The sequence below is a fragment of the Oncorhynchus mykiss genome, chromosome 3 (genome assembly GCF_057628025.1).
Source record: "Oncorhynchus mykiss isolate SJ-2025 chromosome 3, ASM5762802v1, whole genome shotgun sequence".
In the NCBI taxonomy this organism is placed as follows: Eukaryota; Metazoa; Chordata; class Actinopteri; order Salmoniformes; family Salmonidae; genus Oncorhynchus; species Oncorhynchus mykiss.
The window spans coordinates 35,434,339-35,552,855 of NC_143024.1; the positions used below are offsets into that span (position 1 = coordinate 35,434,339).

A 118,517-nucleotide genomic window follows, 5' to 3' on the forward strand; every position below is an offset into this window, starting at 1 on the left:
CTTCTGACGTTGCAAAACTTGCGGGGCAGAATGCTTATATAGGCCTTACACAAACCCTGTTCAGTATTCACGGAGGATCAATGGTCCCGTTTATTTAGTAAAGAGACAGATTGGTGGGACAACACAAAACGCAGGGTACATCATGATTGAATAAATAATTGATAAGTAAGTAAACACTGCACCAAAGTTACGAAACAAAATGTATTTGCTTTGCACTGGTGCAGACGCTCAGTAAATCTGTCCCTCTGAGTCAAAAATCTGTTTCCCCAATGCAATAGACAAATGTCGAAAGAAGGCTCTGCTTTGAGATAGTCTCTCACTGACCAAAAGTAGTTTTTTCCGGTGGATCATGTTAGCTCGCAGGTCGGTGGCCACTAGTTTCTCCTCCCGATAGCAGTACTCTCGAAATGATGAAGAGTGATGCGTAGGCCCTAATGCCAAATTAATTGCTTAATTAATGCGTTCATAAATATGAATGCAAAGAGGCCCCAATTTGCTGACATGCGTGTAGGAGCTTTACGTAGCTACACGATGTCATCACGGGGAACACAATGTGCTTCAGAATGACAACGTTACAAAGGCTGGTAGCCTATAGATGCCACTCTTGTAATGGTATAATAATGTGGCTGAAAAATCTGGATTTACTTCTTCACCACAAATATAAGGGTGTAGGCCTAGTCCATAGTTGCTAAGCTCCTTCATAATATGTATTGCTCATAAGGTCGAATAAAATAGAATAGAATACAGATCTTATATTGTAGGCTGGAGGTTTATATTTAATATTCGTTTCTACAATGTTGTGTTCTAAAAAATGTTTTGCCACTTGCTTGCCTGTAGCCTGAATTATTATAGAATAGTGGGAGTCTTTTTTTTGTGTGTATTTTAGGGAGACGTTTGTGGCCATGGCAAATCAATGGAAAATATATTTTGAAACTGCTCTACAATTTTCAAAACAATAGGCCTAACAAGCATTTAAGGCTGTGAGTAATTACACTTGTATTACATTTTACAAAGTAAAAATCTTTAAGGTCTTGTGAAGGGGGCGATCCAAGCTTTCTAACGTTCCAATCTTGAATTGCATGAGTTTTGCTAAATCCAAATACCCTTCGTTCAGTTGAAGTATTAATCAACGAAATTATTTTGACAATAACGAATACAGAAACACAATATAATATGTATGTATGCATATTATGTACCCACAGTTCAAGAAAATAAACACAGGCAATTGAGGCGACTTTAATACCAATGTAACTTGATTAATTTGTATAGGCCTACAAGCCAGTGTAGTGTAAACTGTATGCATTTCAATTGTCGAATTCCTGCACTATTCTGGATATGTGCAGATTTTTGTACAATATTTTGATTGATCAGATGAATTTGTTGTACAGGCATTTGGCACAATTATAACCTCTTTATCGTATGCGTTCGGGCTAAACAATCATTTTAAACGACAAACTTGTGAAAAGAAGAAATCACAGGCCATGTTTCTGAGGAGGAATATCAACAGGTGCCAACACTTAAAATGAGAAAGAACTACGAATATTTACATCGTATGATCTCTAGCGTGTCATACCCGTTTCCATTTATTTTACTGGAGAAGTTGAGGTTATACAGTCTATATGAAAAATGCCAAAACATTTAATGCATTTCTCTAGGCCCGTTCTGTCGGTTTCGTCCTACTCTGTCCTCATTAGGACTTGATACCAAATGCTTTATTGTAGAGTAGAAATGTATGATGGGCTGAATGTTGAACACACATTGCCATCTTCTTTCATAATTTGCTTGGCCGAGAATTTACTTGGAGTAAATCCAATGCGTGAAGCACTAATTGGGTTTGGGGATTAAGGTTCAGGCTACCCTTTGCGTTCTGACGGTGTCAGTGGTAAAAGACTGCTCGATTTAAACTTTCTCAGCACCGAGCACCCCTACACCATACCTGACAGGAAGGCTTTGTATCAATTATTTCTCTCGGCCTCCCTCCCCATTCATAACCGTAAGAAAGAATCGAATGAAAAAAATAGGATTTGCAATAACACGACCACGCCCATCATGAAACGAGATGTTTTTTGTGCAGGGGGCACAATGGTGAAAATCGGTATTTTAAGCACTGTTCACCTCTGCGATTGAGTTGTCAGCGTGGTTGTATGCCTATAGTATTAAAGAGCAGGAGGTGGATGTGTTCATAAAAATGACCTGGGCTGCACGAAGCTTATTAGTATTAAGGTGACGCGCGAGCGTGAAGATGGGACCATTTTCATCATTGGACCTCTGCGCTCGTGGGGTTTTTGAGTGCTTATTGAATGTATGCCTGGGGGCGTTTAGTTAACATTAGAGATATTTTCCAAGCACCAATCCCCTCCTATCCTTTAAATTTGGCCTAATTTAAAAGAGGTTATGCCTATGTGCCTGCACCAGTTGCTCTGGTTTAGTTTAAGTGCGGGTAGCCTTACGTGAAGGGGGTGGAGATGCTCTTTGACTATGATATTAATCTGTGAATCATGTGTGAGAATCAATGGGAGTTAAATCGTTCAGATTTAACTGAACTAATGATGGAATTCAATGGGATTATGGGCAGCCAGGATCCCGAGTGGCGCAGCGAGTGGCGCAGCGGTCTAAGGCACTGTATCTCAGTTCAAGAGGCACGTGGTTCGAATCCAGGCTGTATCACATCTGGCCATGATTGGGAGTCCCATAGGTCGGCGCACAATTGGCCCAGCGTCGTCGGGGTTTGACCGGAGTAGGCCGTCATTGTAAATAAGAATTTGTTCTTAACTGACTTACCTAGTTAAATATAAAAAATATGGGTTAATTATAGTCTTAACTAGGACTGCTTTTGGACAAATTGGACTGATTAGATCTCAATGGACAAAAGGTTTTAACACAACAAGCCTTTCTCGCCTCTATGTTCAAATAGATAGGATATCAACTACCTAATTTGTATTAAATCCATGCTGTGCCTTGTGAGATCAGAGCAAAAATGCAAGGCTGTATTTTCATAATTTTAATCGGCGGAGAGCATCCCAACTTGCTTTATTTGTCGATGCTATATTATTAAATACATTTAATGTCTCGTCTATTGAGAAAACAAACCGTTTAATATTGACAATACATCAACGTCCAGCTGCATTATCTTCCTGAATAAAAGTAAATGGAATTATATGGACTGTTTGTCCCTTCTTTGCAGGAATTAAACTTCCCCTCCTGCATTCAATAGGCATATTCTTGGAGAAGAGGTAAGATTGTATAATACGAAGTATGTAACTGAGTGCGCCACCGCACCTGTATAGCCTTCAGTCAAGAGGCACTGTCCACTCCATGCATGGCCCTGAAGTTACGCGTCACTCAAACTTCAGCCCCAGAACACAGTGTTTGTATTTTTTATGTAAACTTATTCTTATCCTGGATCTAAATATAATTGGTGGAATATATAGAGTAGGGGCAATTCTTAGTATCACATTTAATTAAATGGATGCTGAGACCATCATTTTTTTTTTTTTTTTACTGAACCCACATCACACATGACGGTCTGCACCCCTTTAAAATAGAAAAAACACGTCACGTGTTCTCAATTATTGTTTTGTAACTAGAATTGGTCTAATATTTTTGGCATTACTTAAAGGCAACCCAAAGTTCCAATTAGGTTATACATATGTAAAGCCTATTATGTATTTTAAAAATGTGTATCCCACATGCTATTTTTGAATCAAGTATCATATGTGGTAACCAGGGCACTTAATTGTTTTATTCAAAATAGAAGGCTCTATTCCAAATTCCAAATGGAATAGAGGAATTTCAACAGGGAAAACCTACATATATTGCATGCCCCATGTATAATTAATATAGTCTAAAGCAACATTGATAACGTGTATTCGTCTCTCCATTCTGCATATTGATATTTCACTTACATAATTTTACTTACTTCTATCTTACTTACTTACATACTTATCAGATAGAGATAGTCGACTAAAAGTAGTCCATCTCCAGTAATGGTAGTTGATCATAGGTTATTTACTTTGAAAAAAATCGCATGTTGGCCATACACGTTAATGTCATTAAAAACTCTTCCATATAGATAGAAAAATAATGAAAGATAACCCTCAACATTGTAAAACGGAAACCTCAACGATCATTTAAAGGAAACATGAATGGTAACTATAGGCCTATATATGGCTATACATAATTCTGGGATTGGCATTTACCTGCATATATTCTTTAAAGGCCCAGGGCAGTCAAACACGTGATTTTTCTATATGTTCTATATATTTCCATACTGTGAGGTTGGAATAATATTGTGAAATTGTGAAAATGATGATAATGCCCTTTTAGTGTAACAGTTGTTTGAAAAGTTTGCCTGACATTTCTGCCTGTTTTGGTGGAATGGAGTTTTGTCCTGTCTGGTGACATCGCCAGGCAGTAAATGAGCTAATAGACCAATAGTAAAGAGAGTTCCAAACCTCTCGGCCAATAAAAACTCGTTTTCAGATTTCCCTCCCCACTCAGACCACCCCCATACACTCCTAGCTAAATTATTGCTTGTGAAATTGTCCTTTGCTAAGAAACTATTTTGGTTTCTTTTTGACCATTTTAATTGGAAACAATCACAATAAGGTTGTTACCCAAAAATGATTTGATATTGAAATTAAAACAGCTGCAGACCTTTAAGGCTATTTGTATGTTCACGCTGAGAATAAACAAATATGAACTAGTCACTCAAAGTGTTCCATTGAACATTTAAATAAAATAATAAGTGCGAAATGATAGCTGAATAAAAAATGAAATGTCAATTTTTTTACTTGGAAGAAGACAATTACAGGTTCTCCCTTGATATCAAATATTTTGATAGTTGTTTTCAACGAAGACAATGTCTTCAGTGGGCCTATCATGTTTCATATGGGTTTTACTCCGTTGTGCTGCCAACGCTACATTTAGCAGAAATAATGGAATTTAAATAGCATATTTCAAATATCAAAATATGGAAACGTCCCATGCTGATGTAGCCTATAGCACTCTCTACACTTTGGCCTACTATTTTAAAATTATGTAAAAAATCAGCAGGTAGGTTTTTTCAATTACCTTGGATCCTATTGAATAAACATTGCCTTCTGGTTGCTTACCTATGCATATAATTATTCGTATTATTTGTATTAAAAAAACACTTAATTTGCACAATTCTCATTGATGGGAATATTAATTTCATGACATTTCCATGCAACCAAAGACCGATAAGAATACACCACTAAGCATGGCAGAAACGTGCTAATTGAACCAACTGCAGTCATAATTCAGAATTTGTTTTATGTCCATTGGCAGGGTATGCGGGCTACTTACGATGTTTCATAATTATGGGCATGTGAGTTGGTTTTAGAAATATTCCTCTCTTGCGGTAGTGCCGGATTAACAGAGGAGAAAAAAATCTGACAAACACACACTGTTCATTTGCATGTTGTATCCCACGGTGGAAATTACAATGGCGTTCAATTAATATGCACATAAATTAAAAGTGAGAGAGTTCTAAATTCCAGGCACAGGCGGTCTTCCTAGAGGAAGAGAAAGGCCTCCGTTGGCGGAGTAACAAGCAGAGTGTTCACACGCTAAATTAGGGAAGGATGGAGGAAAGTGTTTCTGCAAGTAGGCTACATCAGCCCTATACCCCCCCCCCCCCCCCGCCCGCCCCACCACTCTTCCCAAGGACAAAAGTAGGCCTATCGATGAAATGACGGTATGCAGAATACCTAGCTCCTTATAAAGGTGGGCGTTTCCACTTAACCACTCCATAAACATCATACAATATTATATTAAAAAACATATCATTATGGAAATTGTTTGCATTTCTGTTATTGCACTATAAATGGTAATGTTCAGATGGTCCATTTACGTTTGACATATTGCCCCACCCCTTATGTCGTATATAATTGTCTGGATACAGGTTTACAAAAAACGTTTTTTTGATTACCAATTACAGTGCCTAGTGAAAGTCTACACACCCTTTTCACAGTCTTCACATTTTGCTGCCTTAAAATTGAATTTACATTAGATTTTTTTCCTACAGTTGGTGGAAGCACCTTTTGCGGTCTTTAATTACAGTTGTGAATCGAAAACACAGCAATATTCAAACCTTGTCTATGATTTTCAAGCATATTCAAATCAGGACTGAGACTGGACCACTAAGGGACACTCAATAACTATTGGAAAGCAATTATGGTTTATCTTTGGCATTGCTTTATTGTCCCGCTGAAAAATAGAACTATCCCTGTGTTAGGTTATCAGAGAACTTAAGAGTGTTTTCCTCTAACTTTTTAGCTTGGCTTTGCTCCTACCATATGTATTTTGATCCATACCTATAACATGATTCTGCCACCACAATAGTTTAAAATGCAGAAGGTTTCACTCTGTGTTGTGCTGTATTGAATGTGATCCAAACCTGTAGTTTTTAATTTAAGCCAAAAAGTTAATTTCCGTGTTATCTTGCAATATTCCTTAACAGCCTTGTTGCAAACAGAATAGATGATATGGAGTGGATTTAAAAAAATCTTCCTTCTTTGTCATACAGGCCAGTAATGTGGAGTGAAGTCAATGTGGTTGATCTTATTTTCAAGTATTGTTGTGGCAGCATCATGGTATGCTTGTCACCAGCACCAGGATCAAAATAAATATGAAAGGAATATATCCCAACTAAAGAAATGTAGGAAACCATCCATAGACTTCTGAAAACCTAATCCTGGGGTACAGTTTCATTTTTCAGCAGGACAGTTACACACATTTTAATGGCAAAGACACACCAGAATGGATTTTCAAGATGTTAGTGTTCCTGAATGTTCCAGTCTCAGTCCTGACTTAAATAAGCTTGAAAATCAGAAACGAGGTTTGCGTATTTACAAATTTACTGAGCTTGAGGAATTTTTACAAAAACAACGGATACACATTGAGTGTACAAAACATGCTCTTTCCATGACATAGGCTGACCAGGTGAAAGCTATGCTCCCTTATTGATGACACCTGTTAAATCCACTTCAATCAGTGTAGATGAAGGGGAGGAGACAAGTTAAAGCAGGATTTTTAAGCCTTGAGACAATTGAGATATGGATTGTGCATGTGTGCCATTCAGAGGGTGAATTGGCAAGACAAAATATTTAAGTGCTTTTAAATGGGGTATGCTAGTAGGTGCCAGGTACACCCTTTTGAATGTGTCAAGAACTGCAATGCTGTTAGGTTTTCCACGCTCAACAGTTTCCCGTGTGTATCAAGAATTGTCCACCACCCAAAGGACATCCAGACAACTTGACCCAACTGTGGGAACCATTGGAGAGAACATGGGCCAACGTCCCTGTGGAACACTTTGGACACCTTTTAGAGACCATGCCCCGATGAGTTTAGGCGGGTGTTCATAATGTTTTGTTGCCCTGAGAGTTGAGCAAGGTTGGTAGAATCCTATTCAAAATGATTCACAGCTACCAATTATTAACTTGGGGGTAATCTTTTATTTTTGTAATAATTTGGAACATTTTCCATAATTCTTTCATTTTGAAAATGTGGAGTAGGTCGGTACTCCCCATAGGAGAACCCTTTTTAGTTCCAGGGAGAACCCTTTTGGGTTCCATGGAGAACCCACTTTGGAAAGGGTCCTACATGGAACCCAAAAGGGTTCTTCAAAGGGTTGTACTATGGGGACCACCAAAGAACCCTTTTGGGTTCTAGATATCACTTTTTTTCTTAGAGTGTAGTGACTGGTGCTTACTCATTGACCAGCATCATTTGGGGTGGCAGGGTAGGCTAGTGGTTAGAGCATTGGACCAATAATTGAAATGTTGCAAGTCCGCAAGCTGACAAGGTACAAATCTGTCATTCTGCCAATTTACCCACTGTTCCTAGGCCGTCATTGAAAATAAGAATTTGTTTTTAACTGACTTGCCTAGTTAAATAAAGGTTAAAAAAATCGATTATTTATTCACAAATGACAATGCAAGGAAAATATAAAACTAGGTCTTAACTAGGTCAACCCTATATGGATATGTTTTATGAGTGTCAGTTATTGGGCATCATCTTTCTAAAGATTTGTAAGTATTCATAATGCTGCAGATAATGAAACCTCATATTGAGGTTTAGTTCTGTTATGGATCTACCAGTAGGCAAATCTTATTGATAGGCCTAATATCAACATAGAATAATATCATAAAGAACCACACTTATATCTGTCATTTTTGTAACTTTTTTTAATAGGCTTCTAATGAATTATAACCTCTTCATAGCCGTATTGCCATGGTTATTGTAAGCATGGTTTGAGCCTAGGGGTGTTGAATGTGGAGAAATGTAGCCCTACATTTCTCCACATTCAACACCCCTAGGCTCAAACCATGCTTACAATAATAATAATAACAATAACAATAATAATCAAGGAATTGGTCTATCCTGCACAAGCTATTTTTTTGCATCAAGGATGGGGGATCCTTGAAGCAAAAATAACTTGTGCAGGATAGACCAATTCCTTGATAGAGGTCGCCACCAAGTGATTTTATTTGTCCATTACATAATGTCTCTTCTTTAAAAATAAAAATAGGCCTAATTATACCGATTTCCATTCTATTCATTTGCATGCAGTATCCTAGCACTGTAATAAAAAAATGTATGGGCTCATAGACTTTGTTTAAATGGTATAGGCCTTTAAGCCTAACAATACATGGCCATTCTATATCCATCATCTGCTTTAAAATGGGATACTTTAAAAAACATCAGCAACTGAGAGAGTAGGCATAATGTACTGACTGTGTAGAACCAGAATCAATCAAACCCTAAACAACAGGGGTGAAATGGCATGTTTACAGGTGTGTAAATACTACATGCAGATTCAATTGAATGAAGCCCACACACAGTTATGTCCTCATCTCAATGTGAGCATATGTCAAACCAGTTAATAAGCAATGTAAAAATGGCATAAATGGTGTAAGCCCTCAACAATGAATTCATGATATCTTTGGAACAGGTAAACTACGACCTTGCTGTCAATTTTGTTGTTATAGACCCCCCTCAGCCCCCAGCTGTGCCCTGGACACCATATGTGAATTGATTACCCCCCATTTATATTCAGAGTTCATACTGTTAGGTGACCTAAACTGGGATATGGTTAACACCCCGGCCGTCCTACAGTCTAAGCTAGATGTCCTCAATCTCACACAAATTATCAAGGAACCAACCAGGTTCAACCCTAAATCCGTAAACACGGGCACCATCATAGATATCATCCTGACCAACCTGCCCTCTAAATACACCTCTGCTTTCAACCAGGATCTCAGCGATCACTGACTCATTGCCTGCATCCATAATGGGTCTAAGGTCAAACGACCACCCCTCATCACTATCAAACGTTTCCTAAAACACTTCAGCGAGCAGGCCTTTCTAATCGACCTGGCCCGGGTATCCTGGAAGGATATTGACCTCATCCCGTCAGTAGAGGATGCCTGGTTATTCTTTAAAAGTGCTTTCCTCACCATCTTAAATAAGCATGCCCCACTCAAAACATTTAGAACTAGGAACAGATATAGCCCTTGGTTCACTCCAGACTTGACTGCCCTTGAGCAGCACAAAAACATCCTGTGACGTACTGCATTAGCATCGAATATCCCCTGCGATATGCAACTTTTCAGGGAAGTTATACACAGTCAATATACTCAGTCAGTCAGGAAAGCAAAAGCTAGCTTTTTCAAACAAAAATGTGCATCCTGTAGCACAAAGTCGAAAACACTTTTGGGACACTGTGAAGTCCATAGAGAATAAGAGCACCTCCTCCCAGCTGCCCACTACACTGAGGCCAGGAAACACTGTCACCACTGATAAATCTATGATAATCAAGAATTTCAATAAGCATTTTTCTACGGCTGGCCTTGCTTTCCACCTGGCTACCCCTACCCCGGCCAACAGCTCTGCACCCCCTGCAGAAACTTGCCCAAGTCCCCCCCGCGTCTCCTTCACCTAAATCCAGACAGCTGATGTTTTGAAAGAGCTGCAAAATCTGGATCCCTACAAATCAGCTGGGCTAGACAATCTGGACCCTCTCTTTCTAAAATGATCCGCCGCAATTGTTGCAAACCCTATTATTAGTCTGTTCAACCTTTCTTTCGTATCGTCTGAGATCCCCAAAGATGGGAAAGCTGCCATGGTCATCCCCCTCTTCAAAGGGGGAGACACTCTAGACCCAAACTGACCTATATCTATCCTGCCCTGCCTTTCTAAAGTATTCTAAAGCCAAGTTAACAAACAGATCACCGACCATTTTGAATCCCACCGTACCTTCTCCGCTATGCAATCTGGTTTCCGAGCTGGTCATGGGTGCACCTCAGGCACGCTCAAGGTCCTAAACAATATCATAACCGCCATCGATAAAAGACAGTACTGTGCAGCTGTCTTCATTGACCTGGCCAAGGCTTTCGACTCTGTCAATCATCGCATTCTTATCGGCAGACTCAATAGCCTTGGTTTCTCAAATGACTGCCTCGCCTGGTTCACCAACTACTTCGCAGATAGAGTTCAGTGTGTCAAATCGGAGGGCCTGTTGTTGGGACCTCTGGTAGTCTCTATGGGGGTGCCACAGGGTTCAATTCTCGGGCCGGCTCTTTTCTCTGTATATATCAATGATGTTTCTCTTGCTGCTGGTGATTCCACCTCTAGGCAGACGACACCATTCTGTATACTTCTGGTCCTTCTTTGGACACTGTGTTAACAAACCTCCAGACGAGCTTCAATGCCATACAACACTCCAACTGCTCTTAAATGCTAGTAAAACTGAATGCATGCTCTTCAACCGATCGCTGCTCGCACCCGGCTGCATGACTAGAATCACAACTCTGGACGGTTCTGACTTAGAATAAGTGGACAACTACAAATATCTAGGTGTCTGGTTAGACTTTAAACTCTCCTTCCAGACTCACATTAATCATCTCCAATCCAAAATTAAATCTAGAATTGGCTTCCTATTTCGCAACAAAGCCTCCTTCACTTATGCTGCTAAAGATACCCTCGTAAAACTTACTATCCTGCCGATCCTTTACCTCGGCGATGTCATTTACAAAATAGCCTCCAACACTCTACTCAGCAAATTGGATGCAGTCTATCACAGTGCCATCTGTTTTTTCACCAAAGCCCCATATACTGCCCAACACTGCGACCTGTATGCTCTCATTGGCTGGCCCTCGCGTCATATTCATAGCCAAATCCACTGGCTCCAGGTCATCTATAAGTCTTTGCTAGGTAAAGCCCTTCCTTATCTCAGCTCACTGTTCACCCTAGCAACACCCACCCGTAGCACGCGCTCCAGCAGGTATATTTCACTGGTCATCCCCAAAGCCAACACCTCCTTTGGCCTCCTTTCCTTCCAGTTCTCTGCTGCCAATGACTGGAATGAATTGCAAAAATCACTGAGGCTGGAGACTTATATCTCCCTCACTAACTTTAAGCATCAGCTGTCAGAGCAGCTTACCAATCATTGCAGCTGTACACAGCCCATCTGTAAATAGCCCACCCAACTACCTCATCCCCATATATTTGATTTTTTGCTCTTTTTCACCCCAGTATCTCTTCTTGCAAATCATCATCTGCAAATCTATCACTCCAGTGTAAATGCTACATTGTAATTATTTTGCCACTATGGCCTATTTATTGCCTTACCTCCCTAATCTTACTACATTTGCACACACTGTATAAAGATTTTTCTATTGTGCTGACAGTACGTTTGTTTATCCCATTTGTAACTCTGTGTTGTTGTTTTTGTCGCACTGCTTTGCTTTATCTTGGCCAGGTCGCAGTTGTAAATGAGAACTTGTTCTCAACTGGCCTACCTGGTTAAATAAAGGTGGAATAAATTAAAATTAAATTTAAAAAATGTAACTTGGGTGTAATGCTTACTTATACCCACTAGAGGGGGCACACTACCTCTAACCCAGGGCTCTCCAACCCTGTTCCTGGAGAGCTAACTTCCTGTAGATTTTCACTCCAACCCTAATCTACCCCGATTACAATAATTAGCTGGTTGATAAACTGAATCAATTTTGGATTGGAGAGAAAACCTATTGGAGGGTAGCTCTCCAGGGACAGGTTTGAAGAGGCTCCTCTAACCAGAGCCATAAATGTATTGTTCACATGAATGTATAGGCCTATATGCATCCATGTCTGTCTCTAATCAGAGCGAAAACTCAGGTGGGCTTCTGTACCATGTGTTAAGACACAGTTACAGTTTTTTCATATCGGAATGAAAGACAAAAAGGTCAAAGTTGAAAACTAATTTGACCCTGGCTTAGTTACTTTTTATGCTGTATTCTCTTTACAAAATAACAGATACAACCTCTGCACTTTGGAAACTCTACACCGGTGCAATTACTTGGTCTCCCTCGAGTCTCTTATTTGGGCATCCTGGTTCTCGAGAACCTGTCACCCTTTTTGAACCCTCAGCAGTTTGGTAGTCTTAGCTGAAAATTAGTGGGCTCTCATCCCCAAAAAACAACTAGTATTAAGACATGGTGATTGCTTTACTGTAACATTTGACTCCACCTGTTCACTATAGCCCAGATACAGGATTCTAGTCCTGCTCCTGATTGCCACATTTTAGCTCTATTGTGGGGGTACAGCTGATGGAGGTGGGAGGGTTTGTTGGCTCCGTTGCCATGGACACTGAGTGTTGCTAGGCAGCCGACAGGATGCTTTGGAAGCCAAGTGCGGCGGAGCAGCGGGTCACTGCAGAGAGAGGGAGCTGCACCCACACACCTTTCACGTGGACTAACACACTCTCCACACAAAGAGAAAGAGAGGGAGAGAGGAATAGAAAGGACAAAAGAAAGGAAAAGATTGGCTTATGAAGAGGGAGCGAGAGGAGAGAGCAAGGTGAAAAACAATATTTACAAGTATGTCAGATATTGTCTGACCTCAAAAGTGGTCCAATATCAAGATAAATCCATGTCTCACGACATCTATTGAGAAGTGTTAGCTGTAGCCAATGTGTAACAGTACAAATTTAAACCGTCCCCTCGCCCATACCCGGGCGCGAACCAGGGACCTTCTGCACACATCAACAGTCACCCTCGAAGCATCGTTACCCATCGCGCCACAAAAACCGCGGCCCTTGCAGAGCAAGGGGAACTACTACTTCAAGGTCTCAGAGCAAGTGACGTCACTGATTGAAACGCTATTTAGCGCCCACGCTAACTAAGCTAGCCGTTTCACATCCGTTACACTCACCCCCCTTTTGACCTTCCTCCTTTTTCCGCAGCAACCAGTAATCCGGGTCACGGCACCAATGTAACAGTACAAATTTAAACCGTCCCCTCGCCCATACCCGGGCGCGAACCAGGGACCTTCTGCACACATCAACAGTCACCCTCGAAGCATCGTTACCCATCGCGCCACAAAAGCCGCGGCCCTTGCAGAGCAAGGGGAACTACTACTTCAAGGTCTCAGAGCAAGTGACGTCACTGATTGAAACGCTATTTAGCGCCCACGCTAACTAAGCTAGCCGTTTCACATCCGTTACAAATGCCTAAAAATATAAATATGGGCACCACACACGCACGCACGCACACGCACACACGCACACGCACACACGCACACGCACACACACACACACACACACACACACACACACACACACACACACACACACACACACACACACACACACACACACACACACACACACTCTGATTGGTACTTATTCTGGTCTGCTGGACACAAGAGCTCTGATAAAGAGCAATCCGGTTACATCACTATAACAGCCTGCTTCCCTCCCTCAAAGCCTCTTGTTGCTAATGTGTGTGTTTGGATGGGATGAGGGGTTTCTAGCCTGCAAAAGTCTTGGGTGAGAGAGGCAGCTAGGTCATCAGGGACACTGCATTTAGCTAGAACGCCAAATCAACTGAGACAGAGACAGAGACACCATAATATTAGTTGTGTAGACAATATGCAGGCAGCACTATGTGGAGGATCCTGATTGTGGAGACACATATATGATCATATTGTTGCATGAGGTTAATGTTTTTAGTTGAAAGAAAAAGGGTTCCACAATGACACTATGAGTGACTTTTGAATACGTTGCTTAATCGTGAGAAGTAACTATTGTGTGGAATGTGCTTGGACACTTACCTGATCTTCCATAACATTACCTATGTTTCAGAATAAACAAAGTTTTCTAACTGCAAGTGAACCTCTTACCAAAATAATAACATATATGGAACAAAAATATAAACGCAACATGTAAAGTGTTGGTTTCATGTTTCATATGCATAAAAAGCTTACTTCTCTCAAATGTTGTGCACAAATAAGTTTACATCCCTGTTAGCAATGAGCATTTCTCCTTTGCCAAGATAATCCATCCACCTGACAGGTGTGGCATATCAAGAACCTGATTAAACAGCATGATCATTACACAGGTGCACCTTATGCTGGGGACAATAAAAGGCCACTCTAAAATGTGAAGTTCTGTCACACAAGACAATGCCACAGATGTCTCAAATTTTGAGGAAGCGTGCAATTGGCATGCTGAATGCAGGAATGTCCACCACAGCTGTTGCCAAATAATTTAATGTTAATTAATCTACAATAAGCTGCCTCCAACATCATTTTGAAGAATTTGGTAATACATCCAGCTGCCAGCCCAGGACCTCCAAACCGAGCTTCTTCCCCTGTGGGATTGTCTGAGACAAGCCACCCGGACAGCTGCTGAATTTGTGGGTTTGCACAACCGAATAAGTTCTTTACAAACTGTCAGAAACCATCTCAGGGAAACTCATCTGCATGCTCGTCGTCCTCACCGGGGTCTTGACCTGACTGCAGTTCGGCTACGTAACCGACTTCAGCGGGCAAATGCTCACATTCGATGGCCACTGGCACGTTGGAGAAGTGTACTCTTCACGGATGGATCCTGGTTTCAACTGTACTGGGCAGATGGCAGACAGTGTGTATGGTGTCATGTGGGCAAGCAGTTTGACGATGTCAACGCTGTGAACAGAGTGCCCAATGGTTGCAGTGGGGTTAAGGTATGGGCAGGTATAAGCTACGGACAACGAACACAATTTAATTTTTATGGCATTTTGAATGCATAGAGATACTGTGACCAGGTCCTGAGGCCCATTGTCGTGCCATTCATCCACCACCATCACCTCATGTTTCAGAATGATAATGCACGGCCCCATGTCACAAGGATCTGTACACAATTCCTGGAAGCTGAAAATGTCCCAGTTCTTCCATGGACCGCATACTCACCAGACATGTCACCCATTGAGTATGTTTGGGATGCTCTGGATCGAAGTGTACAACAGCGTGTTCCAGTTCCCGGCAATATCCATCAACTTCACAGAGAGAAGAGGAGTGGGAAAACATTCCACAGGCACAATCTACAGCCCGATCAACTCTGAAGGAGATGTGTCATATTGCATGAGGCAAATGGTGGTCATACCAGATACTGACTGATTTTCTGATCAATGCCCCTACTTTTTTTTTTAAAGGTATCTGTGACCAACAGATGCATATCTGTATTCCGAGTCATGTGAAATTAGGGTCTAACTGGTTCCAAGTCCAACTGGTTGAACGTCTAGGAACAGGCCAGTGTGAGAGGCCAACAGGGTGTCCATCTGTTTGCATTAATTCTCCTCTGCAAAACCACACTACGTAAGCTCCTTACACAAAGCATAAAACACAGTGTAATCTCTCTACCTACAGCCTATTCCTCCCCTCTACTACTACTGTTGCTTGATTACCCCCCAATTATCTCTCTTTCTGTTTCTCTGGCTGCTCGTTGATGGTTCACAAAAAGTTCAATGTACATTTAGGGATACACAGATTACAGTTTTTCTCTATTGCTAAAACACTATAACAATTGGCTGAACAAAGTTCTCAGTTGCCTGGACTCATTTAGCTAATTATGCAGTCTGTTGTCAATACCTTAAACCATTTCACATGGTAAAACACAATTTGCAGATCTCACTTAGACTTTTCAGCAAAACTCTAAACACATTCTCATTCTCAAATCACTTTCTGCACTCTAATGCACATGTCATCCATACTGGTAAACGCAAGTGGCAACAATCAAATACAAATATAGAACATATGTCATTGATTGAACACAACCACTCAAAATTGATTTAACCTGTTTCAAATGATGTGACACAACCAATATAAGCCAGTTCAGAGAGCAAACAAGTTGTTGAAGTTGGGAAGGAGAAAGTCTGAGAATGGATACTGTAGTACAGTGCATTGTAGGCTGTATACTGTACAATGGACAAATTGTATGGCCCTGAACATTGTGCTTTCTATTTATTAACAGTGCTGACTGCTCAATAGATTTTGACTGGTTGCAGGTTCATATCAAGAAAGAACAAGAATTAGAGTATCACAGACAAAGGGGTACAAGGAGGAGGAAGAACAAAAAACAAAATTGCAAAGAGCAAAGCAGAGTAGTAATTTATTATCAATTTTGAGCGACTATGATAGAACATGTTCTCATTCATCATAAGACAATGACGGAAAAATATGAATACTTTTTTTAGATTAAAAATGTACTTCTCCCTGAGAATTGTATGTTTTGAACAATGTGCTTTCTATTTTTCGGTGTATTGTTTACTGACTGCTTGAGAGTGTATATCATGTTGATCACTTTGTTTATGATTTGAGAGCAGTGTTTGATTTTGAACACAGGTAAAACTGTTTTGAGGAGGAGTCAGAGGTTATGTAAATAGTGCTTGAAGATGAGGTTTTGGGTTTAATGTTTTCAGAAAATGGAGCAAGGTTTCAGAAATGGTGTTTTAGCAATTGAGAAAAACTGTAAAGTGTCAGGCAAGTAAATGGTCCATTTGCAGAGTCTCCCTGGCTGGGTGTTTCCGTATGCTGCTCTGCATCGACTGTGGCAGCACAGAATGAAATACGACACATTATTGGTGTGTGTGTGTGTGTGTGTGTGTGTGTGTGTGTGTGTGTGTGTGTGAGAGAGAGAGAGAGAGAGAGAGAGAGAGAGAGAGAAATGGGAAGTTGAGAAGAGACCCCAAATGTGACTGGAAATATTACAACAGGCAAAAAAAGGCACACTTGATCTAATAAGAGGAACCTCATCTACAGTTTGATAAAATACAAAATGTGGGAAAGATTGAAGTAGGCCCATTAAACGTTTTATTAAAAAATGTTGTCTTCAAATCAAATCAAATGTTATGTTATTGCGGGTATAGCGAAATCCTTGTAAATCAGTCTGTCTAATAATAAACAGACACATTTGTTTCAATTATGGAGATACTGATACTGTAGGCTACTTCCAGATACAATATAATTTCATATTTCTGTGAAACCATGTCCTGTGACTTTACATTTGACAGCCCTTACCATCTGCTTCATAGGCTACAGACTAGGTGGTGACGTAGGCTGTGCGACAGACTGTAATATGAAACTAAATAAGATAGAAATACTGTATTAATATTTTCATTAGTCTGGAATAAATAACATTACGTGTTTATACTGGTGAAGTAGCCTTAAAACTTTACAGATGATTATGAGCAAATGAACGTTCAAGCGTGTCATGCGCTTCACACTACATCCGTACATTGTCATTTCTATGCAGACCAGCATCACACCTTTCCTCACTGTAAACACCATTTTCTTCCGCAGTCATGAGATAAAGTAGTTCATCATTGAAACGCTGCTCTGCTTTTCGCTCAGTGCGTCACCTACCCTTCAAGTCTGCAGAAATCGAAGTTTCCAATTCTACCTCATTGGGTGATACCCATTGTACAGGATTTGTATGTTACTTTCCGTAGGTTATGCTGTACCTATATATTACTTTATAGAGCTTATGGATGCACTTTTGTCCAACAGCATATAGCCAAATAATAAGACTAAATGCAAGATAAATGTATTGGGGGAAAACAGACACTTATAAAGTCAGATTATTGGCCATATTCAATAGCCTTACAAGAGGAAAGAGAACATTTATTTTCCTATTATGCTACAAGGCCAACACATAAGAAATCACTGGCGTCACAATTGAAATGACACACTGCATTGTTTCACACACTGTGCGTAAATTCGAGAAGTAAGACAATATTGACAATGGATATCATGATTCAAATAGAAACGTTAATTCTTACAGTAAAACAGAAGTGGCGGAGGGATACACTCACACATGATCTCACCATTAGTCCTTCCTACTTCACGGTTCACCTTCTACTAACTTCACGTTGACGAGTCAAATCCTGTGACGTCTCCAGTGATTGGTTAAACAACACGAAAATATCTTGCCTATTGGTCCGGCTAGTGTCAATCATGAAGCAGTGCCAATCATGATAGATTGGGCAGCAGCAGCTACATTGTATCGTTTGACAGAACTAAATAGTTACCTTGTACTTCAAGAGGAATGATTTTAAAAAAAATATCTACTGACGTCGGTAGACAGCCTGTTTACATAATTTGTATTCCTCAATCAACATTTTAAATACATAGTCATATATTTTTGAATCTCCAGTTTCACCAGACAGATGTGGATACAGTTCTACAGGGTAAGTCACTCTTCACAAGCTCGCTAACGTTACCCAGGTTAGCTACCTGCTAGTGAATGTGTTTGGTCAGTAACATTAGGCAACTGTTTACTTTGAATAACTTATATTTAACAACATGTTGATTTCGAATGGCCACTTTCTGATGTCATTGAACTGAGGGCAACTCTAAGCAACCATATTTCGGTGTGGTGGTCGCGTGCTGTCTCGTGTTTTATTTTGAGTGTCAAGGGTAGACTACATGATGGAGAGTTTGCTTGCTGGTTTGTATTACTTGCAAACTAGGGATTACTTTATGTCGCCTCAATGGTATGATACTAGCACAGTTAATAAACGCCAATAATTGTTGATTGTATGGATGCTGGGATTCTCTTCCTTCATGAGTGCAACAGCCGTGGTGACCGTTCACCAGGAGCTGTCAGAACGATTTATGGAAAGTGTCACCGAGGTTTTGACACGATTACTCTTAATGTATATGAATTGATTTAACTTAAGTGAGTAGAATGAATAGTTTACTGCACACTTTATTCCTATTGAAAGGCTATTGTTGGTTGTTCCTTCATGGCAGACACGCAATTCGATGGAATCTTTCTCCATCGGCAAGAGAGTTACAGTACAGCATAGCATAGCGCAAAGAGAGCATCAATGTGTCAGAAAAAAAGTAATTTAAGGAACCTTTGGTATCAACGGAATGCGCATGTAAGCCAACGTTAATGTTTTGCGTCCATCAAATGGTAAACATTGGCAAAACACTTTTGACCTGACTGTATATGAATTTAACGGCGCAAAAATGGTTGCCTGTGGTATAATTGCTGTTTTCTCAAGGGAAAAGTGTCAACAAACTATTGATTTATTCTAAAATCCGGAATTCATTTTGCGCGTGAAAGTGTTGGAGATAGGTTTAGTCTACACATCCTAAAGTATAACAAGCGTGTTGTATTAAGAATTCTTTCCCAATATTCTTTGAGGGAGAAATTATATTCCGTCAGTTTTTCCATTACCCTGGCATGTTGTTTTTACAGTAACATAGGAAGTCTAGTGATTTGAATTAATGCTCTGCCTAAACCTCAATATGTGACAGTTCAGTGTCTCACTTGTGGGATTAAATGTATTAATGTATTTGCCCTCCCCCCACAAATGAGGGGCATAAACTGATGAGTGTTTCAGCTATGCAGGCAGGTATAGTGCACGTTGTGATTCCCGTCAGGGTGTCACATGGCAGAGACAGGGTCCTCAGGGACACAGTCCAGATAGTGGTTCTCACCAGCCCTGGCAAGCCTCAGAGCAGTCAGAGACCGAGTAGGAGATTACAGGACAATGAGCTGTCCCCGTAAGGACATGCCCCTGTGTTTCCTGCTGAGGAGTACTTACAGGTAAGACAGGGAACACGATCAGAAACAAATAAGAAAAGGTAAATTATACTTTTCACCCAGATAAAGGCTAATCTGTTTTCATCGTTGAGACGCTATGGGTCAGGACCAGTGCCATGGACTGGGTATTCCAAACAATACAAAATAACTCTGCTGTCTCTGACATTGTCAAGATGTCAGAGCAAATGGGAGCTTAACACCCCTCCCCCTCACAGCTCCCCTACCTTATCTATTCTTGTCTTTCTGGAAGACACTGGCCCTCATGAGTCTCCTGTGCTGGCCTCAATTTTGACATCATTAGAGGCTCCCACCATCATTCCCACATGTGCCACAGGAGGATGTCATGAAATAGTTTAAAGTGTTTGGGTATTGCAATTGGATGATTTGCACACTCTTTCTTTCTCAACATGCACACACACTTTTATTTATTTTATTTATTTGACCTTTATTTAACTAGGCAAGTCAGTTAAGAACAAATTCTTATTTTCAATGACGGCCTAGGAACAATGTGTTAACTGCCTTGTTCAGGGGCAGAACGGCAGATTTTCACGTTGTCAGCTCGAGTATTCGATCTAGCAACCTTTCGGTTACTAGTCCAACGGTCTAACCACTAGGCTACCTGCTGCTAGGCTACACACGGCATAAACTGGCAGATTGAGTGTAAGTAGACTAGTGTACTTTCTCCTCAAACAGTGAAAGGCTTTAGCGACAAATAACTTTTAGGCTCAGCAAAGTAAAAGCCTTTTGTGTGCTTGAGAAGCGTGACTGCAAGCAAGGGGGCATCCTACTAGCCTCTGCCAGAGAAGTCTCTTACTATTTAACAACGGGCAACTCGAAAATCTAACTTAAGTTATATTAAGGCAAATGGGTAACACTTTAGATTAAGTTGGTCTTATACCTATGTAATAGCACTGTAATTACACAAGTAAAAACAATGTTTATATGGCGCCCTCAGAATAGCCATGCCACATGGTGGCTCCAGTCAAAAAAAGAAGATTCCTCTTGTTAACTCAGTCTCCAAGGAATAACAATCATCCTCTCATGCTGCAGCGTCCTGCTGAATTGCAAACACAGATGGTCAGCTATTGTGCTCTTCAGACATCTCACATGTGGCAGTCTGTATGGAATAATGACTGAATATGTTTTCATGTGTTTGAGTATGTGCCCATACAATTACTGTATTTTTATGTGTGGTACGTGTGTGTTTGTAAAATATTTGTTTTGGCGTGAGCATCTGTGTAGGAAGGGAGGGAATGACAGAGACACAGAGAGAGTAAGGATACTTAAGAAGGGATAGAAGTGGTGGTCTAGCAATCTATAGATTAGAATAAAGAACAAGTGATCAGCATAGCCTAAATCTGCTGCCCAGAACATTCTATTGGTCAAAGCCTTCTCTCCTCCAATTACAGTGTAATTTCAATTAAGCACTAATCTCTGGGACAATCAATGGTGTACTGGCGACCCCTTGCCTGACACAAATATTGATGTGATTTAATCACTGCCTAACCCTAGGCTGAAATAATGCCTGGATAGTTCAAGTTAAATGTCTGTCTGAACCCCCATACACCGGCTTACAGCTGACCTCACGTTATCTCGCTCTATTGCGATGGAAGACATCTTATCTTCACTTCAGTCAGGTCAGATAACTATAGCCTCTGCTTATTGTCACACCCCCCAAAAAAATTGTTCCACCTGTAACAAACCAACAGCTTTGGAAAGAATGAGAGCATATTAGTTATATCAAGTGTCACATAAGGAGTGTGTGCTTTCGCCGTGATCGTTTCATAGCCTCTTTTGTGTTCCTTTATTCCAGGGCAGCTTTGCCCACTTCTTTTCCCACACTGTGTGTGGAGAGCAGGAAGAACTCCGCTGCACAGCAGGGTCCTACCTTCTGCCATTATGGCTGTGATTCAATCATCACTGCCTCACTTTACTCCAGCACACTATAAGGGAAAGAAATGTCACTCTCTTCGCTTAATGGAGCCACAAGCCAACAGTGCTGTTCATCATGGCTAAGACCAACAGTCGCTTAAAGTGAGAAGTATACTGGCAAGCTTCACCTCCATCCCCTTTCTTTCCATGTAATTTCAAAATGGCCTCCCCTCAATGCTTCATCCTGAAATTGCAGCCAGAGGATCTCCACACAGGGCAAAGACCTACAGAGGTGTAATGTGGGAAGCAGTCCTGGCAACCTTTGTCTCCCAACCATCCCTCCAAGGATTAAAGCCCAGTGAGTTCTGCTTCTCCTCGGCTATAGGGCAGAAAATTCTTTACTTACCCAGGACTAATCTCTCCTCCAGCAAGCTGTTAATTGAGCCATCATTAGCAGCTGATTCAGGGGTTAAACATCAATTAAGGTTATGTGCAGAGAGGCGCAGCGGAGAGAGTAAGGGCTCCAGTCCAGAGGGCAGGGGAGGTCAACTAGGCCCTACGGTCCCTGAAGGAAAGAGGGGGATGGAGTGGGCCAGTGGAGGGAGTTAGGATGCTCTGGGAGAGGTGGAGATCTGAAGTGCCTGCTTAGGGATGAGTGGTTTGGACAATGGAGTGGAGCAGGTTGATGGTGATCGTGCTGGAGCCTGAGATTCTCTACCGATCAGTGGTAACTAGTTTTGCACAGTATGCTGAAACTAAAGTACTTTTTCGATATTAGAACATGAAACGGTTCAGTACTAGAATTTGTTGCTTTCGGTACTTCTGTCAAATGTGTCTCCCGTTGTCTACTGTTTGAGAGAGCATTAAGTCTATCAGCGCAGCCGATGTCCCCTTATAGCACGAGAGCACCGTGCATGCTCCACTTACTCTTTGCTAGCTTTAGCCTGTCATGTGGAACCACTGTTCTCACTGGTAGTCTGGGCTGCATCACCACTTATGCTGCACAGAAGTATACACACTTAGAAATGTTGAAACTGTTAATTACTGTTCACAAAACAATGTCCATTACAGGTCAGAACACTTTACAATGCAAGAAGATGGTATCAGTAGTCTCCAAAACTGGAAGCTATCTTCCCTTGCCGGTTTACAGTTGAAGCTAACATCAATTCACTTACCTAGTACCTTGTTTGTGGTAATATGCAAACCATAACGCAGATTTTCACCAAAAACTTGATTAATTCACTTCGTGTCTCTCCCAGCCAATATTGTCTTTGCTGGAGCCTTGAACTGTGTGTGTGTGTGTGTGTGTGTGTGGATGTGATGTGATGGGTCTTAACTACAGAGACAGCGCACTTTTTTTTTATAGAAGAAGAGATTGCTTCTTCTATTCAAATGTTGTTGATCAGTTTGGGCTGGGATTCGGGGCTTAGATTATTTCTAATTTAGGTTTTAGCGCAATATTTCAAATGCCTATATTGCAAGAATCAAGTTTTTATTTTGACGAGTGTTTGTCCGCTTGTTCTCATGTTGTCCTTTTGGCCTTGCCTCCTCTGCTCCTTCTGTGCAACTTTTACTCACATACCAAGCCCCTGCCACTCACAACAACAAAGATGAGAGATCACTTCTTCCTCTCTGACAAGCGGTTTCAACTCGCTATTTGCATTTGAGGTTTGGTCCAACAGAATTGGTCATATGGACACCGAAACACATTGAGAGATTATTGTACTGTAATAGAGGAGAAGTGAACCTTTCTAACGATACCATTTGTATGTCTCAACTCCATGCATGCAGAGCAGACACGACTCAAATGGGAGTATCAATGAACATTGATTCAGGAAAATGTATGCTCAGTTTGTCGCGTGCGGCATTGTGGTAACAGATACTGCTAGCAACATTTTAACCAATGACTGTTATGCCAGCTGTCTAGTCTGTGTTTTATAAATGTGCAATAACCATAGAAAGCATAATTTATGTAAGGAATTGGCAACTCATTCTCATTCTGAGAAATAATGTAGGTCACTTGATTTCAACTTCTGAACAAAGTGGACGGGCTAGCATGCTGTCCAAACAGTTGGAGACAGACAGAAGGGTGTGTGCATAACATTTCAACTGTTCTACCTTGTTAGCTAGCAAATAGATCCAAGTTGGCTAAACTTAAAGTATAAAGATTAGATGGCTACTCACTATATATAGGGCTGGGAATTGCCAGGGACCTTACGATTTTATCACAATACTTAGGCGGCGATACGATATGTATTGTGACTCACAATTTAATATTTATTACGATTTAATACTGTGATTTTATTGCGATTTGATGTTCCAAACATATTGTTTTGATCAGTAATATGAATAAAAGTGCTTGAAGCAAATTGGCTTCCTATTTAAAAATAAGATGGAGAACGAGCTATGAAGGGAAAATACATGTGTTTTGGTGCAGGTACAGCCAACTAGTGCAAAATTATATTGCTATATTGTCAAAACGATACAATATAGTGTCAAATAATATCCCGGTATGTAACTATCGATTTGTATCCACCCCATCACTAACTTACTAGCACCTGGGCTTGTGCTTGAGAGATTGTTTATGAGACCTGTGATACTTTTCTATAATGCATGCTACAAGAAGTTAGTCATTAATAGTGAATGTGTATTATGTGTGGTTCTAGTTAAATCTAACAAAAATGGCATTTTCATAGACAGACTTGAAAGCCAGATCAGTGATTTATAAGTTCCAAATGGAAGGTGGACATATTGTTTTTATTCTGTAACCCCATGAAATCAGCCAAACAAGCTCAATAATTCAACTCATACACACACTCCTATTTAATATGATTCACCTGTATTGTGAATAGGCCTAGGCTACATCTTGATTTACCTAGTTTATCAATAGACTAGAGATTTACCATTCAAATAAATTATTACTATTATGTGGTAAACAAAGTAAAAATAATTTAATGTAATGATATTGAACTCAAAAGGTCTGGATCAAGTGCCATTCTGTGACTTTGGCTAATAACTGTATTTTTTTGACGTATCATTTTGGTATCGAGTTTTGTGATTCTAAACCTGGTATCTGTGTCAAAGTCAAAATTCTGGTAACGGTCTGATGGTCTTATTCTAATTACCAAAGGGTGGTTCTTGGCATATCCCCAATCTAAAGGTGAAGTAGAGAGGTTTGACATATTCTCAACACGATTGTAGGTAGCCTATTTGAGGCTCTCATTTTGCATCTTTTACTACCCTTCAGATTTGATTCCCACCCACCTTTCTTGGTCATTTTGAATAAGCAGAGGTGATTGAATGTTATGAAATAACCTGAATAGCAGTGAGAAACAGCTGAAAACCTCTCATTATTTAGAAATACTTGACCTTTTTTAAAAACTTGAAACGGCTGCTTGCTCTCTAGCGGAGGTTCAAACACCTTCGACCCGAGCATGTAGAACTTCGCACCAGTTAATTGGGTACAAGGACGCAATGTATCAAACAGCTCCAACACACCAAAGAGTAATCTCATGAGCATTTGAATCTGTTACATCCGTTCTCTGAACTGAACAACTATGAGAACTGACTGGTGTCACTGAAAAACTAGTTCCCTGAAACGAGGTGGTTGCTTTTGTGCGACCACCGGTGTCAGCTTACAACAAAAATAACAGCTGCTCGCGTCTTGAAGGGGAAGTTAGGTTCCAAATCTCTGCTTAGAATTCAACCATAGACTTAAAGCCATAAATGGTATAGCGATTAGCGTTCCATTGAACTGCCGGTCATAAAAGCATACCAATGATTCCCTATTCATTTGTTATACTGTAGCATTCATCAATTCCCACTGGAGCCATTAGTCTACCATAGCTAAAATAACATGTTTCTTTTTTTATGTATGTCTCAGCTCTAAATGGTCACACTTGATCCTTATTGCAGTAACAGCATTAGTTAGCATGTTAACATCTCACATTGATTAGATGGACTCCTAAAGATGAAGAGATCTTCCGTGGTTCTTGTAAGGGCAGCTAAATTCACTGAAATGACCCATCTCAACAGTTCTTCAAAAGTTGGTTTATCATCAGATACCATTGTCTTGTGATTGGTTTGCGCACCATGTTTCTATATGTATGTCAATCATGCATCAGGTTATAGCTTAGAGTGATCAATCCATGAGGGTCTGTTTCATAAAAATATAGCTGAAGAGAAAAAAAATGAATGGTAAATCCTTACACCCAGTTGTTGCTTTTCTCTAAAAAAATAGTCTGCTCAGAGCACTACATTTATCCAATCCGCCTCTAAAGACATTTCTTGAAATATACAGCTTTGGAGCAAAACATTGAAATCTGGGTTGACCTCCTTTTGGCTAGTAGGTAGAAACAGATGAATAAATCAAAATGATGAATGCACGTAACATGTATTTTTATCTGGGATTATGAAATCTGTAGGAGTATATTAAAACTCCCTCATTCCGTTTCATGACGGTGTCCATATCCTTTTGTTTTCATTGTTCTTCTCTATCACTCAGTTGTTTTGCCAGAGGCTTTATCCAGATTAAGTTGAATTTCTCTCCTCTTAATATACTCTTTGTGAATAGAAAGGGTAATCTTGCATAAAGCCAACCGAATGGGCTTTTGTGGGGGTCTTTGGTGGGATCAAGGGGCGGTGGGATCAAGACATCACAACCTACGTAGGCTAAATGCAACTTAGCTGTACATATATGCAAGATTATCATTAACAATTGAGTCTGAGATGAGCAAGGATTTGGAACACACTACACACTACTAAGTGTTACACTACACCACACTGGGGCCAGCGTGACCTTGACTGGTGTCAATGTAATTACATTTTGTGTTCATTCAGTTCAAATCAGGCAAGCCTTTTCTGTCATTTTCTACAGAAAATATGTCAAAGAAACGAGGTAATGAGAACAGTATTTAGAAAATCTTTTGAGTTGTGCACTAATGGAGGAGCTTTTTAGAGGAACCAGAAAGAGGCCATCTTCCCTCAATGCAGAGTAATTATGGTGATGGTCTTGTCCCCTTTCCTCACAGCGGCTCCCTAACAAACATGGTTCATAACTAACCTGAACCAGTGTGTTCAGGTAATGTTAGATTTAATGTAAGGGGACAGGACTTTGGATCAGGATCAGCGACCACCAGTGAACTGTATTTAATCAGAGTATTGGATGAGGCCTTTGGGAAAACCAACCTGTGTTCTTTGGAAAATGCAGCTGAATCCATTGGACAATGTGAAAACTTCAAGTACTGTGGGAAGGTCTGTCATTGTTACGAGAGTTCAAAATCATCCAGGAGAGAGACAAAAGTAGAAAGGAAGAGGGAGAGAAGAGACTTCCACAACTGTAGAGAACTATAATAATCCCAACTTTGAGACTGAAAGAAAAAGAGCGAGTGAGACCAAGCGCCAGCTATGCCGCTGTGCTGACGGGGTTACAATGTTGCGAGAGCAGGGGCTGGCCATCACTTCGGCACAGCTGAAACGGCAAGCGCCCGGCCCAGGAGCTGAAACACTACACCTCCGCCTCACACACCTTTCTCCTTCTTCTTCTCTCCCTCTTTCCCTTTGATCTCAACTCATGCCATTACTTGGTCTTCATCTTTTCCAAACTCCCCTCCCATCTTATTCCTCCCAAACCTGTGTCTTACATTTCTCATGTCACTGATTTACGGCATATGCTGTAAGTTGTGCCCTCAATTGAATGTATATCACCCTTTCCTCACTGGGGTGTGGTATAGTTTTATGGTTGTACAGTCACAGGGCTCTTTGAGTTAGCCGTGCTCTCCATGCAGGGTGTGTTAGTTTGCGTTGGGAGGGAAGATGACTGGCTTATTCCTTTTCTCTTGTGAAGCAGCCATTACCCAGAGCTGGGAATGGTTCCAGTGAGTCAGAGATAGAGAGGGAGAGTAAAAAATCCCCTCTCCACCCTTCCAAAGTGACACACTTCCCATTTTGTGTGTGTGAGAGCATGCTGGTCTGGTACTGATCTCCAGCTGCAATCTGAGTAGTGTGGACAACAACTAGGAAGGGCAATCTGATGTTACCATGGAACAAGTTTTGAAATGGCAGACGACTTATCATAATACAGCCTTTGGACCACTGAAATACAGTCTATAACCAGGTTTGCATCCAACCTTTTTATGCGAGTAAAGTACATGTCGGATAAAAAATGTCACAACATGCCTGATGGAAACAGCTAATTTGTTGGTCAACTTTCCAAATATAGACCAAACAAAATAAGGTGGGATCTGTTTGTGTCTATAAAATTAAATATGCGTGAAATGGCGGTGGCAAGTCTGTGTGGTCCTCCAACTAAAAACTGTAATATCCTATGTTTCACCGAGTTGTGGACACGGATAATATAAAGCTGGTGGGATTTTCCATGCCCCGACAGAACAAAGGAGAAGCTACGTCTGGTAAGACGAGGGGTGGGGGTGTGTGTCTATTTGTCAATAACAGCTGTCTAATATTAAAGAAGTCTCAAGGTATTGCTCGCCTGAGGTAGAGTACCTTATGATAAGCTGTAGACCACACTATCTACCAAGAGAGTTCTCATATATATTATTCTTAGTCGTCTATTTACCACCACAGATCGATGCTGGCACTAAGACCACACTCAACCAACTCTATAAGACCATAAACGAACAAGAAAATGCTCATCCAGAAGAGATGCTCCTAGTGGCCGGGGACTTTAATGCAGGCAGACTTAAATCAGTTTGACAGTTTTACCAGCATGTCACATGTGCAACCCAAAAACTCTAGACCACCTTTACTCCACACACAGAGATTCATAAAAGCCCCCCCCCCCCCTGCCCTCCATTTGGCAAATCTACCATAATTCTATCCTCTTGATTCCTGCTTACAAGCAAAAACTAAAGCAGGAAATACCAGTGACTCGCTCAATACGAAAGTGGTCAGATGACGCGGATGCTACGCTACAGGACTGTTTTGCTAACACAGACTGGAATATGTTCCAGGATTCATCCAATGGCATTGAGGAGTATACCACCTCAGTCATTGGCTTCATCAATAAGTGCATCGACGACATCATCCCCACAGTGACCGTATGTACATATCCCAAGCAGAAGCAATGGATTACAGGCAACATCCACATCGAGCTAAAGGCTAGAGCTGCCGCTTTCAAGGAGCGGGACACTAATCCGGACGCTTATTAGAAATCCTGCTATGCCCTCAGACGAACCATCAAACAAGCAAAATGTCAATACAGGATTAAGATTGAATCCTACTACACCGGTTCTGATGCTCGTCGGGTGTGGTGCCCACGAAGTTCATCACTATGCTAAGGACCCTGGGACTAAACACCTCCCTCTGCAACTGGATCCTGGACTTCCTGACAGGCCGGTCCCAGGTGGTAAGGGTAGGCAACATCACGTCTGCCACGCTGATTCTCAACATTGAGGCCCCTCAGGGGTGTGTACTTAGTCCCCTCTGCGTGGCCAATCATGACTCCAACACCATCATTAAGTTTGCTGACGACACAACAGGCCTGATCACCAAAAATTATGAGACAGCTTATAGGGAGGAGGTCAGAAAACTGGCAGTGTGGTGCCAGGACAACAAACTCTCCCTCCAATGTGAGCAAGACAAAGGAACTGATCGTGGACTACAAGAAATGGTGGGCCAAACAGGCCCCCATTAACATCGATGGGGCTGTAGTGGAGTGGGTTGAGAGTTTCAAGTTCCTTGGTGTCCACATCACCAACGAACTATCATGGTCCAAACACACAAAGACAGTCGTGGAGAGCGTTTAATATCTATGCATAGTTTCTTCACCGCTACCTATATTTACTAATTACCTCAAATAACCTGTACCCCCGCACACTGACTCAGTACCGATACCCCCTGTATACAGCCTCGCTATTGTTATTTTATTGTTACTTTTTATTTTTTTTAAACTTTTATTTATTTGGTAAATGCAGTGCCTTGCGAAAGTATTCGGCCCCCTTGAACTTTGCGACCTTTTGCCACATTTCAGGCTTCAAACATAAAGATATAAAACTGTATTTTTTTGTGAAGAATCAACAACAAGTGGGACACAATCATGAAGTGGAACGACATTTATTGGATATTTAAAACTTTTTTAACAAATCAAAAACTGAAAAATTGGGCGTGCAAAATTATTCAGCCCCCTTAAGTTAATACTTTGTAGCGCCACCTTTTGCTGCGATTACAGCTGTAAGTCGCTTGGGGTATGTCTCTATCGGTTTTGCACATCGAGAGACTGACATTTTTTCCCATTCCTCCTTGCAAAACAGCTCGAGCTCAGTGAGGTTGGATGGAGAGCATTTGTGAACAGCAGTTTTCAGTTCTTTCCACAGATTCTCGATTGGATTCAGGTCTGGACTTTGACTTGGCCATTCTAACACCTGGATATGTTTATTTTTGAACCATTCCATTGTAGATTTTGCTTTATGTTTTGGATCATTGTCTTGTTGGAAGACAAATCTCTGTCCCAGTCTCAGGTATTTTGCAGACTCCATCAGGTTTTCTTCCAGAATGGTCCTGTATTTGGCTCCATCCATCTTCCCATCAATTTTAACCATCTTCCCTGTCCCTGCTGAAGAAAAGCAGGCCCAAACCATGATGCTGCCACCACCATGTTTGACAGTGGGGATGGTGTGTTCAGGGTGATGAGCTGTGTTGCTTTTACGCCAAACATAACGTTTTGCATTGTTGCCAAAAAGTTCAATTTTGGTTTAATCTGACCAGAGCACCTTCTTCCACATGTTTGGTGTGTCTCCCAGGTGGCTTGTGGCAAACTTTAAACAACACTTTTTATGGATAACTTTAAGAAATGGCTTTCTTCTTGCCACTCTTCCATAAAGGCCAGATTTGTGCAATATACGACTGATTGTTGTCCTATGGACAGAGTCTCCCACCTCAGCTGTAGATCTCTGCAGTTCATCCAGAGTGATCATGGGCCTCTTGGCTGCATCTCTGATCAGTCTTCTCCTTGTATGAGCTGAAAGTTTAGAGGGACGGCCAGGTCTTGGTAGATTTGCAGTGGTCTGATACTCCTTCCATTTCATTATTATCGCTTGCACAGTGCTCCTTAGGATGTTTAAAGCTTGGGAAATATTTTTGTATCCAAATCCGGCTTTAAACTTCTTCACAACAGTATCTCGGACCTGCCTGGTGTGTTCCTTGTTCTTCATGATGCTCTCTGCGCTTTTAATGGACCTCTGAGACCATCACAGTGCAGGTGCATTTATACGTAGACTTGATTACACACAGGTGGATTGTATTTATCATCATTAGTCATTTAGGTCAACATTGGATCATTCAGAGATCCTCACTGAACTTCTGGAGAGAGTTTGCTGCACTGAAAGTAAAGGGGCTGAATAATTTTGCACGCCCAATTTTTCAGTTTTTGATTTGTTAAAAAAGTTTGAAATATCCAATAAACATCGTTCCACTTCATGATTGTGTCCACTTGTTGTTGATTCTTCACAAAAAAATACAGTTTTATATCTTTATGTTTGAAGCCTGAAATGTGGCAAAAGGTCGCAAAGTTCAAGGGGGCCGAATACTTTCGCAAGGCACTGTATTTTCTTAACTGATCACGAACTGCACTGTTGGTTAATGGCTTGTAAATAAGCATTTCATAGTAAGGTCTACACGTGTTGTATTCGGGGCATGTGACAAATAAAGTTTGATGTTTGGCTGCCATTTGACAAGTACAATAATCTCGCTCTTTTGTCCATAATAATATCTTCATGTTGGCTATACCCACACTGTATCTGCAAGCTTTTGGCTTAGGCGCACATGCCAATACCATAGTTGGCACATTCGCTATATAACTCTACATTTGTTGTGACTAAGCCATCAGTAGAGTAGAAAATGCGATGGAAACCCATTTAACTTTTTTTTTAAAATTCCGGTACATGCGAGTATTACCGCAAAAGTAATTTTTATGTGCGCTACGTCATCAAACACAGCCTTTTATCCGCAAATAGTAAATGTTGATGGAAACACATCTCTGGTGCATATTGTTTTTATGCAGATTTTTAAAATATTCTTATGAAAATATTTTTCCAGTTCGATGGAAATCTATTTTATGACTCTCAAAACCTTTCTCCTATTCACCACAATGCAATCCCACAGGAAATCCATTGAATTCTAATTCAACAGGCGTCCAGACTATAGCAATGCAGGTGGTCAGTTAGTTTGCCATGGGGCAAATGCAGTGACGTTATAGATGGTGAGAAAAATACACTATTTTTAACCGGCAGCCTCACCGTTCCTCTCCATGTATTAGATAACATTTCATTTCAGCGTGTTTGCTGACTGACTCGTCCTCACCTCTCTCTCTCCCAGGCCTCTTTATGCTCTTTATCCCACACACAGTCATATGTGCACACACAGACATCTATCCACTGAGACACACTCACTTTCTAACACACACGCTATGTGTTTTCAAGTCAGCTTCCATGTGCGCTTTGGCCTCGACACTCCAAGTGAATCTTAACCACTCCTTCCTCTGGAGGAGTCTGGCTATTGTTTATATAATTGAAATGGTTATCACATTACAGCTGAAAGCCAACAGTCTCATTTCCTTCAGAAAGAAAGAGAAATAGAGAAGTATGGAGAGGAAGAAAAATAGTGGGAGAAAATGGAAGAGATTCAGCAAGGATAGATGGAGAAATTGGAGGGTGAGAAGGTAAGTGACAAGAGTGAGAGAGAGTTCTGCTCCATTTTGCACACACAGCAAGAATACCTAAATCCTAAATTATTTTCTTCAACCCATGGTTGGTTTTCCCATCCAATCCCAAGAAGTGCTGTGCTTTCAAATCCCCTCTCTTCTAGAGCTTTACCCCTTTACAAACGGTCTACTTGTCCTAAATATGAAGACAGCATTCCCTCACAATTCAACTTTCACAAGCCTTTCAGTCAGTCTGTCACCCTAGATACTCTGTGATCACAGCTCCCTGTAAGAAGAGCGCTGCATCCACTGGTAGTTTAACTGCAGCCCGAGGCCCCTTCAGCTGCTTTGACCTACCACTACCTGTAAAACTGGCATCTTGCTGCATTTTGGACATTCTTTTTTCATAAGGCCACTGTTGTCCATTCTATTTTGAATGTGAACTTCATTGTGTGTGTCAGCCTTATATGCTCCTGAGAAGGCTAAGAACATCTTACTTGTATACCTGTAATTAATCTATTATTTAATAATTGAAAGTAAAAATGTAATACAAAATAGGGCATCATGTAACATTGTCTACAGATTACATAAAAACATTGAGAAATGATTGTGGATTTAAACTGTAGTCAATGATTTATTTCCATTGTGGTCTTGCTGTTTGGTAATACCACTGAGGACATCCGTAAGGGAAGCAGCAAAGGAGCTTAGCGGGTTTGCTTGTGCCATAGTTATAGTCGACACCAGAGTAGCATGTGTTGCTGCTCTCACATACTGTACACAGTGCCCACACACTGAGCCGCATGGTCAAACCAAGCTTCTCCAACACATGCTGTCAGGTCATAAAGCTCTTTTTAAAGGTCCAGAGAATAGGTGGGTTAGAGATGGCGAGGTCAACTGAGTTGGACGGGTGGTTACTGGTAAAGCTGGGTTTTTCATGCAGTACAATTCCTATGGAGTCACAACAGGTGTGGAAATGGGACTCTGTGTGTGTGTGTGTGTGTGCAGCTCAGAGGAATTATGGAGCTGGGGACTAAGAGGAGAGGAAGGGGGGTTACAAAGGGTCCCCTCTGACCCACCTGTAGCCTGTCAGCTGTTAGAAGTCTGTTAAAACGTCAGCTGTTTCTGAGGAGAAGTGTGTGTGTGTCTGTGTGTCGTGCTAGATGGGGGATAAGGAAGGGAGGTGTTTGTGTGGAGGCCTCTCCGTCCCACTGTGTACATCAAACGTCTCGTTGCCTGGGTGATTTGTTTGTGCACAACACAGCGCCTCATCTGCATTGTGTGCAATGACAGTTGGGACATGTTGCGCCGTGCCATTCCGAGCAGCTCATATACCCCCCCAGTCTTATTTTCCCTTGGGGTCAGCTGCCTCCATCTTAAATACCAAAGTAGTCATCTAGCACAGGTTTTGTGGTCCATACCAGTTCATGGTGCTCTGAAGGACAGACTTCTGGACCCAATATGAAAAAGGTTTACTGAAAAAGCACAGGTTTCCTCTTCTGTTAAATCCTATTTTGAATCTTCTAGGACAATACTTTCCCTTTGAATCTAATGGCTAGAAATATCCATTAGGGTTGGGTGGTATCCAAATTGTCATATCTTCATACCGTCATTCTCTCACCTTGAGATTTACGGTATTACAGGCTTAGTACACGAGGGCAACAAAAAAGCACGTTGGGTGTCTATTCCCAGAATGCTAACAAAATTAGCACAAGTAATGGTGAATTTCCATGAAGGCTGCTAGCTAAATTTGATAATGAGTGAAAAATGAAAATAAACCAATTGCAAAGACAGGCAAACCGGCTCATACAGTTATACATATATGTAGGAGCTACCACATGTCGTTTTTGGTGAGTTTGGACATTTTACAAGCGAATGTGAACGAGAGACATTGTGCAAAATGAACAAAGTTTAGATGCATGCTTGTCTGAAGGAAGAACAGCACTGGCTCTCCAGCAGCATGTCTACACACTGTGTCTGTCTGGAGTTGCTAGGGCAAAGGAAATCAAGATGGCAGTGGCAGCTGTACAAAACCCTCATCCAAAGGGCTTTGACTTCTCAAACATGGCAGAAAGCTAACACAATATGATGCCCCGTCACCTTATTAATTCAGCCACTTACTTAGATAACACTACCCCTAATTGTAACTTGCTAAAACATAATTATGCATTTCTCACGCAGGGAAAAAATATAAAACGCATTAAATATTTTTAAATCATTTTGTAAACGCTGATCTAAAATATTACTTGTTGTAATTTCTGGTCGGCATCAGACAAATTTTGTGCTTTAGTTGCATTTCTAAACTCGGATGACAATTCATGGACGGGCATTTTATCAGCAGACAGCACCCTGACTGATGTGTAGCTACTTTTCTCCATAATTTTCCCAGTGTAGCTTTCTTTCTATGATAGGCCTAAACATTAGAAATATGATGGCCATGCATTGTTTTGGAAAAAAATACCTTGCTTTTTCATTGTAAACTCATTTACTTGTGTGGCTGCCAGCCACATACAGTGGGGAGAACAAGTATTTGATACACTGACGATTTTGCAGGTTTTCCTACTTACAAAGCATGTAGAGGTCTGTAATTTTTATCATAGGTACACTTCAACTGTGAGAGACGGAATCTAAAACAAAAATCCAGAAAATCACATTGTATGATTTTTAAGTAATTAATTTGCATTTTATTGCATTACATAAGTATTTGATACATCAGAAAAGCAGAACCTCTCTTCAGGTCATTGACCAGGTCCTGTCGTGTAGTTCTGGGCTGATCCCTCACCTTCCTCATGATCATTGATGCCCCATGAGGTGAGATCTTGCATGGAGCCCCAGACCGAGGGTGATTGACCGTCATCTTGAACTTCTTCCATTTTCTAATAATTGTGCCAATAGTTGTTACCTTCTCACCAAGCTGCATGCCTATTGTCCTGTAGCCCATCCCAGCCTTGTGCAGGTCTACAATTTCATCCCTGATGTCCTTACACAGCTCACTGGTCTTGGCCATTGTGGAGAGGTGGGAGTCTGTTTGATTGAGTGTGTGGACAGGTGTCTTTTATACAAGTAGTTCAAACAGGTGCAGTTAATACAGGTAATGAGTGGAGAACAGGAGGGATTCTTAAAGAAAAACTAACAGGTCTGTGAGAGCCGGAATTCTTACTGGTTGGTAGGTGATCAAATACTTATGTCATGCAATAAAATGCAAATTAATTACTTAAAAATCATACAATGTGATTTTCTGGATTCTTGTTTTAGATTCCGTCTCTCACATTTGAAGTGTACCTATGATAAAAATTACAGACCTCTACATGCTTTGTAAGTAGGAAAACCTGCAAAATCGGCAGTGTATCAAATACTTGTTCTCCCCACTGTAGCTTTGCACTTCTTTTGTCATCTGATGAAAATTATGCTATTTTCTGCTGAATGTGTTGCAGTAATGTATTTAGTAAAAATGTGAAGTAAAAAACACTGACTTTCATTATAAAACTCGACCCCTGTTAATGCAAAGCTGGACTCATCTGCTACCGCTTTCTCCCGTGCTATTTACGAACACACACATGACTGTCTCAACTGTTCTGGGGAATTAAGGTAAGCTTCATAATATAAAATAAGGTGAAATGAAGAACGCAATCTGCTTTATCTCCTAACGCATTGCACAAGTTGACTGCAGGTATTTACAAAATACAAATTGCTACAAATATGAAAAAGTATTGAAAAACTTAAAATAAATCATTTTTCAATGTTATTGAAAAACCATCTTGTGGCTATTTGCAAATACCCCGGTATAAGGTATACCGCCCAAGCCTAATACCCATCACCACAGATTAGAATGTGGACTCTGTATGCTTTCTTGTTTTCGTCACTTCTTTTTTTTATCCAGTGATCATGTATAATCTGAAGGCTGTAGTAGATTCATACAGATAATCAACATCAAGTATACTGAAATTGGATATCAACATATGCTCAATTTGTGCTGATATCATGATTCTATTCTCATATTGATTCCATTATTTGTCTTTACAAAAGAATGAGACCACAGGCATTGGTTTTATTGAAATATCCTACTCTTTTCACAATCAAAACAACTTCCTGAGGAGCTATTGATAAACCTTTGCGTATAAATGTTACGTCTCATTCTGTCTCAGCCTAGACTAAATGTCCGCCACCTCCCAGGTTGGTCACTCTGGTGTGTGGTAGTCTCCGAGTGTCGTGGCTGGCGACTGCCTCCGTGTGTGAAGGCAGGGGCCCTTTGTGGTGGCAGCTGAGCGAGGCGTGGCTGAAGGGAACAGGTTGACACGTCTGTTAGGACTCGTCCCGCTCCTCTTGACCTCTACCCTTTAGCTGTGACTGCTCCCAGGGTTGGGAGATACCAAATTTCCCCTGATTAGGAGAATGAGGCAAGGCTTTCAGGGAGGGACACTAACATAAATCCATGTTGTTGTTGTTGTTGGACAGTAGTCTTGTTCAGAGAATTTGGGTCAAGTCCTTTGGTTTTCTCTCCCAGCACTGTTGATATTCATGAATGAGATCATATTAGTTACTAAATGTTAATGATGTTGGAAGACTGTTTAGGGTAAAGTGGGTCGGATGTGTTGGCGTCTTTCTTTTGAGAATCCATAAATATCTTGGTGGCAGCTGTTGCCTCCTAGGACTGAACATTGTTCTGAATGGTCAAACCCTGAAGGAATGTCTGTCAAGTCTCACCCCAGGTCAGAGGTTTAGTGGTTTACTACTTTTACCCTGCAGATTATTCCCCTATAATAATGCATTAGAGAAAATTGTTTTCACATGTTACTAAGAAGTTATTGTTGTTATGGTTGACACAATTGTAATATCAATTGTCACGAAATTAAAATGCTGTACTGCAGTTTATTTGTATTAGTTATTTTTGTGCGTTCCCTGAGAAGGAAGCAGATTTGCATAATTAGGGTATTCATTGTCAAACACTTGAAAGCATATGAGGTTTGTTCACACATCTATTAGTCACTTACAAAGAGAGTACCAAATGGGCTTGTATTGAACAAAGCATCTGTGAATTTCCTATTATACTGTTAGAGCAGAGAGTTCCTTCTAAAGACACACCTTTCATGGTTAATTTTCTATTCCTTTATTTTATTTTAAAAGTGTCCTTTCTAAGTTAGTGTTGTCAAGATACCAGAATTTTGACTTGGATACCGATACCAGGTTTAGTATCACAATACTCGATACCATCATGATACTAAATACCAAAACGGTACCATAGTAAAAAAAAATATGTATATTAGCAAGTCACAGAATGGCATTTGATTCAGAGATAAACTCAGCTACTGTTCTGTTCAATTGTTGGGCATCTTTTGAGTTCAGTATCATTATATTTGCAAATGTTTGTAAAAAAAATTTTTGTCATGCATTAATTGAATCAATTATACAATGATTTGACTTTGGTAAAAAAAAAACTATTTAACTACAAAACAACATGGTCAATCTCTATTGCTAAAACAGGGTAAATCAAGATGTAGCATAGGTCTTCACAATGCAGGTGAATGCATATTATTCAATACTGTGTGCATGCAGTTATTGAGCTTGTTTTTAGCTGATTTCATGGGTCTACAGACCTATTTTCTTGGCAACTGCTAGGAGAACATTACTTTATTGTACTGATCATCAACATTTGCATATGTCCTCCTGAGTGGCACAGTGTTCTAAGGCACCTCAGTGATCAGTACAATAAAGTAATGTTCTCCTAGCAGTTGCCAAGAAAATAAGTGTGCCACTAGAGAACCTGGTTCGAGTCCAGGCTCTGCCACAGATAGCCGCAACTGGGGAACCCATGGGGCGGCGCACAATTGGTCCAGCGTCACCCGGGTTAGGGGAGGGTTTGGCCGGCAGGGATGTTCTTGTCCCATTGTGCATTAGCGACTCCTGTGGCGGTCCAGGCGCAATGCACGCTGACACGGTCACCAGGTGTATGGTGTTTCCTCCGACACATTGGTGCGGCTGGCTTCCGGATTAAGCGGGCTTTGTGTCAAGAAGCAGTGCGGCTTCGCTGGGTTGTGTTTTGGAGGACGCATGGCTCTCGACCTTCGCCTCTCCCCAGTCCGTACCGGAGTTGCAGCGACATGACAGGACTGTAACTAATTGGTAGTATACCACGGAAAAGGGGTAAAACAAACAAACATTTGCATAGAAGAAGCAATCTAACCTTTTATAAATGTGTGCACTGCCTCTTTAAGAAATGTAATGAGGTCATTTGCTGAGGCAGAATGTGGCTGTGGAATCTGACTTTGTGGCTATGGAGTCTAGTGTAAATCAGACGAGGGAGACAAAGAAGTGAATGAGTTTTTGGTGGCGAGTTAGACGAAGTGAACTAAAAGTTTTTTTTGGTGACACTCAGCATTGAAATCAGCATATTTTGCATTATGGTTATCACAAACAAAGTACAAGGGCACTGAATTCAGCTGTAGCCTAAGCTAGCAAGGAAAGTTAACCTACAATATAAAGCTGGATTCTACCGGTGTCGTCTTGCATTGTAAAAGTATTCTAGCCTGTCTGGACATTGTTTTGTGAACAGTAATGAACAGTTTCAACATTTCTACATGCTGTGTTACATTTTTCAAGTGTGTTAACTTCTGTGCAGCATGAGTGGGAAGCTAATGCAGCCCAGACAGCTCTAGCAATGAATGAGTAAGTGGAGCAGGTGCTTTACTCTGCATGCTCTAAAGCCATAGCGCAAAGAACCTGCTTTATTACAGGGGCTGCGGTCAGTGCGCTGATAGACAGACTTGATCCTTTCAATCATCGTTCAGGTAGACCCTGAGCGACGTGAATCTGGATTAGGGTAGCTGTCCAGCACAGAGCGGTGGAAGAGCTCTATGGATGTTTATTTGCATGTCCTTTTCTAAAACAAAATGTCCCTTCCAGTATGGTTGGGTATCACAAGGGACCTTACGATATGATATTATCACGATACGTTGGTTCCGATACAATATGTATTTGGATTCTCACAATTCTATATGTATTGCTATTCGATACTGTGACCTTATTGAGATTCGATGTTCCAAACATATTGCTCACCAGATGTTTTTTGAAAGAGGGACAAGAGAGAGTTTTGGAAAAAGTAAAAATACTGGAGTTTTCGTGCAGGTACAGCCAACTAGCGCAAAATAATTTTGTGATATTGTCAAAACTATTTTTCCCCCATCACTATCTTTCAGCATAATAATTCAATGATACATTTGGTATTGTGACTTTGCCAATTTGGTATGTGACTTTATTCAGGGAAAAAATAAATGCCTTCATTCTTTCATTCTCTCCATGCTCTCCATACTGCAGCATTACCACCATCCCTCTCCCTTCTTGATGCCCATACTCCACCACCACACGTGGGCCAGCAGCACCACATAGTCCTGGGCATCATTCACATTAGTCACCGGAAGAGAGGAGGCAGTCACATGGATCCCCTTATTAGGCTATGGGCCAACACAATGTGTTCAACATGGAGAGCCCCAGTCTGCCTTACTAGCACATGGACGATAAGAGGAGAGGAAGGGAAAAACCTGGAGAGGGGCAGCGAGATAAGGCCATTACCAATCACTGGTGTTTGTTGTGGAAGTAATTGTGTCCTCAGTGTCTTGTTGTGTTTAGGGCTGTTGTGCATTTTTCCCATCCATGTGCATATTTCCTCTCTGATACTCAAAGGGAGCCGTTTCATTTCCTTCCGTCAGATGTATCCATATGAGTTATTGATATGAGCATTTCAACCCTTTATTAACCAGTTGGGTTCTGGACATAGACGTGCCTTTAACAATAAAGATATTTGCTGTATTTTGTGGAAACTCAATGACACAACTTCAACAGACTCCTGGCCTCCCATTTCCCACACCCTCTCGACCCCCTCAGAGATTTGAAGGTCATGATAGGGCACAGCCTGAGATTTACTCCTTGGGAAGTGGAGTCATTCTTGAAAACAGACACAAATGACAACTTGTACATATGGCATTACTTCTCAACTCTCGTGTAGATTTCTCCAGTTTTCCAGCTTTTAATTGGGCTTGATTGTGAGATTATAGCTAATCAAGTCAGAGCCTTCAGTTGTTCCCTTGAAAGTTTTGCCTTCTTGCATGACACAATAGCAATTTTATAGGCAAAATATGTGACTACATGCAACGTGTAACAGAAAAGATAGGTCAAAAGACCATTTCAGAACATCTACAGATTTGGGGCTGCATAGATCAGCACTAGTCCGGTGTGCCCAACCTTTCAACAGCTGAGCATGTGTGAGGAGATGACAGGGGGTAGCGGAGAGGGGCTGTTGGAACAAAAGGTGTGTAGGGGCAGCTGCCACTGCACTTACAGCAGCTTGTGAATCCAAAGGGAGAATGTACACTCACTTGTACTGGCCAGGGAATAGAGGGGGAGGGGAGGGGGGGGGGGGGGTGTATAGAGGATCTGATAATCTACACAGCCTAACTGCATATTAGGGCAAAGGATGACCTGGGAAGAGTATGATAAGGGGTTGACCGGGGGGACGAGGGGGGGACGAGTTGACCAGGGAATGGATGGTGGTTGACCAGGGGATGGAAGGGGGGTTGGTTGTCCAGAGGGAAAGCGAGCCTGGGGAGTGGGTCTCCAGTGTGAGGGGCTCTGCTGCAGTTGTCATTTCTACCAGTTGTGTGCAGGATGGACACACCACACTTTGTTTGGACCCCTCTCACTGGGAAAATGCCTGAACTTTGACTTAGAATACTCTGGGTGCCACTGTAACTGAGAGTCTTTTGGATTCAATTCAAAGTGCTTGTTGGTGCTTTCTGCTTTTTAAAGAGTCTTTTTAAACTTGCACCTCTGTTTTTTGACTGCGGGCCACTGATCAGCCAAGGGTAAGGGCAACCAACACCGGCATTGCATTTTCATATAAGATTTGTTACTTCCTTACAATGTGACTTGTGCATTAACTCAAATGTTGCTCCAGCTAAATGCCTAATGAATTTAAGAGAAAAATGTCCCTCCTGAGCACAGTATGAGGCCTCTCGTCAGGCTTAAGTTCTAATGAAAATAAGTTGTCTTAGTGGAATAATATTACTATAAGACTGTGCTTTCAGCATATTCTTTCACAGAACAGCCACACATTCAGGGTAGTTACTGTGTTTTATGTTTTGCTTTTGTGGTTTAGTAATCAGTATAGGAAGCTAGTGATGGCAGATGTCAAAGACTGTGAGGTGACTTACTGTGTGGCTTGTGCTTCACTAACAGTTTCCATACTGGTGGTTTGGTAAAGCCTACTTTGTGAGTTCCCCACTTCTTCTACAGCAGCTCATGTGGCTCTGTAGGCCTAAGTGACATATGGTTTATTTGATAGATTTTTGGTAGCCAGTTTTCATCCAAGTGCCATCTACATACAGTAATAGCCTAAGTGTATGCGTTTTTCACTTTGAGTGTTTTTAAATGTTAGCATTGTGCTAAATGCTATTAAATATGGCCTTACATTATCGATTTATTTTTCTGTTCTGTCGTGACTCGCATAACTGTGAGACGAATAACTCTTTCAAGCTACTGATCTGTGAAGTGTGGTTAGTTAACTCCAATTTTCCATGTTTCCATTGCAATTTGCTGCTCACTGCAAGTCTGTGTTTTCAATATGTGTTTGAGACAGTAATGAAAAGGAGTTGAGTTTTTCAATACATGTCAATTCTACTTCTTTTAATTATATTCATGTAGCATGCTTAATAAAGTCACAGATCATATACTTTTGAGCAAAAGGCCTTGCTAATGATCATGCAGCCTCAATAAAATGTTGTGAGAGTCACTGCAGGTGCATAGAAGATGTGCAGGATACAATGGAACTAGGTTGAACTCTTCAAATGAGGTTAGTGAAAGAACCTTTGTTGTCTAACCAAAAATGTACACTTATTACACATTTGGTAAATACATTGCAAGCTCCTTCTATACATAGTTGTGCAAAACATGGGTAATCTCCTGAAAACAACATCACAAGTTTTGGTGTGCCATTGAGTATTTTCAGACTCATTATCATGTTTATATCATAGAAACATGGTACTGTTCTATGTACATTAGCTTTAATTCACTAATGACTGTAGTCTTAAAAATAAACATGTGATATTATATAATGATAGATGGCTGTACTTAAGTGCCAGTCAACTATCTTGATCTTGTCTGTCTACCTCTTTTGTGAGGCCTTATTGACAGAACATGTTCGACTGGTGACAACCAACATTTGCACACACAGACCTGTGCACACACACCCTCTCCCCTAATGTCACATTGATGTCATCAGTGTTTTGTCTAGAGGGTGTTTTTCTCTCAGACCTTCAGCGCTGGTTGGCCCTCATCTGATGCGAGGTGAAAAAGGGATGTTTTTGGGGAGGGGCATCCAGTAGGTTTCACCAACCGAAAGGCTGAGAATAAATAGAAAGATGATGGGTTGAGTATTCCCATTAGAGACATACTGGGGTAAGAACCTGTGGAAAGCAGCAAGGGATACTATAACCTAGGCACCTGTTTATTATTTTGTTCTGGCATGGCCCTAGGAGCGTTCCAGGTGAATGGGAGCAGTTGCCAACTCCCAGGGCTGAGTGAGTGGGTGTGGTCCTGTTTGTATGTGAGTCTGTGATGTCACCTGACAGGTCAAACCACATTGCCACAGGAATGGCGTGGTGATGGAGACGAGCCTCTGTCAACAACAAACCTGACTACACCAGTCTTGTGGACCTCTTTGTGTGTGTTTGTGCACAGTTAAGTCAGAGTGCCTTCTGCGACAGACTTGTTTGTGATTCGTTGTGCACTACCGGTCAAAGGTTTTAGAACACCTACTAATTCAAGGGTTTTTCTTTATTTTTTACTATTTTATACATTGTAGAATAATAGTGAAGACATAAAAACTATGAAATAATGCATATGGAATCATGTACTAACCAAAAAAAGTGTAAAACAAATCATTTGATTCTCCAAATATCTACCTTTTGACTTGATAACAGCTTTGCACACTCTTGGCATTCTCTCAAATCAAATCAGATTTTATTGGTCAAATACACATGGTTAGCAGATGTTAATGCAAATGTAATGAAATGCTTTTGCTTCTAAACTCAGCAAAAAAAGAAACTGTCAACTGTCCTCTCACTGTCAACTGCTTTTATTTTCAGCAAACTTAACATGTGTAAATATTTGTATGAACATAACAAGATTCAACAACTGAGACATAAACTGAACAAAAACTGTCAAGAGGGTCATGTCAGGAGGAGCCTGCAGGAAGGGTACCACATGAGGGAGGAGGATGTCTTCCCTGTAACGCACAGCATTGAGATTGCCTGCAATGACAACAAGCTCAGGCCGATGATGCTGTGACACACCGCCCCAGACCATGACGGACCCTCCACCTCCAAATCGATCCTGCTCCAGAGTACAGGCCTCGGTGTAATGCTCATTCCTTCGACGATAAATGCGAATCCGGCCATCTCCCCTGGTGAGACAAAACGGCGACTTGTCAGTGAAGAGCACTTTTTGCCAGTCCTGTCTGGTCCAGCGACAGTGGGTTTGTGCCCATAGGTGACGTTGTTGCCGGTGATGTCAGGTGAGGACCTGCCTTACAACAGGCCTACAAGCCCTTCGTCCAGCGCCTCAGCATATTGCGGACAGTATGAGCACTGATGGAGGGATTGTGAGTTCCTGGTGTAACTCGGGCAGTTGTTGTTGTTACCATCCTGTACCTGTCCCGCCGATGTGATGTTCGGATGTACCGATCCTGTGCAGGTGTTACACGTGGTCTGCCACTGCGAGGACGATCAGCTGTCCATCCTGTCTCCCTGTAGCTCTGTCTTAGGCGTCTTACAGTACGGACATTGCAATTTATTGCACTGGCCACATCTGCAGTCCTCATGCCTCCTTGCAGCATGCCTAAGGCACGTTCACGCAGATGAGCAGGGACCCTGGGTATCTTTCTTTTGATGTTTTTCAGAGTCAGTAGAAAGACCCGTTTTTAGTGTCTCAAGTTTTCATAACTGTGACCTTAATTGCCTACCATCTGTAAGATGTTAGTGTCTTAACGACTGTTCCACAGGTGCATGTTCATTAATTGTTTATGGTTCATTGAACAAGCATGCGAAACAGTGTTTAAACCCTTTACAATGAAGATCTGAAGTTATTTTGATTTTTACGAATTATCTTTGAAGGATGGTCCTGAAAAGGGACGTTTCTTTTTTTGCTGAGTTTAGTTCCGACAGTGCAGTAATATCTAACAAGTAATCTAACAATTCCCCAACAACTACCTAATATACACAAATCTAAATGGGTGAATGAGAATATGTACATATAAGTATACGGATGAGCGAATGCCGAGCGGCATAGGCAAGGTGCAATAGATGGTATAAAATACAGTATATACATGTGATATGAGTAATGTAAGATATGTAAACATTATTTACAGTGGCATTGTTTAAAGTGACTAGTGATCCATTTATTAGTGTCCAGTGATTGGGTCTCAATGTAGGCTGCAGCCTCTATGAGTTAGTGATTGCTGTTTAGCAGTCTGATGGCCTTGAGATTGAAAAACAGCTTCTATCTCTCAGTCCCAGCTTTGATGCACCTGTACTGACCTCACCTTCTGGATGATAGCGGTGTGAACAGGCAGTGGCTCGGGTGGTTGTTGTCCTTGATGATCTTTTTGGCCATCCTGGGACATCGGGTGCTGTACGTGTCATGCAGGGCAGGTAGTTTGCCCCCAGTGATGCATTGTGCAGACCGCACCACCCTCTGGAGAGCTTTGTGGTTGAGGGCGGTGCAGTTGCCATACCAGGCTGTGATACAGCCCGACAGGATGCTCTCGATTGTACGCCTGTAACAGTTTGTCAGGGTTTTGGATGACAAGCCAAATTTCTTCAGCCTTCTGAGGTTGAAGAGGCGCTGTTGCGCCTTCTTCACCACACTCTGTGTGGGTGGACCATTTCAGTTTGTCTGTGATATGTACGCCCAGGAACTTAAAACTTTCCACCTTCTCCGCTGCTGTCCTGTCGATGTGGATGGGGGATGCTCCCTCTGCTGACTTCCCTCCTGAAGTCCACGATCATCGCCTTTGTTTTGTTGATGTTAAATGAGAGGTTGTTTTCCTGACACCACACTCCGAGTGCCCTCACCTCAGCCAGCTTCATGAGGTAGTCACATGGAATGCATTTCAATTAACAGGTGTGCCTTCTTAAAAATGTATTTGTGGAATTTCTTTCCTTCTTAATACGTTTGAGCCAATCAGTTGTGTTGTGACAAGATAGGGGTGGTATACAGAAGATAGTCATATTTGGTAAAAGACCAAGTCCATATTATGGCAAGAACAGCTCAAATAAGCAAAGAGAAACGACAGTCCATCATTACTTTAAGACATGAAGCTCAGTCAATGCGGAACATTTCAAGAACTTTGAAAGTTTCTTCAAGTGCAGTTGCAAAAACCATCAAGCGCTATGATAAAACTGTCTCTCATGAGGACCGCCACAGGAAAAGAAGACCCAGAGTTACCTCTGCTGCAGAGGATGAGTTCATTAGTTACCAGTCTCAGAAATTGCAGCCCAAATAAATGCTTCACAGAGTTCAAGTAACAGAAACATCTCAACATCAACTGTTCAGAGGAGACTGTGCGAATCAGGCCTTCATGGTCGAATTGCTTCAAAGAAACCACTTCTAAAGGATACCAATAATAAGAAGGGACTTGCTTGGGCCAAGAAACATGAGCAATGGACATTAGACCGGTGGAAGTTTGTCCTTTGGTATGGAGTCCAAATTCAAGATTTTTGGTTCCAACCAAAAAGGAGGAGGAGGTGTTATGGTGTGGGGGTGCTTTGCTGGTGACATTGTCTGTGATTTATTTAGAATACAAGGCACGCTTAACCAGCATGGCTACCACAGCATTCTGAAGTGATATGCCATCCCATCTGGTTTGGGCTTAGTCCCACTCTTTGTTTTTCAACAGGACAATGACCCAACACACCTCCAGGCAGTGTAAGGGCTATTTGAACAAGAAGGAGAGTGATAGAGTGCTGCATCAGATGACCTGGCCTCCACAAGATGGTTTGGGATGAGTCGGACCGCAGAGTGAAGGAAAAGCAGCCAACAAGTGCTCAGAATATGTGGGAACTACATATTGGGAACTAAAGACTGTTGGAAAAGCATTCCAGGTGAAGCTGGTTGAGAGAATATCAAGAGTGTGCAAAGCTGTTATCAAATCAAAGGGTGACTACTTTGAAGAATCAAAAATATAAAATATATTTAGATTTGTTTTACACTTTTTTTGGTTACTACATGATTCCATATGTGTTATTTCATAGTTTGTTGTCTTCACTATTATTCTACAATGTAGAAAATAGTAAAAAATAAATAAAAACCCTTGATTGAGTAGGTGTTCGAAAACTTTTGACCGGCAGTGTGTGTGTGTGGTGGCGGTAGTTCCATGGCAGTTGGGTGCTTTGAGGTTGTGTCTTTGTGTGTGTGTGTGTGTGTGTGTGTGTGTGTGTGTGTGTGTGTGTGTGTGTGTGTGTGTGTGTGTGTGTGTGTTTGTTGTTGGGGTAGACTGCAGTATTGACAAGACTGGCAGCGGGGGTGTGATTCACGAGCCGAGTAGCGCAGATCTATTTACCGCCCATCCCAAACCTGTCCAACCTCCTCCAATTTCCCACCCCTTTCTAGAAGTGCTGCTCTTGCACTGCAGCTACCCCCTCACAAAAAACCCACCCTACGATTGGTGAAGAGGAGGAGGGGGGTGGGATCATATTCCCCTGCCAGTGTTGGCAGCATGCACACAGGCTCAAGCCCAGTCACAACCAAACAGCAGACCCAGGTCCAGCCCCCATCCTTCCTTCCTTTCCTCAAAAGAATCCAAGCCCACCACCATACATTTCTCCACCATATCACTCACACAGATTCACCTTCACACTGAACACTTTGGTTAATAAGGCACAATGCACACCCGTCTAACCAAACAAGCGGTCAGTCAACAGGCAGAGTGGAGCGGGCCAGCCGAACGGAATGGCTGTGCAGGAACATGAGGCAACAGGCTGTAAATATCCCACAGCTGGTGCTGGGACTACAGCCCAAGGTTGGGGTGAAAGCACAGAGTCCCACTGGGCAGGATGAGAGAGAGATCAGTAGCTAGTTACTGCCTGTGTTTGCGGATACGTCTTCCCCAATGAAAGGCTAACTAATCAGACTCCTGCTCCTCTGTTCAGGTGGCCTCCATGCCTCAGGTGTGGATTGCAATGATTATACGCAATACCATGGTGGCACTCTGGTTTGATTGAATTAGATTCGATTTTGAGTAGCAATTTCATTTGTATGGAGCAGCCAGACTGTCATCGTTCATACAGGGAGAAGGGATTTCACCTTTACCCTAGCTAGGGTGACCATGGTGATACTGAATATAAGTATTGATTTGCCTGGACCACAAACTGAGAGCGAGATCTGTCTTGTTGATAGCCTCCCCAGAGACCGCAGCCCCATGCAACCAGAGAGGGAGATTCTGGCTGCTTCCAATGAAACCTGAGTCCTCAGCAGAGCTGTAGGTGACTCCTCTGATATTGGTGATGTCTGCCAACAAGGCAGTGTAAGCATATACACAGCGAAGCTTGTAACTGCTCTCAAACAGATCTGGATACATAAAACATAACCATTAATTAGCTGCCAATGAGAGGTAATTTAATTGTAAAGGTTAGTTTTCTCCTGTTTTGGGTGTAAGTAACAGTTTCCTAACTATAGAGTAGCTGTGTTTGTTATGAGCAGACTGTGGTCAGTCCTGGTAGGACACACACACACACACACACACACACACCACGCACATATACACAATTGACAGCTTGACACGTATAGCCGACTACACTGACAGGCTGACAGTCATACATACACGTATATACAGTATGCATTGACAGAAGGACATACATGTGCACAAAACCTCTCCAACACATCTCTCTGCACATATGCTCTGCTGCTGTGGCATGCAATTGTCGTTTGTGCTATATGTCATGACTCAATCGTGACCCCTGTGCCTCTGCACTGTAGGCTATGACACATGATGCAGGATGGATAAGGTGGTGGCAACTCTATGCGACACTGTGGCTCCTACTGTGTTGCACCACCTTGTAGCCAATGACAGCAACAGATGTTCTGAACTTACACACAAATGATGCACCATTGTGTATCTGTTCTTTTATGGATTATTCTGCCGTGAGTGCCTTGCGGTTCAAAGATCTTCCCCGTGTAGTGTAGCTGTTGATAGTATACTGCACACTAAAATATCTTCAACAATACAGATACAAATTTCATATATTTTAGGGGGTTCCTCGGGGCTCAATGCAAGGACCACTGCAGAATAGCTTTTATCAGTGTTAATCTGTTCCTTGTCTAAAGTGTCTCACACTCCCTAGTTCAGTCAGTCAGTAGACACTCTCCAGGCCCTCTGCCTTCAATGTGAGAGGAGAGATTCTACCTGACATCAGACATGGGAGGCTGACTCCCGCAGCATGAAGGGTAAAAGGTTGAGGTTTGAGCACCCGGGCAGATAAAGCAGCCTTTTCATGTGTGACCGGCCCGCAGCCCAAAACAAATCCCACGGACCGCTGCCTTTGAACTGTAGACCAATGTTCCTATGGCAGGAGTAGTGCTCTGCTCACTCACTAGTTCTCTACTATTTGAGTGTATAACATAAAACTCAAGTGTTTTCTGTTTTAGTTTGAGTATTTTCAGTATAAACCTGTTACTTCTACAGTCTTTGGCAAATATAACAACCCCCTCCAGAGTTTCTCTTGTTTGCTAGTATATAATGGGCATTCACATCTAAAAGGACCCATGAGCACACACATGTGAAGTTCATAGGAGCATGTCAAATTGGGTGTCAAATTAAATGTTTTAGAAATTAAGGCATATATACATTTTGAAACCATTTTCCATCTAACAAATATGGAATAAGGAAAGGCTTTCATTTCTGGTCAAACATATGGAAAAAAGGATCTTGGACAACATTGACCAGAAAAATTATTGAAAGGTATTAGATTTACATTAAAACACAATAATGTTGAAGTAAAGACCCCTGACAACTAATATCAACACTTCAGAAAGTATTCACACCCCTGGACTTTTTACACCATTTTGTTACGGCCTGAATTTTAGATTTATTAAATTGAGATTGTGTGTCACTGGCCTACACACAATACCCCATAATGGCAAAGTGGAATTGTCTTTAGAAATGTTTAACCCCTTTGTTATGGCACGCCTAAATAAATTCAGAAGTAAAAATTTGCTTAAATTGCATGGACTCACTCTTTGTGCAAAAATAGTGTTTTAAGATTATTCAAAATATATATTTTTAACATGATTACCCCACCACATACAATTATCTGTAAGGTCCCTCAGTCGAGCAGTGAATTTCAGACACAGATTCAACCACAAAGACCAGGGAGGTTTTCCAATGCCCCGTAAAGAAGGGCACCCATTGGTAGATGAAAAAAAGAAAAGCCAACCATTGAATATCCCTTTGAGCATGGTGAAGTTATTAATTACACTTTGGATAGTGTATCAATACACCCAATCACTACAAAGATTCAGGCGTCCTTCCTAACTCGGTTGCCGGAGAGGAAGGAAACCACTCAGGGATTTCACCATGAGGCAAATGGTGACTTTAAAACCGAGTTTTAATGGCTGTAGTAGGAGAAAACTGAGGATGGATCAACAACATTGTAGTTACTCCACAATACTAACCTAAATTACAGAGTGAAAAAAGGGAAGACAGTGCCATATTGCAAAGAAATTAACTTTATGTCCCGCATACAAAGCATTATGTTTGGGGCAAATCCAACACAAAAATCACTGAGTACCACTCTTCATACTTTCAAGCATAGTGGTGGGTGCATCATGTTATGGGTATACTTGTCATTGGCAAGGCTATAGAGTCTTTTATGATAAAAATAAACATATAGAGCTAAGCACAGGCAAAATCCTAGAGTAAAACCTGGTTCAGTCTTATGGCTTGGGGGTAGAAGCGGTTAAGGAACCTTTTTGTCCTAGACTTGAAGCTCCGGTACGGCTTGCCGTACTCTAGATGGTGCAGCTGTATAACTTTTTTGAGGATCTGGGGACCCATGCCAAATCTTTTCAGTCTCCCGAGGAGGAAAATATGGTGTCATGCCCTCTTCACAACTGTCTTGTTATGTTTGGACTATAATAGTTTGTTGGTGATGTGGACACCAAGGAACTTGAAACATATCGACCCGCTCCACTTCAGCCCTGTCGATGTGAATGGGGGCCTGTAGTCCTATAGTCCACGATCAGCTCCTTTGTTTTGCTCACATTGAGGGAGCGGTTGTTGTCCTGGCACCACACTGCCAGGTCTCTGACCTCCTCCCTATAGGCTGTCTCATCGTTGTCGGTGATCAGGCCTACCACCGTAAGCAAACTTAATGATGGTGTTGGGGTTGTGCTTGGCCACACAGTCGTGGGTGAACAGGGAGTAAAGGAGGGGACTAAGCACACACCCCGGAGGGGCCTCAGTGTTGAGGATCAGCGTGGCAGATGCGTTGTTGCCTACCCTTACCAGCTGGGGGCCAGCCCGTCAGGAAGTCCAGGATCCAGTTGCAGAGGGAGGTGTTTTAGTCCCAGGGTCCTGAGCTTAGTGATGTCCAGATGGGAAAGGGCAGTGTGGTGTACAATTGAGATTGTGTCACCGGTGGATCTGCTGGGGTGGTATGCGAAATGGAGTTGGTCTGGGGTTTCCGGCATGATGGTGTTGACCAGCCTTTCAAAGTACTTAATGGCTACCGATGTGAGTGCAACAGGGCGGAAATCTTTTAGGCAGGTTACCTTCGCTTTCTTAGGCAGGTTACCTTCGCTTTCATCAAAAAACTTTTTACGCAATGTGGCTGACGCAACAGATCAGAACATTTAGCTTAAAATGTTGATCAACTACTAGGCTATTTCACATTATAAGCGCAGCACTGCGCACATGGTAGTAGGCTATGTTCCATTAGTGGAAAACACCATTATCAAAAGTGATTCCAAATGCAATTATGCATGTAATGCTTTCAATATAAAGGTGAGTTTTATGGTGAAAATGATCTTCCCCACACTTGAAACTCACGTGCTGCTTATGTGTGCCAGTTAGGCTCTACACCCCTTGTGATACAAACCTTATTAAAATATATAGGTCTATGTGCTAGGCTACATGAGGTGTGCGACTATGATTCAAAAATGTCTCAAAAAAAGGTCTTGTTTCTTATGCTTGGCATCATTCACAAGTGTTAATATATAATTCACAAGTGATAGGCTAATATTGTCACCCATCAGACTATTCTTGATTTAATCTTGTCTTTACATATACTAAATAATATATGTGTGAAATTTGTTTTGATTTAGAATGGACTATTATCCTGCACCTGTATCAAAACAGGGGCAGTGGGAAAATGTACATCTATGCACTTAAATAGCGAATGGAGGATGCTTTTCCCCGTGGTTTATTTTCATGCCAGGCTATAATCCTGTTGTAAAAATAAGCAATATACTTAATATTAAGAAAGTTGAGAAATTAATATAGTAAACCTAGCCTATAGAAAGCTGATCCTCCTCTTTTTAGTAGAGGCCATCATTGATGACAGTGTGGTTAGAGGAACAATAGAGTGCTGAGTACCAGGCAGTTAGCAAGTTTGGTAGGGCTACTAATGACCATTAGCACAATCAGAGCTTGGAGAAGCCTAATTACCGTGACTAAATGGTCACATGGAATTTGATTGCCTTCATGACTCGTGACCACCAGTGTGGCGGTAACACGGTTTTACTGCAACAGCCCAACTTGTGCCTTGAAATTCCGTTACAAAAGCCCTTGAATCTCGAAGATATGTTCTTATTTATCTCCCTCATGAGGAGGGAGGATAATGAATGTTCACAAAAGTAATAAGTAAAGGAAGACCAACCAAATAGTTGTGTTTTTACTAATATCAAGTTTGTTAATTAATTATTAAGTTATTCAAACTCGTAATTTTGTTACCAAATCATTAATCGAACTACTGATAAATCTGTAAGGGAATTGCTGCAATTGAATTGCCTACAATGGGAAATCATAGTAGTCACAAACCACAGTTGGGTCACCTGCTACTGTCCTCCCTTCCACTGGCATACTGTTATGTTCAGATCATAACTGTTTTTCTCTTTCTGTCATCTGGTGGTCAAAGCAACACTGTAAAAACAGTCTGGACATCCTCTACCACCACCTCCTCACTCACTCACTCACTCACTCACTCACTCACTCACTCACTCACTCACTCACTCACTCACTCACTCACTCAATTTCAATTTAAGGAGCTTTATTGGCATGGGTAACATATGCTTACATTGCCAAAGCAAGTGAAATAGATAATAAACAAAAGTGAAATAAACAATAAAGAATTAACAGTAAACATTACGTTCCAAAATAATAAAGGCATTTCAAATATCATATTATGTACAGTGTTGTAATAATGTACAAGTAGTTAAAGTACAAAAGGGAAAATAAATAAATATAGGTTGTATTTACAATGGTGTTTGTTCTACACTGGTTTCCCTTTTCATGTGGCAACAAGTCACAAATCTTGCTACTGTGATTGCACACTGTGGTATTTCACTTAATAGATATGGGAGTTTATCCAAATTGTATGTGTTTTCGAGTTCTTTGTGGGTCTGTGTAATCTGAGGGAAATATGTGTCTCTAATATGGTCATACATTTGGCAGGAGGTGAGGAAGTGCAGCTCAGTTTCCACCTAATTTTGTGGGCAGTGTGCACAAAGCCTGTCTTCTCTTGAGAGACAGGTCTGCCTTCAGCAGCCTTTCTCAATAGCAAGGCTATGCTCACTGAGTGTGTACATTAGTCAAAAATGTCCTTAATTTTGTGTCAGTCACTGTGGTCAGGTATTCTGCCACGGTGTACTCTCTGTTTAGTGCCAAATAGCATTCTAGTTTGCTCTGTTTATTTGTTAATTCTTTCCAATGTGTCAAGTAATTATCTTCTTGTTTTCTCATGATTTGGTTGGGCCTAATTGTGTTGCTGGACCAGCTTGCTTAGGGGACTCTTCTCCAGGTTCATCTCTCTGTAGGTGATTGCTTTGTTATGGAATGTTTGGGAATCGCTTCCTTTTAGGTGGTTGTAGAATTTAACGTCTCTTTTCAGGTTTTCGATAATTAGCGGGTATCGACCTAATTCTGCTCTGCATGCATTATTTGTTATTTTACGTTGTACACTGAGGACATTTTTGCAGAATTCTGCATGCAGTCTCAATTTGGTGTTTGTCCCATTTTGTGAATTCTTGGTTGGTGAGTGAATCCCAGACCTCACAAACATAAAGGAGAATGGGTTCTAGAACTGATTCAAGTATTTTTTTTGCCAGATCCTAATTGGTATGTTGAATTTTATGTTCCTTTTGATGGCATAGAAGGCTCTTCTTGCCCCTCTCTGTCCTCTCTCTCTCGTTAATGTCACCTCTCCCGGTTCTTACTGACACCAACCCTCTTTCCATTTACTGTAACAAGCATCCTCACCCACTGGGCACTGACCAACATCACACTTCCATGGATGTTGAAATTTGGTCAGTCTTGTTTGGGGGCGGAGCTCATTACAATCATACCCAGTGTGTAGAATAATACCCAAAAGAAGGATGTTGCATATTTCTACTTTTTTGTGTGTACCTATTCAGGATACATCACCATGAAGAGAATTATATTCATAGCCATAATTATGCATTTCTATATAGTACAGATCAGGGACTCATGATGTAATTCCGTTACCATAACTCTGTTACCAGATGTAAATTCACTTCACCTACTGTAGTTCAATAACCAAAATATTATTTTTCAAACTAAAGGTGTTGAATGTTCTTTCTGCAGATATATTTTAATCTTAATTTGAGCAGATATTGACTTTTTTCTAAAATGTGGTCGCTTAACAAACTGAGGGAGATTTTACAGTAATTATATTACCAAACTTTGCATCTTCACAGTTCTTCTAGTAAATGCGTTTTTGTGAAATGTTCCGTGTAAATTGTTCAAAGTAGTCCTTGTGCATTGAGTTATATGCTTTGGTAAACTTTGAAATCAATTGTTTTTGTTGAAAATGTATGCCAAAGTGAAAAAAGCGTAATTCCATTGCCACGGAAATGCCCTAATACAACACCCTCCATATTTTCCATGTAAAACGGGAGCTGGAGATACCTCTATTTATTTTGTTAGGGCTTTATTTTTAAGAGAACAATTATGACATGCATAACACCCTTTCCTCAGACTTCTCCTATTGTCCTGCCTCCAAGCCAAATACGTAGTGCATAATTCATGGAGAACGCATTGCCATAGTGAAGGCAATTGATTCAACTAAAAGAAAATGTGTGGTACCTGCACACACCGACACACAGAACCCGTTCTGTCACGTCATTGTTTTGTTTTTTATGGTAATGGTAGCAGAGCAGGCATTAATCAGGGGGTGGTTTTACTATTCTCTCAGGTAAACAATGTGGGTGATGTAGTGTTGAAACTGCACTCAAGGCTTTCCAGATGCACTCACTCTAATGCAATGTCTCGGCTCCCACTGTCATGCGGGTGTGTGTGAACAGTACACAGTCTGGATGTATATATAGAGAGCTATTTTTAAGGCTGAACCACAAATAGTAGTAGTAGTGGGGCTTAATTAAAATGGTCCATGCCTCTGTTGCCATTCCTGGGTTGCTGTCTGCTCGTTCGTTCATTCATTCATGAATTCATATGCACACATGTACTCTGCACTCTCTCATTTGCCCTCTCTCTTTTTGTTGTTAGAAATTGCTATACATTGCAAAAAATGTTTAGTTAAAGGGGCAATCTGCAGTTGCTGCACCCACTTGAACTTGAACTAATTAAAACAATGATATTTACCTAATGATTCTTAAAAGAATATAACTTTAGGAATGCCTCATGAGCTTAGTTAGTCACACCCCATCAGAACCCAAAATAAAAGCTTGTTTTTACTCCAATGTTTGTAAACATTATACATATAAACAAACACTATATAGCCTCAAAACATAGTTAAAACGATCATTTAGATTCTTATAGATGGTCGGTCCATAGCTCTTTCTCAGAATTTGAGAGTGGTTACATTTATCCAGTCCCTTCCCTCAGCCTTTTACCAAAACAGCTTTATTAATTCAACTGCGGATTTAACCTTGACGTTTCTGTCTTCAATTAAATATTTATTTTTAAATACACTTATTTTCATTATATTAAAGGAACACTGTGTTATCTAACATGGAACGGTGCCAAATTACCACAGTTTAGATAACAAAACCTAGTGGTAATGATAACATTACTGGTTCAGTGACAGAATCCAAGAGCCTACTTCAAAACGCAACAGAAGCTCTGAGCACTAGCGTCCCGCCCACACATGGCGAGCATTCTCACTGGGCCATGGGGCCGGGCTCTGCCTTCGATTGGGAATCACATGCAGCGTATCAGGTCGGGCAGGCAGGGAGTTGCTGCGGGCAACCAACAGATCAGTTATGTGGCGGTGATGCCTCTAATAAAGCTGACACAGCACAGCCTCTCTCCCTGTGGCCCCCCTGAGGGGCACACTTGCCCCCATGGAAACAATAACCCCAAGAGAAAGGTTCTCCATCCTTCAGTTCCCCCCGCTGCTGCTGCGGCTGCTCTTTCGAAGCGTGCTTCTAATTTGTCCGAAAGGATCCCTGACTTAAATGCATCGCTTTGGTTTCTCTGTCGAGTACTGTGGAGGTTAAAAGGCTAAGACAATTGTTGATTCTGAAGGATGTTGGCAGAAATGGTACATGAACGATACCTCTACCTCTCCCGAATGTCATATTGATCCGATGCTCTGTTTTCCAGGAGTAACACACCTGCAGTAAAGAGGGGAAGAGGATCCTAATTTATAGGACCAGTGGATGACCTGCCTGCTGTACAGACCATGATCTGAAGGCCCCGCCACGTGGTCCCATTCTTCTTCCTTATTTCCTGCAGGGGTAAGAGCTCCTAGACCAGCTGCCATAGACAGGTGGAGCAGAGGGAGATAGAGAGAGTGTGTACGAGAAAGAGTGCGACAGCCAAGCGCCTAGTCGGCAACAGTGCCCACCAACCACCTCCACAGGACAGCCGTGCCCTCCGACCCCGCCACGCCCCCTGCCCCTCCCACCGCCAGACCGGAACCATGGGAAGGAAAAAGATCCAAATACAGAGGATCACAGACGAACGGAACAGACAGGTGTGTGTGTGTGTGTGTGTGTGCATAATGTTTATTTGTATCTTAGAACTCTATCATGCCTATGACTACACCAGTATTTTTCCAAGACGATGACAGGCTAAATGATCCTTCTAAAAATGATTTACTGGTTAATGGGCTTTGGTTCATTTGAGCTTATTGAGTAATGGATGTGATGCGTCTGCCATCCCCAAAATGTCCCTGGCTGAGTAGAACCTGAGTGTTTTTGACACTAGGTGGATCGAGGTCCTGAAGTCATCTTAAGCTTTTTGTATTTCTTTATAGGTGCCCATTTTCATAGAGCAGCACACAGAGACTCGAAATGCTTCAGGCATTCAAACATTATGTTGATTCATAAAAAGTTGATAGAAATATTGGTGAACCATCATCCTACTAGATGTTGATCACAAAATACTGTCATTAGCACTAATGGATTGGCCCCGTCCCCAAGGCTATAGACTCTGACGCAAATTCAACAGCATGTGAAATACATGTTGTGAAAAGAGAGCGTGAGAACCACATACTTTTACATAGAAAGGGATTATTAACTGAACGCCGAATGCTACAGAGACCATGAACACTCATGAAACATTGCAGGTGCAGAAAGTAGAGCAGCTGGGGAGGTTGTGGTTGTCACTGTGGCTTCCTCCTCTCCTCGCCACACAACCGCACTCATCAGGACACGGCCATGAAACAACTCATCCCTCTCATGGCGGATGTCTTGTTCTGTCGTTCGTTGCCATTGGTTACTTGCAATTCTATTCTTAATGTCAGTTATGTTCAGCTTGTTTATCTTGGCATTCATGTCGAAGGAAGGATCAAGACTAATTATTGTCGAAGACTCTGTGTACCTCACGCCTCCGACAAATCAGAGCATTTCTATTTGTGATAAACCGTCTTATAATTGGTTATGAGAGTCATTGTAATAGTATTGTTTATCAGCTCTGTGAGCCTGGCTTGCCATTGTCCTCGCTGAACTTTCTTCCCCTTGTTTTTCTATGTTCTGCTCTGTGTGTGTGTGTGTGTGTGTGTGTGTGTGGAGTTGATTGTGGGAGTGTGTGTGATGGGGTTTGAGGGAGGGGGTGGTAGGCGGTTGCCCATGGATACGACCCCGATATAATTTGATTTGTGGCAGCGGGAAGCAATGAGTGAGCAAGAACGACACAGAGAGGAAAACGGAGAGAAAAGGAAATGAGGGCGAGGAAATGAGAGAGACGGAGACAGTGAGAGAGGGAGACGGAGACCATAGGGGAGGACAAGGAGAGCACAAGCTGGCTCCTGCCCCATAGAGAGGCATCAGTGTAACATGGGGGTGCTCAAGCAATTATAGAGAGAGAGGGGAGATGGAGAGAGCGACAAAGAGAGAGCGAGCAATTGAAGGTCTCACATGGCAGCTGTAGAATCTGCCTGTGTGGTTCCTTTCCGTGCGTCTGCTTCCTTGCACTCCTCTCTGATCCTGTCTACAGCAAAACAAACAAACTCAAATTCCCCCATTGCATAAATGCCTCAAAACCAAGGGAGTGGTATTAAACACAACCACAACACACTGCAGGACCTCATCCCGGTTGTCACCTTTAATTAGCTGTCTGTAATGTGTTGTTTGTTCACACATTGGCTGTTCTCTAAGAGACTATTATTTACTGTTATTGATATTATTACTACAAATTCCTTCACTTTTACAGTATCGCTAATGTTATTGTTCTTCCTTTTTCCTTCTATGCCAAATATCCCCTTCCCCTTATCACCTGCCAATCCCCCCTTCTCCCTCCCAATACCCCCCCCCCCCCCACAACATCCCTTCCCTACCACCCTCTAATATACCCCCCAATATACCCACACCATCCCTCCCCTCACAGGTGACGTTCACCAAGAGGAAGTTTGGTCTGATGAAGAAGGCGTACGAGCTGAGTGTGCTGTGCGACTGTGAGATTGCCCTCATCATCTTCAACCACTCCAACAAGCTGTTCCAGTACGCCAGCACCGACATGGACAAGGTCCTGCTCAAATACACCGAGTACAACGAGCCCCACGAGAGCCGTACCAACGTCGACATCATGGAGGTAATGGAGGAGGGAGAGAGGAGGAGGAGGAGGAGTTACTGTGTAGTCCCTGCAGGAGAGAGTGAACAGGGTGGTTGTGTGTTCTGAGGGGGAGGGGAGAGGTGTTACAATATGGTATTTTAGTACAGTGCCATGGTGGAGAGGCAGTAATGAAATGGCTCGCTGTGTTTCATTTTGTTTTTACATTCGTGGTTGTAATATAGTTGTAATTTGGTCGTAATATGGTCATAATATGCTTGTTTAGAAGGTCGTTTACATTTGATAACACTTTATTTTAGGGTTTGCCTATAACCTGTTGATTTGTTTTATTTTGTATTAAATGTTTTTAACAAATTAAGTAGGCAATATTTCTGTTCATGATTTATATTTGAAAGCAGGCCCACGTGACCTGGTGTTATGTTTTCTTGATATCAAGAGCTGTTTTATTTTTGACTACCACCACTCTGGTCTGGATGAGCGCAATCAATCCAAAGCCATCAGCTCCATCAGGTCTTTATTTATGTAGCAAGAGAAAGGGATGTTTATTTCTTTCTCTTTTCTTTTTTAGAGTATTCAAGATCGCTTTTATTTTTTGTGTGTGATTTTCTCTGAATCTTTGGTTGAATCCAGAGTTGTTTGGATGTGTTTGTCATAGCCAGAGTAGACACATATAAACACAAGCTACAAGCCTTAATTCCTCTTAAAGCAAATGTCTAGTGAGAGGGCAGGTACAGTAACTTCCATGAGATTACCTCAGAGAGACCAAGAAGGAAACAGATCGAGAGAGACTGAGAGGGCAGTTAGCCTAGCATGGCCGCCCCTAGCTAACATAGGCTGGCTCTAGAAGGCCTTAAATGTACATCAGTGTGCTGTGGCCAGATTACAGGCTTGTGTGGGGCCTGTTCCAGTATCCATCCAGGCCTGGCCGGCTGCCTGGTCCCTGGGATCATGGCGGGAGGGCAGAGGTAGGGACAGCTGGACCTGCTGTCACCACCCCCTAGCCTTGGCCGGGGCTCCAAGGCCACTCCAACAAAAAGCCTCCGGTCCCCATGAAACCATGCTATCACAAAATGGAGGGTTGTACAAAGGAGGAGGAGCATAGAGAGAGTTTCTAGATAGGGAATGTGAATGAGGTTACATTGAGCGAATGAGCCCTCAAGTGGTATCTTTTTTCCACCAACATGGATGTGCGGTATCATTTATCTGCCTTGACCCTTTTATACACGCAGGTTTTTTCATGGATTCATAAAAATGGGCAGATACATTTTAACTGGCTATTTAAATATTAACTTGCCACTTATAATTCATATACAGTGAAGCCTTTTCGCTCTATAAAGACCATGTCACTGGATCATGAAATTCTTGGTACAGCCGTTGCAGCTGTCCATTACCACGTGGAATAACTGAGATCGCATTGAGTGTCTCTCTCGCTGTTTCTCTCTCCTCTGTCTCCTATGTCTTTCTGTCTGTGGATGGCAGAGGTGAGGGCTTTCAGTGGGAGAGCTACATGGAGCTCCAGTTGCAGATGGCTCTTAAGTGTGTGTGCTGTGGCAGGGATTTGGGCCGCTCCGGGCCACATTAGCTTAAGCTCCACTGGCTGTGTGTGTGTGTGTCTGTGTCTGCCTGTATTTGTGTGTAAGCCTTCATGTTTGTGTGCATGCGCCCGCTCTGCAGTGGCCCGTGAGAATGCCTCATACAATATTCAGGCCAGATGCCTCGGCGCGGGAGTGTGTCACTGCCTGAATCCATATGAGGGTTCCCCCATGCATCTCCATCTCCTTCAGCAAGCCTCAGGCCCAGAGGAGAACCACTGTTCTACTGCCATTCCTCAGACCGAGAGGCTCCTTCTAGCTTGTTTAGTTTGATCTGTATTGTGTAGCGAGGGAGAGGGGCAGAGTTGAGATGAATCTCTTGGCACTGGTGAGTGGGGAAAGAGGAGGAGAAAGACAGAGGAAAGAGAGGAGAGGGGTTGAGCGGATGGGCACAAAATGTGTCCATTTGCCGCTCTGCCTCCCTCCAAGCAAGTGCTTTGGTGTATGAATTATGGAGTTGGATGCAGTCACGCACACACACTTAGTCATACGTTATGCTTATTATGTACCCTACTCACACACGCGCACACACACACAGTACATTAATATGCACACACATAAATATACAGAACATTAATATACAAACACACAAATATACTGGCCCAATGCTCAAAAGCACTTGTACTAACACTGAAATGTGCAGCTACATACAGTACCAGTCAAAAGTTTGGACACCTACTCATTCAAGGGTTTTTCTTTATTTCTACATTGTAGAATCATAGTGAACACATCAACACTAAAATAACACATATGGAATCATGTAGTAACCAAAAGTGTTCAACAAATTAAAATATATTTTAGATTCTTTAAAGTAGCCACCCTTTGCCTTGATGACCTCTTGGCATTCTCTCAACCAGCTTCATGAGGTAGTCACCTGGAATGCATTTCAATTAACAGGTGTGCCTTGTTAAGTACATTTTTCGCATTTCTTAACTTGTTATGGCTGCAATCCCACTAACGGGATAAGTGTCATCAACAACCGCTGAATAGCATAGCACTACATTCAATAAATATTTATATTCATGAAATCACAAGTGCAATATAGGAAAACACAGCTTAGCCTTTAGTTATTCCACACGTCATGTCAGATTTTGAAATTATGCTTTACAGCGAAAGCAATCCAAGCGTTTGTAAGTTTATCGATCGCATGACAAAACATTAAGTACACTTAGCATCAGGTAGCTTGGTCACGAAAATCAGAAAAGCAATCAAATTAATAGTTTACCTTTGATCTTCGGATGTTTTCACTCACGAGACTCCCAGTTACACAACAAATGTTCCTTTTGTTCCATAAAGGTTATTTTTATATCCAAAATACCTCCGTTTGTTTGCCGTGTTATGTACCACAGGAAAGAGCGGTCATGACAACGCAGACGAAAATTCCAAATAGTTTCCATAATGTCCACAGAAACATGTCAAACGTTTTTTATAATCAATCCTCAGGTTGTTTTTAAAATATATAAATCGATAATATATCAACCGCAAATGTCTTTCACAGTAGGAGACGGAAAAGCAATACCTATCCAAACTCTGTTGCGTGAGCACAACTCATGTGACCACTTGACGCAATGTTATCGTTCTGGCTCATTTTTCAAAATAAAAGCCTGAAACTATGTCTGAAGACTGACACCTTGAGGAAGCGATAGGAAAAGGAATCTGGTTCGTATCCCTTTTAAACCAGTAAAGGGAGGCTATGGAACATGGAGTTTTCAAAATAGAAGCCACTTCATGTTTTGATTTTCCTCAGGGTTTCGCTTGCAATATCAGTTCTGTTATACTCACAGACAATATTTTGACAGTTTTGGAAACTTTAGTGTTTTCTATCCAATACTAATAATAATATGCATATATTAGCAACTGAGACTGAGGAGCTGGCCATTTACAATGGGCACCTTTTCATCCAAGCTACTCAATACTGCCCCTGCAGCCATAAAAAGTTAATGCATTTGAGCCAATCAGTTGTGTTGTGACAAGGTAGGGATGGTATACAGAAGATAGCCCTAATTGGTAAAATACCAAGTCCAAGCTCAAATAAGCAAAGGGAAACGACAGTCCATTACTTTTAGACATGAAGGTCAGTCAATCCGGAAAATGTAAAGAACTTTGAAAGTTTCTTCAAGTGCAGTCGCAAAAGCCATCAAGCGCTATGATGAAACTGTCTCTCATGAGGACCGCCACAGGAAAGGAAGACCCTGAGTTACCTCTGCTGCAGAGGATAAGTTCATTAGATTTACCAGTTTCAGAAATCTGCAGCCCAAATAAATGCTTCAGAGTTCAAGTAACTGTTCAGAGGAGACTGTGAATCAGGCCTTCATGGTCGAATTGCTGCATAGAAACAACTACTAAAGGACACCAATAAGAAGAAGAGAATGTTTGGGCCAAGAAACACGAGCAATAGACATTAGACCGGTGAAAATCTGTCCTTTGGTCTGATAAGTCCAAATTTGAGATTTCTGGTTCTAACCGCCGTGTCTTCGTGAGATGCAGAGTCGGTGAACGGATGATCTCTGCATGTGTGGCTCCCACCGTGAAGCATGGAGGTGTGGGGGTGCGTTGCTGGTGACACTGTCTAGGATTTATTTAGAATTCAAGACACACTTAACCATCATGGCTACCACAGCATTCTGCAGCGATACACCATCCCATCTGGTTTGCGCTTAGTGGGGCTATCATTTGTTTTTCAACAGGACAATGACCTAACACACCTCCAGGCTGTGTAAGGGCTATTTTTATTTATTTTATTTCACTTTTATTTAACCAGGTAGGCTAGTTGAGAACAAGTTCTCATTTGCAACTGCGACCTGGCCAAGATAAATAGCAATTCGACACATACAACACAGAGTTACACATGGAATAAACAAAACATGCAGTCGATAATACAGTAGAAAAAAATCGAACAAAAAAGTCTATATACGGGTGAGTGCAAATAAGGTAAGATAAGGGAGTAAATAGGCCATGGTGGTGAAGTAATTACGATATAGCAATTAAACACTGGAATGGTAGATGTGCAGAAGATGAATGTGCAAGTAGAGATACTGGATACTGGGGTGCAAAGGAGCAAGATAAATAAATAAATACAGTATGGGGATGAGGTAGATAGCCCATCTGTAAACAGCCCATCTATGTAGAGGTGCAGTGATCTGTGAGCTGCTCTGACAAGAAGGAGAGTGATTGAGTGCTGCATCAGATGACCTGGCCTCCACAATCACCCTACCCAAACCCAATTGAGATGGTTTGGGTTGATTTGGACCGCAGAGTAAAGGAAAAGCAGCCAACAATGTGGGAACTCCTTCAATACTGTTGGAAAAGCATTCCAGGTGAAGCTGGTTGAGAGAATCATAGGAGTGTGCAAGGCTGTCATCAAGGCAAAGGCTGGCTACTTTGAAGAATCAAAAATATATTTTGATTTGTTTAACATTTTGGTTACTACCTTATTCCATATGTGTTATTTCAGTTTTGATGTCTTCACTATTATTCTACAATGTAGAAAATTGTAAAAAATTAAGAAAAACACTGGAATGAGTTGTGTCCAAACATTTGACTGGTACTGTATGTACACACACAATTTTCTTCACACAGTTGGGCATTCCTTCACTCTAGTATACAGCTGGGAGGTGATACATTTGTACATACACAGCTTCTCTCTGTGCTGCACGTGCAGTGTGTGTGTGTGGGCAGCCTGCCTCTCTTGCCAGAACGTGTTAATCCGCTTCACTGCAGATCCCAATCAGGGGCGAGGGAAGGAAAAGTGATGGAGAATGAGCTCTGAATGAGGAGGGAGATGAATCAAATCAAATCAAATCCAGGGAGAGGAGAGAGGAAGAAGAGGAGGGGATGCCCTTTTTCTTAAGCAGCTCAAAGAGGAAGATCTTACCATAGCATGGTTTAAAGACTTTGTCACTGCCCTGATTCAAGGTCACGGTGAGAGGAGCTCCTCATGACACGCACCACAAAACAGCACTTGACAAGATTCCCAATAAGTAATTGATTTGTAATTAGAACATAAAATTGCCCATCACTTTTCAATATGGAGGCCCAACACCAAAAAGAGTTCTGGGTAGAGGCCAGGGCCCTTCGGAACTGTCCTATCATGACGCTGATGTTTCCTCATGAGGCAGGCATCCCTCAGAATAATCCCGTTTTGCCACATCAGCCAAATTCCTGGGACGTGCCCTAAGACCTGTCATATTCAAATATCCTAATCGGGACAGGACAGGGTCAATGGGGGCTTCTCCTTATCAAGTCACCTCCAAAGATCATGGAGGTGACTTGATCGCCATGGAGACGGTAATAGGTTTTATTATGATGCATCAGGGTGTGATGGTAAATGGCATCTAATCAGATTCAGTTTTTTGTTAAACAGGCACTTAGTCTGCATCATGTTTGTTGTTGTTACTGCCAGGAACATTAATGGGGCATGATTGATTATTTAAGAGCAAATGAAAGCGGCATTTATTTATTCATCACGGCAAGCTAAATTAATAGTGTGATGTGATGCCTAAGTTAAAATGAATCTCAATTTTTTTTAAAGAGCAGCATTATTCCCATTTTATAAAGACTGTTAAATGGAGCGGCAGGTAGCCTAGTGGTTAGAGCGTTGGACTAGTAACCGAAAGGTTACAGATCGAATGACCGAGCTGACAAGGTAAAAATCTGTCGTTCGGCCCCTGAACAAGGCAGTTAACCCACTGTTCCTAGGCTGTCATTGAAAATAAGAATTTGTTCTTAACTGACTTGCCTAGTAAAATACATTTAAAAATACAACAGAATACGATTGCTTGGTCTGTGATACAGATCATATGGGCCTCCTCATAGGGATAAGTACACTGTCATCCGGCAGATTCCAGACCATCCATATCCAATGAGGGCATGGTCCACTATCTCTGTACTCTGTGAGGAAGCAAGACATCGGCCCCTCCTGAGATGGTGTGATAGAGGGGGTCCATTAACCACATGTATAAGTAATAACACCCACCGCTGGCCATTGTGGTAATGGCACAATGTACCTGAATGCGGGCAACTGCAAAAGGGACGTGACATTACCTTCTGCCTTTGTGGTCCTGGGCCCCGGCCCGTACTGCTCACCACATACTTCCATTCTAAAGAGAGAAGGTAGAATTGGAGAAAAGGAGAGATGGATGGCATTTTGAGAGCAAAAAGTAGGATGAGAAGCTGTGGGAATAGGTCAAGAGAGGAAGAGGTCAAAAGAAGACAGAAGTGAGAGATGGATAGACGGGAGATGGAGGAGAAATGAAGCCCGGATAAGAGGATAAAGGAGAGCAGTGCAGGAGAACATGTAGGAGGATGACGTGAGAGGACTGTATGGATCGATTATTAGATCCTGAGAGAAAAAGATGGAGAAAGAGATGAATATAAATGGATAGAGTGAAAGAGAAGAGGGTGAAAGGTGAAAGAAAGCGAGAGATACAGCTGGAGAGAGAAAGACCAGGCCTGAGCGACTGCGAGAGAATGAAAGAGAGAGCAGGAGAGGACGAGAGTGCCAGAGGGGGAGGGGCAGGGAAGCTCACAGCCCAGCCAGTCAGACTGTGTGCTGCTCTGCAGGGGAATCTTACCCTGGCAACACAATAGAGGGCAGCACTTGAAAGAGTGTGCCAGCGGGGAAGAGGTGCGGAGGGACCGGTGAACAGATGGAGCTGACTGAAACAAGCTGATCAGCTGACCGACTTCTGCGCGTGTGTGTGTGTGTACCATTATATAGGACTGCCATGTCCTATTGTCAGGGCAGGTTTGTATGTAGCGATTTTGTTTTTGTTGACAGTCGGCTGCATATGTCCATGACTCTACCACGTCCCCGCACAGACTTTTGTCAGATGTTGTCATTGTCAGTTTTTAGTTTTTTAGGTCAACACAGACACACGGATCATGTTTTCTATGAACAGTGCAGAATAAACAGCATGGAGGCTAAACAGTGTCAGGAAGTTCTAGTGTCTAATTTGATCAGTGCACTGATTTGAATTGATATACCTGAACAGAGAAACCGGGTACAGATGAAAGAATCATCTCTGTGGGTGGAATGTATTTCACACTCTGTGTAATAATATGAATATAATATATATATATATATTATGGATATCACAGTATACATTATGGATGATAATATTTAGAGTGAATTTGATCTGTATTGGGGGGTTTAGCTCAGTAAACCTGGATTTAACTTCACAGTTGGTTAGCTAATGACTGCATTAGTCTTTTTACGTCTTTTATTCTCTCTACCTCTCAGCTTGGCATTGAATTTCATGTTATTGAGTCATCCTCACTACACAGAGAACAGTGATAGTCCCTAGTGGGTGTCCTAGAGAACATCCACTTATCTACTAATCAAATCTCCATCAGGCAGCACTCACTGTATGGTGGATAATACAGTCATCTCTCTGCCACGCAATACTGTAGATACCCATTTATTTATGTTGCTTTACTTAAATACATATTCCCCTTTTCCATATACAATAGAACTGAATAGTACATCTGTCATGTGGAAGAATTTGCGACACTAGGTGGGAATCCATTTTGCTAGTGTCAGGATCTGGTTTGCTGTTTGGTCCAGATCCCACTGGAAAAGCTACTTACAGTTAAGCTTGTTTCCAGAATCATGTCAAAATAAGACCCTTTCCACTGTGCATTTCGAGCTGAAATGGCCTGACTGCCCAACTCTCTGGCTGGCTAACAACCGCGGTGTGCTTCTGTTTCACCCCCTACCCTTTACCTTTGCTCAAAGGCTTTTGTTGGTGTGCCGCTTCACACCAATTTAGAGGTGCTCGAACATCCGAGCCGACAGAGGAAAGAAAATATGTTGATGTGCCCTTAAACAAGGCACTTAACCTTAATTTGCTCCAGGAGCGCCATACTACTACTATATACAGTACCAGTCAAAAGTTTGGATTCCTACTCATTCCAGGGTTTATCTCTATTTTTACTATTTTGTACATTGTAGAATAATAGTGAAGACAAACTATGAAATAACATACAAAATTAAGTGTTAAACAAATCAAAAATAGATTTAAGATTCTTCAAAGTAGCCACCCTTTGCATTGACAGCTTTGCACACTCTTGGCATTCTCTCAACCAGCTTCAAGAGGTAGTCACCTGGAATGCTTTTCCAACAGTCTTGAAGGAGTTCCCACACATGCTGAGCATTTGTTGGCTGCTTTTCCTTCACTCTGCGGTCCAACTCATCCCAAACCATCTCAATTGTGTTGAGGTCGAGTGATTGGAGGCCTGGTCATCTGATGCAGCTTCATTAAATAGTATCCGCAAAACACCAGTCTCAACGTCAACAGTGATGAGGCGACTCCGGGATGCTGGCCTTCTAGGCATAGTTGCAAAGAGAAAGCCATATCTCAGACTGGCCAATAAAAATAAAATATTAAGATGGGCAAAAGAACAGTTACTGGACAGAGGAACTCTGTCTAGAAGGCCAGAACCCAGGAGTAGCCTCTTCACTGTTGACGTTGAGACTTGTGTTTTGCGGGTACTATTTAATGAAGCTGCCAGTTGGGGACTTGTGAGGCGTCGGTTTCTCAAACTAGACACTAATGCACTGGTCCTCCTGCTCAGTTGTGCCCTGGGGCCTCCCACTTATCTTTCTATTCTGGTTAGAGCCAGTGTGCGCTGTTCTGTGAAGTGAGTAGTACACAGCGTTGTAAGAGATCTTCAGTTTCTTGGCAATTTCTCACACGGAATAGCCTTAATTTCTCAGAACAAGAATAGAGTGACGAGTTTCAGAAGGAAGGTTTTTGTTTCTGGCCCTTTTGAGCCTGTAATCGAATGCACAAATGCTGATGCTCCAGATACTCAACTAGTCTAAAGAAGGCCAGTTGTATTGCTTCTTTAAAATCAGAACAACAGTTTTCAGCTGTGCTAACATAATTGCAAAAGGGTTTTCTAATGATCAATTCGCCTTTTAAAATGATAAACTTGGATTAGCTAACAAAACGTGCCATTGGAACACGAGTGATGGTTGCTGAAAATGGGCCTTGGTATGCCTACGTACAGTTGAAGTTTACATAAACTTAGGTTGGAGTCATTAAAACTCGTTTTTTAACCACTCCACAAATTTCTTGTTAACCAACTATAGTTTGGCAAGTTGGTTAAGACATCTAGTTTGTGCATGACAAGTAATTTTTCCAACAATTGTTTACAGACAGATTATTTCACTGTGTCACAATTCCAGTGGGTCAGAAGTTTACATACAGTAAGTTGACTGACTTTAAACAGCTTGGAAAACTCCAGAAAATTATGTCATGGCTTTAGAAGCTTCGATAGGCTAATTGACATAATTTGAGTCAATTGGAGGTGTATCTGTGGATGTATTTCAAGGCCTACCCTCAAACTCAGTGCCTCTTTGCTTGACATCATGGGAAAATCAAAATAAATCAGCCAGGACCTCATAAAAAAATTGTAGACCTCCACAAGTCTGGTTCCTCCTTGGGAGAAATTTCCAAATGCCTGGAGGTACCACGTTCATCCGTACAAACAATAGTACGCAAGTATAAACACCATGGGACCACGCAGCCGCCATGCCGCTCAGGAAGGAAACGCATTCTGTCTCCTAGAGATGAACGTAAAAAAAGTGCAAATCAATCCCAGAACAACCGCAAAGGACCTTGTGAAGATGCTGGAGGAAACGGGTACAAAAGTATCTATATCCACAGTAAAACAAGTCCTATATTGGCATAACCTGAAAGGCCGCTAAGCAAGGAAAAAGCCACTGCTCCAAAACCACCATAAAGAAACCAGACTACGGTTTGCAACTGTACATGGGGACAAAGATCGTACCTTTTGGGGAAATGTCCTCTGGTCTGATTAAACAAAAATAGAACTGTTTGGCCATAATGACCATTGTTATGTTTGTAGGAAAAAAGGGGGAGGCTTGCAAGCCAAAGAACATCATCCCAACCGTGAAGCACGGGGGTGGCAGCATCATGTTGTGGGGGTGCTTTGCTGCAGGAGGGACTGGTGCACTTCACAAAAAGGGTGGCATTATGAGGAAGGAAATTTTGATATTTTGAAGCAAGACATCAGTCAGGAAGTTAAAGCTTGGTCGCAAATGGGTCTTCCAAATGGACAATGACCCCAAGCATACATCCAAAGTTGTGGCAAAATGGCTTAAGGACAAAGTCATGGTATTGGAGAACACCAGCAATTAAAACAGTCTCTTTGTCCCTAGCAAACTCAACACTGCCTACAAGCTTCAGGCACCAACTCATAAGCATGCAACACGGTTGTTTTAACTATATCACACTGTAATCTGTCTTCCAGGGAGAGAGCAGCTACTACTTCCTGGGCTTTCCCAGACAATTTACATTGCAACAGGAGCGGCCAAACCTCGAGTGGCCAATGCAGCGCAGCGGCCACACGCTCAAACGCAGAGAAATAGTAATCAACTTCCGACTCCCAGAATGGAGGGACTAAAGCAATATTTTTACTCATGTCGAAGTGGGCTTGATGATGGGCAGGTTGTGAAATCACACTGGAGCCAGCGTCTAGCTCCAGTTGTCGGATCCTCACCTCCTTGTCGATTTTCATTTTCCTAATTTCTAAATCAAACTTCATCCATCTATCTTTTTGCTCCATTTCCAAACAGGCCAGCCTCACCTTTAGCCTTGCAGTTCCGTCTGAACGACCCAAAGCAAAAGATAAGGGGTCATATCAGGGCAATGTAAAGGGGGTACGAGCAACTCCTTCCTCCGCGCCGTCCTCAGACTTGGCATCGGAAGGTCTACCCGTCTCCTCTCCCTGAAGCCTCCCTCTCCCCATCTTTCAACGACAAAATTAGTTCTCACTAAACCCTCCCTGACTAGCACCAAAGCTCAGCCTTTCGGGCTTTCTCAGGGACGAAGAGTCCATAATCATCAGCTACGGCGCAAAGGTCTACTTTACGCAACCCCACCAACAGAGGGCGCTTCAGTAAACTGGGAGACTGCTGAGGCAGCCATGGTACACAGCAGCCTACTGAACACGCGTAACTAAACAAGTCATCCAAACTCAACCTACCAGCACACCTCAATCACAGAGAGCTCAGAGCAGCAGGGTCCAGTGGGTTTAATGATCCCGGATGAGCCCCCATTATGTTACCTACACCTCTTGGAAGAGGGAACGCAACACCCTGCTTCACTCAACTCCCCGTGGAGTGAAAGAGGTGTAGGTGACTGTAGGTGTGGGTAAGGATGAGAGGCAGAGAATATTACCGTTTACAGGGAATATATTCTTCCTTCATACGGTAATTTGGGGGAAAGGGGCTGGACGGAACCAAAGTTAAAGAGCCCCCTCTCCTACCTTACCTACCCACTACTTACTTATTCTTAAAGCCACTTGGCGTGCTAACCAAAATACTGGGGGTGGCCCACCCAGGTCTTACCTAGTGTGCATAGACAGATAACATACTACGGGTATATGTATGCCCGCAGGCCTATTGCCTAAACACTCCCATGGTGCCTTCCCCTTCCCCCCTGGGAACAAAAACAGAATAATTACTAACGGAAATTAACAATTTCAAAAACACTGAGTCCTTTTGGCATACACATACTTTACAAAAACTGTCTAACCAACACAGCACATACCAATAAGTTCTCTCTCCTAACAAAGGAACACTGGCTTTTCAAGCTGGAGAAGGAGTTGGTAATTGCAGACAGCTGTGTCTTTTGACGAGAGGGCGGGGTCAGAGCTCCAGTCTGCAATGGGACCAACCAATCAGCTGATTGGAATCCAGGAAGCCATCCTGAAACATATACACATCCAAACACATACAAACCCAAAACACAGAAACTGAACTGGGGAACTGGGGTACGTAACACCATCACAAAGCCCAGGCCTCAATCCTATAAAAAATTTGTGGGCAGAACTGAAAAAGCGTGTGCGAGCAAGGAGGCCTACAAACCTGACTCAGTTACACCAGCTCTGTCAGGAGGAATGGGCCAAAATTCACCCAACTTATTGTGGGAAGCTTGTGGAAGGCTACCCAAAACGTTTGACCCAAGTTAAACAATTTAAAGGCAATGCTACCAAATACTAATTGAGTGTATGTAAACTTCTGACCCACTGGGAATATGGTGAAAGAAATAAAAGCTGAAATAAATCATTCTCTCTACTATTATTCTGGCATTTCACATTCTTAAAATAAAGTTGTGATCCCAACTGACCTAAAACAGGGAATTTTTACTTGGATTAAATGTCAGGAATTGCGAAAAACTGAGTTTAAATGTATTTGGCTAAGGTGTATGTAAACCTCTGACTTCAATTGTAGATATTCCATAAAAAATCTGTCGTTTCCAGCTACAATAGTAATTTACAACATTAACAATGTCTACACTGTATTTCTGATAATTTTGGTGTTATTTTAACGGACAAAAAAATTAGCTTTTCTTTCATCAAACAAAGACATTTCTAATTGGCCCCATACTTTTGAACTTGTGTGTGTGTGTGTGTGTGTGTGTGTGGGTGGATGAAAATGTTAGTCATTGTCCAGTGATAACTCCTTATTTCAGACATCTTTGTTGATTTGTGTAGAGTAAACCTTTAAAGGTGGTTAGCTTCGAAACGGTCATAGATGTTGTGAACATTGACATTGACCTTCCTGGAATGGATCGATTTTAAATATTATCTGAGGCTCAGAATCATGTTACTGGTTTTGTTCGAATGCCATCGCTGTTCCTTTCCTTTATTATTAGAATTCCTCCATTATTAGAATTTAAATGATGGTACAGTCTGGTTAATGGGTGTTGTTGACATAATTGTGCATGAAAATGAAATGTTTTCCTCCTTCCTCTGCTTCTTCCTCCTCTAACCGCTTCAGACGTTGCGAAAGAAAGGCTTTAACGGTTGCAACAGCCCTGAGCCGGACGGCGACGACTCCATCGACCAAAGCCCGTTAAACGATGACAAGTACCGCAAGAACGAGGACCTGGATATCCTGTTCAAGCGCTATGGCGTGAGTACCATCGTCCTCTCGTCACGTTCTCTAACCTCCCTCTCTCTCCTCTCCTCTCCTCTCTCCGTTGTGGGAACGAACGGACCAAGGCTCTGAACAAGAAAGAGCACCGGGACTCAGAGAGCCCAGACCCCGAGGAGCCCTTCTCCCTCACCCCCCACACTGAGGAGAAATACAAAAAAATTGACGAGGAGTTTGATAAAATGATGCAGAGCTATAGGCTGTCAGTGAGTACCGTGAGCTGTACCAGAACTGCTGTGTTACCAGACCGGACTGGATTTTACCCAGATCCGGTTGCAGACAGCAACCCAAATACTCACAGAGCACCCCACCACCCCCCACTCCTCTCCATCTCTCACCCACCTCTGTACCCACAACCCCCCTCTGATCGTGTGTGCCTGGGCAAGGATGTCGGGGCGCGGAGCTCAACAGTCTGATTGGAGAGTGGTCACAGGTCTCAGGAATCATTCATAAGCTATTGACAGATTTCATAAAGACTACATAAAAGTGGCATATGAGGATGCCATGGTAAACGGGGCAAAACTTCTCATTTTTCATTGTCACCCCATTGTTAGTGTGAGAAGAATCGTACAAGATTCATGCTTTTCAAGGGCGTTAGTTTTACAGATAAAGTGTGGCCATCTAGGTTCGGATAGGCTGTTCCTCATTTCCAGGGTGTTTTTCAGACACTCTCTAGGGCTGCCTCATAATTGGCACGCTGCCACGGTTTATTGCCTCTTTTATTCCTCTCTCCGGTGCCAATTTTTTTATGATTCATTATTTTCCACCAGGGCTCAATAATGCCATTAACGTCAGTTTAATGAGGAGCACTCAATTTCAACCAGGCTTCCTGTCTGATCTGGCCTCCCTATTGGTCACGAGGGATGGGACTTTGTCTATCGAGTTCCCGTTGGGCCAATGTGAAGGACTTTACTGCTCACAGGATGAGCTGAACTGGAGATATACACACCTATCCCTGACTTAAGCCCTGTTTTTTTAGAATGTATTATACAACATGAACTACAATGTATTGCGTAATCTGTATTATGCAGGATATTGTCACTAAGACAAAAAACTCAATGGTGATGGAAAGGTTTTGTTCTCCAAAACTGATAATATTATCACACACCCAACCACTCACTTACTTACATTAAAGCAGCGGTTCAGCAAAAAAGTTTGTCTCTCTATTGAATGAGTTCAGTGAATACCACTTATCCTGCATTTAACCTAAGCCGGATCTCCAACACTTTGGTGTTTGTGTAGAAAGAAGAAGAATAGAATTCAATCTGCCACCCCCTGGACAGTGTAGCTCCCACCCTAGACGATTGGAAGCAAGCTTGCACTGGCTTTGGCCCCCCATCCCCCACCTTGCCCGGCACACCTTTCACAGGGCCTACTGTAGCAAACAGAAGCATACAGCACCAATCTCCCTCAACAGCATCATAATCTACCAACATGACAGCTAGGGGGCTGGGATATACACGCTTAATCCCACTCGTACTGCAATCCCCGGAGTCGAGTAGAAAGTGCTAGGGAGCATAGGGAGGCTAGGCAGGCTACAGGCATGTACAGGATTATAAGGCTAGACTGGAACTTGCCAATTGGTGACACAGCTGATTTAGCTTTTCAGATTTAAGAGATGTTCCTTAATATTGTTTGCAATGTTATGTGTTGTGTTAGTTTGAAATTGACTGTGACTGTCAGAAAATTTGTACTAAAAAGAGACACATTTTCCTTATTTCTCTGTCATTTTAAATTATTTTAGAAATGTTTAAAGCACCTGTTTTCCCTCCTGTATTCCAACAATACTAAGATAAAAGCTGAGCATTATTTTTGTGAAACGATTCGATCTAATTGGATTATACAGAGTATTCACTGGTAAGATCAACATTGTAGTCAAATATCAAGGACCTTTAAAGGTCAACCGAAAGTTGTTTGAAAGTTGTTTTTGTGGTTTTAATCCGTCACTGCTAACAAATAGGATGAGACGTTCCCAAAAGTTGAAAGGAAAACTTTCAAAGGCTTCTAGGACAAGAGGGAGGGAAGGAAAGTAGGGCATTGGTTTAATTCATTCTGATACCCTCGCATCTAGGAAATACACCAATGTAGCACGCCGCTGAGAAAATAGGTTTGTTTTTTGTTATGCTGTTGAAGGCCTTGAGCTGCCTTCAATGAACCCACTTAGCCCGAGGAAAAGCTTAAAGACTATTATTTATCCAATATGATTCATTTTAGGGCCTTTATAATGACATGTACTTGACACAATGAATGAGTCACTCTACTCTAGTATTCAAATTATGCCCACGGGTAGTTATCTGACCTAACGTAACAATACCACTGAATAACTTGTTATCCAAGAGATATCTGTCCAAATATGCACAGCACAGTTTAGTGTACATCAGTGTAGTATTAAACACTATTTTAATGAGTGTACGATAAGTGTATGTAGGAAGTGCTGTCCCAGGGCTGTATGCTCCACGTTTCCACACCTCTGCCCCATCACACTAACCCCACTTCCATCCCTCCACCCATCCATCCATCCCTCCCTCCTCTCTGCCTGACCAGTGTGCAGTGCTGTAACCTTCTGCCTTATATTGTAGACTACCTCTCCAGATGCCAGACCTGCCCACCAGCTTGCCCAGTAGGCTTACCCATTTGGGCTTTCTCTCTCTCTGTCTTTGTCTTTCTCTTTATTTCTCTTTTTTTATTTTCTTCTCTCCCCTACCCTCACTTGCACTTTCTTTCTTTCTCTGCCTCTTTCTCTCTCAGTTTCTGGTGCTCTGGGATTTGAGACATCTCTATTACTGTGGAGTCCAAGTCAGATTGGTTTTGTCACCATAGTCCCCTGAACATTCTTGCCATATACCACATATTGAGTGAAGTTGTGTACGTGACATGACACCCTCGCAGGTCTTATGGGGCAGAGGAGCTACAGCACTAGTGACAGCCCAGATGCTTTTCTGTCTTTACGTTACCTAGCACTGTTGTTGTTCGTCACTAGAACAGGATAATGCAGACAAAGACTAATACTCAGTCTACTAAAATGCTATAAAGAAAGGAAAAGGTTACACTCAGTCTTGCCACATTGACAAATAGTTTGTCACAAGAATGACAGGACTCTTATCAGATTATGACAGATACATTACAAAACACACAATACCAAAATAACTTAGTCTCCTCTGCTCTCCTTTCTTCCCCTGTATAGCATCGCACATACATCCCAGATGTAAACTTGTGGAATACGCTGTAGGCTAACGGGAAGGAAGGTCGATATGATGGACAGAGTAGAGCATCTTCTTTCTCTCTTTTTAAACTGGGTCCCACTCAGCACATACAGTACCAGGCCACGCTTGGCCCATATTCTATATATAGAGGCCCTTCCTGCTTTATGCTATGATGAGGAAAACAGGGTGAAATGGGTTACAGGCAGAAGAGTGGACAACCCTGGCCTGGGTCCTGTCTCTGACTAGGACCCGGTGTTGGTCTGGGTCACACGGCTAGTAATATTTAGCTGACTCAGGACCGGTTCAAAGCTATTTGCTAACTACACTTCTTATACTTTGATAAAGCAGTCTTTGATACTTTAGAGAACGTTTTAGTGACTAGTTATATGCATTTTTAAGGGTAAACGTTTACTTCAAGGTAAAATTAAGAAAATCAGCAGTCAACTTCAGGTAGAGGCTACATATCAGATACTCAAATTTCCAAGCTCTGTGCAAAAATAAAACACTTTTATAGTTTCTCTTCAATTTTCCCTGCAATTAAAGATACTATGTGGGGATACTATGTGGGGTGTCTAGATGTCTAGATGTCATATTATACATGTCACCAATAACCAATGCAATAACAATCCCATGTAGCTTTTATGATGTACACATAACCTTGCATGTGATCTGAAAGCAAACACTTTTTCAGCTTCTTGTTTCCACAAGTCACTTGCATGGTAACGAATCATGTGTGTGTGCTTGTGCGTGCACATGCTTCTGAGAGTGTGTGTTAGTGTCTTTAACATTATACATGTGCCCATCGTGCGGTTACATTTCTAAGCCCCTCCTCTTCCTGTCTTTTCTCCAGTCAGCCGTCCCACAGCCCACCTTCTCCATGCCCGTCACGGTGCCAGTGTCCAATCAGAACGCTCTCCAGTTCAGTAACTCTGGCGGCCTGGTCACCACCTCCTTCGTCACCTCCACCCTCACAGACCCCCGCCTGCTGTCGCCACAGCAACCATCTCTCCAGAGGAACACTGGGTCTCCAGGGTTACCACAGCGACCGGCCAGCGCAGGTAAGGAACAGAGTGGACGGTGGTTAATGGTTGACTTCATCACAAGTTTTATTTGTCACATGCACAAGTACAGTGACATGCTTGACTTGCAAGCCATACACAACAGTGCAGTAATTTAGAAAAAATGCATTATCAAAATGGTGTAACTAATGATACAAAATAAGAAACAGGAGAAATAAGAGAGGAAGCTATATACGGGGGCAGTGCCAATACAACATGTGCAGAGATACTGGAGTATTTGAGATGTACTGTACATGTAGGCAGGGATTAGGAGAAAGTGTCTGGTAGCAGGATAGATGATAATAAAGTAGTAAACAGTATGGCAGCAGCATACTGAGTGTAAATGAAGGCGTGATAGGCGGATTATACAAAACATTAAGAAGACCTGCCCTTTCTTAGACTGACCAGGTGAATCCTGGTGAAGGCTATGATCCCTTATTGATGTCACTTGTTAAATCTACTTCAATCAGTGTAGATGAAGGCGAGGAGACAGGTTAAAGAAGGATTTTTAAGCCTTGAGACACGGAGTGTGTATGTGTGTCATTCAGAGGGTGAATGGGCAAGACAAAAGATTTAAGTGCCTTTGAACGGGGTCCGGTAGGTGCCAGGCACACTGGTTTGTGTCAAGAACTGCAACGCTGCTGGGTTTTTCACGCTCAATAGTTTCCCGTGTGTATCAAGAACGGTCCACCACCCAAAGGACATCCAGCCAACTTGACACAACTGTGGTAAGTGTTGGAGTCAACATGGGTCAGCATCCCTGTGGAACGCTTTCAACACCCTGTAGAGTCCATGCCCCGACAACTTTAAGCTGTTCTGAAGGAAACAGGGTGGTGCAACTCAATATTAGGAAGGTGTTCATAATGTTTGGTATACTCGGTGTACATGTAAACAGGGCTGAAAAGTGACTTGTAGCAGGAATATATAAATATTTATTGTAATATACTAATGGTAATATATACATGTAAACTGGATAAATGGTGATGACAATCAATAATCAATGAGCAGCAGCGTAGTGGTAGTAATAGATCAAATCAATAATCATTTTAGTGGCAGGGGAGGTGTGAGGGGGAGCAGTAGTTGTTAGCCATTGAACAGTCTTATGGCCAGGGGATATAAGCTTTCGTAATCTTTCAGGCCTTTCTCAGACACCACCTAGCATGTATGTCCTGGATTGCTGAGAGCTCAACCCCAATGATGCACTTGGCTGTCTGCACCGCCCTCTGTAGGTCCTTCCTGTCGAGGGTGGTGCAGTTGCCATACCAGACAGGATGCTCTCAATGGTGCAACTGTAAATGTTCCTAAGAATCTGAGGGGCTCTGCCAAATCGTTTCACCCACATCTCTGCTGGTGTGAGAGGACCATGTTAAGTCCTCAGTAATGTGAACACTGAGTAACTTGAAGCTCTTGACCCTCTCCACTGCGGCCCGTTGATATGGATCGGGGTGTGCACCCACTCCGGTTTCCTGTAGTCCACAATCAGCTCCTTGGTCTTGCTGACGTTGAGGGAGAGGTTGTTGTCTTGGTACCACACTGCCAGGTCTCTGATCAGGCCTACCATCGTCGTGTCATCAGCAAACTTGATGATGGAGTTAGTTGTGCGTGGCGACACAGTCGGGGGCGAACAGGGAGTACAAGATGGGGCTCAGCACACACCACTGAGGGGCCCCCCTGTTAAGGATCAGTGTGGCTTAGGTATTGTTACCACCTGAAGTTTACCCGTCAGGAAGTCCAGGATCTAGGGAGGTGTTCAGTCCCAGGTTCCTGAACTTGGTGACGAGCTTGGCGGGCGCTATGGTGTTGAAGTCTGAGCTGTAGTCGATGAACAGCATCAATGTTATGGATTCAGCATTGTTCATGTTCTTCATGTTTTCTTAGCAATTGTTACCATTCACATCCACTCGTATGTGCAACTTGTCCTTTTCAACATGGCCGCCGTCTTCTGTTCTTACCTCCACAGGTGCTCTATTAGGAGGTGAACTGAACAACTCCAATGGAGGATGCCCGAGCCCAGTTCGTAAGTGACGTCTACTTCTGCTAAAATACCTAGTTGGGTTTGAGTAGTTTTTACCTAGCAAATAAGATGATACTGTATACACAGTGAACTGCGTCTCTCTGTTGTAGCTGTGACAATAGATCTTTAGCTTGTTAGTTTTTACCCTTCATGGCTTTCCTTGATGTGATGGGAGTTGTGGGTTATAGTTAAGCATAAAAGGTGTATGGATTACACTTTGGGACAGACTCCACTGTTTGATGGAAGAGAAAAAGATGTCAGGATAGCTGGTCGATGGCAACCGCCACAAACACTGACACTTATGTACTCAAACACACACATACACACACACCTGTTGGCCAGCGACAGCTGAGGGTCACAGGAAAGCCACTTGTAAAAAGCTCAGGGGGTCGATGGGAAAGAGAACGAGAGAGAATGAAAGACTGAGGAAAAAAGGGAGCAAGAGGGGTAGAGAGAGACATGAATGACATGAACACTCTGGCCTAGCATCTACGCCGTCTCCCCACCCCCCTTCGTCTGTCTCCCCTGACCCTGCTTTCTCCTTTTTGCTCTCTGTCCTTCTCTCCCTCTATCGCAGCTGTTCCCCCATGCCCCCCCCCCTTCCCCCCACACACACACACACACACACACACACACACACACACACACACACACACACACACACACACTCTAATCCCCCTGGTTCAAACTGTAGGCAGAGCCATCTCCTCAGAGGTGACTTTGACACCCGCCAGAGCCTCACTTCTAATCTAATTCCCCTCGGCATACAGTCATAGGTAGATGACAGTATTATCAGATATTGTGCTACAATATCTTCCCCAAAACTGAATGACTGTATTATTGTATTGAGAACAATATGTTTATCTATTTGTGACTAAGGCACTAAGCACCAAATCTTAATTTACATTTTGTGAGCATAGGTTTGGCTTTCACATTGATATCAATGAAAGACTCGTACGACAATGAGTTACACACTCATATTTGAAGTTTCAGAATCAGACCCAAGTCACAAAGTCATGGAACAGGGACCACAGTAGTCACGATGCCTTTCTCTCTCTAAACTGGGGTTGTCTCAGTAACCCTCCAGTGCAGTAAACAGTGCAGTGGTCCCAAGACGCAGCTCAAGTGACTCACCCTGCTAGCCCGCTGTCTCTCTTTCTCTCTCTTCCCCCTCCTCTCTCCACGTCCCGTCCTCCTCCCCCTCGCTCTATCGTTCTCAGCTGTTGAACACAGAACCAGGCTCTGGGCTCAGGGAATGTCACCATTGACGTCACCCGGCATTCCTGAGATTCCCACACCCGGCACTGGGTGTAATAGGAGTAGAACCTGGGAGAGAGAACACACACACACACTCACACAGCACACACTCACACAGCACACACACTCACACAGGTACACACTAAAACAGATATGGTGATGCATACATACAACACATAAACACTTAGAAACATACATGAACGTACAGTTGAAGTCAGAAGTTTACATACAGAAAGGTTGGAGTCATTTAAAACTGGTTTTTCAACCACTCCACAACTTTCTTGTTAACAAACTATAGTTTTGGCAAGTCAGTTAGGACATCTACTTTGTGCATGACACAAGTCATTTTCCCAACAATTGTTTACAGACAGATTCTTTCACTTATAATTCACGGTATCACAATTCCAGTGGGTCAGAAGTTTACATACACTAAGTTGACTGTGCCTTTAAACAACTTGGAAAATTCCAGAAAATTTGGTCATGGCTTTAGAAGCTTCTGATAGGCTAATTGACATAATTTGAGCCAATTGGAGGTGTATCTGTGGATGTATTTCAAGGCCTACCTTCAAACTCACTGCTTCTTTGCTTGACATCATGGGAAAATCAAAAGAAATCAGAAAGACCTCAGAAAAAAAATATAGACCTCCACAAGTCTGGTTCATCCTTGGGAGCAATTTCCAAACGCCCGAAGGTACTGCGTTCATCTGTACAAACAATGGTACGAAAGTATAAACCACATGGGACCATGCAGCCGTCATACCGCTCAGGAAGGAGACGCATTCTGTCTTCTGGAAATGAACGTACTTTGGTGCGAAAAGTGCAAATCAATCCCAGAACAACTCCAAAGGACCTTGTGAAGATGCTGGAGGAAACGGGTACAAAATTATCTATGTCCACAGTAAAACGAGTCCTATATCGACATAACCTGAAAGGCCGCTCAGCAAGGATGAAGCCACTGCTCAAAAACCGCCATAAAAAAGCCAGACTACGGTTTGCAACTGCAGATGGGGACAAAGATCGTACTTTTTGGAGAAATGTCCTCTGGTCTGATGAAACAAAAATAGAACTGTTTGGCCATAATGACCATTGTTATGTTTGGAGGAAAAAGGGGGAGGCTTGCAAGCCGAAGAACACCATCCCAACCTTGAAGTATGGTGGTGGCAGCATCATGTTGTGCGGGTGATTTGCTGTAGGAGGGACTGGTGCACTTCACAAAAAGGATGGCATCATGAGGATGGAAAATTATGTGTATATATCGAAGCAGCATCTCAAGACATCAGTCAGGAAGTTAAAGCTTGGTCGCAAATGGGTCTTCCAAATGGACAATGACCCCAAGCATATTTCCAAAGTTGTGGCAAAAAAATGGCTTAAGGACAACAAAGTCAAGGTATTGGAGTGGCCATCACAAAGCCCTGACCTCAATCCTGTAGAAGATTTGTGGGCAGGTACTGAAAAACGTGTGTGAGCAAAGAGGCCTACAAACCTGACTGAATTCACCCAACTTATTGTGGGAAGCTTGTGGAAGGCTACCCAAAACATTTGACCCAAGTTAAACAATTTAAAGGCAATGCTACCAAATACTAATTGAGTATATGTAAACGTCTGACCCACTGGGTATGTCATGAAAGAAATAAAAGCTGAAATAAATCATTTTCTCTACTATTATTCTGACATTTCACATTCTTAGAATAAAGTTGTGATCTTAACTGACCTTAGACAGGGATTTTTTTACTAGGATTAAATGTCAGGAATTGTGAAAAACTGAGTTTAAATGTATTTGTCTAAGGTGTATGTAAACTTCCAACTTCAACTGTATACTTACACAAACACATGCATGGATGAACATTCACATAGACACATAATGAATGTGACACACTAGAGCCCTGTTGTTCAAAGAGCCCAGGGCCTGGGGCCAACATCTGACTAACACACGTACTTTCTCCTCCTTCATCTCCCTCTGTTGCTGGGGTAGATGAGTGAGTGTCCGGTTTCTTAGAGGAAGGACTGAGCGAGTGTCTCTGTCTGCTAGGTCGGGTACAACACAATAAGCCACCATCGCCCTGTTCCACGTTTCCCTCGGCTGTGGCTCACACTCACCTAAATTCCCATATTCCCATCCCTAAACACCTCAGTTCAAAGTAACCTTCACTGGCTGCCCAGAGTTCTTTATCCAGTTGTGAATGGCGTGAGCAAACTTATGATAACTGTTACGCATTTGTATGTTTGATGGAGGTAGTGTGTTATTGATACTGCTGCCACATGAGTCTGGAACAAACATCATTCGCTCCTTGCCACTCGTCAGTGTGTGTGTGTGTGTGTGTGTCTGAACTGAAGTATGTGTGACTGAGATGAAACGGTGTCACATGCTGGTAGCATCTGGGACACGTCATGGAGCAACTTTTATCTGCTGTCGCAGAACCCTGCCCAGCTCTAGGGAGTGTGTGAGCGTGCGTGCGTAGTTGTGTGTCTGACTGTGTGTCTGCCCACAGTACGTTCGTATGTCTCTTTGTATCTCTCTCTCTGTCTCTCTCTCTCACTCTCTGTCTGTGTGTGTCTACTGTCTGTGTTTTGCCTGGTTGTGTTCCTGACAGTGCTGGGAAAGTCCCCTGCTCCCCCATCCACACAGTGAGCCTGTCTTTCTTTGAGTCAACGGCTCCTTTTAACCAAGTAAGGGGAAATCAGTCTGACGGTCTGTCCCATGGCAAGAAGGAATGCTGTTGTCTGAGTAGCTTGATGCTGTCCCAGATTAACACTGCTCACCATTGAGCCGTTCGATGGATAGACCTTCATAATGAGTGAAACCAAAACGAAGCGTATGCTGTTTGATTTGTTACAAATATTAGAGGTATTTATTTGTTTTTAATTGTGTCTTATGAGACAACAACACATTAGGAGGTTGGAATGTCTTGAGTAATAACAAAAGGTTGTTTCTCTTAGGGGTGTCTCACATGACATGAACTAAAGGGGACTGTCTGAATGTTGACATGCTGTAGGGATGCCGTAGGGTTGACATAGGTGTGACATTGCTCCTGTAGAGAAAAGCTATGACGTTTTGTAGTGTTACAGTGTAATGCGTGAAAGGGTCAAACGAGTAATGTTTACAGATTCATGCTGTTATTCACAGTGTTACATTTGTCCTACAGTAAGTGAGAGGTATACACACACCACACAAACACTCCATACATTCCTTAACACCATATTAATATCTCCTCTCCGTCTCCCTCTCAACCAGCGAACGGCTACATCAGTGCCAGGGCCTCCCCCGGCCTCCTCTCCGTCTCCAACGGCAACAGCCTGGGGAAAGTAGTCCCGGCCAAGTCTCCACCTCCGCCCAGCCCTCAGATGGTGAACAGCCGCAAGCCTGATCTCCGGGTCATCACCTCCCAGAGCGGCAAGAGCCTGATGCAGCTGGTGAGCCGCAGAGAGATCTACTATGGGAGCCCTACTGGCCCAAACTGAGTCTGTTGTTTTCTCATATTGATAAATGCTTCATTGGTGTCCCGCCAGTCACAAAACAATGGGTTGCTGAATCTTTATGAATTTTTGGTATTTGGTATTTTATTAGGATCCCCATTAGCTGTTGCAAAAGCAGCAGCTACAGTTCCTGGGGTCCACACAAAACATGAAACGTAATACAGAATGACATAATACAGAACATCAATAGACAAGAACAGCTCAAGGACAGATCTACATACATTTTTTAAGGGCCCACAGCATACATATCAATGCATACACACAAACTATCTAGGTCAAATCTCTGTTCCTTCTGAGATAAACATTTAATACCTAAACGAATTGTACGTTGTTTGATTTGTAAACGGTTGAAATATGAGAGGTATTTATTTATTATTGTGTCTTGTGATTCAACTCAACACATTTTAGGAGGTTGGGATGTCTACAGTAATAACAGCGTTTTGTTTCTCAGAGTTGTGTCACTCGGAAGTGCACATTTTTCTACAAGACCGATGCTGAGTCATTATTAGTTTATAAAGTAATTGAACAATTAAGGACAGCAATTATAGTAAGATTAAATTCAAAGGTTGATTTTGGCACTCAAACTGAGTGTGGCTTTAGACTGTGCTAAAGAAGAATTGATGTCAAAATGCATCCGTGCATCTCGTCATAATTACTGTTCTGATTTTGATATTTTTGTGAGGAAATAGCCCCCTGGATGCTGATCCAAGTTCAGTTTTGCATTTCCCCTTAATGAGCCCAATGGTTAAGGTTAGGATTGGGGGGCTGATCCTAGATCAGCAGGTTAGTACAGAACTGTAACCCGTGTTCTCTGTCCTACTGCCCCCTGCAGACCGATGAGGAGCTGGAGTTGGTGAGTGAGGTGAATAGAAACTCCTCCTAGACTTGACTGTGATTGCTGTGTCAACACTGTGATCTCACAGGCATGAGTGTCATACTGATATACTGTCATACTGGTATATTAGTAAATCCTGAGTATACAGTACTTACAGTGTAGTATCGAATAGGAGCACAGTACAATGTACAGTACCAGTCAAATGTTTGGACACACCTACTCATTCCAGGGTTTTTCTTTATTTTTAATATGTTCTACATTGTAGAATAATAGTGAAGACATCATAACTATGAAATAACACACATGTCAAAATATATTTTATATTTGCGATTCTTCAAAGTAGCCACCCTTTGCCTTGATGACAGCTTTGCACAGACCAAAGGACAGATTTCCACCAGTCTAATGTCCATTGCTCGTGTTTATTGGCCCAAACAAGTCTCTTCTTCTTATTGGTGTCCTTTAGTAGTGATTTCTTTGCAGGAATTCGACTACGGAGGCCTGATTCACAGTCTCCTCTGAACAGTTGATGTTGAGATGTCTGTTACTTGAACTCTGAAGCATTTATTTGGGCTACAATCTGAGGTGCAGTTAACTGTACTGAACATATCCTCTGCAGCAGAGAACTCTGGGTCTTCCATTCCTGTGGCAGCCAGTTTCATCGTAGCGCTTGATGGTTTTTGCGACTGCATTTTCCGGATTAACTGACCTTCATGTCTTAAAGTAATGATGGACTGTCTTCTCTCTTTGCTTATTTGATCTGTTCTTGCCATAATATGGACTTGGTCTTTTACCAATTAGGGCTATCGTCTGTATACAGTGCCTTGCGAAAGTGTTCGGCCCCCTTGAACTTTGCGACCTTTTGCCACATTTCACGCTTCAAACATAAAGATATTAAACTGTATTTTTTTGTGAAGAATCAACAACAAGTAGGACACAATCATGAAGTGGAACGACATTTATTGGATATTTCAAACTTTTTTAACAAATCAAAAACTGAAAAATTGGGCGTGCAAAATTATTCAGCCCCTTTACTTTCAGTGCAGCAAACTCTCTCCAGAAGTTCAGTGAGGATCTCTGAATGATCCAATGTTGACCTAAATGACTAATGAGGATAAATACAATCCACCTGTGTGTAATCAAGTCTCCGTATAAATGCACCTGCACTGTGATAGTCTCAGAGGTCCGTCAAAAGCGCAGAGAGCATCATGAAGAACAAGGAACACACCAGGCAGGTCCGAGATACTGTTGTGAAGCAGTTTAAAGCCGGATTTGTATACAAAAAGATTTCCCAAGCTTTAAACATCCCAAGGAGCACTGTGCAAGCGATAATATTGAAATGGAAGGAGTATCAGACCACTGCAAATCTACCAAGACCTGGCCGTCCCTCTAAACTTTCAGCTCATACAAGGAGAAGACTGATCAGAGATGCAGCCAAGAGGCCCATGATCACTCTGGATGAACTGCAGAGATCTACAGCTGAGGTGGGAGACTCTGTCCATAGGACAACAATCAGTCGTATATTACGCAAATCTGGCCTTTATGGAAGAGTGGCAAGAAGAAAGCCATTTCTTAAAGATATCCATAAAAAGTATCGTTTAAAGTTTGCCACAAGCCACCTGGGTGACACACCAAACATGTGGAAGAAGGTGCTCTGGTCAGATGAAACCAAAATTGAACTTTTTGGCAACAATGCAAAACGTTATGTTTGGCGTAAAAGCAACACAGCTGAACACACCATCCCCACTGTCAAACATGGTGGTGGCAGCATCATGGTTTGGGCCTGCTTTTCTTCAGCAGGGACAGGGAAGATGGTTAAAATTGATGGGAAGATGGATGGAGCCAAATACAGGACCATTCTGGAAGAAAACCTGATGGAGTCTGCAAAAGACCTGAGACTGGGACGGAGATTTGTCTTCCAACAAGACAATGATCCAAAACATAAAGCAACATCTACAATGGAATGGTTCAAAAATAAACATATCCAGGTGTTAGAATGGCCAAGTCAAAGTCCAGACCTGAGTCCAATCGAGAATCTGTGGAAAGAACTGAAAACTGCTGTTCACAAATGCTCTCCATCCAACCTTACTGAGCTCGAGCTGTTTTGCAAGGAGGAATGGGAAAAAAATTCAGTCTCTCGATGTGCAAAACTTATAGAGACATACCCCAAGCGACTTACAGCTGTAATCTCAGCAAAAGGTGGCGCTACAAAGTATTAACTTAAGGGGGCTGAATAATTTTGCACGGCCAATTTTTCAGTTTTTGATTTGTTAAAAAAGTTTGAAATATCCAATAAATGTCGTTCCACTTCATGATTGTGTCCCACTTGTTGTTGATTCTTCACAAAAAAATACAGTTTTATATCTTTATGTTTGAAGCCTGAAATGTGGCAAAAGGTCGCAAAGTTCAAGGGGGCCGAATACTTTCGTAAGGCACTGTACCACCCCTACCTTGTCTCAACACAACTGATTGGCTCAAATGCATTAAGAAGGAAAGAAATTTCACAAATGAACTTTTAACAAGGCACCCTTGTTAATTGAAATGCATTCCAGGTGACTACCTCGTGAAGCTGGTTGAGAGAATGCCAAGTTTGTGCAAAGCTGTCATCAAGGCAAAGGGTGGCTACTTTGAAGAATCTCAAATATAAAATATATTTTGACGTGTGTTATTTCATAGTTTTGATGTCTTCACTATTATTCTACAGTGTAGAAAATAGAAAAAAAATAAAGAAACCCTGGAGTAGGTGTGTCCTAACTTTTGACTGGTACTGTATGTTATAGAATAGTGTGTAGCCATGTGTAGCCATACTATGTGTGGTAAATCCAAAATGGAGCAAACGCTCTCTCTGTGAATGCATTGTATGTATCTTGGCACGTGCATGGGTCAACTCCATGTGTGTGTAATCCATGTCGGGTTGGGCAGGAGGAGGTCATTGTGTGTAGTCTACAGTATTCTCTGGAGTGTGTGTATCCATTGACTAGGACAAACTGTTACAAGGTGACACCAATGGCACAATGACCTCCACCCCTGGAGCGTCTGAGCCCAGACTCACACACTTATCACCACGCACCAACACACACACAAACACAATCACTTTATCGCTCACTCTGGTTGTTCTGCCCGATGCATGTCTCTCATTCAATCCGCATGACTCTCCATTGAGTGGAACACTTCCTAACACCTCTACCAACTATTATTTCACGTGGCTGTGAATGTTGGTGTTTTTGTGTCATAGAGAAGTCAAGAACCGTACAGGCCAGGATGTTCCCACCTTTGTTTGTATTTGATACTGTTAGTGAATGTCATGGTACTGCGTGGGCACAACATTTTTGGTTTAAAATAAGTCTTTACTTCCTGATGTTCAAGCGTTTTTCCTGTGTCCTCTGTCTTCCCAGAATGCTCAGCGGTTAGGTGGTTCTCAAGGGAATCTGTCCACGCCAGTGGTTTCCGTGGCGACGCCCAGTCTCCTAGCCCCCTTCTCCGCCATGCAGACGACCTACAACACTGGTGAGTGAAAGAGGACAAGGGTACTCTCTGCTCACGGGCAATTGGGCACACACTGTATGTCTGTAGTGTGTCTTAAAGCAAGTGTATTAGGACCCGTGGATGATAGAAACACAAGGGTGAATACTTTTGATTCGTTTATTCAGTTATTCTCTTTTTGTCAGTCTGCTCTGTAATTGCCCTAATTGGCAAAGGCAGAAAGGAGCGGAATTTAACACTATAAGTGAATCCTATGCATATTCACTTTGATCAATGTGTGAGTATTTCTCTCCCTCTCTCTCTCTCTCCCCCTCCCTCCCCTTCCCTCCATCTCAGAGTACCAGCTGACAAGTGCGGATCTCACTGCGCTCCAGACATTCACGCCATCAGGGCTGCTGCCTAGCAACATGTCCACCTGGCAACAGCAACCAGCAGTGTCTCAGCAGCAACAGCAGCAACAACAACAACAGCAACAACAACAACAACAACAGATTAGCTTGGCGTCACTCAGTAACTTGGTGTAAGTACACTTCACCGGTCACCCTATTGTATGACTGTGGCTAGCTGCACCCTAAACCAGTGGTATTCAAAGTCAGGGTCACAACCCCTTGTAGGCTCACGGGGGAACTTTAGTGGGTTCACCCCCCAAATAATGTAAATAATAAAATTAAGAGTATAGATTATTTTGTGGAATAATATACAAAAAAACTATTATTGAGTAAATGTATTTATTGGTTTCTTTTCATTTTGATAAGAGATGAAAATGCAATTCATTGAAGGTTGTGTCATTAGATTGAACATTGTATCTCTTGATTTGAGGTAGGATGGGGGAAATTCTTGGGTTAAAAATGAGGTCCCCAGAAATTCTAGCTGAAAAAATTGGGTCCCCACTGCCCTAAACGCAGATATCGGCGTTTAGGGCAGTGAGATTCAGAGAATTAACCCAAAACCCTTTCCCAAAACTGTGACCAATCTAGTAGTAACTACTCTCCCATGCCATCTCTCTGTACCTACCTGTACTATAGCCCTTAAACACACATGCACTTACTGTATGCACACAATTTCATCAGCAATTCTGACTCACCAAAGCCGTGCGTCAATGGCATTTGACATGAAATTAAGGATTTTTCCTCGAGAGCAGCTTAGCATGGTTGCTAGCTACAATAAAGACCCAAACTGTGTACACCTCTGACCGTCACTGTTATCCACTAGCTATGGTATAGTATGCATCAGAGGAGGCTGGTGAGAGGAGCTATAGGAGGACAGGCTCATTGTAATGGCTAGAATGGCATATATGGAACGGTATCCAACATATCAAACATATGGAAACCACGTTTGACTTCGTTCCATTGATTCCATTCTATACATTACAATGAACCCGTACTCCTGTAGCTCCTCCCACCAGCCTTCTCTGGTATGCATGTACCTCCACTTTGAGTTTGAGTATGTCAGAGGCTAACCTAAATAACTCCCTTTCCCTTAACATCTCCCCGCGTGGATCCAAGAGCACTTTAGGTTTAGGGTGTTCGTTGACCACCTGCTGAAGGCTAATGCTAGCTAGTGATCCTCATTAGCCGTCAGCTTTGTCTCGTTACTGGCATTGTTAGAGCTAAATGCAGGTTTCTGTGATTGTGGCGGCTAGGCTAGCCGCGGGGTAGCTGTATGTAACCGCCTGTTTGTTCTCCCCCTCTTGTCCACAGCATGTGGGGCGCAGAGAAACAGAACGGGGAGATGGCTAACTGCATCTCCAATTTCGCTGCTAACCTGAGGTGAACGAATTAGCATCTAGCGCTACATGTGTGGTTATCGTCATGCTTTTCCTGTCTGTCGTATCAAATTAAGTTTGTGCGGCTCTCAGGTCGGGTTCAATTCTGATGAACATAATGAAGGTATAACAGTTTAGATTCCATGTAACTTACACTGTACATTTACATTTTTAATTTCGAGCCTTTTTTCTCCCCAATTTTGTGGTACCCAATTGGTAGTTAGTCTTGTCCCATCGCTGCAACTCCCGTACGGACTCAGGAGAGGCGAAGGTTGACAACCATGCGTCCTCCGAAACACGACCCGCCAAGCCACACTGCTTCTTGACACACTGCTCCTTTTACCCGGAAGCCAGCCGCACCAATGTGTCGCAGGAAACGCCATACACCTGGCGACCGTGTCAGCGTGCATGCGCCAGGCCCATCACAGGAGTCGCTAGAGTGCGATAGGACAAGGACATCCCGGCCGGCCAAACCCTTATATATCTTGTTTCTGAGGCTTTGAGTGTTGGAACCAAAGAGAGAAATATGCAGGAATATGGCAGCCGCCCCGCACCTTGTGTTTCAGTCTCACAGGACAGCATTGACTCACACACACACACAAACACACACCAAGAATGAGTAATGTAGTCCTCCTTTTTTGTCTTGAAGCACAGGTCTATTTATCTCTATATCACCTGGATGGCCTGACAGTAAGATCAATAGTCAGATTTCACCCATCCATACTTCATATAGATCAGTGAAACTGCTGCTTCAAAGTAAGGCACTTGAACAAACCGTTCTCATTTTGCCCTGAAGAGCAAGTTCCTCCCACGATTTGTTCTCTCACACAAGCGTTTGATTACATAGGCTATACGTACAGTCCCACTGTTTCTGTTATTTATTCCCTTGCACGGTAGCCGCAGTGAGCAGACACTTCCAATCAAAGGTGATTGACGGTTTTGCACTGCGAGCCTCGCGTTCCCTGTCAGCCCTGGTTACTCGCCGTGAGAAGCGAGGGAGAAATGATTTCTGCAGTCTTTTTCTCCCTTTCCTTCTCTTGCACTGAGTGGCCAGTCATTCCAGAGCCTCCTGTAAAGACTCACTGCAACTAGCGTGCACCTGTTGACTAGCACACCAATCTAAATGTTAATGCTGTGTCAAGGGTGTCCCGCTAGCCTTCCCGCGTTGACTTGTTTACTTGTTTATTGAATCGTTTTCCACACGTCAATTGCTGCCTTCAGCCTTGCAGGATGTATTGGTCTCTATGTTTGAAGAACCCAGCTGATGCATTCAGGAGATAAAGGATCTGAGTTGAGGAGTTTTAAGGGGTTTTGGAGAAATGCTTCCTGTTTAGAGAACATGTCTGTCAGTCAGTCTGTCCTTGCATTAAGGACATGTCCTTTTGCATTGGAGAAATGGTGCACACACACAACTCGCTACCTCAGTAAGTTTACAGGTGGCAGTTATTGCCATTACCTTACTATCCGTCTCACTATTAACTCGCTCTCTGTCTGTCTCTTCCTTTCAATATCTCCCTCTCTCTCTCTCTCCCTCTCTCTGTCTCACTCTCTCTCTGTGTCTACCTCTGTGTGTGTGTCTCTCTCTCTCTACCTCTGAGTCTCTTTCCCTCCATCTCTTTCCCTCCATCTCTCTCCATCCGTCTCTCTCTCTCTCTCTCTCTCTCTCTCTCTCTCTCTCTTTCTCTCTTCTCTCTTCTCTCCTCTCTTCTTTCTCTTCTCTCTCTTCTCTTCTCTCTCCTCTCTCTCTCTCTCTCTCTCTAGCTGTTTTATTCAGGGAAAGGCTTACCTTTATGTCTCTACCTTACGCATGTTTTACAATGTACACAGAAACAAATAGTTGTTTATGTACACACTGCTGATTTGTGTGCTGTGCACATAATATCCTATTTAGTTCAGAGAAAGCTCCTTTATCCTCAAGGAATAGATTGTTTGCACAGACAACCGGATAGGGAATCATTGTGTCAACACATCCACTCCAGCTTGATTACACTACATTGCAGGAAAGGGAAAAATAATAGAATTTATAAAATAAAATTGATTTAGGGACTAGATTGATGTCTTGGTCAATACATTCAAAATGATAAGTCTATAATTACATTTTATTTAGTAAATTAATACCCAATGTTTGACTAATTTTGAATGTAAAATGATTTAGCCAAGTTGTTGGGCTGTCTGTTATGTACATCAATGGAGAGCAGGTTTCTGAATCACCCTCCCTGTGTTAGTTTCTCAAACTTTCTTTTTTACCCTCCTTTTACAGCATGGCCTCTCAATCAAACTTGCTATTTGGCAGGGAAGAGGGTCTCTGCTGGTACTGTATATCTCCTCAGTCAGAGGAGGCTGGTGGGAGGAGCTATAGGAGGATGGGCTTATTGTAATGGCTGGAATGGAATAAATGGAACTGCGTCTAACATGTGGTTTCCAAATGTTTGATGTATTTGATACCGTTCCATTAATTCCATTCCAGACATTACAATGAGCCCATCTTCCCATAGCTCCTCCCACCAGCCTCTATCTTCAGTGTATAACTAGCCACACAGCATGGCACTGTTTCCCAAACCTGGTCTTTGAGGACCCCCATGCATGCTGGTTTTCATTTAAAACCAGATCCAATAATTATTTGACAGAGACTCCATATGGAGATGCTGGTAATAGTCATCCTTGAAACTCACTATTTATTGAGAGATTGGTTTAATGTGAAAACTGTGCACACAATGGTCCTTCTGGACCAGGTTTTGGGAAACGGCACTATACTGTACTGTATTGTAACCATGTGCTTCTGACTACGCTAGCTGTGTTAGCGCCCTGAGCTAGCCTGAAGAGCGAGCCTTCATCAATGTCACCAGCCTGCTGACTCTGTTAGTTTTGTTCTCCATAGCAACAGGACCCTTGTGGCACTATAATCCATCTACGTGTACAAGTCCATAATGCCGGGCTTACACTTGATAAAGTGACACATAGTGGCAGAGGAACACAGTCAAGGGTTTAGGGAGTGAGTGTGGACATGAGCGAGAGTAGGTGTGTGTGTTGTAGGGTACAGAATCACATTCTTGCATCTTTTATTGTGCAACTGTGAATATATAAAATAATATGAATGGGTCATTGTGCCCTATAAGTACACTATCTTAAAGGCCCAGTGCAGTCAAAAACATGATTTACCTGTGTGTTATGTACAGTGAGCAAAAAAAGTATTGGGACAGTGATTCTTTCTGTTTGTTGTTTTGGCTCTTTACTCCAGCACTCTGGATTTGAAATGATACAGTGACAAAATGCAGACTGTCAGTGTTAATTTGAGGGCATTTTCATCCATATCTGGTAAACTGTTTAGAAATGACAGCCCTTTTTGTACATAGTCCCCCCATTTAAGGGGACCAAAGGTATTGGGACAAATTCACTTATGTGTATTAAAGAAGTAAAAAGTTTAGTATTTGGTCCCATATTCCTAGCATGCAATGATTACATCATTGTTTTGGTTGTGTTTCACATTATTTTGTGACCAATCATTTGAGTCACTTTTATTGTAAGTAAGAATAGAATATGTTTCTTAACACTTCTATTAATTCACATTCACAATTCTATTCACATTAATAGGGATGCTACCATGATTATGGTTCATCCTAAATGAATGGTGAATAATGATCACTGAGAAAGTTAGACACACATATCATACCCCCCAAGAATGCTAACCTCCCCTGTTATTCTAATGGTGAGAGGTTAGCATGTTTTGGGGATATGATATTTGTGACTTTCTCACTCATCATTATTCACGATTCAGTACTATCCATAATCATGGTAGCATTCACATGAATGTAGAAGTGTTTAGAAATACATTATATTCTTATTTGTCCCAGTACTTTTGGTCCCCTAAAATGGGGGGACAAAAAGTGCTGTAATTTCTCAACTGTTCACCTGAAATGGATGAAAATACACTCAAATTAAAGCTTGACTGGTTAGCCTCATGGTATCATTTCAAATCCAAAGTGCTGGAGTACAGAGCCAAAACAACACAAAATGAGTCACAGTCCCAATACTTTTGGAGGTTGGGATAATACCGTGAAAATTATGATATACCCTTTTAGTGTAAGAGCTGTTTGAAAATACTTTTGGGAAAAAATGGCAGCCTGTTTTTGTGGGATGGAGTTTTGGCCTGCCTGGTGTCATCACCAGGCGGTAAATTAGTGAATAGACCAATAAGAGTTCCAAACCTCTCTGCCAATAACAGCTAGTTTTCAGTTTTCCCCTCTACACTCGTGAGAAATGTCTCTTTGCTAAGAAGCTATTTTTGTTTCTTTTTGACTATTTGAATTGAAAAATATCACAGGAAGGTATTTAATTGTTAGCCAGAAATGATTTGATATTGAGATAAAAACGGCTGCGTTTAACCTTTTTAAGGGTGACCTGATTGAAGTGATTGTTGGCTTTTCCAATTGTGGGGGATGGTGTGGGAGAGAGGGGAGGGTGCTGAGGGCTGTGTGAATTTACAGATGGGACTTGTTGGAGGGGTGTGTAGTTGGAGGTGTCTGGGCACAATTGCATGAGTTACTAAATGCAAAAGATTGAAGTGACTGTGGACACATGGCACAAGGCATGGTCTTTCGGAATCCAGAGTCAGTCTGCATGGCTTGTGGACCGTGCGCTTCCGTGTGGCCTTTTCATCCAGTCTGTTTGCGTGTCTGTTCATTTGTCTAACCTCAGTCCATCATCCTATAGTCTCTTGTAAAAGCTACGTCATGACACTTTGTTCCCTAAAACATTAGCAGTGAAACATTACCTGTCGTTAGCAATTAGCCAAACATGAGCTGTCAGCCCAGGGTGTGTATGAACAGTAGGGTGGAACACAGAGCAATGCACATAGAAATGAAGACCTACGCAGTTCATAGAAGGGACACTTATCTACCACTCCCATAAACAATTATATTCTTTCTCTCCAAGGTTCTGTTTAATTTTCCGCTACTCAATTTGCTGACACATTTGTTTCCTAGGACCCCCCCCCCCCCCCCCCCTCCACCTAGTGTGTGGAGGTGTTGACTCTATGTTCCATCAGCGCTTACTGCACTGTGTGCTGTTGAGCAGGTCCCTGTCTGGGCTCCTGTGTTAAAAGTGATGTTCGTGGTGATGTTGATGTGTGTTCGTAAGGAGTGTTGCAGTTACCCTGGCTGACCAGCAGATGTCAGCACACGTCTCACCATTTCTCTCTCTTTTCTCGGTCCCTCCAGGCCGGTGGGCCACTTACCTCAGGGCACCATGCTGACAATTAACACCAACCCCAACATCAGCATCAAGTCGGAGCCCGTGTCGCCCAACCGCGACCGCAGCACCCCGTGCTCCACAGTCGGGGGTGGCGGAGGAGGAGGCCTAGTGACCATCACAGGGGCCCCTATGTCAGGCCAGTACCCAGGGGCCCTGCGCCTGGAGCCGTCCACCCTGCAGGGCCGCTCGCCCGTCGGCAGCTTGAGCAGCAACGGCAGCTCCTACGAGGGGGACCGGGACGATGGGGCCCAGGGGCGGGCCCAGGACTTCCACCACCAGGGAGGGGCCTCCTCGGCCATGGGGCTCCTGAGGCCCTCGTCCACGCAGGAGCAGCAGGAGCAGGAGGGTGCCAATGTGAAGAGAATGAGACTGGACACTTGGGTAACATAGATGTGTAGAACAAGGGAGTGAAGGGGAGAGATGCCCCCCTCTCTCTCACACCCCCCCCACCCCACACCTATTTACCGTATGTACAGTAAATGCTGACCTCCACACATGCCTCCACCACACACAAACACACACACACATGCACCGGACACGCCCATTTGCGCATGCTCTTACACACTTTCTCTCACAAATGTATGCATTGACGCACAAGCTGCATACTGTTTTACCCTATATTGTACTACACACACACACACACACACACATATTCTCACACATGCACCCTCTATAGGGGCAGAGTAACCGAACCAGGGATTACATGTCAACATAGTGTGTTGGACAAGATTAGGATTAGAATGAATGAGTTCTCTTTTGTTCAAGCTGGCTCTGTCTCCTTTTCGTTTTGAAGGGAGAGAGAGCGTCTAGAAAACTGACTGACTATTGACTGACTATTGGCTTTGCTGGGTTTTCTGTTTACCCTCTACATCACATAATACACATCTGGTATCCTCCTGTCATTTATCCACAGTAGGTCTCTAGTCCAGCTGCACTGCTCTGTTGAGAAACAGTACGACAACCAAAATGAATCCACTTCTTTGTATCTGCCCAGTGGTACTGTTATATCCAGCTTTTGGTGTTTTTGTAAAGAGTATGAGATTGGTGAATGAGATTTAAACGGTTTTGTTGGAATATTACGTCCTCTCTCTGTCTGACTTGTCCATCAGCCATCTTTACATTTCTATAAACATTTCTAATTTAGATTTAAGAACCCAAAATTCACCAAGTCAAACTTACTAGCTATCCATTTGATAAGACAGGATTCACTGTTCTAAAGTGGACGATCCTTGTTTTGTTTAGTTTTAGCCAGGTATTTAATCAGAATCATGCAAATAGCTGTTTAATCTGAGACATCGATACCTTATCTAGGTCAAATACTGTTTTATCAGGGATGGGCTGCACTAGCTCTATGACACATGCTACAGATACCTACAGATCAACTTCAGATTCTACGTGTGTGTTCCTGTTTTTGATATTTATTTCAAATGCTCTTTTTGTGTAAAGTTTTTTTGTTACTACCTTCTTGACTTTTTTAGATTTTTCCCACGCTCAAATCCATCCGCACTCACACACGAAAAGTATTTTTGTTAAACAATGGCAGTGATTCAGAAGGCTCTGAATAAGAGATATAAACTGGGAGAAAAAGCAAAGAACTGTGTATATAAGCAATTTGTTCTGTTTCCTTCTGTATGGCTTTTGTATAGCAGGGATATTGTTTTTTTGTGGGTATATATATATATATATAACAGCAGCGATAGTAGATTTTGAGAGTAAGGGATGAACTGCATACCATGCAGAGAAAACGATAGACGACAGGGATTGTATATAGAAATATATGTTCACATATGTTCAGCAGGATATCCCTAAAAGCCAATGTGTTGATTCTCAGTGGATCTGTCATTCTATTTGTGTGTACATAAGTGTACTACGTTGCAAAGCCAAGTGAGGGTGCTAGAGGGACAGAATGGAAAGTAGCAGTGGATTGGACTATTTGAGTGAGCAGTGGTTAGTACTCTGATGGAGCGCACTTTAACCCCTTCCTTCCCCCCAATCCCCCAAAATGCCCCCTCTTTAAAAGCCAGGTGTCCTCCAGAATGGGACAGTCATGTCTGCATGTCCTCAGGTACATCAAACTCATCCAACACACACATACAAACACATTCACACACATTAGCCAGACAAGTATCCCTTGTGCTTTATGTTAGACGAGAGTTCCTCCCTGGCCACATTAATTAATTACAGCATTTCACTCGCTCCCTACCCGTGACTTAAAAGACAAGTCCATCTCACTCTCATTTGACCTCCACCACTATCAATTTTCTGCCAAAACGGCTAATTTCTCCACACACTCAAACACCATACTCACATATACTCTGCACTCTGTTCAAATGACCTCACATTGGCTCTTTATTGTTTTATATCGTTGTAGTTGTTGCTGTAGGGATTGTGCAGCCTGACTCTTCAGGAGTCTAGATGATCGTCTAGAGACGGATGGCAGAGAGAGAGCTATCACGACTGCCGGCATGTTCGCACACCCTTGGACTGTAAGACTGTTGTGTCCTAAGCTTTGAACAAAACATTGACCCTGATGGGGTTTTTTTTTCATAAAAATGGTAGCTATGTCTTGAATAGGGCCACACGCCATGAAGCGATGTTTCATAACTAGACTAAATGGTCACTAGTGGAAGCAGACTATGGGGAGATGGTTGGTTAGTACTCTGGACATTGGCCAATCGATGTGTTGCATAAAGCCCTGACATTATCTCAGAACAACACTAAGGGTCACTGTAATCACAAATGAAAAGACAATCGTCATGACAATAGTTAACCTGCGCCCCCATATTTCCCATGTATAATGAATGATGTTTAGAGAATCTCACTTTCCAGTGTTAATTTGTGCTGGTGACAGTTCTATTGTCTGTTTTTATTATAATTGTTCTATGGTAATTGCTATTATTACTGTTAATATTATCATTATTGTGACCATCGATGGTAATTGTAATGATGATATAGAAAAGACAATTTTATTTTTTGCGGTTTTGTGTAGGTTAGGAATCTTGTTTTATTTGAATTTTATTTTATTATATATAAATATTATATTTTTGTTTTGTTTTCATTTTTTGTTTTTTCTTCAAATGGTGTACAAATATTGCACGATTTATGACATAAAACAAAACGGCTGTAGTAATATTAGTACATGTGAGATCATGGAAGGTGGTAAACAAGTTTAATACAATGCTGCAATTTTTAGTCAAATGTATAAAACTTAGTCTACACATAGTAAAGTGGGGACAAGACACATTTAATTTATTTCCGACTAGACACAAAGATGTCAATGCATGGGCATAACACAAAAAAGGAATGAATCATGTTATAGGAAATAAATATGAAATGTAATATCAATAAGAATTTACATCACACAGAAATAAAATCGAAATTGAAGAAAGAAGTTAATAAATTATAGTTAATATATTGTGTTCGGCTAGTCTGATTTTTGTTGTAAAAAAAATATAAAAAAATAAACATTTTTGTTGTTTTTGGAGAATGATATACAATTTGTGTATATTTTCATAAATAAAGTATGCACTGATATGTTATTACAAATTCTATACTGCTTTTACAAAAAAAGTGTTTGTTATTGTACCAAAGTATCCATTTGTCCCTTCTTACCCTTCCCTTTTTGCGTATGTTTTATCGTATTTTATATATTAAATAGACAAGTTGACCTACAAAGAGGTTTTGGTTTGTTGTTATTATGATTTACATTAGAATGTGGATTTGTGTTAACTATCAAAACAGTCTGATCATTTATCAATACAAACTTATTTTCTGAAAAAAGTTTTCTGGAACGTGATGTATCAGCTATGTTTGGTAAGTGACATAAAATATGGGACTGTTGAGAGAGTTGCTCATTAATTGCCAGAGATATGCGAAGTGGAGTGATCTATTCTTACTATAAGATGTCACCACATGTGCTGGTAATGCTTTGGTCATCATTATCAAGTGTTCAGATCTACTGAATTATTTGACAGCCCATAAACCTAAGCCAAATATGTTTTGGTTTTTCTTTAGTTTTCAAAAATGGAAATGTTTCTAGAAATCATTTACTATATCAAATCACATTTAAAGCATTACATTTTTCGCAAGCAAAGTGATCAACTTAATTGACTTAAACTGCATGTTATGTGAGACTATGCCACGGTATTTGAATGACATAACGACAAAGGTTAATACTAATAAAACAAAAACGTTAATATAAAATGACTCTTTGTAAATCATAACTGTCATGGGAGGAAAAGAGAAAGTCGAATGATCTTGGAAGGAGAGACTTGGGGGAGTTCTCAAGGAGAAATGTTGTATTGAGGTGTCTATTCATTGCATGATAACCTTTCCACTGACATAATCTCTACTTATTTAAAGAAGTGCAAGATTTCAGTTTCTTAATCATCATTGGACAGTAAACAAATGCTTCATAAATAATACCATGTTTAGTCCCAATTTTCTAAATGAGAGAGATGAAGTAATGAGACAAGAGGATTGGAGCAATGAGGTGGGGGTGTATTGTCCCCTCCTCCAGACAGTTGACCATAGTGGCAGCTGTTCTGTACTGTGTACACTTCTGTCTCCAGTGACAATGGCCAACTAGTAATCATTTATAATCGAGACCACTCAGTCTGTGGAAGTATATCTCGCAGGTTAGCGTTTTTTGTCATGAATCTTATTCTGGAGGCAGCTCTGCAGAGTGGTCACTAGCTGGCGCAGCAACAAAGTCATACAATCTGATTTGAAACCTAACCTTAACCACACTGCTAACTCTAATGCCTATCACGTGGCCAGGGATGAGCCAGGGTGTGGCTCTAATATTATGCATGGCCACATTTGCTTGTATATAACTGATGGAGTGAATTCACAGGGGGCCATCTTTGATTGGATTAGAGTGGGCATCTGGTACCATCCGGCTGTCTCGAGGCAAAATAAAATAATCCACTGGCTCCTGCATCACAGTGTGGACAAAATATGCATCCGAATATGTACACTGAACAAAAATATAAACGTAACGTGAAATGTTGGTTTTATGTTTCATGGGTTGAAATAAAAGATCCCAGAAATGTTGCATACGCACAAAAAGCTTATTTCTCTCATTTTGTGCACAAATGTATTTACATCCCTGTTAGTGAGCATTTCTCCTTCGCTAAAATAATCCATCTACCAGACAGGTGTGGCAGGTATCAAGAAGCTGATTAAACAGCATTATCATTGCACAGTTGCACCTTGTGCTGTGGACAATAAAAGGCCACCCTAAAATGTGCAGTTTTGTCAGACAACACAATGCCACAGATGTCTCAAGTTTTGAGGGAGCATGCAATTGGCATGCTGACTGCAGGAATGTCCACCAGAGCTGTTGCCAGATAATTGAATGTCCATTTCTCTACCATAAGCCACTTCCAGCGTCGTGTTAGACCACTGTGTCCTCTGTTTCCTCTGTCTGGCATCGTGTAGGCGAACGGTTTGATGATGTCAACGTTGTGAACAGAGTGCCACGTGATGGTGGAGTTATGGTATGGGCAGGCATAAGCTACGTACAACAAATACAATTGCATTTTATCGATCGCAATTTGAATGCACAGAGATACCGTGACGAGATCCTGAGGCCCATTGTCATGTCATTCATCCACCACCATCACCTCATGTTTCAGCATGATAAAGCACAACCACATATCGCTGAAGCTGAAAATGTCCCAGTTCTTCCATGGCCTGCATACTCACCAGACATGTCACCCATTGAGCATATTTGCATTGGTGTATAGTACTTAAGTAGTACTTTAAAGTATTTTTACTTAAGTAGTTTTTTGTGGTATCTGTACTTTACTTTGCTATTTATATTCTTGACAGCTTTTACTTTTACTTCACTACATTCCTAAAACAATGATGTACTTTTTACTCCATACATTTTCGCTGAAACCCAAAAAGTACATTTTGAATGCTTAGCAGGACAGAGAAATAAAAATATATCTTATCAAGAGAACATCCCTGGTCAACCCTAATGCCTCTTATCTGGCAGACTCACTAAACACGTATGTGTAATTTGTGTTGGTGTGTTCTCCTGGCTAGCCATAAGAAAAAGAAAAATTAAACGGTGCCGTCTGGTTTGCTTAATATAAAGAATGTGAAATGATCTATACTTTTACTTTTGATACATAAGTATATTTAAAACCAAATACTTTTAGACTTATACTCAAGTAGGATTTGACTGGGTGACTTTCACTTTTACTTGAGTCATTTTCTATTAAGGTATCTTTAATTTTACTCAAGTATAACAATTGGGTACTTTTTCCACCACTGCATGTTTGGGATTCTCTGGATCAACGTGTACGACAGCGTGTTTCCGTTTCCACCAATATCCAGCAACTTCGCACAGCCATTGAAGAGGAGTGGGACAACATTCCACAGACCACAATCAACAGCCTGATCAACTCCATGCGAAGGAGATGTGTCGCACTGCATGAGGCAAATGGTGGAAACACCAGATACTGACTGGTTTTCTGATCCAACAGATGCATATCTGTATTCCTAGTCATGTGAAATCCATAGATGTGTATTTAAATGGACTGATTTCCTTATATGATCTGTGACTCAGTAAAATCTTTGAAATTGTTTGCATGTTGCGTTTATATTTCTGTTCAGTATAAAAACATATTTGTCATTATTCAGATTCTTGTCAGTGAGGCCAAACTCATATTCATAACCATAATAAATACACCCTTCTTTTAGAGCTAGGAGCCTGACTGTCTCTTTCCTGCATATCAGCGTTACCATTAGACGACTGCACATGTTAGAACAACTTATACTCTATTACAATCAAGGTCATTGGCTGGGTGCGTGTGATTATTTCTGTTACCCTGTTGCTGATTGCCAGACGTGACCTTATCTCGTCATAAGGGGACCTTTTATGTGAGAATGATTCACACATTCTTTGGAGCAGCTGATGTGGTTGTGAGATGGCAGCTGAAACCCTGTCAGAAGCGTCTGTCTAAAGTGCTTTGTCATATGTCTGTCCTTGGTACTGTAAGTGGCACTTGTCCTTAGTGATGTATTCATACAATTATTTGAGTCTAATAGAACGAGTACATACTGTATATGCATCAGGTTGAATATATTTGTACATTCTTGTTTACAGCATGGCACGTATAACATATTTCTCTTCCTTATAGCCCATTGTTTACAGGGGGTGGGCCAGTCGTAAATTTAGAACAAAAGAGAAAATGAAGGCCTGTCTGATTGAACCCTCTGTCTGATTTTACAGGTCTTCCGTCACATGGAGTAAATCAATAGAAAGGGGATAATGGATGACAGATGGTTGTCGAAGGAGAACAAACACACTCCCTGTAGAGAGCTGGTATAGTTTTACACCCCTCCTGTGTCAAAGTCACACACACACCCCAGCCCTGCAGCTGAGCCCCTCCCCCCAGGTTAGCCAGAAAGGCCCAGCTGAAATGGAGCCTCTGGTCGCAGCCGGACATAGTGACCAAGCACTTTCAGCCTCTTGCATCAGATGTGGTCATCCTGGCTGTTTGTCGGGGAACTATTCTTCTATTAACAGCACTGGGCATGTGTTCCTGGGATAGAAATAGCTTGTCCATCCACAACATCTCTTTAAATAAGTATTGTTATTTCATATACTGTAGATCATCTTATGCCGAAATAACCTAGTTAGTTTATTCTTATTCCCCAAACTGAATATATAAAGTTGTATTGTCATAGCTAGTTACAAGGCTGAGTAGGAGCCAAAGACGTTTGAAAATAAGAGCATGCCAGACAGCTGCCGTAATGCCATTCCAGCACCCAGCCCTTCTCTCTGTGAATGGCTGTGGTTTCCCCCTTTATTCAATCAGTCATTGCAGAGATTTGGGCAGTGAGCAGGCAACCGGCAGCTAAAATAGACACTATTGTTCTGAAGACTGACTAATGAATGACAAAAAAAGGGGGAAGGAAAGCCGTGAGGCGGGAAGAGGAGGAGGTGAGAGGAGGTCATCCATTGTTCCTTGTTGCCTATTTTCTCCCTCGGTCTTCCCATGGGATGGTTGTTTGTTATGGAGGGCCCAGTGCGGCTTTGTTAGCTAGCCTGCTTTGAGGTCAGTAAAGCTGGGATGGTGCCAAGTCTCCCCTCCCACACCGCCCCTGGGTCTCACTCACTTTAATGTAATACACAGAGGAAACAGATGTTGAGGGAGAAGCCAGCTGTTTTCTTGGCCTGGTCTAAGGGTATGCTTTCCTCTGTCTTTAAAGAGCTTTGTCAAGACACTGGATATTTATTCTCGGAACCCGTTGCGCGCTAGTCTTCCCTCTATCAGAAGAAACTACTGGATAATAGACCGTCATTGTAAAATAACTGACAGTTTCTTAACTGACTTGGTTTGTTAAATAAACAAAACAAAATTGTTTTTATGGACCAGTGTGTTTATTTGTTTATATTTCTATGTTTTTCTCCCTTAATTTTACAAAAGCTTTATTTATAAAATGTAAATATTTCAATGTAGAGTATATCAAAACTGCATCATTAAATAAGTCATAAAAAGTTCTTAAGCAAATATACAATTATAAACATATTTGTCAATTAGTTTTATTTTTCCATGTACATTTTTTTTTGTGTGCGTTTCTACAGAGAACACTAGCCAAAAAACAACACAAGTGTTTTTTTTTCGTAATGGTTAACAAAGCATGGCTAATATGGTACCATGTTGTTTCATTGTCTGTTAGTTATATTTATTAAAATGAAGGCAAGCTGTTCTTCTAGGATTTCAAACCACTGCACTGCTGCTTGTAGTGTTTGAGTTGTAATTTAAATTATAATCATAAATAACACTTCTCATTGGAGTAAGTCATGGGGAATGAGTACTTTCTGAGGGCACTGTATACATCAACTGGAGTCCTTATCAAATAAACTTGCTTACGATGTTAAGATAAAAGTTGCCACTAGAAAAACAGGCTCCCAGGTCTTGTGCATTGAAATACCTGGGTTCTCACTTTTTCTCTAATTGATTTCCTTCAATCAGTGCAATCAAATCAAGAATGCTTTGACTTTCAAATGTCCTTTATTTGGTTTTTAACTAAGTTACTTTTGTTCTCCAAAGAATAGAAAAATGGCTATTCAAACATACATTTGTAAAACTTACAAAAATGGCCCTCAATGTCTTGAAATGGAGTAGGTACACTGGTGGTTAGTGTCACCAGTGTGTGCACCAAGGCATAACTTTGGTTTTTGAAAACAGCATCAATATTTGACGGTCCATGCTATCTCGCATCCTTGGGACGTCCCTACCCCATTGAAGTTGACATTTTAAATGGTGTAGGTAAGGGTTATGGTTATATTTAGGGTTAAGGTAAGGGTAGGGTAGGGGTTAAGGTTGGGGTTTAGGGTAGGAACATCCCAAGGATTCCAGAGAGCACTGAATTGTCATGACATTCTGTGACATATTATCCTTTCAATTACTTTTCACTGTAAGGATCAATGTGAATCAAGTGAATCAAGGATCAAGTGTGAATCAATGCTCATATTCAAAGCCTGTAAAGTGTAAATAGTATTACACTCTCAATAACACTTGTCACTTCTACTTTACTCCTTATAGAAACCATGCTGAAATTGTTACTATTCTTCCCCAGATGACCTGGAGTCTCCCTCATCTTCAGAACCTTCAGAAGTAACATTCATACCCTCTACCACATCTCTACACACCAGCTGCTTCACCTGTGAGGGCATCTGTTTGTCCTCTTCTTCAAGGGTGGAAGCTTTAGGTGTGTCACTGTCCATCTTTATGTTCCAATTGGCCACCTGTAGATTCCAAATCCACCCAGGATAGGTTATCCGCCAAGGCTAGGTTCTGATTGGGTAGCTTGGTCACATGGTCATATGGCTCGTCCGGTTGATAGGAGGCTCCTGTTTCCAGATTGGAATCCCAGAAGTTGCTGTGTACACCAGAGCTGAGGAAGCTGTGGTGGTCCTGGCCTTTGCTGACAGTTTTGGATGAGCTCTCCGAGTCTCTCTTGTGACCTGCAAAAGGATCTCCAGATTCCAGGTGTTTGTTTGGACTTTCTAAGACTTCCCATTTGTCTGTCTGAAGACATTCATGACTTGCCTGATAGCTAATGACCTCTTCTGCAGAATGTTCTATAAGAGCATTGCAATCCTCATAGTGAGAGACAGCCACATCTAACAAGTCTACCTGATCTGCAGTTAGATTTGCTTCGTTGGCACGTTGCAAATACTGGCTTGCATTTGGAGACTCATCATCTGTGCTGTTGGACTCTTCTATATCCGAGTTGTTCATGTTGGTTTGATTCTCAGGCCTGCTGTTTAAACTGCTGTGGATAGAATGGCTTTCAGTAAAGTCTGCATGAGTCAGCATAGAAAGGTTCTGGTCATCCTGTCCTTCTATTTTGTCTGGTACAGCTTCAGTTCCCAGTTCCTCACTGAAGACCTTACCTTGAGCCAAATATTCTGCTTTGGATATTTCTGCTGAACTTTCTCTAAGAGATGTGTGTTCAGGTGTCATTCGAATCCTAGAGTGCATTGAATACATAACCTCTGAGGGTATATACTCTGGCTCAGATTGATTCAGTTCCTCTCCACCTGAGGGTATATACTCTGGCTCAGATTGATTCAGTTCCTCTTCACCTGAGGGTATATACTCTGGCCCAGGTTGATTCAGTTCCTCTCCGTCTGAGGGTATATACTCTTGTTCAGATTGATTCAGTTCCTCTCCGTCTGAGGGTATATATTCTTGCACGGATTGATTCAGTTTCTCGCCGCCTGAAGTCGTATGCTCTTGCTCAGATTGATTCAGTTTCTCGCCGCCTGAAGTCGTATGCTCTTGCTCAGATTGATTCAGTTTCTCGCCGCCTGAAGTCGTATGCTCTTGCTCAGATTGATTCAGTTTCTCGCCGCCTGAAGTCGTATGCTCTTGCTCAGATTGATTCAGTTCCTCTCCTTCTGAGGGTATATACTCTTGTTCAGATTGATTCAGTTCCTCTCCGTCTGAGGGTATATATTCTTGCACGGATTGATTCAGTTTCTCGCCGCCTGAAGTCGTATGCTCTTGCTCAGATTGATTCAGTTTCTCGCCGCCTGAAGTCGTATGCGCTTGCTCAGATTGATTCAGTTTCTCGCCGCCTGAAGTCGTATGCTCTTGCTCAGATTGATTCAGTTTCTCGCCGCCTGAGGTCATATGGTCTTGCTCAGATTGATTCAGTTCCTCGCCGCCTGAGGTCATATGCTCTTGTTCAGATTGATTCAGTTCCTCGCCGCCTGAGGTCATATGCTCTTGTTCAGATTGATTCAGTTTCTCGCCGCCTGAGGTCATATGGTCTTGCTCAGATTGATTCAGTTCCTCGCCGCCTGAGGTCATATGCTCTTGTTCAGATTGATTCAGTCTCTCTGAGTGTATCTGCTCTACCTCCTCACTGTATAATATGTCTTGTGTCTGGGAAAGTTCAGTGTGAGACTCAATTTGAAGACTCAGTACTGACTCGCTCTCAATCATCTGCCCATTAAAGTGTTCACTGTAACTGGATATAGATAAATTCTCTAACTCTTGCTCTACCAATCTATCAATTCTTTCTTCATTATTGTCCTCATCAGAGCACATCATGGAGTACTCTCCAGGTTCTGTAAGTTCCTCATAGGATTGTTCCTCTTCTGCCTCCTGAATCAACTGATCTACTGCAGTCTCCTCATCGTTCTCCTGTGTAGCATGCTCCTTTGTTTGGCTAGCATCCATGTCCTCTTGGTGAGTGGAGCCCATGTTACTTTCCTGATCTATGACATCCCCTTCTGACTCTTCATACAGATCCTCCATGGTGTCAAACTGTTTGGACTTGCCTTCGCCCCAGGTGCCTGATCCTGTCTGGCAAACCTCCCTGTCCTGTTCACCATCACTGGAGTCACTTTCTCCCATGTGTGAAGCCTGAGTGTTGGCATCCGTCTCGTCACTCTTGTAACGGATCAGGGGGTGTGTGTCGGCCAGTGTGTTGTCCTGAGTGTAGCTGTCGCCTTCTAGCTCAGCCCTCCATGAAACATAAGTATTTTGACAGTAGTTTGCCTCATCATGATCCTCTTTGTCATTGTCAGATATATTCCGTTTCTCTCTGCCTAAAGGTATATGCTCTTGCTCAAATTGATTCAGTTTCTCTACATTTGAAGGTATATGCTCTTGATCAGACTGATTTGGTTGGGTTTCTCTGTTATTCCACATCTCTTCCTCTTTCATATGATCCTTTCCTTCTTGATCCTTTCCTTCATCCATTCGTTCTCTAATTCCATTCTCGTCATTGTATCCTCCCACTCTATTCCATTCATCATCTACATCCCCATTGGGGTGCAATGCATATTGTTCCTCACGTTTATTATACATATCATTTTCATCATCCCCTTTTGTGAAATTTATATCACCTTCCTCCAGTCTTTCAACATGGTGAAATACCTCTTCTGACCAGTGAGAAGCTTGAGCCATCTCTCGGTTGAACTTATCGATTCTTTCTGTCACACAATGTTCCTTATTGAACCCTGCCAATCTTTCACAATCATCCTTACCATACCCATAGGGGCGCAATTCATCTTCCAATTGCTCCTCATCTTTGTTAGACATATAGTTTTCATCATCCTCTTTTGTGAGATTAATAACATCTTCCTCCACTCTTTTAACATGGTGAAATGCCTCTTCTGAACCGTGGGAGGCTTGAGTAGATGCATATGACATATTGTCCTCTTGGTTGAACTCTTTTGACTTGTTGTACTCAAAAGCTTGACTGCTTGTGAAGGTCTCAAATGCAGGTTCTAGCACTGATTTAATTTCAGACTCCAAGCCTTCTTTCCCCACCCATTCAGCGTCTTTCCTTGCTGTTTCGAGATCTCTTTCCTCCAATGCATTCATGGGACCGTAAGGCAGATCTAGTAGAGGTTCCTCCTTTTCAGAAGACATTTCAAAAGGTACATCATTATCATCATTTGCAGAGAAAGCAGAATGTGCCCCTGTCACTGAACCTGCTCTCTCATCGCTCACTGAAGGGCTGTAGAGCTCTTGAGCATCAGTGCTGAACACAGTTGGCATACTGAAGCTGATCTCAACCTGGTGACTCATGGCAGGTTCCAGAACTGGTTTGTCTTTAGCAACCCAGGTTCTGACTATGTTCTGATCCTCTTCCTCCTTTTCTAAATCCCACATGGATTGTTCCTTATGGTCAGAACCAAGCCAATATACAACATCAGCTCCTGCCTCTTCAGTGGGAGGTGAGAGAGGCTCAGCATAGTTGACTTCTTCATGGACATCTTGGGGTCTGAAGTGGTCGACTGAAATTCCATCCTGTGGTACTTTGGGGTAAGGCGTTGACCAAATAACCTGCCGGTTGGACCCTAAGTCAAAGTCAACCTGCTCTTCCTCTGTCTTTCGACAACTGTCAGGTGTTTCGTTCAGGGTCACCTGGTTTTGAGTCCAGATTGGTGATGCGGACATCGTTGTTACATTGGATCGTGGGCTTGCTCTATGGATGGTAGAGAAGGGACTGAATATGTGACTGGTAGCCAGCTGTGTCTGGAAGCTTTGCTTAACCCCTCGAGAGCTGGGGACTCCATCTGTGAATGACATAGGAATATTATTGAATAGGTAGACCATGCATAATGGTAATGGGTAGGCCACAGGCCAGGGACTATCATAGATAGACATCAATAAAGTTGAAATGACACTGACAGTAATATTGACAATACCAGGAAACATTCACCAATGCTTTGATTGCTTTTTGAATGCAAATCTCTGCCTATTCCAAAATGTCTTCAGTTTTATCTTAGGTTGACAGAGCTCGAAATCCCATCCCAACGGCAATGTTAGGAGACATGTTCTCCTGAGGTTAGACAGTAATGGAAAGATATTGATCATGACTTCCTTTCCCTCCAGTCTGAATTACCGGAAAGCAAAGCCATATGGCTCAATGACCTTTGGGGACCCTCTTAGGTAGCTTGTGTTACAGAGCACAAAGCGTCTAGCTCAGCCCCCTAACCAACCCACACCATCCCCCAGTCTTTTTGGTCTAATGTGATTATATACAGTACAATACAGAGTCAGGACTCTCCTACCTCTTGGTTTTGAGTAATAATATACAGTAACAGGAATACATGTCATGGAGGTGATGGCTTTGACGCCTATCAATCTCATGTTGTATTACAACACAGTCACTGATATAGCTGGTTGATTTCTGCATGAAGTGATCATTTACCAGATGTGTAGGTACTCCTTAGCTGATTTGTTGAAGAGAAATCCCCCATCAGACGTTCATTGTCCAGTAAAGCTCTGAAGGAAAATAACAGACATAGACAAATGAGAGAAGGATTCATGAAGGGAAAGTGATGTAATATGTTTTGCATCACTATCTAGAAAATCTTATGTCCTGGTTAGAAGCAGCTTGAATACTAATGTGACAAATAAGCAAGATAATTTTAGTTTGGCCACACTAGGGGGTTTTCTGAAATAAGTGTCGTAGGGTGGGGTCAGAGGAGTGAAGTGGGAGGGCTTTTGTTGCCAACATGTTATTATTGTTATTGAAATGTGGGGACGACATTGTCATTGACGAGCCATCTTGCAGTGCACACCACTACCATCAATTCCCCCGCTCACATACTCACAGCCTAAAATACAGGCATGCACGCCCTGACATTCTGATTAGCCCAAGCAGAACGAATACCATTTGTATTCACAGATGTGGACCATGCCCATTCACACACACATTTAAACCAGCATCTCTAATGAAACAATACTCTTAAATACTTACAAACTGGTGCACATGAATATCCCAATATGATCCCAGCATGACATTCCAAGTGTTGCTCAATGTGTTGTATTGCGTGTTGGGATGCACTGTGTAGGTGCAGAAAATATGAATTTGATGCATTTAGCAAATCTCTTGCTCTCTGCTTCTCCCCCTGCCTCTTATTCCTGACTCCCATAGTGTCACATTCTGACCTTAGTTCCTTTTTCATGTCTCTATTTTAGTTTGGTCAGGGCGTGAGTTGGGGTGGGCATTCTATGTTGTTGTTCTATGTGTTTGGCCTGGTATGGTTCCCAATCAGAGGCAGCTGTTTATCGTTGTCTCTGATTGAAAACCATACTTAAGCAGCCTGTTTTCCCACTATATTTTGTGAGTAGTTGTTTTCTGTGTCTTCACCATACAGAAGTGTTTCGATTTTCATTTCTGTCCTTCACTTTGTTATTTTGTATTTTTCGTGTTCTGAATGAAATTAATTATCATGGACACTTACAACGCTGCATTTTGGTCCGATCCTTCCTACTCCTCATCAGGCGAAGAAAGAGTTTGTTACACATAGCTCATACGTTGATCATTCCCTGCTGATACCTTGGGGTCACTATGGAGGGGGAAGAGACCAGGGGAAAGAGAAAGGCGCCACTCTAGAGGCCCATATAAGGTTACCCTGCTCAAGACAGCCGAGACTGGCCTTTTCAAGGGGATGACCTTTAGGCCAGACGGCTGAGCCCTATTGGACAACAGGCCTTGGGCATCTACATATTGTTCCACATTCTCACAGGGGGAGGGGTGATGGGGCCCAGTGAAGATGGGATGAGTGGGACATTTGCCTCAATTTTCATATTCTGATCGGCAGGCTTTTTTGCAGACATGTCTCTTTTTCATCTGTTTCATCAGAGCATGTTCAAACCAACTTGAGGTGACCCTTTTATTTGAACCTTCCCACGCCTCTCTTACATAAAAAAGGACACAACCTCTGATCACCTTTAGCTGTGGACCAATGGCCTTTCATGGCTTCCTCCCCTCGTTTCCTTTCCCTCTACAGCTGATGAGTAAAATAATTGGATGGATGGCCATCATAACACTTTCACCTGCCATGGTCTATCAGATCAGTGGTTGTGAAGAAAAACAGACAAGGAAAACAAGTTAAGACTGAAGTCCAACTTGAGATCCTTGTATGTAAGTAATATTTTCAAGCAAAGCTCCAATTGACATTAATGCATGATTTACTAGTTACCCTTTAGCATTTGGCCCAAAATGTATATAGATTAGTGCTAAAGGTATGATGAGGGAGGTACTGTAGCGTCTGATATATGTACTGTGACATGTACTGTACCTGTATGTGGCCACCTCCATGCCTAGAGACATCTTCAGCTGCACCAGACCCCTACTTTCTGTCAGAAGAGTGTCAATCTGATTTCCCAGCGCCCCCTTCTCCATCTCCAACACCTCCAGATGGGCCTGGGGAACAGGAAAAGGGAAGAGAATTGATTAGAAATAGCATTGATGTCATCCAACAATAGCACATGAACAATAGCACATGTATTGAAGGCACTGAATTCTAGTTCCTGGCCCCATGTCAAGAGCTTATGCCCAGCATAGAACATAGAATGATCAATGTTGTGTTCCCTGCATCTTATGGTTGGGCCCCAGTGTGGATTTTTGACCTTTCTAGACAAATGCTGACCTGGAACAAATTCCCTGAGCCCCAGCCTATGCAGAGCCCAATATGTTGTTTCTGTCCAAACATTTTGTTAGCATTTCAAATGAAAGGGAGCACAATATAATCCTTCTCAGCGATACTGCGTTGGTGTGTTTCTTCGTCATAGATATCATCAGACTCATTTGGACAAAAACACCTCTGTGCGTTTTCATAAAATTACCATCTTTTCCCCGTTTTTATTTTGGGCCATGTCCATTTGAAAAACGTTCTGCTATGACTGACATTTCAAACGTTTTGTTTTGCTTTGGTTTGCTCAACTGGAAGCAGCTTTAGCTGTCTCGATTAACTGGCAAAATACACAACAAGCACATTGTCAATTGCCTTTGGACTGAAGTCATTTGAAGGTCCTAAATCCCACACAGCAGTCACACGTTCAAACAACACACTCAAGACATTTTAAAGAATGTATGATTATTCAAGCGTGCCTCAATATGTAATTTAATAGTATGGTTAGGAATCTCACTTTTATGGCTCAGTTCAGGTTCAGGTGATTGATCTAATTGATACTGTTAGATGATTGCATTGGCAAATGACACTGTTATAACAAAGTTACCTATGAGATACTGACATGAATAAACCCACACCCATAAATATGCCCACAGCAAAGATCAAGGTCGGCTACTTTAACTGTTCTTACCTGCAGGTTTTGTATCTCTTGCCTCTGCATGTCTCTCTGTTTGGCCACACTCCTCTCCAGACACTGCCTTCTATCCTGGGCTGATTGCAGCTCATTCTCCAGGGCCTGAAGTATCAGCTGGCTCTCAATTTTCTCCTGGCCCACCTGGGCCAACCGCGTTCTGGCCTGGTTTAGAGACTCGTCCAGGCTGTCTACCTGGCCCTGAAACACCATGGCCGCCTCATGCCACGCCCTGACAGCCATCTGGGAGTACTCCTCACCCAGGTCCTGGAGGCTGGGAAGCTGGGTGCCCGTTTGGGGTGGAGGGGATGGCAGGGCAGGTCTGACTTGGATTAGTGTAGCCTGGAAGCCAGCAACATCTTCCTGGTGGGTTTGTATCTGGAACTGGATTTGTTTCTCTAGCTGGCTCACCTTCTCTCTTAACCAGATCTGAGCCCTCTTCTCCTCCTCCATCTCCTTCCTGCTGTCTGCCAGCTTCTTCTTCACCTCCCCATGGGCGTCCGCCTCCCACTGTCTCTGCAGCCCCAGGACTTGGAGCTCCTCACCCAGACTCCCTAGCTCCAGCTCCACCCGGTCCTTCTCCCTCCAGGCTTCCTCCACCTCCTGCCTGGCCAGACTCAGCTTGTCTTCCAGGCCCATCTGCCCCCCCTGGCCACTGACCCTCAGGGCCTGGAGCTCCTGGCATAGTAGCTTGTTCTCCTCCTCCAGCAGCCTCACTCGGCCCAGGTAGGTCTCCAGGCGCTGGTTGAGGTTCAGCATCTGGAGCTTGTTGTCGGTCCGGTGGCTGTGGTGGTGTCGGAGGCTGTGGAGCTCCATGTCAGAGAGAGAGGACAGATAGTGATGCTGGTTGAGTAAAGAGGGCCTCGCTCTGGAGCGAGCAGTTTCTGTCTATGTGTGTGAGGTGCTGATTCGGTCTCTCTCTCCAAGCCTGTGTGTGAGGGTCAGAATGTGCTGTGAGGCTGCTTGCCTCCTCTAGTGTGACCGCTGGTGAGATACTCTCTTTTCATACTGGAATTAATGCAGGGGAGGGCAGGGGTAGGAAAAGGGAGGAGGGATGGAGAGGAGGGAAGAGAGGGAGGTGGGAGTGAGAAGTGATGTCATTTAGGGGTTAACTCTAGCAGTGCTGGAATGTCTTCTGCGTCTTATTCACTGGGAGAAATTCACATTTTGATTGAATGATATCTGTTATCTCTCTACAAGCACATATTCAGTTATTTTTATGAAATCATGTATTTCTTTACACCAGTTTTTTTTCCTGATACACACATGTTGTGAGCAATTGTGAGACTACTGATTGTAATATGTAAGGCTAAATGCAATAGCATAAATACAATACTCTATGATGAATAGACTTGACAGGAAGCCTAGAGGAAACATTTATATTTGAACTAAGACAACTCCGATTGTCACACGTGATGTAGATTTAGAAATTATAGGCTAAATCAATCTAATTAGATAATTGATTGACTTAATAAAGGATAGACTACCATCTTGATTAAAGTGATGTAGCTACTTTCCAGATCAATTTTGGCCTCACTACTACCATCTGGTGACAGTATTTCAACATTGCAGCAGCCCCACGTCTACATGGTAAAAACTCCACTTGTGATAAGGTGCGTCTCGGTGAGAGGTGTAGGAGTTAGGCACAGGAGAGCAGGGATTTCTGAGAAGCGTGTTTAATATAGATATATGTGTATATATATATATATATATATATATATATATATATATATATATATATATATATATATATATATATATATATATATATGTATATATATGTGTGTATATATATATATATATATGTATATATATGTGTGTATATATATATATATATATGTATATATATGTGTATATATATATATATACATGTATATATATGTATATATATATATATATATATATATATATATATATATATATATATATATATATATATATATATACACACACACACACACACACACACACACACACACACACACACACACACACACACATAGTCCACCAATACAAAATTGGCACAGATGAAAATGAAAAACTACGCTCTCGAAGGAATATAAACTCGTGTCAATACAGGGAGGAACAACCACAGTTCCGACACTACATACAAGTACGTAATAGCGAAAACAATAAACAGCATAGATGATCGAACGCAAATACACACAAGCTTAATCCTGCACGAATTAAGGCAGGCAACAGGTGCCCTATATACACACAGAAATAAAAGCAATTGAAACCAGGTGTGAAAAGGAACACAGACAAAACAACCAGAAAAGGAAAAAGGGATCGGTAGCGGCTACTAAACCGGCGACACCAAGCGCTGCCCGAACAGGGAGAGGAGTTACCTTCGGTAGAAGTCGTGACAGTACCCCCCCACAGGGCAACCCGGATGGAGGCGGTGAAACTCCCTTAGCATAGGTGGATCCAGTACGTCCTCCACCGGCACCCAGCATCTCTCCTCCGGACCGTACCCCTCCCAGTCCACGAGGTACTGAAGACCCCTCACCCGACGCCTCGAGTCCAGTATGGACCGAACTGCATACGCCAGCGCCCCCCCCCGCCCCCCCTGGACATCGGGGGGGCGGAGGGACCTCCCGCACCTCATCTTCTTGAAGCGGACCAGCCACCACCGGCCTGAGGAGAGACACATGAAACGAGGGGTTAATACGGTAATAAGGGGGAGCTGTAACCTCTAACACACCTCGTTTATTCTCCTCAGGACTTTGAATGGCCCCACAAACCGCGGACCCAGCTTCCGGCAGGGCAGGTTTCGGGTCGAGAACCAGACCCGGTCCCCCGGTGTGTACACCGGGGCCTCGCTGCGGTGGCGGTCGGCACTGGCCTTCTGCCGCCCTTCGGCCCGTTTAAGGTACCCGTGGGCGGCCAGTTCGATGTACTTCGCCCACTCCCCTGGTCGGTCCTGGCAATACGACCGCAGATACCTACCCACATCCTGGTTCACTCTTTCCACCTGCCCATTACTCTCGGGGTGAAACCCAGAGGTAAGGCTGACCGAGACCCCCAAACGTTCCATGAACGCCTTCCACACCCTGGACGTGAACTGGGGACCCCGATCAGAAACAATGTCCTCAGGCACCCCGTAGTGCCGGAAGACGTGAGTAAACAGGGCTTCCGCCGTCTGTAGGGCTGAAGGGAGACCGGGCAAAGGGAGGAAACGACAGCACTTAGAAAACCGATCCACAACGACCAGGATCGTGGTGTTGCCCTGTGATGGTGGCAGATCGGTCAAGAAGTCAACCGACAGGTGTAACCAAGGCCGCTGTGGAACGGGAAGGGGTTGTAACTTCCCTCTGGGCAGGTGCCTAGGAGCCTTGCACTGAGTGCACACCGAGCAGGAGGACACATAAACCCTCACGTCCTTGGCTAAAGTGGACCACCAGTACTTCCCACTAAGACATTGCACCGTCCTACCGATCCCCGGGTGACCAGAGGAGGGGGACGTGTGAGCCCACCAAATTAGCCTGTCTCTAACCTCCAGCAGAACATACACCCGTCCCGCTGGACACTGTGGTGGAGTAGGCTCAATGTCTGCGTCCACCTCCAACCTCACAGGTGCCACTAGACAAGAAGCCGGGAGGATGGGCACAGGATCAATGGCCCGCTCCTCCGTATCATATAGTCAGGACAGTGTGTCTGCCTTAGTGTTCTGGGAGCCTGGTCGATAAATCGGGTGAAAAACATGGCCCACCTTGCCTGACGAGGGTTCAGTGGGTTCAGTCTCCTCGCTGCCCGAATGTACTCTAGATTACGGTGGTCAGTCCAGATGAGAAAAGGGTGTTGGGCCCCCTCAAGCCAATGTCTCCACACCTTCAGGGCTCTGACAACAGCCAGCAGCTCCCGATCCCCCACGTCATAGTTTCGCTCGGTGGCGTACCCGAGCGCTGGGAGAGCACGGCTCCAACCCCAGCCTCGGATGCGTCCACCTCCACTATAAATGCCAAAGAGGGGTCCGGATGCGCCAGCACGGGAGCCGAGGTAAAAAGAGCCTTCAGGCGACCAAAAGCCTTGTCCGCCTCAGCCGACCATCCCAGACGCGTCGGCCCCCCCTTCAGCGGTGACGTAATGGGAGCAGCCACCTGCCCAAAACCCTGGATAAACCTCCGGTAGTAGTTGGCAAACCCTAAGAACTGCTGCACCTCCTTTACCGTGGTTGGAGTCGGCCAATTACGCATGGCTGCAATGCGGTCATCCTCCATCACCAACCCCGATGTGGAAATGCGATCCCAAGGAAGGAGACAGCCTGTTGGAAGAACAAGCATTTCTCAGCCTTGACGTACAGGTCATGCTCCAACAGTCGCCCAAGTACCTTGCGCACCAGAGACACATGCGCGGAGCGTGTAGTGGAATAGACCAGAATATCATCGATGTAAACCACCACACCCTGACCGTGCAGGTCCCTGAGAATCTCGTCTACAAAAGATTGGAAGACTGCTGGAGCATTCTTCAACCCGTACGGCATGACGAGGTACTCATAATGGCCGGGCGTGGTACTAAATGCTGTCTTCCATTCATCTCCCTTCCGGATACGCACCAAGTTATATGCACTCCTGAGATGCAGTTTTGTGAAAAACCGTGCTCCGTGAAATGACTCAATCGCAGTGGCAATGAGAGGTAGCGGGTAACTATACCCCACCGTGATGGAATTTAGACCTCTATAGTCAATGCACGGACGCAGACCTCCCTCCTTCTTCTTCACAAAAAAGAAACTCGAGGAGGCAGGTGAGATGGAGGGCCGAATGTATCCCTGCCCCAGAGATTCAGATATGTACAGTGCCTTGCGAACGGCCCCCTTGAACTTTGCGACCTTTTGCCACATTTCAGGCTTCAAACATAAAGATATAAAACTGTATTTTTTTTGTGAAGAATCAACAACAAGTGGGACACAATCATGAAGTGGAACGACATTTATTGGATATTTAAACTTTTTTTTTAAATCAAAAACTGAAAAATTGGGCGTGCAAAATTATTCAGCCCCTTTACTTTCAGTGCAGCAAACTCTCTCCAGAAGTTCAGTGAGGATCTCTGAATGATCCAATGTTGACCTAAATAACTAATGATGATAAATACAATCCAACTGTGTGTAATCAAGTCTCCGTATAAATGCACCTGCACTGTGATAGGTCCGTTAAAAGCGCAGAGAGCATCATGAAGAACAAGGAACACACCAGGCAGGTCCGAGATACTGTTGTGAAGGAGTTTAAAGCCGGATTTGGATACAAAAAGATTTCCCAAGCTTTAAACATCCCAAGGAGCACTGTGCAAGCGATAATATTGAAATGGAAGGAGTATCAGACCACTGCAAATCTACCAAGACCTGGCCGTCCCTCTAAACTTTCAGCTCATACAAGGAGAAGACTGATCAGAGATGCAGCCAAGAGGCCCATGATCACTCTGGATGAACTGCAGAGATCTACAGCTGAGGTGGGAGACTCTGTCCATAGGACAACAATCAGTCGTATATTGCACAAATCTGGCCTTTATGGAAGAGTTGCAAGAAGGAAGCCATTTCTTAAAGATATCCATAAAAAGTGTAGTTTAAAGTTTGCCACAAGCCACCTGGGAGACACACCAAACATGTGGAAGAAGGTGCTCTGGTCAGATGAAACCAAAATGGAACTTTTTGGCAACAATGCAAAACGTTATGTTTGGCGTAAAAGCAACACAGCCGAACACACCATCCCCACTGTCAAACATGGTGGTGGCAGCATCATGGTTTGGGCCTGCTTTTCTTCAGCAGGGACAGAGAAGATGGTTAAAATTGATGGGAAGATGGATGGAGCCAAATACAGGACCATTCTGGAAGAACACCTGATGGAGCCTGCAAAAGACCTGAGACTGGGACGGAGATTTGTCTTCCAACAAGACAATGATCCAAAACATAAAGCAAAATCTACAATGGAATGGTTCAAAAATAAACATATCCAGGTGTTAGAATGGCCAAGTCAAAGTCCAGACCTGAATCCAATCGAGAATCTGTGGAAAGAACTGAAAACTGCTGTTCACAAATGCTCTCCATCCAACCTCACTGAGCTCGAGCTGTTTTGCAAGGAGGAATGGGAAAACATTTCAGTCTCTCGATGTGCAAAACTGATAGAGACATACCCCAAGCGACTTACAGCTGTAATCGCAGCAAAAGGTGGCGCTAAAAAGTATTAACTGAATCATTTTGCACGCCCAATTTTTCAGTTTTTGATTTGTTAAAAAAGTTTGAAATATCCAATAAATGTCGTTCCACTTCATGATTGTTGTTGATTCTTCACAAAAAATACAGTTTTATATCTTTATGTTTGAAGCCTGAAATGTGGCAAAAGGTCGCAAAGTTCAAGGGGGCCGAATACTTTCGCAAGGCACTGTATGTATATAAGAAAATTAAAAACTACGCTCTCGAAGGAATATAAACTCGTGTCAATACAGGGAGGAACAACCACAGTTCCGACACTACATACAAGTACGTAATAGCGAAAACAATAAACAGCATAGATAATCGAACGCAAATACACACAAGCTTAATCCTGCACGAATTAAGGCAGGCAACAGGTGCCCTATATACACACAGAAATAAAAGCAATTGAAACCAGGTGTGAAAAGGAACACAGACAAAACAACCAGAAAAGGAAAAAGGGATCGGTAGCGGCTAGTAAACCGTTCAAGTGAAGATCTATTGCAGACATATGGGAAATGAATTACAGACAAATGATAAACGCATTACAACATTTTCTGAAGTCTTAGCAAATCAGGGTATTACATTTTACTTTTAAACCAGTCAACCACAATGTGGATTGGCCAACTTCTCAAAAAAACTTCTCAATCAACCACTGACAAGAGGGTAT

At 42.5% G+C, this 118,517-nt stretch overlaps 2 protein-coding genes across 49 annotated transcripts; one reads left to right on the top strand and one right to left on the bottom strand.

Annotated features, from left to right (window-relative positions):
- The first annotated feature begins 18,257 nt into the window (after window positions 1-18,257).
- Window positions 18,258-98,230, top strand: LOC110503950 (myocyte-specific enhancer factor 2D homolog). Of its 48 annotated transcripts, XM_090229078.1 has the most exons (14): window positions 18,258-18,512; window positions 56,251-56,623; window positions 58,477-58,680; window positions 72,064-72,198; window positions 72,288-72,425; window positions 76,273-76,480; window positions 78,441-78,497; window positions 82,984-83,162; window positions 84,058-84,087; window positions 87,453-87,564; window positions 87,877-88,060; window positions 89,241-89,309; window positions 91,566-91,616; window positions 94,522-98,230. In XM_090229078.1, the coding sequence occupies exons 2-14, from the start codon at window positions 56,570-56,572 to the stop codon at window positions 94,943-94,945; spliced, it is 1,845 nt and encodes a 614-aa protein (XP_090085204.1). In that variant the 5' UTR covers window positions 18,258-18,512; window positions 56,251-56,569; the 3' UTR covers window positions 94,946-98,230. The 48 variants fall into 48 exon arrangements, with proteins under 48 accessions (XP_090085204.1, XP_036828642.2, XP_090085171.1 ...); XM_036972747.2 differs by lacking the exon at window positions 72,288-72,425; XM_090229045.1 differs by lacking the exon at window positions 72,288-72,425 and having other exon boundaries at window positions 84,058-84,078.
- Window positions 98,231-104,040: 5,810 nt separating this feature from the next.
- On the bottom strand, window positions 104,041-112,694 carry LOC110514831 (uncharacterized). The gene is given in 5 exon segments (XM_021594009.3): window positions 104,041-104,331; window positions 104,333-108,122; window positions 108,761-108,834; window positions 110,640-110,764; window positions 111,664-112,694. Coding segments are annotated over 5 exon segments (4,992 nt in total). The 5' UTR covers window positions 112,480-112,694; the 3' UTR covers window positions 104,041-104,144.
- Between the last annotated feature and the right edge of the window lie 5,823 nt (window positions 112,695-118,517).

Excerpts from the sequence above, each read along its gene's own strand:
- LOC110503950 (XM_090229078.1), top strand. The coding sequence starts at position 56,570 with ATGGGAAGGAAAAAGATCCAAATACAGAGGATCACAGACGAACGGAAC. Across the intron at positions 78,498-82,983 it reads AGGATGCCCGAGCCCAGTTC|CGAACGGCTACATCAGTGCC; the intron begins GTAAGTGACGTC and ends CCTCTCAACCAG. Across the intron at positions 91,617-94,521 it reads AGGGAAGAGGGTCTCTGCTG|GCCGGTGGGCCACTTACCTC; the intron begins GTACTGTATATC and ends CGGTCCCTCCAG.